At 38.6% G+C, this 144,179-nt stretch overlaps 2 protein-coding genes and 1 pseudogene across 7 annotated transcripts; 2 read left to right on the plus strand and 1 right to left on the minus strand.

Annotated features, from left to right (window-relative positions):
* Positions 1–12,179: 12,179 nt before the first annotated feature.
* On the minus strand, positions 12,180–80,056 carry LOC143663134 (uncharacterized). 6 transcript variants are annotated; one of them, XM_077136592.1, is made up of 5 exons: positions 79,303–80,030; positions 49,591–49,700; positions 41,299–41,375; positions 26,448–26,523; positions 25,995–26,018 (listed from the first exon to the last, which is right to left on the minus strand). In XM_077136592.1, the coding sequence occupies exons 1-5, from the start codon at positions 79,533–79,535 to the stop codon at positions 26,005–26,007; spliced, it is 510 nt and encodes a 169-aa protein (XP_076992707.1). In that variant the 5' UTR covers positions 79,536–80,030; the 3' UTR covers positions 25,995–26,004. The 6 variants fall into 6 exon arrangements, 5 of the variants coding, with proteins under 5 accessions (XP_076992711.1, XP_076992709.1, XP_076992710.1 ...); XR_013165822.1 differs by lacking the exons at positions 25,995–26,018; positions 26,448–26,523 and adding an exon at positions 12,180–14,045 and having other exon boundaries at positions 79,971–80,056; XM_077136596.1 differs by lacking the exons at positions 25,995–26,018; positions 26,448–26,523 and adding an exon at positions 12,180–14,045 and having other exon boundaries at positions 49,597–49,700.
* Positions 51,205–78,436, plus strand: LOC143663720 (uncharacterized; annotated as a pseudogene).
* KLF3 (KLF transcription factor 3) lies at positions 79,191–113,703 on the plus strand. The gene is made up of 6 exons (XM_077136591.1): positions 79,191–79,616; positions 94,324–94,419; positions 101,703–102,189; positions 102,785–102,935; positions 108,093–108,253; positions 109,894–113,703. The coding sequence occupies exons 2-6, from the start codon at positions 94,363–94,365 to the stop codon at positions 110,073–110,075; spliced, it is 1,038 nt and encodes a 345-aa protein (XP_076992706.1). The 5' UTR covers positions 79,191–79,616; positions 94,324–94,362; the 3' UTR covers positions 110,076–113,703.
* The last annotated feature ends 30,476 nt before the right edge of the window (positions 113,704–144,179 follow it).

Raw genomic sequence — 144,179 nt, forward strand, 5'->3', positions numbered from 1 at the left:
CCCCTTTTGGTCAGGATGGAATTGGTGAACCCATGGTGCCAGGTCTGGATTCATCCCTGGGAGTCCTCTCCCATGTCGCCAGGGAGACTTTTACCCCTGGATGTCATGTCCCACGTAGGGGGGAGGGCAATGATTTCACTTGCTGAGTTGGGCTTAGAGAGACTGAGGCCATATCTGAGCAACAACAGAGGTCCTCCAGAAGTAACTCTTAGGCATGCCTATAGGTAGTCTAAGCTTCTCTGCTACCTACATAAGCTTCACAGGAGTAAGCCTCATGATTGAGGCCATGGTCTATTGATTTGGGTATCCCTAAGGTTTGACACAGTATCGGGGTATTCCCTGATAGTAAAGTTTAATAGTTCCATAGGCTTTCTCCTCTCCCTCAGGAGATTTTGCCAATACTTTTTGATTATCTGCTTAATATACTCTAGGATGTTTCCAGGCATTACAATAATTGATACAGGATTAAAGGACCTCTTTCTTATTCTCTGCTCCCTGTGTTTCAGTTGTTCAAATGAGCTATACAAATAAGTTGAATTAGATTATGCACCACAGAAAATTTCAGTTCCAGATCAAATAAACCTTTCTTTCACTGGTCTCAAAGAGTCTGTGTGGTTCTAAAATAAAGACACTGTCTTCCTTACCCATATGTTCTGAATTACTTTAACCTCAACCTGTTCAGCTTCACATTGTTGCATGCCTCACGACATTGTTCCTTTTTGCAGCAGAACAACGTTTCTTCACAAGTATACACCATTGTTCACCAATCTACTTCTCCGTCAGTGCATCCTTCAGCCACCTGTATTCATCAGGTATCATGTAGAGGGCCTAAAGTCCACAGTACATTAACAGTCTTAATTTTAGATAGTTTCACTGTTACCAAGAAACAGAAAACCAATAAGCACACCCTCACCAAATAGGAACTCTAAACCTCCTCTTAACTCTTGTCCCTCTCCCCATTATTTACTTCTGCTGTTGCTGTGGTAGTGCTGATGGTTTCCTTTTAAACATAGGTCATAGCATGCAATAGCAGTTTTTCCCCTGCATGCTAAACTTAAACCCTCTTTATACAAGAATCATATATTTGCAGTAATTCTTATCAGAACTCATTCATATTTCTAGTGTGAGTCAGTGGGACATGTAGGTCTATACAACCCCTTTCAATCTTGTTCATCTTCAATATCGTAATATTAGTTGTAGACCCACTAGAGAATCACCTTTGCCCCTATCTATTCCTTTACATTGGAGCTTGACCTCATTAGCTAACAGTTCACCCATCTCTAGCTTCTATGTATCTCTAAGTCCCTTATATTCTGTATTATAAGCTTCTGATTATACATTTATGCTTGTCATAAAAGTGGAATCATACAGTATCTGTCCTTTTGTGTCTGGCTAATTTTGCTCAGCATTATGTCCTCAAGGCTCATCCATCTTGTCATGTGCTTCAGGACATCATTTTGTTTTACTGCTACATAATAGTCCATCATATGTATATACCACATTTTGTTAATCTGCTCATTTGTTGATGGGCATTTGGTTTGTTTCCATCTTTTGGTAATTGTGAATAATGCTGCTATGAACATTGATATAGAAATGTGTTTGTATCATGCTTTCAGCTCTTTTGGGTCTATACCAAGTGTTCTAGTTTGCTAGCTGCTGGAATGCAATACAGCAGGGATTGAATGGCCTCTTAAAAGGGGAATTTAATAAGTTGCTAGTTTACAGTTCTAAGGCTGAGAAAATGTCCCAGTTAAAACAAGTCTATAGAAATGTCCAATCAAAGGCATCCAGGGAAAGATACCTTGGTTCAAGAAGGCCGATGAAGTTCAGGGTTTCTCTCTCAAGTGAGAAGGCACATGGTGAACACAGGCACGGTTTCTCTCTCAGCTGGAAGGGCACATGGTGAGCACGGCATCATCTGCTAGCTTTCTCTCCTGGCTTCCAGTTTCATGAAGCTCTCTGGGAGGCATTTTCCTTCTTCATCTCCAAAGCACTGGCTAGTGGACTCTCCACTTCATGGTGCTGCAGCATTCTCTGCTCTCTCCAAATCTCTTTCATTCTACAAAATGTTTCCTCTTTTATAGGACTCCAGAAACTTACCAAGACCCACCCAAAAGGATGGAGACATGTCATCACCTAATCCAGTTTAACAACCACTCATGATTAAATCACATCTCTAGGGAGATGATCTGATTACAGTTTCAAACATACAGTATTGAATAGGGATTATTCTGCCTTTACGAAATGGGATTTAGATTAAAACATGGCTTTTCTAGGGGACATACATTTTGAACCACCACATCAAGTATATATTGCTAGGTCATAGGGCAACTCAATATTTAGTTTCCAAAGGAACCACCAAACAGTCACTTCTAAGAGGCTGCACCATTATACATTACCACCAGCAATGCGTAAGTGTCCCAGTTTCTCCACATCCTCTCCAACATTTATAGTTTCCTGTTTGTTTAATAGCAGCCATTCTTATAGGTGTGAGGTGGTATCTCATTGTAATCTTGATCTGCATTTCCCTTATAGCCAGTGAAAATGAGCAGCTCTTCATGTGCTTTTGAGCCATCTGTATTTGCTTTTCAGAAAAATGCCTATTCGTATCTTTAGCCCATTTTATAATTGGATTATTTGTTCTTTTGTTGTTGATTTGTACAATTTCTTTGTACATACAGGAAATAAAACTTCTGTCTAATATGTGATTCCAAATATTTTCTTCCATTGAGTTGGCTGCCTTTTTGACAAAATTCTTTTGAGGTGCAGAAGCATTTGATTTTGAGAAGTTCCATTTATCTATTTTTTCTTTCGTTGCTTGTGCTTTGGGTGTAAAGTTTAGGAAGCTAACTTTTATTACTAGGTCTTGAAGATGTTTCCCTACATTTTTTTCTAGAAGTTTTATGGAGCTAGTTCTTATATTTAAATGTTTGGTCCACTTTGAGTTAATTTTTGTGTAGGGTTGATAGTGATCCTCTTTCATTTTCTTGGCTGTTGACATCCAGTTCTTCCATGCCCAATTATTGAAAAGACTATTTTGTACCAGTTCAGAGGATTTGGGGGCCTTGTCAAAAATCAGTTGACCATAGATTTGGTGGTCTATTTCTGCACTCTCGATTTGATTCCATTGGTTAGTGCTTCTGTCTTTGTGCCAGTAACATGCTGTTTTGACCACTGTAGCTTTATAATAGGTTTTAAAGTCAGGGAGTGTTACTCCTCCCACTTCAGTCTCTTTTTCTTAGGATGCTTTTAGCTATTCAGGGTCTCTTTCCCTTTCAGATGAATTTGATTGTAAGCTTTTCCAAATCTTCCAAGTAGGTTGTTGGAATTTTGATTGGTATTGTGTTGAATCCTTGGATCAATTTAGGGAGAATAGACATCTTAACTATATTTAGCCTTCCTATGCATGAGCAGGCAATGTCTTTCCATCTATTTAGGTCTCCTTTGATTTCTTTTAGCAATGTTATGTAGTTTTCTATGTACAAGTCCTTTACATCCCCAATTAAGTTCATTCCTAAGTATTTGATTCTTTTAGTTGCTATTTTGAATGGAATTTTTTCCTTAACTGACTCCTCACCTAGGTCACTGCTTGTGTATAGAAATGTTATTGATTTTTGCACATTGATTTTATATCCCACCACTTGCTGAATTTGTTTATTAGCTCAAGTAATTTTGCTGTAGATTTCTCAGAATCTTCCAAGTATAGTATCATATCACCTGCAAATAATGAGAGTTTTACTTCTTCCTTTCCAATTTGGATGTCTTTTATTTCTTTGTCCTACCTGATTGCTCTAGCTAGAACTTTTAGCACAGTGTTGAATAATGGTGGTGACAGTGGGCATTTTTGTCTTGTACCTGATCTTAGTGGGAAGGCTTTCAGTCTCACTCCATTGAGTATGATGCTGGCTATCTGTTTTTCATATATTCCCTTTATCATATTGAGGCACTTACCTTTGATTCCTATCTTTTGGAGTGTTTTTATCAGAAAAGGTTGCTGACTTTTGTCGAATGCTTTTTCAGAATCAATCGAGATGAATATGTGATTTTTCCCTTTTGATTTGTTAATGTGCTGTATTACATTAATTGATTTTCTTGTGTTGAACCATCCTTGCATTCCTGGTATGAACCCCACTTGGTTATGGTGTATAATTCTTTTAATGTGTTATTGGATTCAATTTGCTAATATTTTATTGAGAATTTTTGCATCTATGTTCATTCGGGAGATTGGTCTGTAGTTTTCATTTCTTATAGCATCTTTACCCGGTTTTGGTATTAAAATGATATTAGCTTCATAATATGAGTTAGGTAGATTTCCTTTTTTTCTCATTTTTTTTGGGAAAAGTTTGAGCAGGATTGGTGTTAGTTCTATCTAGAATGTTTGATAAAATTCCTCTGTGAAACCATCTGGCCTTGGGCTTTTCTTTGTAAGAAGATTTTTGATGACTGATTGAATCTCTTTACTTGTGATTGGTTTGTTGAGATCTTCTATTTCTTCCTGAGTCAGTGTAGCTTGTTTGTGTGTCTCCAGGAATTTATCCATTTCATCTAAGTTGTCTAGTTTGTTGGTGTATAGCTGTTCATAGTATCCTCTTATGATTTCTGTTATTTCTTCAGGGTCTGTGGTAATGCACCCCTTCTCATTTCTGATTTCATTTATTTGCATCCTCTCTCTCTTTCTTCTTTGTCAGTCTTGCTAGTGGCCCATCAATTTTATTTATCTTCTCAAAGAACCAACTTTTGGTTTTATTGATTCTTTCTACTGTTCTTTGTTCTCCCATTCATTTAACTCTGCTTTCATCTTTGTTATTTCTCTTCTCCTATTTGCTTGGGGGTTAGTTTGCTGTTCTTTCTCAAGTTCCTCCAGGTGTGCTGTTAAGCCCTGTATTTTTGCTCTTTCTTTTTTTTTTAATATAGGCATCTGTGGTAGTTAGGTTCAGGTGTCAACTTGGCCAGGTGAAGGTGCCTAGTTCTGTTGCTGTGGACATGAGCCAATGGTATGTGAACCTTATCTGTTGCTCATTACATCTGCAATCATCTAGGAGGTGTGCCTGCTGCAATCAATGATGTTTGATTTAATTGGCTGGTGCTTAAATGAAAGAGCTCAACTTAGCAGAGCCCAAGCAGCTCAGTATACCTCATCTCAGCACTCACAGCTCAGCCCAGGCCTTTGGAGATGCAAAAGAAATCACCCTAGGGAAAATTGTTGGAACTCAGAGGCCTGGAGAGAAGGCCAGCAGAGATTACCCTGTGCCTTCCCAAGTAAGAAAGAACCTCAGTTGAAAGTTAGCTGCCTTTCCTCTGAAGAATTAATGAAATAAATCCCCTTTTATTAAAAGCCAATCCATCTCTGGTGTGTTGCATTCCAGCAGCTAGCAAACTAGGACAGCACTTAAGGCAATCAATTTCCCCCTCAGCACAGCCTTTGCTGAATTCTATAAGTTCTGATAAGTTGTATTCTCATTTTCACTCATCTCCAGACAGCTACTGATTTCTCTAGTAATTTCTTCTTTGACTCATTGATTGTTTAAGGGTGTGTTATTTAATCTCCATATATTCATGAATGTTCTCATTCTTTGGTGGTTATTGAGATCCAGATTCATCCCATTGTGATCAGAGAAAGTGCTTTGAATAATTTCAATGTTTTTAAATTTATAAAGGTCTGTTTTGTGCCCCAGCATATGATCTATCCTGAAGAATGTTCCATGAGCACTAGAGAAGAATGTATATCCTTGTGCTTTGGGGTACAATGACCTTTTATGTCTGTTAGGTCTAATTCATTTATCAAGTTATTTAACTTCTCTATTTCCTTGTTGATCCTCTGTCTGGTTGGTCGATCTATGGAGGAGAGTGTGTATTGAAGTCTCCTGCTATTATTGTTGAAACATCTATCACTCCCTTCAGTTTTGCCAATGTCTGTCTCATGTACTTTGGAGCTCCTTGATTGAGAGCATAAACATTTATGATTGTTATAAATCTTTCTGGTGAATTGATCCTTTAATTAGTAAAGAGTGTCCTTCTTTGTCTTTACATTTAAAGCCTATGTCACAATTATGTTAGAACACTGAATGAAGCTGAATGTGAGAATGATAGAGGGAGGAGGACTGGGGGCACAAATGAAATAAAAAAGAAAGATAGATGATAAAGACTGAGATGCCATAATCTAGGAGTGCCTAGAGTGTATAATGATAGTGACTAAATGTACAAATTTAAAAATGTTTTTGCATGAGAAAGAACAAAGGAGTGTCATTAATGGAGGGTGTTGAAAATAAACAGTAATTAATATTTTAAAACTTTAACTTATGTGTGAGACTAAAGCAAAAAATGTTTATTTGGTACAAAATTTATATTTTAACTAGTACAGTTCCTAATATAACTTATGTGGACAGCTTAATTAAGCACCATAAGTACAAGGAAACTTGAGTAGGGCATAAGATTTTATAGGTATGACCAGAGTGATGCCCCAATAAATCCCAGAGTGATTTGCACAGTGAGTAAAAAAGTATTTGCAAAGTCCCCTTGGGGGAATGGTGAGAAAGGGGGAAAATTCACCTTCCCCAAGTGGAGAATTCTTGATATTCTCACAAGCAGTAGGGACAACCAAAGCAACAGGCTGAGCCCCTAATCTTGGATTTGTCATATGAAACTTAACCCCACAAAGGATAGGTCAAACCTACTTAAAATTAGGCCTAACAGTCACCCCCAAGAGAACCTCTTTTGTTGCTCAGATGTGGCCTCTCTCTCCAGTCAACACAACAGGCAAACTACCCCTGTCTAGGTGGGACATGACTTCCAGGGGTGTGAATCTTCCTGGCAATGTGGGACAGAAATCCTAGAATGAGCTGGGACTCAGCATCAAGAGATTGAAAAAACCTTCTCGACCAAAAGGGGGGAAAGTGAAATGAGAAATAAAGTGTCAATGGCTGAGAGATTCCAAACAGTCAAGAGGTTATCCCGGAAGTTATTCTTACTCATTAAGTAGATATCACCTTGTCTTTCAAGATGTAATGGAGAGGCTGGAGGGAACTGCCTGAAAATGTAGAGCTGTGTTCCAGTAGCCATGTTTCTTGAAGATGACTGTATAATGATAAAGCTTTCACAATGTGACTGTGTGATTGTGAAAACCTTATGTCTGATTCTCCTTTTATCTACCTTATCAACAGACAAGTAAAACATATGGAATAAGAATAAATAATAGGGGGAACAAATGTTAAAATAAATTTAGTAGATTGAAATGCTAGTGATCAGCGAAAGGGGGAGGTAAGGAGCATGGTACGTATGAATTTTTTTCTGTTGTGTTTTAATTTCTTTTTCTGAATTGATGCAGATGTTCTAAGAAATGATCATGATGATGAATATGCAATTATGTGATGATATTGTGAATTACTGATTATATATATGGAATGGAATGATCATATATTAAGAATTTTTGTGTTTGTTTTTTGTTATGTTTTTTAAAAAATTAATTAAAAAAATAAAAGTCTATGTTTTCCAATATTAATATAGCTTCTCCTGCTTTCTTTTGTTTACAACTTGCATGGAAAATCTTTTTCCATCCTTTCACTTTTAATCTATTTGTATCCTGGTGTCTAAGATGAGTCTTTTGTAAGCAATATATAGCTGAAGTATGTTTCTTAATCCATTCTACCAATTTGTATCTTTTAATTTGTAAGTTTAGTCCATTAACTTTCAAAGTTATTACTGAAAAGGCATTTCTTGATTCCACCATCTTATCTTTTTATTTTATTTGTCTGATCTATATATTCTTTTACCGCTTTCTCTTTGTATTGTTTAAATTACCCTTAGTGTTATTCTTTAATTCTGTGCCCTTTTCTAGACCTTCCTCTCCTGTCTTTTTTTTCAGCCAGCAGGACTCCTTTTAATGCTTCTTGTGGGGCTGGTCTCTTGTTGACAAATTCTTTCAGGACATCTTTGTCTGTGAAAACTTTAATTTCTCTCTCAATTTGGAAGGACAACTTGGCTGGGTACAGAATTCTTGGCTGGAAGTCTTTCTCTTTCAGGATCTTGAATGTATCATACCACTGCCTTCTTGTCTCCAAGTGCTAGTGGAGTAGTCTAAAGTCAGTCTTATTTGGTTTCCTTTGTATGTAGTAGATTGTTTTTCTCTTGCCACTTTCAGGATTTTCTGCTTCTTTTCAACATTTGACAGACTGATTAGTATGTGCCTTAGGGAAGGCCTATTTGGATTTATTCTGTTTGGAGTTCTTTGGGCTTCTTTGACTTGTATATTTATGTCCTTAATGAGGGTTGGGAAGTTTCCCCCTATCGTATCCTCAACTACTCTTTCTAGCCCTTTATTCCTGTCTTCTCCTTCTGGGACACCAATGTTTTTATATTTGTGCACTTTGTTTTGTCTACCATTTCCCTGAGTTCCCATTCAATTTCTTCCATCTTTTTTGCCTCTCGGTTCCTTGGCCTTTGCAACCAGGGCTGCTGCATGTAGTGCAGAAGGCTCTCCCAGGTTAGCTGCACTCCCAAATTGCCACATCAGTCGTCCTCCTGTCCCTTCTCTAACTTTTCTGTGGAGCAGGGCTAATCTCAAGCTACTCTAGTAGCTGGAAGTCCATGTTCTTTAATACTAATTCAAAATTGTTAGGTGGTTCTTTATGATTATTGTTTCCATGGAGATGTGACCGACACAATTGTGGGTGGGACCATTTGATTAGGTTTCCATAGAGATGTCTCCACCCATTCAAAGTAGGCTTTAATCATCTTTACTGGAGTCCTTTAAGAGGGAGCCATTTTGGAAAAAGCTTCAGAGCTGACACAGAGAAAGACATCTGGAGAGGCAGAAGGAAAATATCCCCAGGGAAACCTATTGAAATAAGAAGCCAGGTGAGAAAGCTAGCAGATGTTGCCATGTGCCTCCCCAGATGACAGAGGTGTTCTAGTCCCATTGGCCTTCCTTGAGCCAAGGTTATCTTTCCCTGGCTGCCTTAATTTGAACGTTTTAATGGCTCAAAACTGTAAATTTGTAATGTAATAAATTCCCACTTTAAAAGCAAAGAGAGAGAGAAAGAGAAAGAGAGAGAGACTATCTTTAAAAACTTCCAGATATAAAAAAATAAATTGCCATCAAAGGAAGAATATTTAGACTACAATTTATTTCACAGAAGGAACATTAGAAACCAAAAGACAATTTAATAATAGCCTCAAATAATTGAGAGAAAATAAGAAATAATTATTTCTTATTTAAGAAAAAGAAAAAGTAAGAAAATAATTGCCAATCCTGAATGCTATTCCCAGTGAGAATATATGTCAAAAATAAAAGTGAAAAGAAATATATTCAGGCAAACCAAAACTGGGGGAATTTATCCCCAGTAGACCCAAACTCAAACATATATTTATTATCATTTATTTATTATTGTGCTGGTTTGAAAGGAAGTATGCCCCTTAAGAAAAGCCATATTTTAATATAAATCCCATTTCATAAAGGTAGAATAATCTCTATTCAATACTGTATGTTTGAAACTGTTATCAGATCATCTCCCTGGATGATGTGATTTAGTCAAGAGTGGTTGTTAAACTGGATCAAGGGACGACATGTCTCCACCCATTTGGGTGGATCTTGATTGGTTTATTGGAGTCCTATAAAACAGGAAATATTTTAGAGAATGAGAGATTCAGAAAGAGCAGAGCAGAACGACATAGCCACGAGAAGCTGAAGTCCACCAGCCAGTGGCCCTGGAGATGAAGAAGGGAAATGCCTCCTGGGGAGCTTCATGAAACAGGAAGCCAGGAGAAGCTAGCAGATGATGCCTTGCTCGCCATGTGCCCTTCCAGCTGAGAGAGAAACCATGACTGTGTTCACCATGTGCCTTCTCGGATGAGGGAGAGAGACCCTGAACTTCATTGGCCTTCTTGAACCAAGGTATCTTTCCCTGGATGCCTTAGATTGGACATTTCTATAGACTTGTTTTAATTGGGATATTTTCTCGGCCTTAGAACTGTAAACCAGCAACTCATTAAATTCTCCCTTTTAAAAGCCATTCCGTTTCTGGTATATTGCGTTCCAGCAGCTAGCAAACTAGAACAATTATATATATAGATATATATCTCAAATGTTTGCTTTTTTATATGTCTATATTAAGGAGTATCCTTCAGGAAAAATAGAAAATGATTCCAGATGAAAGACCAGAAATGCAAGAAGAATGATAATCAAAGGATTTTGTCAAGTCCTTTGTCAAGAAATTATTTCAAAACCACACACATCCAATAAGGAATTAATTCCTAGAATATATAAAGAAAACCTTCAACTCAACCGTAAAAAGACAAACAACCCAATAAAAAATGAGCAAAAGATTTTAATAGATATTTCTCCAAAGAGGAAATACAACTGACTAAAAAGCACATTAAAAGATGCTCAACATCATTAGCTATTAGGGAAATGCAAATCAAAACCACAATGAGATATCATCTCACACCCACTAGAATGGCCACTACTTAAAAAACAGAAAACTACAAGTGTTGGAGAGGATGTGGAGGAGGAACACTCACTCTGTTGGTGGGAATATGAAATGATAGTTGCTGAAAGACAGTTTGGCAGTTCCTCAGGAAGGTAAATATAGAACTGCCATATGATCCTGCAATTCTGCTACTAGGTATATACTCAGAAGAACTGAAAGCAGGGATGGGAACAGATATTTTCACACTGATGTTCATAGCAGCATTATTCACAATTGCCAAAAGATGGAAAAAACCTTCTTGTTCATCAACCGATGAATGGATAAAAAAATGTGGTATAGACATACAATGGAATGTTATTCAGCTGTAAGAAGAAATGAAGTCCTGATGCATGCAACATGGATGAACCTTGAGGGTATTATGCTGAGTGGAATAAGCCAGGCACAAAGGGCAAATATTTTATGATCTCACTAGTATGAACTAAATATAATGAACAAACTCATGGAGTTAATATTTAGAATATAGGCTACCAGAAGATAGAATGGGGGTAGAGAACAGGGAGCTGATGCTTAGTTTGCACAGGATTCTTAATAAGGTTTATAGTGTATGTTTAGAAAAGGATAGTGAAGATGGTAGCACATTATTGTGAGTGTAATTAACAGCACTGAATTGTGCATGTGATTGTGGTTGAAAGAGAGATTTAGGGTCATAGGTGTCCTAGCAAGAAAGCTAGAGAATGAAACAAAGGACTGTATAACAGTGAACTTTGTTGCAGACAATGAAGTTGGTTAATAGACAAATATAAGAATGTTCTTATATTTGAATGAACTGGAACACATGTATGTCACTATTACAAGGCGTTAATAATAGGGTGGTATATGGGGAAGAAAACACCTAATGCAAATTATGGACTGTAATTAACAGTAATATTATAATATTTTTCCATCAATTGTAACAAAGGTTCCACACCAGTGTTAATTGTTAATAATAGCAGGGTATAAGAGCTTTGAGGGTTTTCTTTTTGAAGCAGTGAAAATGTTCTAAAATTGATTGTGAAGATAAATGCACAACTCTCTGATTATACTGACAGCCACGGGTTGTTCATGTTGGAGGAACTGTATGGTGTGTGAATAAAACTGGTTTCAAAACAAAACAAAACAAAAGCTCCCCAGGTGATGCTGGTGTGCAGTTAAGGTAAAAGAAAGAATGATAAATATAAATGAATATTAACTATATGAAACAATCAAAATGAAATCTTGTGGAGAATTATATTGAAAATTATAATACATAATAGAAGCATTAAGTCAAGGCAATTAAATGAACTTACAGTGTTTTAAGGGTCAAACAGTCGATTAATATTGTATTTTTGATGTCATGTATGCACATTGCAAATATCTAATGTAACCACTATAAGAATTACAGGACTGAAATAATTTTAAAAATTGTTAATCATTGCAGAAGAAAGAAAAGAAAATGGAATATAGAACAAGCAGTACAAATGAGAAAGCTGAGTAAAATGGTAGATTTCAACCCCCACAAAAAATATCAGAAATTACATTGCATGTAAATGTTCAGATGCCCTGATTAAAAGGTAAAGATTATCACACTGAATTATATTGAATTTTATTGCTATTTGCAAAAGATAAATTTAAAACATAAACATTCTCAAATTATTTTCTTCTTTTAATTGCAAATAAAAGATGGAAAAGATATACTATTTAAACAATAATCAAAAGAAAGTTGGTATTCTACAGCAATATCAGACAAATGCACTAAATAAAAAGTCACCCCACGATGATAAAATAATTAAATTAATCAAGATGATATAACAATTCTAAATTTGTGTATAACTAATAGGATATCTTCCAGTTTTATGAAGTAGAAACTAACAAAACTAAAAGCAGAAATTGACATGGGAGTTTTTAACATACCTCTCCAAGATCTGATAGAACATCCAGCCAAAAATCAATTATTATTGATTTTATTCAGGAATACACTTTCATAAAATTGATTTAATAGACCTGTATAGAATACTGCACCCAACACTTAGAGAATGCACATTTATTTCTGTAAAAAAAATTTTTTTCTGTAATTTTCATGCAAAATTACAAAGATCTGGAGCTTAAGTAAATCTCAAAAAACCTCGATTGGAAGCATCAGATTATGTTGCCCAACCAGAAGTGGAATTAAACTAGAAATCAATAACAAAAAAGTATTCAGAAAATTGCCATATTCTTGAAAATTTTTAAATACACTTCCAAATAAACATACAGAGTCAAAGAAGAAATCACAAAGGAAGTTAGAAGATATTCTGGAGGGAATAATAATGTAAATATGACAAAACAAAATATATGGTTTGGTGCAGCTACAGCTGCATTAAAAGTGAAATTTATAGTCTTGAACTGCCTTAATCTGAAAGCGAACGTTCTCAAAAAATCTATGGTAAATAGTGTACTTATTGGTGAAATGATAAGCACTCAACCTCAATAATACAGGTAAATGCAAATTAGTACCACAGTAAAATTTCTACTATATGCTCACCAGAATGGATAAAATTCAAAATATTAACAATACCAAATGTTGATGAGGATAATTAAAACTTATATTGCAATTACTTTGGAAAATGGTTTGGGACATCTACTGAGCATTTCATATGACCTAAGAGTTCACCTTCTAGGCTTATATTCACTAGAATTATGTATACTTATACACTCTGGAGACAGGGGGTGATTGGGGTAGACAGGACCTTGATAGGAAAAGTGAAGGAATTATAAAATTCAAGGTAGGCTCTTTGTGCTTTTTTTCTCTGGGAGACTTTGAATTGAACAGCTTTCTTACAAAGTGCTTTAAAGGTGCTGGATCTTCTTGGAGCCTTTGAAATATCAGTCATTACTCTGAGTATTTGACCAAAATTCAATAGGTATAAAAATAGAAAAGATACTTAATTCAATGGAACTGTGATCCAAAGAGGAGATGGGGTACAAAAGTAGAATAGGAAATCCAGTACAGATGCTGAGGTTAGAAAAGGAGTTTGACTTAGTGACTCTAGTTACAAGGAATGGAACTGTGGCAAGACAAGAAATCAGAAAAGGCATTATATAACTGTTCCTTTTTACACACACATACACACACACATACCAGGCAAGAGTTTTTTTTTTTTTTTTATTTCATCAGGACTTCCAGAGCACACTGGACATGACTCTAACGTGTATAAGATGATAAATAGTTAATGGCATTTCTGTCCACCATTCACTACACTGAATTTCTTAAACACAAAGGCAAGATTTTACTCAATTTTGAACCCAAAGTGGCTAGCACAAGAGGAGCTCAATAAATTCTGGCTTAATGAACAGACAAATGAAAGATGAATGATACAATTCTACTCACAGAAATCAGGGTTCTAGAACTTCCCAGCCATCTATGAAAAACCACCAAGTGGAGCGCACTGAACATCCTTTCCACAGTTCTCTCTGACTTGACCCATTCTTTACCATCACCAAATTTCTTCCCAGTTCTGCCAGGAGTAGTCTACAGCCTGAGGGCATATTTCTTGGTTTCTCTTACTTCATCAAAAATGTGATGGATGTTACCCTTGAATGTTGCTTCCATTTTCATCTCAAGATCTGGGTGAAAGTAGATTTCTGTTAGTAACTGTAATAAAAATGAAGCTGTGCAATACAAGTTGAAGATTTCAGCTCTTTGTGATGTCATAATTTATAAATTGATGAACTTACTTAAAAAACCATTACATGTTCTCAATAAATTTGCTTTTAAAAAATCACATATAATGAGATCCTGTAAAATAAATTTTTTCAACATAATAAAATAATTTTTATATATTCTTTTCATATTTTAGTGTAAGTTCCTAGCAACCTCCCTAAAAATGAACTGTCCTTATTCTAATATTATATCCTTCCTACTATGTGTGGTAAAATTGTATCCTTATTACTTTGAGTGGTGAAATGTCCTTTCCTTTATGATATGATGAGAGTAATAGTTGTTTATGATTTCTTCTTTGGTTTTTTGAAGTTTTAAAATAATTTTTTGTATGCTGCATGGTGGGGGTCACATTTCATTCTTTTTCCATGTGACTATTCCATTATTGCAGCACTAATTGTTGATTTTTTTTTTTTAAGAAGTGCATGGGCTGGGAATTGAACCCTGATCTCTCACATGGCAGGCAAGAATTCTACCACTGAACTAGACTTTTACCCCTGATTTCTTGTTTTTGATGTCTTTTATTGACATATTTTAAAAGTCGGGACACCATACACACATTCTTAAATTTAAATATACATATTAGCAATCTATGCAATTTCAAATCTTGTATTCTAAAAAATTGAGGTGAAATATCCCTCAAGGACATGGATGCAAAAATTACAAACAAAATTTTAGCAAGTTGAACCTAACATTAGAAAAACAAAAAAAAAGGTGATATAGCATGACCAAGTGGGATTTATCCAAGGAATGCAAGGTTGGTTTAACATTCAAAAAGAAATCAATTTAATTCACCATATTCACAGACTATATAAAAGAAAAAACACATGACCATCTCAATAGATGCAGAAAATGTATTACATAAAATCTAACATTTATTTCTCATTAAAAATTAAAAACTTCAACATCCATAAAAAAAAAATCAGCATCCTGATTAACAAACAAAAATTCAGAAAATTAGAAACAAACTTCCTAAACCTGAAAAGAGCATCTACCAAAAATCTACAGAAAACATCATAATTAATAAAGAAAGACTGATTATTCAGAAACCGAATAATATTCAGTCACTGAGTATCATATGTGTACTTTGCACTCATAGATTCAAGTTCAGTAAGCAACAACAACCATAGGGTTGAAAAAGCACAGATTATACATTATAAAAGAGCATTATCTCAAAACTATTTTCATAATAATATTTTAGATGTCATTTGTCTTTTTATTCCCATTCTCTCACAAGTGTACAGTGGAGTTTTCCAGAGTCTACATCGCATGAGATATTGGAACAAATTGAGTGTAGAAGCAGATATGAGAATCCAGATAACTTCTATTAAGCCAGGAATTAAAGAGGTTTGCAAAAAATGTAAAACAATGCTACTCTTCACTAATTTTTTGTTTGGGAAAATACAGTCATTTTTCATTTAAAACATGTTGTTTATGTTAACAAGTAATGGGCGTATCACTGGTTTCCAATAACACCTTTTCCTTGCCTTGCCTCTTTCTGACTGAGGGATAGTAATAGCCTCAACATCCCTAAGATAAGAAATAAGTTAAGGCTATCTGATTTCTTCTATTCAACATTAAACTGAAGTTTCTAGACGTTGCAATAGGGAAAAAGGAGGAAGAGGCAATGGAGGAAATAAAAGGCTTTCAGATTGAAAAGAAAGTAAGCCTGTCCTTATTCACTGACAACATTATCATCTATGCAGAGATATGATGAAATCTATCTAAAAAGCCTATGAGACTAATAAATCAGCTAAATAGTGCTACTGGATGCAAATTTAATACTCAAAAATCAATTGCATTTCTATACACTAGCAAAAAACCACCAGAAATTGAAATTAGAAAACAAAATATCATTTACAAAAGTATTAAAAATTATGAAATACTTACAGAAAATCTGACAGGAGATATGAAAAGCCTGCACATTTAAAAGAACAAAATACTGCTGAAATAAGTTAAAGAACTAAATAAATTAAATTAAATACTGTTTTCACAGATTGGAAGACTCAATGTTGTTAAGAGGTAGATTTCTCCCAAGTGATCTATAGATTCAATGTAATCTCAATTGAAATCCCAGCAGATTTTTTTGACAAAGCTGATTTTGACAAGCTGATTTTAATATTTATATGGAAAAATGAAGGAACTAGAAGAGACAAAACACCACTTAAAAAGAGCATACTTGGGTGGGCCACGGAGGCTCAGCAGGCAAGAATGCTTGCCTGCCATGCCAGAGGACCCGGGTTCGATTCCCGGTGCCTGCCCATGTAAAAAAGAAAAAAGAGCATACTTGGAAAGTTTATACTATCTAATTTCAAAACCTATCATCATAAAGCTATGATAGGCAAAATGGTGTGTCACTGGTATCAAGGTAGACCGGAGCAAACTTGTTTATCTCACTGATCAGTGGAACAGGAGAGAAAGTTTAGAAATAGACCCAAATATATATATAGTCAATTTAATTACTTATTTTATTTCTTTTGTCACCTGTATGGCAGAGGCACACTTCATTATTTTTCCATGTGAATATGCCATTATTGCAGGACCATGTTTTTTTTAATTGCAGCACCATATTGTTGAATTTTTGTTGTTTGTTTTGCTTGCTTGTTTGTTTTTTGGTAAGTCCATGGACTGAGAATCGAACCTAGGTCTCCAACATGGCAGGCAAGAATTCTATCACTGAACTACCCTTGCACCCCTGGGTCAATTTATTTTTTACAAAGGTGTAAAGGTGATTAAGTGGAGAAGGATAGTCTTTACAATGAATGGAAAGAGGGATTACAAAATAACATGAAGAAATTTTGGGGTGTGATGGATATGTCCATTATCTTGATTATGGGGATAGTTTCATGGGCGTGTGTATGGTGTATATATGATATATATATATCAAAAGATCAAGTTGTACACTTTAAGTATATGCTGTTTCTTGTGTATCAATGATATTTCAAAAGCTGTTTAAAACATATTTGTTAGAAAGATAAATGTCAGCTTATGTAGTAGTATAAGTGCTAACACTTAATTAGACTCCAATAGTTGACCTAGAAATAAACTACCATTTGTAACTCTTTCTATGAGAAAATGCCTTTTTGAGTCCAATCAAATTATAAGTTGTTGACATGAAATCCATTTATAATCTCATTGCACATCTCTATGTTGGGCAATAAAGAAATAAATGTTTTTCCCAAATGAATACCAAATCAGTACAAATTTATAAGAATATTCAATCTCTATAAACTATTCACAAGCTATGATTTGTGCATCTCATAGTCCAAATTTGTTGTTTCACTCAATAGCATTTGTTCACTTGTTAATTACTCAACAAAAAATTTTGAATTTACTATGAGTTTAAACTTTCTGATCATTATTCATGGGTATCTCAATATTTATTTAAATAATCCTTTCAATATCATAGCCTTTCAGTTCCTTGACCTTCTCTTCCCCAATCAACTTTTCCTCCACCTGATTTGAACCACCTACTTCTATCGTCATACCCTATTATTGTTACTACCTACAATCTTGCATTTAAGCATCCCACTCTTTGCCATCAGTCACCCAGCTTACCCTCTGTAGTACCTCAACTTCAGCAATTCTTTAATTGTAATCCATTGAGTCTACTACTTTTTCACTGCTCCTTACAAACTCCACACTCTCACTTCCCTCCTTAGTCAAATTAGATTACAAGGTCCATCACTATAACTACTCCCTTACATAACATCCTCATTTCTCTGGCATTTCTCATTATTCTGCACTACTACATAAAGAAGCAGACATTTTTGGTGACCTTTGTCACATGTTTTCCTTGGCAACCCTTCATTTCAGCAACAGTCATGGTATATGGTTCAGTGGCTAATGAAAAGTATCCCACATAAATGCTTCTCACAAATCTTCCTGTTGTGATGACTCAGGGCTTTTTCTGAAGCCATGAGATCCTACTAGACCTGTTGAAAGGTGCAATCTGGAAGTGCTGGGGAGTTAGTTAATTACAGGGGCAATCTCCAACGAATGGAGAATGGGAGCCAGTGAATCAATGCTCCAGCCTCTTGGTTTATGGAAGGAAAATTCTGGGAGATATTCTATACTCTTCTTAGAGTTCTTGATGGAGCCAAACCCCCATTTATCTATGATTTCAACTTTGATAATGCAGCTTTGGCTTTTCCTTCTCAGTTTCATTCTCTCCACTCTCTTACTTTTTACTTCTGGGAATCACTTACCAAATAAACCAATTGCATCCAAAAATTTTCCTTAGGCTCTGCTTACTGTAGAATCCAACCTCAGAGAGTTGGCCAAGGGTGGCTCTAGAAAGCAGACATTTAGGATGGAATCAGAAACAGTATTACACCCACCAATCAGATGGCAACAAGGACCCTATTGCTGCTGGTAAGTTTGCTGGTGATAAGTAAGATTGTGCCTGATAAGCTTGAACCCCCAAATTTCTCTGAAACTTCTGGGCTAGCAGAAGCAATCCCCTAGTGCTAACTAGCTGAGGGCATCTTTGCCTGCTTAAAGGACATGCAAAGACCATTCTGAGGTGGATACCTTGCAAAATTATGCTATCCTCCTCAAGATCTTCTCCCATCTTCATTCATTGCTTCCAGACCAATAACTGGGGTTAAGTAACTCAAGTACTAAAATACAGATCCTGTTCCAAAAGAAAACTTTGTATCCTCATAAAGAGCTGCAGGACTTGGCTAATAAGTATCAGCATGAACTAGAAAGACACATGGGGGAGTGATCATGAGAATGATAAGTAGGACTGGGACGAGGGTAGCAGCATAAGAGAGGTTATTGACTTGGGCACCCTCTTAGGATTAGTATTAATAGGTTTCTGAATGGCTCCTAAAGGCTTGGACATGAGGAAAGTTTACAGTAAATTTGGGGGGGGGGGGGAAGCTGGAACTGTCTTGGCAGAAAATTGAGAAAGGGGTCAAAATGCACATAGAGATTGGAAAGTTGGGATAAATTTATTCTGTAAGACCTATGCTTCTTTAAAGAGTTCAGAGGACAGTCACTTCAGAAGGAAATAAGGAATGTATCAGTGAAGGATAACAATATCTTTGAGAAGCTTATTGGTAATTGTCCACTGTAGGCAGTTGATTCTGCCACATAACTGGGCTCCCTGATGTCAATGGGTTGATAGGATTCCAGAATAATAAGAGCTAGATGTTGACACTTAACATTCAGAGGCAAGATGAATGTAAAACATTACAAGCCACAAGGCCAGAGTAGCAACCATAGTGTCTAACCCATAGAGATTTCTATGATGTCTAATGGACCATTTAGATGGGCAGCCAACAAAGGTATGCATGACTTGTAAAACTAGACAGAAAAATCAAGAGCTATCAAGCAGAAGTTTGATGTACCCATAGTTTTCAAGTCTAAGCCAGTTCTCAGACCCAGATCCAAGGTTCCCTTGAGAAAAGGCTCAGTAATGTTTCCACATTAGTGACATTTCTAGGGATTCAATTGTCTAAGGTATGTGCATATCTTGTAAGTTAAGAAAGAGACACAGTGCTTGGAGGACACCTTTGGATTTTGGAGCAAAATATACTATATTTGGGAATACTGTTCTGACTTACATATTGGGTGACTTAGGAGACTAGTAGTTTTGAGGGGAATGCAGAGCAAGAGAAGGCTCTGCAGCAGATTCAGGCTGCTATGCAAGTTGCCCTCTGCTCATAGGACCTGACAGGTCCACTGGTGCTAAAGGTATCTGTGACAGTTAGGGATGCCATGTAAACTCTTGGCAAGCCCCAGCAGGAGAGTCATAGGATAAAGCCCTAAGGTTCTCCTGGAGCTGCCTTCTTTGGGAATGAACTACCTTCTGTGTGAAAAGCAGCTCCTGACACGCTGTTGGGCCATATTAGAGACTGAACCTTTCTCCCTCCAGCAACTGCCTTATTTTTTTTCTTTACTTCTCTCTCTCTCTCTCTTTTCTTTTTCTTTCTTTTTTTTGCTACCCATTATAATAAAGTTTCTGTACATAATTTTCTGTATATTCACTGTCTCCATTTAATATTTTCCAACCCTTCTTGAAACTACTCCAATCAGCCTTTCATCTCAAAATTACACTAAAACTGCTTTTGCGATATTCATGAATGACATCTGTATCCCCAATCCAGTGTCTAATTTTACATCCTCTTCTTATTTGATCCACCAGCAGGCATCTGACCCAGCTGGATACTCCTTCCTTATGACAGAGTCTTCTCTTTTTCCCTGTCTCTTGGTTCTTTGAGGCAGGATAAGAACCTTGGCTGGATGCTTCAGATATCTCTAATTACTAAATGTTGGAATTCCCGAAGTCTCAGTCTCTAGGTGGCTTTTCCTTTCTACCTAAACCTTCTTTCTAGGTGACCTCATCCTATCTATAGCTTTAATTTTTTTTTTTTATGTGCTGCCCATTCTCAAATCTATATCACTAGCCCTATGCTCCCTCCTGAACTACAGACTCATATATGCAACTGTCTATTTAACATGTCCACTAGAGGGTCTATTGCGCATTTTGGACTTAATTCCAAAAGCAAATTCTGGATCCCCTACCTCCAAACCTGTTCTTCCCCCCAACTTTCTCTATTTCAGTAAACAACAGCCCCACTCCTCCACTTCCTCAGACCAAAGACCTTGACTCATTGCTTTTTTTCTCTTTGACCGTACATTCATCCATTTGCAAATCTTGCCATCTATTCCTTCAAAATATTGAGAATCTGATCAGGCTTAAGTCTAAACTTAGATTATCGTAACCTATCTCTTTGCTTCCATCCTTCAATTCATTTTAAAAACACTGGCCAGAATGATCCTGTATCACTTCTGCTGAAAATCCTCTACCAGCTTCCTGTCTCATTCAAAGTAAAATTCAGAGTCCTTGCAATGGCCCATAGGGCCCAATGAGGTCTGCAGTGCCTTTCTCTGATACCCCTACGACCTCATTCCTACCACTTTTCCCTTCACCCTCTGGCACACTTCCTCTGCCCTGAGCACCTGCCCTTCAGTTAGCCTCAGGGCAAACTCCGTCAATGCTGCTCCAACTGCACATCCCCAGAAACACCAGTACCTGAATCCCCACTATATTTGCCTTCATAGCATGTCTCACCATCTGATATATTATACAATATAGATTTGTTTATTTTCAATCCTGCCTCCCATCTCCCCCCAAAAAGGCTATAGGTTCTGAGAGAGCAAGCACTTTTGCTTTGGCTCATTTCTGTGTTCTCGGTACTTAGAACTGTGGCTGGAATAAGATAAATGCTCAACAGATTTTTGTTGAGTGAATGAATAAATGTCAGACCCTTTGCTCAGCCTTGGTGGGGGAGAAGAAATGTAGACCAAAAATAAATAAGATGCAGCCCCATCATTTAGGGGGTTTCCAGCTTGATACACTGCCCCATGGCACAAGATGTGTACTTCTGTAGGCCTCAATATTAGTTGTGACAATAAAAATGTACTTCATCATAATAAATAACTGATTTCATTGCTTCTTGCCCCCTCTGAAGTTATGATATTCCCTTAGTTCAGAGACTTCCCATAAATCCCTTTACTATAGCAATTTCAGACATTAACAACCAAATCCACAGATATTTTCTGCTCTCCTTGGAGTAGAAGACTTTCATGTGGCCAGGTCTGGTCTTACAGAATAGACAAAGCAAGAGTTTACTAGATGTTTGAGTGACAACTCCTACACCTCCCGGAGGGCCCCTCAAAACTCCCCCCTACTCTGGTTCTGCAGAACCTGAAATTACACAATTTACAATTCATTGACCTCTGAAAAAGCAAGTCATGCCCCAAGGAGAGGTGCAAACAAAAGCAGTCCCAAACCAGATTCCTTGTTGACATTGGTCTCTGGTTACACACAACCCCACCACCACCACACAACCCCACCGGCCTGTAAAAAAGAGAGGAAATTCGGTCTTCAAAGCCAGTGCTTACCCACTTTTGTCTGTCTACAGCAAAATCCCTTCCCCCACTCCATCCAGAGGACACACACTGCCAGTTCAGAAACACAACTGCTGCAGAAGGAGGCAATTTCAGGTTACACACTATATATAGCTAAAGTAACTTATAGGCCTGGTCTCATGTTACTCGGCTTGGCAAGGGTGTAAAGCCTTAAACAATTCCTCTCAAGCATGCCCTGTTCGAATCCCCTTTCCTGCTCAAAACCCTTCCTTGGCCCAGACCCTGGGAGTCACTTTTCTTCTTCCTGCCACTCTCAGTGTGCTCCCTTTCAGCCTGCTTACAAGGCGAGGCCTTTTCCCATCTGGGCCCAGGTCAGCCCCAGAGCTGCAGGCTCACAGGGCTGGCATCTCACTTGCTATTACCTTCTGTCCCCAGAATTCCAGAAAGGCCTTTTCCCTGACCCTTCTCCTGTTCGTCAGGGCTGGGCTCTGAGGGGACAAATACAAGGCCCAGATAAGGCACCTCTCCCATCACACACCAACAGCAGATTCCACTTATCCCTCCTGCACCTGTTCTCACAGCCCCACCATTCTCAACACTTCGTTCTGTACAGCCCTGGAGTCGGGGCAGAATGAAACAGTATTTATCAGTCCCAGTTTGGGATGTGGGGCTCATCTATGCCAGCTGCAGCATTTTTCACAGAGGAGAAGACCAGAGCAGGAAAGCTATGCACTAGAGATCAATTATCCTTTAGGGTCAGAGTGGGACAGGGGTCCCTGATTTACAGACCCAGGCCCTGCCTTTCCCATGACACTACCTTCACTTATGTTTCTCAGAAGCTTTTCTCTTCCTGATCTTGTCTTTTTTTGTCCTACCTTTTGAAATTTTCTTAATTATTTCTTCTAGGATTTTCATTCCGGCCCAACCCACAGAAACATCTCAGTAACTTCACTCTCATTACACTAAAAAGGCTCACAGTGACAACATGGATAAAACTTGAAAACATTATGTCAACACAAGAAGCTGGACACAAAAGACTGCATATTGTATGATTCCATTTATATGAAATATCCAGAATGGACAGACCTATAGAGATAGAAAGGAGATTAGTGGTTGCCTAGGGCTGGAGGCAATGGGGGTTTGGAGGTGAGAGCTACTTTATTATGTGCCAGCCACTCTGCTAACTACTTAACTCGGATTATCTCATTTAATTCTCATAACAAACAAACAAACAAAACCTTTGTGGCAGATTTTACCCCTATTTTAATCAAGAGAAAATGGTGGCACAGCAAAGTTATGCTACTGGCCTAAAGTTGCATAAGTAGAAGTAGGAAGGCCAGACTCACCCAGGTGGCTGATCAGAACTCCAGCTCTTAACCCCTTTGCAGAAAAGATCTGCTATGTTTGGGGATTACATGTGGCTTGATAACGGTTAGATCTCAGCCTGCTTCCCGAAGGCTGGTGGGAAATAAGTGTGGAACAGTAGTTATGGGTCCTAGAAGACTTGCAGAGGAATTCGAACCTAATCCAAAATAGAGGAGCTATTGCCTTTTTAGCTGGGGAGGGATATGTTTCTTAATCACAAATCTGGTCAGGATTTGCAACTGGGAGGGAATGGGAGTGGTTAGGTGGGATTTCGGTGATTTTTTTTTTTTAACTACTTTGCTTTTATTTCTAAGGCAGCACAATTTTTTTCTAAATTTTCCTTGATTTTTCTTTGAGATGTGTGTGTATGAAAGATAACTTACGGATGGCTTGTATGGTTGGGGAGGGGGTCGTGCTAGGGGGCAGGGAAACAGTTTGGAGTTCACTGGCATCCCTGTGAGAGGAGGTGTTGATGATGTTGGCTAATATTTAACTGAGCACCCTCACTACACCAGGAATGTCTTGAAGACGACAAATCCGATACCCAAAGCAAGAAGGAAGAAGGGAAGAGAGGAAGAGGACAGTTAGGGGGGAGGCCGAAGGGTAGAAGAAATGCTGGCACCATGCTGAAAACTGTCACACCTTAATATTCATCTCAAAGTATTAAAGATGCCATTGTTTTTGACCCATAGATTCTCAGTACTCTCTTTCCAAGAAATGTTTTAAAATACTTAGGAACTCATGATTACATCATATCACATCTGCCTCTCAACTCCACTCCTACAGCCAGAATCCTTTTAGGGAGGGTGTTGTTTAGCCACACCCTTTCCTGGAATTCTCCTTTTGATTTTTTTTTTTAAGAAATTAAATTAAGTCCTGGAATTTGTTTTATCAGATCTATTCTTTTTTCACCCAAAGATCAAGGTCCATCAGGATACCACAATTGCCTTGGAAGAACATACTGTGCAAGAAGAATAGCAGAAGCTAAGGCTAAGAGAGCCATATATGCATAAGCCTATATGTAGCAGCTATAAGATTTATAACTTGCACACACAACAGAAATTCTTGGCCCCAAAAAAACAGGAAAAAATTTTTCCATCATGCATGTTCTTTCCATTATTTATGTTCTTGCCTCATGGCAAATGAGAGAAATGCAATTTCCCCACACCACCACCACCTCCCACCAGCATTCTCACCAAATTCATACTTTCTCCACATCTATTAAAAATAGGGGTGATAGTTTACATAAACCATTAAACTAAATATGAGAAAACTCAATATCTCCTGGAATTGGTACTTCTGCGTTTTCCAAAAGAATAAATCATTCTCCTATTCTCCTTTGTTTGTTGTGACACAAAATAGGGGGAAAAAATCTAAATTCTATTAGTTTTGATCTGGAATGCAAATGACAGGCACCAGCCTTCCCATCTCACAATGAATGCCTTGGAGAAATGCTGTTGTGCCAGGGGTGGGGGAAGAGCTGTTTTCAAAGAAACAAAACAAAACGGTAGACACTCCAATGTCCAAATGTTGGCCACATCTAAACTGGCCAGAAACTTTGGCGCGAAAACTACAGCCTACACCTAACGACACCTGAGTGGCCCAGAAGCACAGAGGTATCTGGACTGAAGTCTGAACTATGAATGCAGGGTGCAGATGGGAGGTTTGAGTGTGAGAACATGCCAAGTACATAACAAAACTCAATTGAAAGGAGCCAAGTTCAAGATCACAGCCTGAACTTGAAGATAGGAGGCAGCAAATTTCACAAGATTTAGGCATAAAAGAAGATAGTCATTGTTTTTTCTTTGTTAGATATTTTAAATACTGAGTAGGAGCAGCATCATATTTGCTTTTCACTGGGTACATTTTCATGATAGAGTCAATACTTTGGAAACAAAATTCTGTATTTAATTGAGTTCTGCAAATATTATATCAAAATCAGTCCTATCATCATAAAAATAAAAACCGATTTATTTTGTTTAACAAATGTTTATAGAAACATGCATATTTATGATACAAGTATAAAGTGAAACAGCCAATAATATTCTAACAGCGTTCCAAACTTCGATCTCAGTTCTGCCTATTTTAATCTACAGATTGACTTGTACTGGTGAAGTGGACTGGGGAAGATGAGAAAGGAAGTAATATTTTTTTGAGCCTTTACAATATGCTAAGCAACCACTAAGACACTCAATTAGACATCTCTAATCCTCACAGTGGCCTTGTGAACTAGGTATTATTATGCCTGTTTTACAGATGTAGACACTGAGGCTCAGAGAAGCTAAGTAACTTACCCAAAGTCACACAACTACTGAATAGTAGAGGCAGGCTTTTATATTTAAGATCTTTTCTCTCACATATAAAGAGGGCCATTGTATATCACTAAGTATCACAGAATATGAGGAGAACCATGGCGCTAATTGAAACCTTGTGAAAGTGAGGTGACTTGTGGTCAGATTTTACTATTTATCAGAGAAAATTTTCTGGGAAGATATTTATATACTATATTTTTATGTGCCAGAATTTAAAATTGGAGTTCATAATCAAATTGACAACATTATAATAATATTATCTCACCTAATTTTAAGACATTTTCACATTTTCTTTCTTCATCTTTTATGGGCACAGTTCTGGAAATGAAGTGAAAAACAAATTCTGTTTTAGCATGTTCTCTGCATTTCTTAATTTTCTTAGCTAGTACTAGTGGCTTCTATACGCAAAAAAGTGAGAAATCTCCAAATGAAACTTTGGAAAAAAGCTAATCACTTCAAAGAAGAGCAGGCATGGGGGATATTTGCTAAAAGATAGCACCAATATTTAGTTATTTGGGGGGAAATGACAGACCCGATTAAAGAAAAAAATGCAAATAATCCCATCAGATTACCTAAAGAAAAGTTTTTTTTTCTGTCCTGCCCTGAGATCATATTGCTATTTAACCTGTTTTTAAACATTTTCTATCCTTTAAGCAAATGTTCTGTGCTTGGCTAAATGAGAATGTTCAAGACATGCCTACCACAGAAGGATAAAAAACCCTTGGCAACATTCCAGAAGAAATCTACCCTGCATAATGTGTTCCAGCAAATGTTCAATAGCCTTCTGGTGAACCTGCTGGCACAGTGCACACTTCAACAGGATCTGGAAAGAACAAAAGAAAAACTGATAGACATTTTCCTTTTTGTCAGCCTGGTGAAGGAGCCCTCAGCTCATTTTAGCAAACTTTCCAAGCCTGGAAAAATGAATGTGTATATGGCTAACTTACAAACTCTGCCCTGGGCTCTGGTGTAATCTTTATTTTACTACCTTTGATTCCCTGAAATTCAAGTATAATTATATTGTCTTTTCATCCAATAAAATGTGCATTAGCATTTGGTTCCCTTTAGAGTGTGTAAATTTAGAAAAATGTATTCTTTCAAATAACCAGTCATGCTTTCATAATGAGAAAGCTTTAGACGATACATAAACTCTTAATATAATATTTTAAAGCAGGGGACTGGAGGGACAAACTTCTTCACAATGTTTCAGAAGTGTGTTCATAATTGACTAAAGCTCTTAACTTCTCCAGATATGCATGCAAAAATTTCACTAAGAGAAGAAATAGTAAAGACTTTAAATTGAAATCCATTTTCCTCTTATAAAGTGAAATAGATACACGTGTTGGTATTTTATGCCTCTTTGCAACTTTTTTTAGGATGAACATTTTTTATTAAAAAAATAAAATGATTGAACATTTTACAAGTCTACTAAACTGTGGCAAGACTTTTGGCACCAATTCCACCCTTGGCCATGAGGGAAGGCAGGGTTGGGCTGGGCTAACACCAGGGTGTGTACCAAGAGCCTGTTTGACCTTAAATGCCCCGAGTGGTGGAAAAGGGAGAGGGACAAGGTAACATTTTCTCCATTCAAGGTCATAGAACAAATGCATAGTTCTAAAACTGAACTCACTTTGCAGGAAAGAAGTTACAGATCCAAATGCCAGGACTGGGAGAGAATTTATACCCTGGAGAAAAGCACTGATGGCCCTAGAACTTCCTTTACCAGACCCCTCACTCATGGTCTGCCCCAGGCCCCTTTCATGCAGGGCCCTTTGGGGTTCCTGGGATAAGCAACAGAGCTATTTGGAGGAGGACCACTGGCTCAAGCCTTAACATGTAGTCTTTGATGGTTTTGCACAGATATACTGTCAGGATTAAAGGGAAAGGATTCATCACACAACTTCTGTGGCTAACCATAAATATTTAAAATGTACTGGGCTGGTTATAACATTCTTCTGTCATTTCTTACTATGCTGGAATCCTCATCATATGGAAGATTTAGTTCATTAGCTTTACCTGCTGAATAGTATTCCATCACTTGAAACCACCACCTTTATTTAACCAATTTCCTATTTATGACCATTTAATATTTCTATTGACTCTGGTACAATCTTCCAGCTCACCTTGATCTCCTTTTCAGAACTCTGCATTTTATTGCTCCTGTGTTGATCCATGTATTTTAGATCTATCTCTCAGACAAGGACATAAGCTTCCAGAAAGTCATCTCCATGTCCAGCTTTTAAAACGCATTATATAATAATCTGTAGAATGAATGAACTTTGAACTTTTGACTCCCTCAGAAAGCTTAATAGCAGTTTTGAACTCAACACTGGTGTAACAAATTCTATCAATCTGCTTCCTACACTTTCTTGAAAGAGAATTTTGTATTTCCAAATCAGCTTGAATGGAAATCCACTTCCTTTTCTGATCTAGTAGATCAGTACTGATCAGTACTGACTGATCTAGTAGTCAGTAGCTCCTCGAGACGCTCCAAAATCCTAACTAGTGATATAATGAAAGTTGCACCTTTTAAAGATAAGAGTGTGTGTGTGTGTGTGTGTGTGTGTGTGTGTGTGTGTGTGTGTGTGTGTGTGTGTGTGTGTGTGTGTGAATGAGGGCTTTGGGGAGGAGGAAGAGAGTAAATGGAGCCAAAATCGACCTTTGGGAGTGGCCTGTGGCCCTCCCACACCTGGAGGTAAAACCCAGAACAAAGGACTGATTGTCTTCTGAAATCAAAGCTGAAAAACAAGCACTTTTCCTTCTTTTCTTAAAAGAAAAGAAAAGAAGAGAAAAACTCATCCGCCACTTTTATTTTACACTTTTAGGCTGCTGATGTCAAATTCAGTTTTCTTCCCCTGGTAATTTTATTCTCTGACACTTTAGGCTTCCTGGAGAAAAAAAAAATTGTACTTTCCAAGGACCAAGAAGAAAAAGCAAAGTCTCTACCTGCCCTCCCCAGAGATCCTCCAGACCATTCACCCAGACTCTGGGTTATGTTATAAAGAACTGGTCTGAAACCAAGAAAACCTCACCAAAGAGACTCAACCATTGCATTGCATTGTTCCTTAGAGGAAACGAGAAAATACAAACATATCAAGGCTGTAGGGGCAAATAGGTACATCGGGACATTTCCGTGTTTGTCATGCCATTTTTTCATCTTGTGAAGTCATTTTACTTTCTTCCTAATCCAAAACACCCTTACCAGCAGTATTTGGCTTTTTTCAGTCTGATCCCTTTGCTCTCACAGTCTCCTCCTAAAATTCAAGAATGCTTGCATACATGCAATTCTGCAAAGAATTTGAAGAACTTCAAAAATACCTTGAGACCTACAGGTACCCAGGTTAAGATGATCTAAACTAAGTTAGGATTGCCAAAAATCCAGATGTTTGCAGAAACAGTAAAAGTGGCAGGCGCTATAAGTGCTGATAGTAGCTGCAAAATAAAGCCAATTTCTTTTGAATGCCAGAGAAAGAACTACTGGTCCTAGCTTGGTCTTTTTGGCCATGCTCACAGCTATTATAGATAATAAGAGTAGCAATATGCCATCAATATACTATCATCTTCCAATACAGAAAGTGACTCTGTGCCTGGAAGACAAAATGTTGGCCAAGACACAAGCCTACTGGTAATGAGGAGATTTTCTCAAAGGAAACATCTTAACCTTGTAATAAATGCCAGAAATAAATGAACAGATAATCTTGTCTTTATGTGCCCTTCACCTCAATTTCTAATCACATCCCTTGTGCTGTTTCTATCAGTAGCTACTCTATCCTCAAAGCTCTTCTTAGCCTTCTTGAACTCCAAAGACGTCTTCCTATGTCATCTTCCTTAGATCTAAACTATTCTAAACCCTTAACAATCCCAAAAACCATTTGGTCGTAAGATTACCGTCATCATAGTGACTGTCACCTATTAGAATGACTGCTATGTGCCAGCCGTGTAGCTCTTAAAATGCATCATGGACATGGACAACCATCCTACTATGTAGATAGTAGCATTTCCATTTTAAAAATGAGAAATCTAAGGCTCATAAAGAAGTAATTTGCTAAAGGTTACAAAGTCAGGAACTGGCAAGACTGGATCCAACCTTAATCCCATTTGACTGCATACACTCCATTTTAGTTCTGTTGGCCTGTGCCAGAGCCCCATTTCTAGAGTATTCTTAAATTTACAGAATTCTTAGTTTATGTTTGTACTTAGCCTTCAGTGGCTCACAGAATATTCAAGCAGAAAAGGAATTTAATGGTAATTTTGTCTGATTCTCACACTTTACAAATAAGGAAACTAGGCTCAGCTGGGGTAGGTTAGTGGCCCAACCATGTCTATCCTTTTTCCAGATGGTTCTGAGGAACAGGAACCATATGATTTGGAAAATAATATAATGCTTCTAGCACACTCTATGTGCACCAAAAGTCTTCATGCAGACATAAGAATGCTTTCCAAAAGGAGAAGTAACTTACGTCCAAGACCTCTAAATGACCAAAGCAAAGGAGAACCAAGCCAGATGGCATCTCTCAAAGCGAATGGAGTAATCCATGATGTGCTGTCCCTCCCCTCAAGGGAAGCCAAGGATGCTGCCTGATCCACAAAGCTAGTACAGGCATACCTCAGAGAGAGTGCATGTTCAGTTCAAAAATATCACAATAAAGCAAATATCATATGAATTTTTTGGCTTCTCACTGCATGTAAAAGTTATGTTTACACTACACTATAGTCTATTAAGTATGCAATAGCATTATGTCTAAAAAAATGTACATACCTGTATTAAATGGGACCCAAAGATATGAAGTAAGCACATGCTATTGTTGGAAAAATGGCGCTGATAGACAACTTGCTCAACACAGGGTTGCCACAAAACTTTATTTGCAAAATATGCAATATCTGCAAAGTATGATAAAGTGAAGTGCAATAAAATGAAGTATGTGTGTATAAAGATGAAAACAGACTAACTAAAATCACAGCAAAAGTGGTCCAGGATACTAATGCTTGCATCCCAAAGTCAATTCTATAAGGACAGCAGTGACATGCAGCTCAGTTATACCGATAATTTTAAAGCCCTTCACCTTAAATCTGCAGTAGCTGGAAGGAGGAGAGGAAGGACAAGTCAGCATTGATAACTGGCCTTTAGGATTTGTTAACAAGTTTGAATAAATGCTTTATTTCAAATGTGTTTTATAAGTCTTGAACCTGATGACTATCACGTCTTGAACTGTCCTTGAAAATGCAATACAGAAAAGGAAGAACTTATCAAAGGGCATTAAAGCAAAGAAAGAGGCTAGGCCTAGGTGTAGCCTGTAGATCATTATTATTGATGCTAATAAACATTTGTTCTATGACAATAGTGTGACAGGCCCTGTTCCGTTTACAGAAGTAACATGGTTCCAATCTTTCTCTCTCCAGGAGAGAGAAATAATAGGGAAAGAAAATAAAGAAGCAAAATACTAATTGGAATTTTTATTTTCTGAAGAGACCATTTAGGTGACCTTAATATTTTTGACACTGATTTTTGTTACTTCATTATATTATTAGGGAACACCTAAAATATAAAGTATTATATTTAATAAATCAGATGTAATAGTGGGTATTTCTTCCAGTCAACCAAGATGGCAGTGGAAGATGCTCCCTGGCTTTATTCCCCCACAGAATCCTTGAACAACTAGCAAACACTGGCAGATCCATCTTCTTCAAAACTCAAAAAAACAGGTAAAGGGTTGCAGTACTGGGTAAGTGCCAAATCAAAAACAAAAACAAAACAGCTGTTAAAACAGTAGAAGAAGCTCCTTGTGCCCTTGCAGGCCACTCCACTCCCCACACCCATTGCTATGTGAATCCAGTCTGCACTACCACTGTGGATCCCTGGCCCTGTTCCTGAGGGAGCAGAGGAACCCTTGTGCACATACCGCAGTGTCTGTACATCTGTGCCAGTCTAGCAGGAAGCAGCCTGAATGATTGAACAAGGAAATTCCCCTCTGGCTCACTGTTCTAGTTTGCTAGCTGCTGGAATGTAACACACCAGAGATGGATTGGCTTTTAATAAAAGGGGATTTATTCCATTAGTTCTTCAGAGGAAAGGCAGCTAACTTTCAACTGAGGTTTTTTCTTATGTGGGAAGGCACACACAGTGATCTCTGCTGACCTTCTCTCCAGGCCTCTGGGTTCCAACAACTTTCTCTGGGGTGATTTCTTTCTGCATCTCCAAAGGCCGGGACTGAGCTGCGAGTGCTGAGATGAGGTATGCTGAGCTGCTTGGGCTGTGCTACGTTGAACTCACTCATTTAAGCACCAGTCAATTAAATCAAACATCATTCATTACAGCAGGCACACCTCTTGCTGACTGCAGATGTAATGAGCAACAGATGAGGTTCACGTACCATTGGCTCATGTCCACAGCAACGGAACTAGGTACCTTCACCTGGCCAAATTGACAACTGAATCTAACTACCACACTCACCCTCACAGAATTTGCCCTGCAGACAGAAGCAACTTGCCTAAGTGGCCTGGGGCAAAAAAAAAAAGAAAAGGTTACCTGCCTTAAGTCATAAAATAGAGCAGTGAGTGGGGGAAAGTGTATTTCATAGGGAGTGGAGGGGCTTTCCAATTCTTATAAATAGGGGAATTTCTAAGGCCATGAGCAAGTACAAGCCCAGGACAAGACACAGGCTCAAAGAAGTCGAGTACCTTGCAGGTAACATTCACCTTGGGGTTGATCTTGATAGGAAAGCTAAACTCTGAAGGAGAATACTTGCCAAAACAGGACCAATTTTCAGTGAAAGTTGGAGGGGGAGGAGATGGTTTTGCATTGGTTTGTTAGTTTTTGTTAGATCCTGGTACTCAAGGAAATCTCTGACCTATCACTAGCTATATACAGACTTAAGGAACAAACTCTGCCTAAATCGCAGAGTTAATACTTTAAAATATTAAACTGTACAGTGTGAAACAAAAGATTACAAGACAATCAAAGAAACAGGGAATGATAGCCTTTCCAAAGAAACAAAACAGAAACCCAGAAGCTGTTTGGATTTATCAGATAAAGACTTTTTAAAAAATGATCATAAATATGCTTAAGGAGATAAAGGAAAACACAGAGAGAGAAATAAAGGATAGCAGGAAAACAACAAAGGATCAATATGAAAATCTCAATATAAAGATAGAAATTTTTTTAATGAGAGAAATAGAAATACTGGAGTTAAAGAATACAATAACTGAAATAAAATTCCTTTCCAGCAGTTTGGACCTGGAAAGAGGAAAGAATCAGTAAACTTGAGGAAAAGACAATTGCAGTGATTCAAGCTGAGGCACAGAAATAAAATAGAATGAAAAAATAATAATAAACAGAGACTAAGAGACCTGTAGGACATCATCGAATATACCAGTATACACAGTATAGATAAGTTCCACAAGAAAAGAAAGAAAAAAGGGATAGAAGGAATATTCAAAGAAATAATGGCAAAAAACTTCCCAAATTTAACAAAATGCATGAATATGCACATTTAAGAAGCTTAATGAACCCCCAAATAGGATGAATTTGAAGAGAAACATAGTAGTCAAAGTTGGAAGGTCAAGGACATGGAAAGTGTTCTGAAAACTGCAAGTTAAGCAGCATTTTCTGGATAAGATTAAGTACTGATTTCTCATCAGAAACCATGGAGACAAAAAGGCCGTGGGATGAAATATTTAAAGTGCTGAAAGAAAACAATTGCCAACCAAGAGTTTTTTCTGATGCAGCTGTCTTTCAAAAGTGAAGGTGAGGTTAAGACATCCCTAGATACACAAAAATTTAGGGATTTTATCACCATTACACCTACCCTACAAGCAATCATAAAAGGAGTTGTTCAGAATAAAAGGAAAGGACAATAGACAATGAATTGAAATGGCACAAAAAATTTAAATATATATGAATAATATGAAGCCCACTCACAGCTGGGTTCTAAGATCAAGCCTCTTAAGACACATGAAGGAGAAGAAGACAGTTTCTGAAAGCCTGGGCCTGGACACTGGCACAGTCTCACTTCCTTGACTGAGTAGTTGCAGAATCCAAGGAGAGTGGGCATAGGCTCACCTCCTGATGCGAGGAGGAGCATCAATTTGGGCACCATATTTTTAAACTGTCACAACAGCAAGCCAGTAAGAGTTGAGGCTAGGACAAAGAAGCCATGCTGGACTCTTCTTGCCTCACTATGAGGTCCCTAGTAGTCTTAGCCAGAGTAGGCCAAGGGCCTTTCCTTTACAACCATATTTCTATATCCCAATCTTAAACAATGCACTCTTAAACAACCAATAAGTCAAACAAAAAATCACAAAGGAAGTTAGGAAATATCTTGAGATAAATGGAAATGAAAAACAGCAAACCAAAATTTACAAATGCAGCAAATGCAGTGGTAAGAGGAAAATTTATAGCTCTAAATGTTTACATTAAAAATAAGAGTCTGGCAGACCACGGTGGCTCAGCAGGCAGTGTTCTCACCTGCCATGCCAGAGATCCTTTGATTTCTGATGCCTGCCCATGCAAAAAAAAAAAAAGATCAGGGGTGGAATACAAAGAGTCCAAATCAGAGACCTAACTTGACAACAGGAAGAACTAGAAAAGAAAGAGCAAACTAAACCCAATGCAAGCAGAAGGGAGGAAATAACAAAGATTAAAGAGAAGTTAAAGGAAATAAAGAATAAAAGACATTAGAGAGAGTCATTGAATCCAAAAGTTGTTTCTTTGAGGATCAATAAAATTGATACATCTTTAGCTAGATTGAAAAAGAAAACAGAAAGAGAGAAGGGACATAAATAACTAAAATTAAAAATGAAAGGGGCAAATTACCACCGACACTACTGAAATAATAAGGGTTATAAGAGGATACTATAAACAACTGTAGGCCACCAAATTAAATAAACTAGATAAAATGGACAAATTCCTAGAAACACACAAGTTACCTACAGTGACTCAAGAAGAAACAGAAAATTTCAACAGACTAATAGCAAATACAGAGATTGAATCAGTAATCAAAACCTCTCAACATAGAAAATTCCAGGACCAGATGGCTTCGTAGGGGAATTTTTCAAAGCATTCCAACAAGAACTGTCAATACTGCTTAAAATATTCCAAAACATTAAAGAGGAGGGAACACTTCCTAACTCATTCTATGAGGCCAGCATCACCCAAATACCAATGTCAGATAAAGATAATACAAGAAAGTCACAGACCAATATCCCTTATGAATACAGATGCAAAAATTCTTAATAAGATACTAGTAAACAGAACCCAACAGCAAACTAAAAGAAGTATACACCATGATCAAGTGGTATTTATTCCAAGAATGCAAGTGTAGTTCAACATAAGAAAATCAATTTATGTAATACACCACAAAGGGACTAGAACAAAGGGAAATAAAAACACATGACCATCTCAATGGCTGCAGAAGACTGCATTAGACAAAATCCAGCAGCCCTTTTTCATAAAAACACTTTTTAAAAGTGAGAATAGAAGGAACTTCCTCAACATAATAAAGGGCATATATAAGAAATGTACAGCTAACAACATACTCAATGATGAAATGGTGAAAGCTTTCCCTGTAAGACTAGGAACAAGACAAGGATGCCCACTGTCACCATTGTTACTCAACTTTACTGGAAGGTCTAGCCAGAGGAATTAGGTAAGAGAAAGAAACAAAAGGCCTCAAAATTGGAAAGGAATAAGTAAAACTTTTCCTATTTGTGATCCTGTACATAGAAAATCCTGAAAAAATCCACAAGAAAGCTCTTAGAGCTGATAAACAAATTCAACAAAGTGGTAGGCTACAAGATCAACATGCAAAATCAGTCGTGTATTTGTACACTAGTCATTAAAAATATGAAGAGAGAATTAAGAGAAAAATTCCATTTACAACAGCAATTAAAAGAATCAAATATATAGAAATAAATTTAACAAGGATGTAAAGGAGTTGTACACAGAAAACTACAAAATGTTGCTGAAAGAAATTAAAGAAAATGTAAATACGTGGAAAGACATGCTGTATTCACAGACTGGAAAACTAAATATCGTTTGATGTCAATCCTACCCAAAGCAATTTACAGATTCAACAACAACCCAATCAAAATTCTAACAGTTATGGGTTATCAGGTCGGAGCCCATTGTAAAAGGTCCTAGATTGTAAGCTCTTACAGCAGTCACATATATTCAGGAATTGTAACAGCTATTTCTAGGTTCTGAAACAATGAATTGTTTGTATCTAACCTGGTCATTCCTAGAAATCTCGGGTATTTGTATGGTGCCTGAGACTCAGAGTTTGACTCTGAAGCTATGAAAGTCAGCAGTGCCCCATACAGGAAACTGCTTAAAAAGTAGAGGAAGGGATCAGACCTCAACTGGAGCTATGAAGAAAGCTGATCTGGATGGGCCTGGGGTAGATCAGAATACAGGATAAAGGATGGTATAGTCCATATTTTAGAACTTTGGCTTCTGTGTGAAACCAAGGGGAGAGATTTTTATTTGGTGCAAAATTTATATTTTGGCTGGCGCATTGCCTCATTTGAATTGTATGGTTGGTTTGGTTAAACACCATAAGTGACTGGAATCTTGACTAGGGCGAGAGATTTTGTTGGTTTGTCCAGGTTAGTGTAATGCCCCAATATATCCCAGAGTAATTTGGGCAGTGAATACAGTATTTGCAGAGTCCCCTTGGGGGTCTAGGGAGAAAAGAGGAAATATTCAACTTTCCCATTTAGAGAATTTCTGATATTCACACAAGCAGTGGGGACAACCAGGACGGTGGACCAAGGCTTCGGTCTTGGGATTTGCCCCTATGAAACTTATTCATGCATAAGTTATTTCCTACTTAGGATTGTGCCTAGGTGCCACCCCCAGAGCCTCTTTTGTTGTTCGGATGTGGCATCTCTCTCTAAACCAACTCAGCAGGTGAACTCACTGCCCTCCCTGCTGCATGGGGCATGACTCCCAGAAGTGTAAATCTCCCTGGCAACATGAGACAGGACTCCCGGGATGAGCTGAGACCAGTATCATGGGGTTGGGAGGACTTCTTGACCAAAAGGGGGAACAGAAAGATGAAACAAAATAAGCTCTCATTGGCAGGGAGATTTCGAGTGGAGTCGAGACGTTACCCTGGAGGTTATTCTTATGCATTATGTAAACATCCCTTTTTAGTTTATGGTGTATTGGAGTGGCTGGAGGGAAGCACCTGAAACTGTTGAACTGTGTTCCATAGCCTTGATTCTTGAAGACAATTGTATAACAATATAACTTTTACAATGTAACTGTATGATTATGGAAAACCTTGTACCTGATGCTACTTTCATCCAGGATGAGTAAAAAAATATGGATAAAAAATAAATAAATAATAGAGGGGATAAGGGGTAAAATAAATCGGGCAGGTGGAAATACTAGGGGTCAATGAGAGGGAGGAATAAGAGGTATGGGATGTCTGGGTGTTTTCTTTTTTTAATTTCTTTTTCAGGAGTGACATAAATAAATGTTATAAAAAATTATCATGATGATGAATACACAAATATATTATGACATTGTGAGCCACTGATTGCACACCATGTATGGACTCTTATGTGTGCAAAGATGTGTCAATAAAAATATATTTTTAAAAATTCTAACAGCCTTCTTTGCCAAAATGCAAAAGCTAATCATCACATTTTTATAGCAGGGTAAGGGCCTTCTTTACACTTGATAAAGAAGAATTAAGAGGGAGGTCTCATACTTCCCAATTTTAAAACTTATTAGAAAGCTACATTAATTGAAATGGCATGGTACTGGAACAAGAACAGACCAATGCAAAGTGTAATAATAAGGAAAACTCTGTTTAGTGACAGAGTTAGTATGGGAACTCTGAACTTCCTGTATGATTTCTCTCCAAACCTACAAATTCTCTAATAATATATATATATTATATAAAATTTAAAGAGAGAGTACACACTGGGTGGGTCAATGGCTAGACTTGCACAGATTAGCTTTAATTAATTCACTTAACATCTCCAAGCTTTTCTGGGCTATTTTGTAAAACATTATATTAAATTTGGTACATAAATATTCAATATAAAAATGCATATATATATATATATCTGATCCTCCGGCTTCACATATATATAATATATAAATCTCTCTCTCTATAAACACATATATATGTATACACAAAAACACACATTCAGGCATTGAGCTCTCTGTCCAGCTAAATAAGTTAGTTCAATTTATTTTTCCACAGTTCAATAGGAAAACCAGAAAGATCAAGTACCCACTGTGTTCTTAAAGTATAGATCCTGAGTCCTCTCAGGGCACATGCACTGTTTGCTCAATCTGTAAACACATAATTATTTAACTTGCCTTCTAAAGTAACACCACACCCTGGATATGATGCAAAACCCAGCATTACAAGATAAGCTCTGTCTCAAGTTTCTGCTCGTTATAGTGCCTGAAGTATTTGCTCATATGCTCAGGGACTGAAGCAGAAGTAAACAGTCTGGCCAGTATTATAGGGACACCTGTCTTACAAAACCGACTTTCCTATATTGTGAAAGCAGTGAATGAAGCTCAACAGGACTTCTATAAGAATGCCGATTCATCCTACATCCCCTTGGTGAAACAGGACTTCAACCCTATCAACCTCCCTCCCTACCCCGCCCTGTCAGTCTGCACCTACTTTCCTCAGGTATCAGATTCAAACTCCCAGGCATGAGTCTCAGCTGCCGCACTTCACCTCCTGCTTGTCTTCTGTCTGCACCCCCTTTCAGCTAAGTCAGCCTCGCCTTCTCTTGATTTGTGCTGCTCTCAGTTCTTCCACGAGACCTTGGCACATTGCATTTGAATAACCTGCACTAATGGCTCTGTTTTTTTTCCAAACTTTTTTTATTGCTACATATAACATATATACAAAAATAAATAAATTTCAAAGTACGTAGTAATATGTAGTTATAGTATTTTTATCCTTAAAACTCCATAATATCACTTATTTCATGAATTCTTCTCTAATTAAACAAAGGACAATGTCACATGACAAAATGCTCCAGCACAGCTTTTAACCAGGGTTTGATTTTTGACACACGTTCATCTGCCCCCACCCTTGAGATGCAATACAGCTGAATGGTTAAAAACAAAAACGTGGTTGCCAGGTGGCCAGGTTTGGGATCCTTGATCCACCACTCACTAACTGTGCCTCAATTTCATTATGTGCAAAATCTATCTATCATCTGTTTAATCTATCTCTATGTATATATATCTGTACATACATATATATGCCTGTGTGTGTGTGTGTGTGTATGTAAATATAAACCAACTTGCTTAGAATAGTGCCTGGTATGCAGTAAATGCTATATACAGACTTGCGTGCATAATAAATGTGATAATAAATGGCAGTTCCTATCTGCCTCAGTGTTTGGGAGATAACAGGGAGTGATAGGGCTGCTACAGTGAACTGGTAAGGGAATGCCTAGAATGGCTGTGACTGCTTTGCATTGACCAACTGTCCTATTAAAGAATTTGGAACTAGTGTGACCAGCTTTTCACATTTTCAAGAGAGAGCAAAAGTCCATATATGGATTTTAAATTGTTAGTTCACACTTGGAAACATAATGTTTAGGCTAAAGAAATGTCTAGAGGTGGATTTAGCCTGTAAGGCCCCATTTTTGTGACTTCTGACATTTGTGAATCCATAATATGTATATGATTTTATTTTTCTGTATTTATCTTCTATACTTTCTCAATTCAATATCCTGGGAGCCAGCAGGAAGTACACAGAAGTACTCAATTAAAGCCAGCTGGGCAATGAACTGGTTAGTTAATAAATAGGCACCGATGGAACTTTTCTAAAAGAAAACCACAAGAAACTTAGTGTCACTCACATTTAATGCCCTCTCCCAAAGTGCTTCTCGAGTTCGGGTCAACAAGCCAGATCCTGGAGGTGCAAATATGAATAATGTGCACTCCCTGATTTTGAGGAACTTACAGACTTGTGGGGACACAGAAATGTAGGTAACTGTCATGTTTACAAAACACATTGACATGTATTATCTCATTTTATATCCATGAGAACCCCGTGCAGCTGGTACTGTGCATTTTTATACTCCATGCATAGAAGAGAAAATGAGGAACACAGAAGTTAAATGACTTGTCCAAGATCACTTTATTAGTGAGTGGAGTGTGATAAGAACCCAGTTTTGCTGACTTCAAATCCAGGGATCTTTCTGATGCACTCTAAGGTTCTAGCACGTTTATGCATGTTTCCCATTGCCTGTGATACTGGAGAAATCAGGCTTAGTAGGAGGGTCAACATCCAGTGAGTGAGAAGGAGGCATTGCTAGCATCATGTAAGGCAAGCTTTGAAAGTACCTATAGATGGCTAGTGGCATTTTTTTTCTTTTTGGTAATTATAATTTTCCCTTTACCAAAGAAAATGCAAGGCCACTTTCAGTGAAATATAATGCCATAAAAGAGTCGAAAGAACAAGGTAATGAAGGGAAATCGATATGATAGATTTGTTCCAGAAAATCTAGGTTAAAAATAGGTAGTACATGGGGACCCAAATATTAGCTCTGAACTTCCTGAGTGACAATGCAAGCTGGGAAATGACAGAGTTCTTGTCGTCTAAACAGGCATACTGATTTGAAGTTTAGTGTATACTTTGCTCTCTAATTTCTGAATCACATAAAAATCAGTATTTCTATGGGAAAAATATAGCATTTTACACAAAATAAAGCTGATTAGTTATGTTTGTGTATAGTCTGTGGTTGATCAGAAAATTTGGAAATCTGTGACAAATATATTGACTAGTCCATGGTTGCCAATATTAGTGGTTTGGCATGTTTTGCTAGGGAAAATTGGCACCTAATTGAGAAGGCTTGTGTAGCAGAGTATGGGTACTGTAATGTGGGGAAGAGGATGATTCTGGTTCTTAGCTGGGTGAACTATGGCCAAAATGGCACATTAAACACAAGATGATATTCTACAGTTGCAAGAACATCAGTCATTCACTCATTCACCAAACAGTTACTGAGTATACACAGAGGTTCATGCCTTGTCCTTAGAAATGGAGACACAGCAGTGAACAAAACAGACCAAAAAAAAAAAAAACGCTGCCTTCACAAAACTCTCCTCTAGTATAAACACAGTATGTCATCCAAATTAAAGAATGAATTTATGTATTGTTTAAGAACAAGCTGGAGTTCCTCACAGATATATTGCCATTGAGTCAGTTGTCCCAGAAAGGCTATAGCCCTGTTACTGCAAACCTTGAAACAGACACTTGGCTTCATAATACTTCAGAGATTTTGTCACAAAATTACCTAGAGAGGGAGTAGCAAACACCAAGCCTATATGCAGTACCTCAAGCCCTGGCTCCCACCTTTTTAAGCTTGGGAGGGATGGAGAGTGGCTTAGTCTCCTGCCACAGAAGTAGCCTACAAGCACCTCCATTAGCTTAATGAAATGGTTCTCTTCTGTTCTAGAAATAGCTTTAAGAAGCAACTGAGAGGATGGGGGTGGAGGTTTCAGTAGTCACAGAAGTATTAGCCAAGGAAATAAATAAATAAATAAATAAACAATGTTTCTAAGAGTCATAAGCATTTATTCAACCAATATTTATTAAATACTTACTACATATGCAAAAGGCATGGTGCAAAGGCATGGTGCCAGGGCGGGGAATATGAAGGTATGGCTCCTGCTCTTACATTCTAGAAAGAGAATAAGACACTGAGTAACTAATTAATCATTTATTTAAAAGTAGGACAACTACATGGATGAAGAAATAATGCAGCATGTAAGAACTGTAACAGGGAAAAGTAACCTAGTGCCAAAGACATCAGAAATTGCTTTATACAAACAACCCCACTCACCTTTCTCTCTTCTCTCCCTCTCTCTCTCTGTCACACACATACACACACACACCACAGGCACAGTTATGTAATTATGCAACTACTTCTTCCTCTTTCAATGGTAAGGGTGCTATGCCTTCTGGTTTTTAAGCCAATAGATTACAACCTTGCTGAATTCCATTCCTGCTCTGAACTACGGTGCAGACCGGTCTGGAGGCAAAAAGGAATGCCTAAACAGATATCTTCTAGATCTTTGACTTTATAGTGATGTTGTCCCTATTGATGCTTTACTAGAATATTCATACCTTAAATAAGAACTAGCAGGAGGGTAAAGGGCATGAAATGAGACTGATAGCTTTCTATAGGATTTTATGCTGATTTATAGTGATTGTCTCAAGTATTAAAATTAAGCTAAATTACGTAAAAACAGAAGACTTAAAAGCACAAACTGAAAAATGTAAAGGGCAGTGTGATGGTGGCTCAGTGGCAGAATTCTCGCCTGCCATGCCGGAGACCCGGGTTCGATTCCTGGTGCCTGCCCATGCAAAAAAAAAGTTAAAATCAAAATGTAGAGTATACATATACTGAATTTTGATTGGTTATCAAATTATGTTAATTATAATGTCAAATTGGAAAAATTATAAAGAAATACAAGTATGGAACACTATTTGGACAAAGTATTAGGCTAGGCAGATCTTAATCACTCTTCAGTTAAAAAGTAATTTTACTTGTGGTAGATAAAAATTAGAAAATGAAGATAAGTACATAGAAGAAAATAAAAATACAAGATTTTAGTAACTAAAGAAACTTCCATTTTATGAATATATCAGAATGTATTTACTCAACCCCCTATTACTGGGCACTTATGTTCTTTCCAATCTTTGTTAACACAAACACTGTTTTAATGAATACAATTATACATAGGTTTCTGCACAAAGCGCTGATTATTTTCTTATGATAAACTCTTAGAGGTGGAAATTTTAAGTTAGACCATATTTAGATGTTAAAGTCAAAATTGAAGCAATAGCCAAATTCCAAGTCACTCCACATTTTTTTAAGGTGCTTGCAAAAATGTACAAGCTTAGTAGGCATACACAAATGGAAAGAGAACAGCCTTCATTTCCACACAAAAGTCAACAATTGCATTGCATATATACAATTTCAGGGCTCTGACATTTCTTAAAACCTCACCAAACATCAACAGACAATACCATATGGTTATAGATGCTTCTCAGAGCAAGACTGTCTCCGATTGTAATACAACAAATGTTTTAACTGTTTGTTTCATTTCTGAATTAAAAATGCTGAACAGAAAACCAATCACACCAAACATGCTTAATATTTTTAAATGAACACAGTCATGTGCATGCAACAGCAGAAGGATTCTGGACCGAAAACATTTCTTGCTTCCTTTGGCCATCAGTAAAACCTGTCATTTCACTGGGTCTCAATTCTGAGGAGAAAGGCAATAGATTTGGGGCTTCCAGACATTTCAGATTTAATAGACTAATAAAACTAAAACCACAAATCAAGAAGGAACTATCAACTAATATAGGGTTGCTAAAGAAATAAAAATATTTTAAAGAAAATACACCATCCACTAACACATCATTTATAAATGAAATAGGCATTTTAGTGTGAAAATAGGAGGAGGGAGACATAATCTCTGAATAAAAAAGCATTGTTTAAATGGAATACATTTAACCTGATAAAAAAGAAACTCACTCCCTTGCCTGCATTTTTCTCATTTTGCCTTGGAGTATAAAAACTGTCACATACTTATGCTAGTCGTCCATTGACTCTTGATTGAAAACAACTCCTCTAACTAAATCCTAAATTCTTCCCTGCTCCAAAGTGCTGGGATTTTGTGATTCCAAAATTTAATTTTAATTAAAGGAAAAAGTAATGTGCAAAGAATTTAACATGTGGTCTCTCGTACCTCCCGGAGGATGACTGTGAGTGAAACCCATAAAGGGGGTGGCAAGTACCAGAGCCATTTGCCATCTGACAGATACGTAATGAGGGCCACCTGTGGCCATGCACTTGGCTGATGCATCTGTCAGGATTCTCCAGAGAAGCAGAACCAAGAGGAGGAAATTTACTTCAAGGAACTGGCTCATGTGATGGGGGCAAGTCTGAGTTTCATAGAACAGGCCAGCAAGCTGGAAGCTCAGGCAGGAGTTGATGCTGCAGTCTTGAGGCAGAGTTTCTTTTTCTTTAGGAAACTTCAGTTTTTCCTCCTAAGTCATTCAGCTGATTAAATGGAGCCCAGATTATTGCAGATAATCTCCTTTACTTCAAGTCAATCACATCAACAAAATACCTTCACAGCAACATCTAGTACACTAGCAGTAATTTAATCTGGGTCCTAAAGTTTAGCCAAGTTGACAATCAGCGCATAAGGCTAACAGTGACAGCTCTGAATGGGGACACGAAGACCCAAAGCACAGCTTCTCCCTCAGCATGTCCTCACCTAAAAGGAGACAGGAGACCTAAATAAACTCACAGAAAGGCCTAACAAGTGATCTACTTGATTCAGGAGCTATGCCTGGGGTACTTGGGAGCATTTAGGAGTTGTACCCTAAATGGGTCCACTCTGAGATGGAGTCATAAGGTGGGAAAAGTGATACTTAGACTGGGTCTTAAAGGACAAGTATAAGGCAGCTTATGGGTGTCATTATAGGAAATGAGCAACCCGTGTAAAACTAACATGTATCAGAAATCGTGGAGAATCTGGGAACTCTATGTCCTAGGTGTAGTGTATTTCAGGGAGGACAGTGTATGAGGCAGAGGTTTGCTGAAGACATTGGAGAGGCAGGTGAGTAGTAACCAGGTCAAGCAGAACCTACAGTGCCAAATGAAGGAGTTTGGACTTGACTCCAAAAATACTTTGGGAAGTAACTGAAATATTTTAATCAGAGGAGATGGAGGCAGTTATCCTCTCCCCTATCTCAAATTTTAAAATAGAGCTTTATAGATGAAAGAATCTTCAGATCAGAACTCCTATGTTATCTTTACTTTTTAAGACTGAAGATAAAACAGTATAAAACAGGAGGGTATAGTTTTATTAAAACAAACTCAAACAATATAGAAATGCATAAAAGAAAAGGGGAAATTTTAGCTGCTCCAATCCCCATACCCAAACCCAGACTCACAAGAGTTAATCACTATTATAAGTTTGACAAAAATCCATGTATATTTTTCATAAGTATATACAAATACATACAAGAGCACTTATATATTACACAGATATATATTTTATGAGTTCTCTAATAGAGAATGGATTTTGCTACATATACTGGTCTACAACTTACCTTTTTTCACTTAATGTATTGTCATTACAGGTTGAGCTTGTTCTTTTGACTGCATAGTATTCCAAAATATGGTATGGGTATGTTTCAAATTTTATTTAACAATTTCTTCACCAGGGGTCATTTAGGTGGTTCCCAATTTTCTAGCCATTGATGCAATGAAAATCCTTGACTATTTGCACAACTATGTTTGTTTTTCTAAAGGACAGTTTCTTAGGGTTAGAATTGCTAGGTTAAAGAATCAATGCTTTTAAATTTTTGAAAGCTGCTGCCAAACAGCTCTCTAAAAAGTTGTACCATCTTACACTCATTTACAGTATGAGTGCCTATTTCCCCCAACACCAGCTAAAGCTGAATATTATCAATTCTTTGATAATACTTTGTAATCATAGAAGAAAAATGTTATCACAAGGTTGGTTTGATAGCATTTTTTGATATCATGAGATTGACATATGTTCATATGTTTATTGCCTATATCTAATTTTTTTATATAAATTATCTTTTTACAAACTCTATAGGTCAGGGTAGGAACCCTGGGATTCCAGGGTCTCAGAAATATGATATGAAATATGATATGAGGATTTTTCTCAGGATAGGGCTCAAGAAATGTTAAGAACCATCAATCTTAAATGTTGTAGCCTGAGAGGCAGATGTGGAAAGAAAGAAGCTGGTGTAGAAGGAAGGATGAGAACAGGGTTCTGTGATTAATTATATTTATGTGTGTACACACACATACACACATCTTTTATTATCTCACCCTCATCTACACAAGGCCTTCCCAATGACACTTCCTCATTTCACTCCCCAGAAGACCTACGAATCACAGGGGGCCTACTAGATTCAATTGTAAATTAGGTTAAGGTCATTAATATTTTTATAAATATCACAAAGCAATGCAAGATGCTTATGGGTTAGAGAAACCTTCAAAAACTTTATATTGACAAGCTGTAATCCATTTAATTTGAAATCACAAAGCAGAATTAACTTCAGTTTTATCCCTTAAATATTTTTCTAACCTGTCCACATCTCCTCATCTCTACCCCATCACATAATTCCAAGCAACCATCACATCATGCTTCTGACCACCGTAGCACCCTCTGGCCTCCCCACATCCTCTCTGTCATATACCCAACCCACCGTCCATGCTTTAACCAGAGCTACCTCTCCATTTCAGCATCCTCCGGCTTACAACCCTCCCAAGGTTCGCCTTTTACTCATGGGATAAACAGCCAGCCCCTTCATGCGTGTGTCCACCTGTACCTACCTGACCTAGCTTCACCTACCTCTTCTTATATTCTAAGCCCCTCCCCCGACCCTGGCTCTAGCCATACCTGGAACACGGGCATTCTCTCTCCCACTCTGTGCCCAGAATTGTAATTCTGTTTCTTCTGCCTGAACGCTCTCCCTCCATGCCTCAACTTCATTGAGTGAACTTGTACTCAGCTTAAAAAATCATTCCCCTGACCTCCCAGAGGAAGTCCTATGACTCTCTTTCACACTTTCATAGCACCTTCTACTTTTTTCCCTTAGCATTTATCCCAACTTTGCCATTATATAGTTGATTAACACCTGCTTCGCCTTTGGTAGGAGAGCTCTGTAAAGGTAGGCATAGAATATGTTTTGTTCTTTTCTGAAATCCTATCATCCAGGGCAGGGCTGATACAGAGCAGGTGATCAATAAATACTGTCGGAAGAGGGAGGCAGGGATGAGGAGAGAGAGAGAGAAAGGATGCTATTACAAATGTTCCCTTTTCAGGCCTTTATTTTCCACTGCACATTTCCTTAAAATCTGTGATGATGCTAATTATATCCTGGATATGGAAATTTGCTAAACCATTCAGTAATTCTTTCATGCATAAATTATTCATTCATTCCCACTACTTACCAGGAACCTACTATTTATGTACAGGGCACTTTTCCAGGAGGTGGGGGATACCACAGTGAACACAACAGAATAATTCTTTCCAATTTGAGTTTAATACTCCGGGAGGAGGACATAGATAGTGAGCATAAAAGGTAAGTCATCTTACTGAGTATATTTAGAAGGTGAAAATGCTATGGAAAAAAAACAAAGCAGGGTAAAGGGGATGAGAAGAGGGGACTAGCACCACACACTTTATGTTTAAAAAGTTAGGTTGCGGAGACCCAACTACAAGGGCTATAAGTACTCTCATGAAATTTAAAACTCAAAAAATCCTTTTTAAAATACATTTGAGAGAACACAGCAGAAATAGGATGCTACATATGAACCCCAGGAGTAAAATATGGTGTATACCTGCAAGTGAACCCCGAAGGGCAGCTCCTCTCATTATCTGAGCCCAGCAACACCCTTCCTCAAGAACTTCAAATGTTTAAAAGCTACTCTTTTCCTTTGAACCTTCTCCACCTCAGCAAAATTGGTGACTCTCTCTTTCATGCTCCTATGACCTTTTTTTTTTAACATGGGCAGGCACCAGGAAACGAACCGGGTCTTGGGCATGACAGGCAAGAACTCTGCCACTGAGCTATCATTGCCTTCCTATGACCTTTTGATCGTCTCTCTAGCCTATCACATACCTCTCCCTGTCAGAAGGGATTTATTTTGTATGTGTCAGCCCCACTAAAATACAGGAACTTCTCAAGGGCGGAACCAAGCACCCAATATCTGATCATTTCTATCACTTTGGAATAGAGAACATGCTTGAAGTAATTCATAAATGAGTGAATGAAAGCATGGATGATGAATGAATGACTAGAACAAGTTAGAGTGAGAGTAGCTGTGCCAATTAGAATGCATCTTGTCCTGGCCACCTGAGTTCCCTAGAAATTCTCCATATTTGCATATGCTAATCATCAGAACTTCTGATGGAATATCAAAATGGTCAGATAATTATTCGTTAGAGGGAACCAAACTGCTTGGGTATGGACCCATTAATGGGTTATGAAATCAATTTAACAGTTCCTCAAAAACATTTTTAACTAACTAGGACACCTCTTTTGTTGTTCAGATGTGGCCTCTCTCTCTTTAAGCCAGTTTAGCAAGTGAACTCATTGCCCTTTCCCCTACATGACTCCCAGGGGTATAAATATCCCTGGCAACATGGGACAGAATTCCAAGGATGAGGCGGGACCCAGCATCGTGGGATTGGGGAGGTCTTCTTGACCAAAAGGGGGAAGAGAGAGATGAGACAAAAATAAACTTCCAGTGGCTGAGGGATTTCAAACAGATTCGAGAGGTTATCCTGGAGATTATTCTTATGCATATATAAATATTCTTTTTTAGTTTATGGTGTATTGGAATGGTTGGAGAGAAGTACCTGAAACTGCTGAGCTGTGTTCTAATGGCCTTGATTCTTGAAGATAATTGTATAATGATATAGCTTTACAATGTGACTATGTGATTGTGAAAACCTTGTGTCTGATGCTCCTTTGATTCAAGGTATGGACAGATGTTTAAAAAACAAGGATAAAAATAAATGGATGATAGTGGGGGATAAGGGGTAAAAAAATTGGGTAGATTGAAATACTAGAGGTCTATGAGAGGGAGGAGTAAGAGGTATAGTATGTATGAGTTTTTTTTTTTTATTTCTTTTTCTGGAGTGATGCAAATGTTTTAAAGATAATCATGATGATGAATACACAACCATGTGATGATTTTGTGATCCATTGATTGTATACCATGTATAGACTACATGTTCATGAAGATTTCTTAATTAAAATACTTTTTAAAAATGGAAACAATAACTAGAGTACATTGTAAAAGAACAGAATGCATTAAAATTAATAAGGTTAAGGAGTTTTATGACATATGGCCTGATTTTCCTGAACAATCCATTTACTCCTATTATCCCAGCATAGTTATTACTTTCAAAAGTTTCCCAGTTTGTAGAATAAATTTAGCAATCACCATTGTGCTGGTTTGAAATGATATATGTACCCTAGAAAAGCCGTGTTTAAATCCTAATCCCATTTTGTAAAGGCAGCTGTTTCTTCTAATCCCTATTCAGTATTGTATGTTTGAAAGTGTAATTAGATCATCTCCCTGGAGATGTGACTTAATCAAGAGTGGTTGTTAAACTGGATTAGGTGGAGGTGTGTCTCCACCCATTTGGGTGGGTCTTGATTAGTTTACTGGACTCCTATAATTCATTTAGAAGATTTACAGATTCAGAGAGAGCAGAGGAGAATGACATAGCCACTAGAAGTAGAGTCTACCAGCCAGTGACCTTTGGAGGTAAAGAAAGAAAATGCCTCCCGAGGAGTTTCATGAAATAGGAAGCCAGGAGAAGAAGCTAGCAGATGCCACCATATAATGCCATGTGCCATTCCAGATGAGAGAGGAACCTTGACTGTGTTTGCCATGGGCCTTTCCACTTGAGAGAGAAACCCTGAACTTCATCAGCCTTCTGGAACCAAGGTATCTTTCCCTGGATGCCTTTGATTGGACATTTCTATAGACCTGTTTTAATTGGGACATTTTCTTGGCCTTAGAACTATAAACTCGCATCTTATTAAATTCCCCTTTTTAAAAGCTGTTCCGTTTCTGGTATATTGCATTCCGGCAGCTAGCAAACTAGAACAACCATCATTAAACATATGTACCGGTTTGTGAAGTTAAGTGTATTTCTTACTGTGGAAAATGGTCAAAAAAAGTTTGAAAAACACTCCTACAGAGAGGTTCAAACTTCTGGGACTGTGAAGAAGCAGCATAGAAGAAGAGCTAGAGAGAGGCAGAAGGAAGGAAAAAGTACTGAATCATGCTGGGATAGCTCTTCAACACTCACCCATACCTGTGAGGAAGATGGATGGGTCCACTATACAAATGGGAAAACTGCAGCTCAGAAGGCTTAAAGAACTTGCCATCAAGTCATAGAGCCAGGCTGGAAATCTAGTTCTACACATGGAGAAAAGAAAAGACATTTTGTTCTACACATAGGAAAGAGAAAGTTCTTTTTTTTTTTTTTCCACTTCTAGAGACTACCATGTTTCTTAGCTATATAAAATTGAGGAGGGGATGATGGAGCACTTCTGCCACTCTAGTATTATTAGTTTTATAATTTAATAAATATACTTTTAGTTTGGAAATATTCTGCATTTGAAATTACTCAACATTTTGACTCAAGTGGTAGCTGTTCTAGTTTGCCAACTGCTGGAACACGATATACCAGAAACGGAATGGCTTCTAAAAGGGGGAATTTAATAAAGGGCTAGTTTACAGTTCTAAGCCTCCAAAAACGTCCAAATTAAAGCAAGGCTATAATAATGTCCAATCTAAGGCACCAGGGAAAGATATCTTGGTTCAAGAAGGCCAATGATGTTCAGGTTTTCTCTCTCAACTGGGAAGGCACATGGTAAACATGGCAACATCTGCTAGTTTGCTCTCCAGGCTTCTTGTTTCATGAAGCTCCCCCAGGGGTATTTTCCTTCTTCATCTCCAAAGGTCTCTGTCTGCCTGATCTCTGGTAGTTCTCATGGCTCTCTCATCATTCTCCCCTTTCTAGGATTCCAGTAAACTAATCAAGACCCACCTGGAACAGGTAGAGTCACATCTCCATTTAATCAAAAAGTTAATATCCACAATTGGCTGTGCCATATTTCCAGGGGGATAATCTAATCAAAGGATTCCAACCTACATTATTGAATCATGATTAAAAGAAACAGTTGCTCCTACAAGATTGGATCAGGATTAAAACATGGCTATTCTAGGATGAATAAGCCTTTCAAGCCAGCACAGCCTATGGACTATAAAAGCAGATTAATGTTTTATTTTATGGACTGAAAACGTGGATAAATATTTTAGAAAATGAAACAAGCCTTGCCAGGGCAAAAGCACAGAAAACAGGCAGTTCTGTATAGAGTGGTGCATTAGTAAAGAAGGGAGGTTCTGGATTCAGACAAATCTATGTCCAAATCTTTCAAGTATGGGGCTATGGACAGGTTTATTAACTCCTCTGCCCCTTAGTTTTCTCATTTATAAAGTGCACACAATAATAGAACCTAGTTTACAGGGTTCTTATAAAGATTAAGCAAGAGAATTCACATAAAGCTCTGAACATGCTTCCTAGGATGTGGAAAATTCTCACCAATTTTAGCTGTTATAATAATGGAAATCAAGACTATTAGAACTAAAGGTGTTCCCTTTCTACTCTTAACTTTACTTGTTATTAATAAATATAACCCTCTTTCAATGTTCTTTGCCTAGAATCTTTCAAACAACAAGAAAGAGGTAGCTTCAAATGCCTCTGGAATAATTATCAGAATGGGATGAGGTGAAATTTATGAAGGCTTGGAAATTTTCCATTCTAGTAAAGGAGTCCAGATTTCAATAGTTTGCAAAACTATTGTAGAGAAGGGAAAGAGTTGTACTTAGGTTGCCACTTTTAAGAAAAGAAGATCCCATGGCTGTGTCTTTCCATTTTCAACTGTCCCAAAGAACAGTTGAGAATTTCCCAACTGTTCCCACGGAATTTCCCAACTTCTCTGTAATCAACAAAGAAGGCCTAAAAATTCTGCACAAGACCAAGCTGTTTCCATGAAAAATTTCAGATTATTCATTCCAATGGGCCATTAGAAAACTGCTCTTATTGCCTTTGATTTCCTGCAACATTATTGAGGTATAATTGACACACAATAAAATAAATCCATTTCAAGCATACATCTCAATGAATTTTGATTGATTTATAGTGATGATAGCCACTATCTAGATATAGACAACTTCCATCTTCTGGAAATTTCACAGTTCCATCTAAGTTATGAATCATTTCAAGTACATTTTTTTTTGTATGGCATAAGGTAGGCGTCAAAGGTCTCTTTTTTCCTATGGATATCTACTTGTTTCACCTTCATTTACTGAAAAGACTATTGTTTCCCCCATTGATTTACCTTGGCAGTTCTGCTGAAAATCAACCATAAATGGGTGGATGTATTTCTGAATGTTCTATTCTTTTCCACCAGTCTATTTGTCTATCCTTAAGAAAATAAAGTATTGATTACTTTCACTTTACAAAAATCTTGAAATAAAGCAATATAAGCATTGCAACTCTGTTCCTCTTTTTCAGATTGTTTTGGCTTTTCTAGGGCCTTTGCACTGCTTCCAAAATTTAAAAGCAGGATCACAATTTCTACAAAAAAGACTGCTGAGGCCTTCTGGTGTCACAGGGATACTAAGATCACCCACTGTCTGCACCTTCCCTGACCATGCTGTCATGAGCTCATACCGCCTCATACCGCCTCATACTTTCTGCCTCATACCGCCACAGCCTCACTGAAGAATGCAGCCTTCCTAGGTCCAGGGCATTACAGGCAAAAAGAATCTTTCATATAGGGCAGCCAAGTTTTGCCCCTCTACTGCCTCTTACTGAATATGGAGGAAAAGTTTGCCTTGGGCTGATCCCTGAGGAATTCTTCCAGTTCCTTTATCTTAAAACTGGTGTCACAGGATCCTATATGCTTGGAACTGGGCTTATCCTGTATTTTCTATCCAAAGGAATATATGTGATTACCCCCCGAGACCCTCTCTAACATATTAACAGTAGGGTTGCTCATCTATGTAGTTAAAAAATACGGTTCATCTATTGGACAATTTGCTGATAAACTCGATGAGCAAAAAATTGCCCAACTAGAAGAGGTGAAGCAGGGTTCCATCAAAAACATCTAAGATGCAACTGACTTCAAGAAATCACATCAAGCACTGGTGCAGGAGCACCGTTACCTTTTAGATGTCCAGAGGAATAACACTGCTATGGCCTTGGAGGTTACTTACTGGGAATGACTACAAGGAGGTAAAGAAACACCTGTACTACCAGATGTCTGTGCAGAATATGATGTGTCAGAAGGAGCAAGACACATGATAAAGTGGTTGGAGAAGCATGCAGTGCAGAGCATCTCTACACAGTGGGAAAAGGAGACAATTGCCAAGTGCACTGTAGATCTAAAACTGCTTGCAAAGAAGGTTCAGTCACAACCAATTCAGTAAATGCATCTACCCCAGTTGCGACAGCTAGAAACAGCTGGCCGCCTAAATGGAAAATAGTTTATGTGACAAAATCTTTGTGTATTACTATCTACTGAAATTACAGTTTACCTTAACTCAAAATGAAAAGTTTGAATTTGACATGGTAAGAGAATAGAACAATCTATTGTGCCAATAAAATGTTTCTCATTCTTCTTACTCAGCATTTTCAACTGTTCCATGGTTACTTTTGAATAAGTAATTTGCTTTTAATGAAATTTGGTGCCTGACTAGAGATTATCAAATTATAGTTTAAATTTGTAATTAGGTGTATCATCTTAACAATTAAATGACAACTGAAACAAGGTTAAAAAAAATTGCTGAGGTTTTGACTGGGAATGTGTTGAATACAAAGATCAATCTGAGGAGACATGACATTTTTACCAAAATTGAATCTTAACAAACCACAAACACTGTGTATCTCTCTATTTGTCTTCTTTAATTTCTCTCAAGCAATGTTTTGTGGTTTTCATTTTACAAATCTTACAGGTATTTTGTTAAATTTATTCCTTAGTATTCCATTTTTCTGATGCTATTGTAAATGGTATCACTTTTTGAATTTCAATGTCCAACTGCTTAATACCTAATATATAGAAATACACTTAATTTTTTTAATATTGGCTTTTTATTTAGCAACACTGCTAACTTGCTTGTTAGTTCTAAGCAGGTTTTTATAGATTTTTTATGATTCTCTACATATATGACTGTACTGGTTTGAATCTGTGATTCAAAAGATTCAAGGCTCAGAAAAGCCATGTCCTTTAATCCTCATTCAATATTGCTGGCTGGAAGCTTTTTGATTGTTCCTATGGAGATGTGACCCACCCAATTATGAGTATTAACTTTTGATTAGAGGGAGATGTGACTCCACCCATTCCAGGTGGGCCTTGACTGGAATCCTTTAAAAGAGGAAACATTTTGGAGAGTCCCTTTTAGTGTCATAGCAACTACCAGAGCCCACAGAGCCAAAGACTCTTTGGAGATGCATCTTCCTTTGGAGATGCAGAAGGAAAATGCCCTCGTAGGAGCTTCATGAAACAAGAAGCCGGGAGAGAAAGCTAGCAGATGCTGCCATGTTCGCCATGCGCTTTTCCAGTTGAGAGAGTAACACTGAACTTCATTGGCCTTCTTGAACCAAGGTATTTTTCCCTGAATGCCTTAGATTGGACATTTCCATACCTTTGCTTTAATTTGGACATTTTTCATGGCCTTAGAATTGTAAGCTTACAAAGTATTAAATTACCTTTTTTAAAAAGCCATTCTATTTCTGGTATATTGGATTCTGGCAGCTAGCAAACTAGAACTACAACCATGTCATTTACAAATACAGTTCTACTTCTTCCTTTCAAATATTTACGCCTTTTATACCTTTTATTTGCTAATTACACTGGCAAGAGCCTAATACACAATGTAGAATAGGTGTGGATAGAGCAGGTATCTTTGCCTTGTTCCTGAACTTATGGGGACAGATGGGAAGATGCATTCAGTTGTTTAGCAGTAAGTATGATGTTAGCTTAAGGTTTTATATTAACGTCCATTATCAGATGTTCTAGTTTGCAAGCTGCAGGGATGTGATATACAAGAAACAGAATGGCTTTTATATATTAAGTTGCAAGATTGCAGTTCTAAGGCTGTGAAAATGTTCAAATTAAAGCAAGGCTATAAAAATGTCCAAATTAAGGCATCAACAAGAGGTTACCTTCACTCAGGATTTCTTTCTTAACTGGAAAAGCACACGGCGAACATGGCTATGTCTGCTAGCTTTCTCTCCAAGTTTCTTGCTTCATGAAGCTCCCAGGGGACGTTTTCCTTCTTCATCTCCAAAGGTCTCTGGTTGAATGGTTGAATGGGCTCTCATGGCTCTGAAGCTTTTTCCAAAATGTTTCCTCTTTTAAAGGATTCCAGAAAATGAAAAAGTTAATGAATTAATTAATTAAAGGATTCCAGCAAGCCAATCAAAACCCACCTGGAATGTGGAGTCACATCTCCCACTAATAAAGGTTAAGAGTTTGCTGGAATCCTTTAGGGGAGAGAGCCTTTTTTGGAAAGAGCAGCAGAGTCAAGACAGAGCTGCAAGAACCATGAGAGCCCATGCCAGAGATCTTTGGGGCTGAAGAAGGAGAATGTCCCTGGGGGAGCTTCATGAAAGAAGCCTGAAGAGAATAGCTAGCAGATGTCACCATGTTTGCCATGTGCCTTTCCAGTTGAGAGCATAACCCTGAACTTCATCAGCATTTCTTGGGTGAAGGTGGCCTCTTGTTGGTGCCTTGGTTTGGAAATTTTTCTGGACTTGCTTTAATTGGGACATTTTCATGGCCTTAGAACTGCAAACCAGCAACTTATTAATTTCCCCTTTTTAAAAGAAGAAGAAAAAAAAAAAAAAACAGCTACCCACAATTGGGTCTGTCACATCTCCATGGAGATAATCTAATCAAGTTTCCAACCGACGGTGCTGAATAGAGATTAAAGCAAATAGCTGTCTCCACAAGATGGATCAGGATTAAAACATGGCTTTTCTACGGTACATAATTCTTTCAAACTGGCACATCAGGTTTAGGGATGTGCCAGTTTGAAAGAATTTGATGATGAATTAGTTTGATGATGTCCTAGTGTTCCTAGTCTGCCAAGGATTTTTATCATGAATGGGTGTTGAATTTTGTCAAATGCTTTTTCTAAAACTACTGTGAAGATGATACAGTTTTGCTCTTTTTTTTCTGTAAATTTAATGAATTGCTTTGAGTGATTTTCAAATGTTAAAACAATCTTACATTTCTAAAAGAACCTCCACTTGTTCATGATGTATTATTTCTATAAGAGATTTCTGGTCTTTATTCAATAGAGTTTTGTGAGAGATTTTTATGTATATGTTCATAAGGGATTGGTCTCTAGTTTTGTTTTGTTTGTTTTGTTCTTTTCCTGTAGTGTCTCTGTCAGATTTTGGCATCATGTTGATGCTGGCTTCAGAAAATGAGTTGAAGAGTATTCCATTTGTTCTAGTTTGCTAGCTGCTGGAATGCAATATACCAGAAATGGAATGGTTTTCAAAAAGGGGAATTTAATAAGTTGCTTGTTTACAGGTCTAAGTCTGAGAAAATGTCCCAATTAAAGCAAGTCTATAAAAATGTCCAAATTAAGGCATCTAGGGAAAGATACCTTTGTTCAAGAAAGTTGATGAAGTTCAGGGTTTCTCTCTCCAGTGGAGAGGCACATGGTGAACATGGTGACATGTACCAGCTTCCTCTCCAGGCCACTTCATGAAGCTCCCCAGTGATGTTCTCTTTCTTTATCTCCAAAGATCCCTGGCTGGTGGAATCTCTGGTTCTCTTGTCATTCTGTGGTGGTTCTGTGGCTCTCTTCTCCTTCTCAAATGGAATTTTCTCCAAAATGTCCCCTCTTTTATAAGATTCCAGTAAACTAATCAAGACCCATGTATAATGAGTGTAGACACATCTCCATCTAATCAAGTTTAATAGATTGGAGATAACGTAATCAAGTTTCTAAGCTATAGTACTGAATAGGGATGAGAAGAAACCATTGCTCCCAAAAGATTGATTAGGATTCAAACATGGGTTTTCTTAGGGTACATAAATCCTTTCAAACTGGCATACCATTCCCTTTTATTTTTGAAAGAGTTCGTGAAACATTTATACATTTCTTTCTTAAATGTGAAGTTAAGCCATTTGGGCCTGAAGTTTTTTTTTGTGAGAGGTTTTTAAATTACATATTTAATTTCTGTACTAGATATAGAGCTATTTAAGTTTTCTACTTATACTTAATTCAGATTTTAAGTTACATTTCCTAAGGAATTTTCCCATTCATCTATGGTGTTAAATTTATTGGCACAGAATTGCTCATAATATCCTTTAACTATCCTCATAATGTCTGTATGATCTGTAGTTATGTCCCTGCTTTCATTCCTGATTGGCAATTTATTTTTTCTCCCTTTTTTTCTTGATCTATAGTCAAGCTATAGTTTTATAAATTTTGTTGAAATTTTCCAAGGGCTAGCTTTTAGTTCATTGATTTTCTCTGTTGTCTCTCCATTTTATATTTCACTGATTACTGCCTTTATCTTTGTTATTCCTCCCTTCTATTTTCTTTGGGTTTAATTTGCTACGTTTCTTGCTTTTTAAGGTAAAAATTTAGACTTTTTAGACATTTCATATTTTATAATATACTTAATGCTATAAATTTTCCTTGAGGCACTTTTAAAATTATATCCCACAAATTTTTTATATGTGTGTTTTCATTTTCATCCAGTTCAAAATATTTTCTAAGTTCCCTTGTGATTTCTTCTTGACCCATGTGTTGTTTAGAATTGTTTTTAATTCCCCCAAATTTGGAGATTTACCAGATAGCTGTTATTAATTTCTAATTTACTTCATTGTGGTCAGAGGACATACTCTGTATTATTTCAATACTATTAAATTTGTTGGGACTTGTTTCATGGCTAACATATGTTTTCTCTTGTTTAATTTTCTCTGTGTTTTTCTGCCATTGTTGGATACAATAGTCTATAAATGTCAATTAGGTTCACTTGTTGATAGTATTGTCTTTATATGCTTTTATATCCTTATTTTCTCTTTCTCTTTCACTATCAATTATTAAGTAAAAGGTTTTAAAATCTCCAATTGTAATTGTGGATTCTTCCTATTTTCTTTCAGTTCTGCCAGGTTTTGTTTCATGTATTTTGAAGCTCTGTACATTAAGGATTGTCATATCTTCCTGATGAATTGACCCCTTTATCATTATGAAAGCTTTCTCCTTATTCCAGGTAAGTTTTTTAACGTAGTTTACTTCATCTGATATTAAAATAGCACTCCACCATTCTTGTAATTAGTGTATCTTTTTCCATCCTTTTATTTTTAACCTCTCTGGTCTATATTTTTAAGCGGGCTTCTTGTGTGCATATATCATATGGTCACATTTTTTTTCCATTTTGACAACCTCTGACTTTTAATGGGAGTTTTAGACCATTTATATTTAATATAATTCTCAATATGGTTTGATTAAATCTACCATTTGCTGCTTGTTTTCTGTTTAGTCATTTTTGTTCTCTTTTCCTGATTCCTCTGAATTAATTAATATTTTTTTACTATTTTGTTTTATTTCACTAGGCTTACTATATATACAACCTTTTTATTTTAATTTAGTTTTTTATAGTAATTTCTGTAATGTTTACATTATGCATTTTTAACTTAAAATATTTCTTCAAATATAGCACTCCATATATAATATAGAAACTTTACAACTATAGACTTCTATTTCCCTTATCCTGTCTTTCAAACTATTATCATACATAAATCTCAAAAGTAAGTCATTGTTACTTTCGTTTTATGCAGTCAATTAATTTTTAAAGAGATTTGAAATGATAATTTTTTTTCTATTTCCCACATATTTACCATTACTGGCACACTGTATTCCAAGTTTCCATCTGGTATCATTTTGCTTTTGCCTGAATAATTTTCTGTAACATTTCTTGTAATGTAATGTATACCTCCTGGCAACAAATTGTGTCTGTCTGATAAAGTTTTTATTTCACCTTTGGTTTTGAAGGATATCTTCACCAGATATAGAATTCTAGATGACATTTTTTTTCTTTCAGACTCTGAAGATATTATTTCATCATCTTTTAGCTTGCAGAGTTTCTGAGATGAAGTCTCTGATCATTCAGACATCTGTTCCTCAGTATGCTAAGCATGGCTTTCTCCAACAGCCCTTTAGACTTCCTCTACAGAGATGGTTCAGAAATTTGATTATGCTGTGTCTCCTACGCATTTGTTTTTTTCAGTTTATGGTTCAATAAATATCTTGGATTTAAGAGATTATAATTTTCATCAAATTTTGAAAATTCAGCCGTTATTTATTTTAAAAATTTTGGACCTTCTCCCTACTCTCCTTCTTAGACTTGAATTACATGTACAGGAAACCACTTAATATTATCCCCCAGATCACTCAGAGACTTTTGGCTTTTTTTTCCCACAGTCTTTGTATTTCCTGTGTTATTCATCTTGACTCAATTGTCATGGATATAGATTCACTGATCTTTTCTTCTGCAGTGCCTAATCTGCTCTTAATCATCCAGTGACATTTTCACTTAGATATTGTATTTTTCATCTCTAGAAGTCCCATTTGGGTGTTTCTTTTCTACATCTTTTTTCTCATTATTTTTATGTTTTCCTTTAAATATTTATGCATGATTATGAAAGCTGCATTAATATCCTTGTTACTAATTCCATTATCTGTGTTATTTATAGGTATGTTTCTCTTGATAGAATTTCTCCTTATTATAGGATACTTTTCCTGTTTTTCAGCATGCCTAGTGATTTTTGCTGGATGCAGGACATTATTAATATTACATTAATAAGTTCTGCATTTTATCTTTCTTTAAGGAGCACTGGGCTTTGTTTTGGTAGGCAGTGAAATTAACTGCAAATAGGTTTGATTCCTTTAAGAACTATTTTTAAGCTTTTCTGGAGAGAGACTAGAACTGTGCTGTCCACTATGTAGTCACTAACTATATTTGACTGTTGAAATGTTGCTAGTGTGAACTGCGATGTGCTATAGGTGTAAAATATACACTGGATTTTGAAGACTTAATATGAGAAGAAGTATACAGAATGCATGTGCCCTTTTGAAACTGTTGTGTACCCCCAGAAAAGCCATGCTCTTTAATCCTGATTTAATACTGCAGGGTGGATCTTTTTTATTAAGTTGCTTCCATGGAGATGTGACCTACCCAATTGTGAGTGGGATCTTTTTAATTAGGTTTCCATGGAGATGTATCTCTGCCCATTCAAGGTGGAGCTTCATCTGCTTACTGGACGCCTTTAAGTGGGAATCATTTTGTAAAAAGCTTCAGAACTGAAACAGACAGATGTTTGGAGATACAAAAAAGAAAATGGCCCCAGGGAAGCTATTTGAAATGAGAAGCCTGGAGAGAAAGCGAGCAAATGTCCTCATGTGCCTTCCCACCTGAAAGAAACATCATCAGCCCTTTCTTGAGTCAAGGTGTCTTTCTCTGGATGCCTTAGTTTGGACATTTTTATGGTCTTAGAACTTTAAACTTGTAATTTAATAAACTCCCTTTATATAAAAGCTAACCCATTTCTGGTATATTGCATTTCTGGCAGTATTAACAAACTAAAACACTACCTCATTAATTTTTATATTGAATACATATTGAATTCATGACCATAGTTTTGGTTAATAAAGTTTTATTGGAACATGGCTATACCCATTTACTTGTGTTATGTCTGTGTTTTCTTTCATGCTGAAATGGCAGAATTGAGTAGTTGCAACAGAGATCATATGGCCCGTGAGTCCAAACTATTTACTAAGTGACCTCTTAAAGAATAAGGTTCCTTGTCTAAAGTAATCTTCACTCCAAGGATATTTCAGTCCTACCACTAACATATGATTCCCTGGGGTCTCCATAAATGTTCTAAGGATGAACAAGGACTCTCCATTTTCACTATTCAGAGCCCAAACATCTCCCTACTTTGTGTGTACTCTGGGATTTATTGAGCTTACAACTTCCCAGTATTTTTGCCCAGCCTTGTGGAGTGTCGCTCTATGCACTCATGTCCTAGTACTCAGCAAAGACTCAAGAGATCCTTCTGCATATTTCTGGAGTTCTTTTTCTGCATCACTCCCTGTTCTCAGAAATATGCCTCACAACCTCTCATCAGTTCAGCCTCTCCCAACTCTGACCTTGACTTCATCAATTCAGCAAAGCTGTCAAAATCAGTTAGGCTCCTTCATCCTGGGTCTACAAGTCTATGACCTGCTTCCAGGCAAAAAGGCATGGAAATTACCACTGAAATTCACTCAGGGATCACAGTCCTATAATACTGTTTTCCTTGCCTGAAAGAAGTTGTTTCATGGATTTTGTCTAGTTTTGTAATTATTTATAGTGGGCAGTTTTCTGGTCCTTGTTCCTTCATCATTAACTAGAAAGGGAAATCCCCTCTAATTGTCTTTTTCTTAAATCTGTTATAGAAACTTTATTAAGCATCTTTCCTTCCCTTTTTCTCACCCCAGAACCACCCCTTACTGCAGCAGGAGCCTTTGGGTTTTACCTGTACATACAAGCCAAAATCACAATGACCATGAAGACAAAGAGAGCCAGACACATGGAAATGATGATGCCAAATGGAGAGTGGTCCCTCAGGTATCACTGCTGGGTGTTGTATTGAAGGGCTGTGCAGGGCTTCTAGTCAATAAAGCAATGTTCGATACATTGAACACTGATATTCTGGCAAAAGAAACAGTCCAAGATCTCTCCTTGTAGAATGGGGCAAACTTAATCATCATCTTTCTAAACTTTCTTAAGTTCCTGGACTGCACTCCTCAGAAAATCCATGAGCTGTTCCAGCAGAGACCCAAATTTCAGAGAATTACCTTTAAGTTCTTCTTCTGGTTCTTGGTAAAGGATGCCACAAAGTCCAGTTCAGCTGACCCCACTTTTCTACAAACACATTCAGTAAGTAGCCCAGAAGCAAGGCCTGTCCATGCCCAGTAACAGGTCTTTAATGGAGTTTTGCAGCCACTCAAGGGTGAAGTAATTGGGGATGAAAAGTTTAGGAAATGATTATCACCAGTTCCAGATGCTATATTAAGTTAAAAAGATAGAACTCTCTACCTTTAGTAGTTTAACTAAAATAAAGAACAGAACCAAAATATAAATACATGACAGACAGATAATTAGATAGACAGTTGAAAGGTAGTGTTTTAGTTTTAAATGCTGCTGGAATACAATATCCCAGAAATGGGCTGGCTTTTATAAAAGGAATTTATTAAGTTACAAGTTTACAGTTCTAAGGCCATAAAAATGTCCAAACTAAGGCATCCAGATAAAGATACCATGACTCAAGAAAGGCCAGTGGGTCCAGAACACCTCTGTCAGCTGGGAAGGCAAGTGGCTGGCATCTGCTGGTCATTTGACTTCTCTTTTCAAACAGCTTCCCCAGGGGGGTATTCTTTTTCTGCATCTCCAAATGTCTCTGTCTGCGTCTGCTCTAAAGCATCTTCCAAAATGATTCCCTCTTAAAGGACTCCAGTAGGCAGTTTAAGACACACCTTGAATGAGCAGAGACACATCTCTATGAAAAACAACCTAATTGAAAGGTCCCACCCACAATTGGGTGGGTCATATCTCCATGGAAACAACATAATCAAAAGGTCTCACAACAGGTCTGCTTCCCCAAGATTGGATTAGGGAAAAGAGCATGGCTTTTCTGGGGTACACAACCATTTAAAACCAGCACAGGTGGGTGGTAGGTACGTAGGCATGTAGATAGATAGATGATAGAGAGATAGATAGATAGATAGATAGATAGATAGATAGATAGATAGATAGATAGATAGATAGATGGAAAAAACAGTCAGTTTGAAGAGTTTTTATTAGTGATGATTCTTTATTAAGGATTAGAAACTCATATTTGTTGACAAAGGAAACACTAACCTTATTGCACCTGATTTTTAAAATATTTCAGAAAAATGTGGGAAAGAAACCATTTGTTAAAAACAGGGTAAGAAATGATATTTTAGCCAAAGCACGACAAGGGAAGGAAAGGATTGGAAAGGACATAACAATGAATAATTGTGTGTGTCAAAAATAGGGAACTTGAGGATAGGTAAAGGGGCAGAAAGTTACATCATTCAAAGCAGTAAAAAGGAGAAGAGAGAAGAGATAGAAAAATAAAGGATTTGGAGCACAATAGTCCTAGGCTCACAATAGGTGCTCAGTGAAGTTCATTGGATGGATGGATGGATGGATGGATGGGTAGGTGGTTGGATGGATGGATGGATGGATGGATGGTCAGAAGAACATAATAGAAAAGGATGAATATGATGGCTGAGATGGGTGAAAATTTGATATTGTTGCAGACCAAGAAGGAACCTAAGGGTAATAGACAGAATTTAGTGGTGGGTTTTGCTACAAGGCAGGATGGTGACTATTAACTTTTTTAAACACAAATATGTTTTTCCCTAGCTAACTCATGCTTGAGACCTCAGATAAAAGATCACTTCCTTAAAGAGGCGTTCCCTGACCATCAATCTAAACCAATTTACCCTTTTGTTTCCTCTCGTGACACCGTGAATTTTCCTTTATAACACTTAACCAAAGTTTATAAACAAATATTTTTTATGATTACTTGTTTAACGTCTATTCTCCTACTGACTGTAGGCTCCATGTGGGGAGAAAATTTGCCTTTTTGCTAAGTACTGTGTCCATGGGTCCTGGCATAAAACCTGACATAATATAAAGCTCCCAATAAGTATTTGGTAAATAATGCATAAATGAATGCATAGATTCAAATGACTGAGGTTGGGACCTGTGGAGATGCAGAGTTTTGTGGCCTTACCAGACTTATGAAGATTGAAGCCTGCAGTGACCACCAAGGAGTGGCTCTGGAGCGAGATAAAATGCCCTGGAGTTGGAGTCTGAAAGTCTGGGTTTAACTCTTACCTCCACTATTTACTTGGATTAACTAGGGCAAGGTAACTTTTCCAAGTTCCGCTTTTCTGATCTCTTAAGTAAAGATAATATGCCTCGTGGTTTCTATAAAGCTTGAATGAGGAAAATGTTCAGAATTTCTCAGATGTTTCCTCCCGAGAACCCCTCAAGAAGGACCGGAGGGTCACACCTCTTTCAAACAAAAGGCTCACGCAAAACAGATGCAGCAGTCCAGCTGAAGCAGCAATGCAGGAACTTTTTTAAAATCGTTTTCATCTTGAATGTTCATGTAAATATTGCAGTATATATGATAATTTATATCTATATTGCTTCAATATTGAAATCATGTTTTACATTAATTCCATATTGAAATATTGAAATTACGTTTTCAATTATTCACCAGTTAATTTACCTAAACTTTTCCCCATAAAATCACTGAATAAAATCAATGCTTGTAAAAAAGTGTACCATGTTATTCTTTGGTTTTCCATGTTCTTGAGAAGCATGGATTTATGCAAAACGGCCTGCCACGTGATGAGTAGATCCTCCATAAATATTTATGGAGGATCTATCTACCAGAGGAGCTGCGTGGTTGAATCAACAGGCAAATCAGAAAACGTGAAGGGGATTCCTTCCATAGAAGTAGAAGGGAGCAGTCTTGCTAGTCTGGAGATAAATCAAATGGTAAAGGTTAGAGATGATCTGTAAATTTGTTTGAATCTAGATAATCAAAAGATTATTATAAATATGTGGAATTTAAATAATAAATTATTATAATAGTTGTCAAAGATAATTATCTTTGGTTTCATTCTAAGAATCTAATATTTTAAAAAGTAAGACCATCCCCCTCCCCACCACTATATTAACACCAACAGTTGGGCAGTTCTAAATCTGAATTAGCCAGAAATATATGCCCTACATTCAGCCAAGTTTCAATTTCCATTTCTAAGGCTTCCATTCAATAAAAAACATTAAACAGGCTAGCACTAAAGCAAATCCCCTTACAAACTAAATGATCTGCTCTCAGCTTTCTCATTACAAAGTGGGATAGCAATACTCACATCACAGCCTGGTTAAAAGCATTATATATGATGATGCAAGGAAGCAAGTCTGGTACAGAGCCTGACAACCAGAGTCACCCAACTTCTAGGCTTGATTCATCTCTATCACTAATCCCCATTAGAATGAAAGCTCCACGAGAACAGAGAGTTTTCTGTCTTTTCAGTGATATACTCTGAATGTCTAGCACAGCTCTTGACACATAGTAATTACCTAGTAAATACTTACTGAGTCCTCAGATAAATGTCCAGTCCTGACATTTACTTTGCAAATATTTTTCAACTGTTTGATGATGAATTAATGATTCTATTTCCAAGCACTGAATCATGATATAGTCTGAAAAGGATGTTTACCTGATTTGTAAGTATACGTATATAAGTTTTTGTATAACTTTAAACATTAAATCACATTTATGAGTCAGCTTAATTGAAAAGGACAAAGCATTATGAAATCCAAGCCATTCTCAGAAAATTCAATTTTGTTATTCAGCATAAGTTCTTAATGGATTTAAGTATAAACTCTTTGGCCTAAATTTAAGCACTGTGCCATATAGCCTTCACTTGTCTTTCCAACCTCGTTTTCCCAAGTCTTCCACAGGATACCTCTGCTGGAACCACACTACTTCCAGACACGCTATCCTCCTCTGCTCCATTCAAATCCCTCCTCTTACATGAAGCCTTCCCTGACTTTCTCAGGCTGCAGTGATGCACTCTCTCGTTGGACTACTTCTTTTGTTATTCAACTCATACTCCTCACAGGTTGGTAATCTTTATGCGAACGTGTCTGTTTTTTCCATTCCAGATTGCCAACTCTTTAAGGACAGAAACTTGTAAAAATACTTAATTCTACCCATATTAGTGTCTATCTAAGTAGAGGTCTAGTAAACATGGTAAATAGAGTTAAAATTAAATCATTGGAAAACAGCATAGTCAGCACTGACACCAACACCATCCCTGACAATAAAAAAAGCCACAGAAGACATTGGAGAATCCAAGTCTCTCACAACTTGGACCCAAGTCCTCCTAAAAGGGAAACACGGAAATGAAATAACATAGTTAGGAATGATGCTGCGGCATCCAAAAGGAGTCGTATTACCATTAATATCGGTATTATAAAAATACATCGTGCCCTATTTTTTAATAATGCCCATTTGCTTAATGCTAGGCACTTACTCAGTAACCAAATCAGCAGCAGGATGGGGACATACCTTTGATCTCTGTTTCTGTGGGCTTTGGCAAACAGCTGACGTGTGTTTATGCAATCAGAGGTAGAAGAAATACTGTAAAGAATTACTTTCTTTTACTTTCAGTAATTCTTCTGATTCCCTTGATATGAAACATCAGCCAGGAGAAGGAAAAGTATTTTCTCTTGATTTAATGCAAAACCTTTAGGGAAAAATGAGTGTAATTTTCCTCAAGTTCCTTTCTGACCACTTCCTGTGACATTTAAAAATCTTATGCTTCTTTTCATTTAGTTGGATCCAAGCAATAATGATAAATAAGGATAATGGGGGAAGGGTCATCCAATCTCTAATATAAATAGATAAACATGGATTCACCATCTTTGGCTCTTTCAGTAAGCATTCCTTGTTTAATCTTCAGTCTAATTTTCTTTCCATTTTTATGTGATCAATAGGACATTTGGGGGCTCCAGAAGAATGTACTTTTTAATTAAATATTTTCTATGGGAAATTAAGCTCTAATTAATACTATTTTGAGTGAGGCTTCTATTTTCAGTAATAAACTCAGAGATACTACAGAAAAATAATATGAAATAAAGTGTAAAATGTAAAAAATATATAAATATGCATATAAATATATATAAATCATAATAATATTTTTATGTACAAGGAAATTTAAATGGAAAAAAAGTCATTTATATTGTCAAGTAACTTGACAATATAGTTGTTAGAACAATATAGAACTGTCCATTAGTATAAAGGGTTATAACAAGAACTACGAAAAAGACAAAGTTTTTCCTCTAATTTATTTACAAACAACTAATGAAGTTCAACTTAATTAGAAATATATAATGGGGTGGGGGAGGAGGAAAAATTCCAGAATATGAAAACAATTTTTGTTTGATCTTTTGGAGAATTTCTTTTTCACATTTGAAAATGAATTTTGAGTTGTACATATGTATTTTTAAAAAGCAATGATACAGGAAGGGTTTTTTTAATAAGTCACCCAAACTTTACCTTCCTACACTAATTTTTAAAACCATGGAATAGAAAAATTATTATCTAGAATTGATAACATAATCGACAGTGTTATTAGGGAGGACATCAGACACAGTATTATTGTGTTCGAATTACATAATGCATCTTTGTCAGCTCATCTGCACCAAATGATCTAGATTAAATTAACTGTTGTTTTTCTTTTTTTAAGGATCTAAGTATATTTTTTCCTTCAAGTACAGAAGCCAGGAAAGGGAAATACACTAAGAAATGTGACAAATTTTGTCATTATCCAAATCACACTATTCATTTAATCAAATTGCTGAGTCCTAAGGACCGGACTTTGAAACAGCACTTTAAAATGCAACAGAACATGGAACTCCTTGAGATATTTGATGAAGGTAAAAAAATAACTGAGATACTATGAAAAGAATCATTCCTCTGACCTGATACTAAAACCTCATCAAGATGCTTCCTGTCTCCTCTGGATTCTTGGGAGCTTTTTAAGATGCCCCCATCTTCATAGCACCAAATAAAAGTGAATTGTATGGGGGGGTGGCAGGGGCACAAGAGTAAGTTCAGTGGTAGAATTCTCGCCACCATGCAGGAGACCTGGCTTTGATTCCTGGCCCATGCACTTCCCCAAAAACAAACAAACAAAAATTCACCAAAATGGTGCTGCAATAACAGGATACTCACATGGAAAGATGATGAAATGTGACACCACCATACAGCATACAGAAAAAAGAAAAGAGGGAAGGGAACTGTATTGGAAAAGCTTGCCAAATAAGAAAATAAAAAATGAAAAAGTAGAGAGAATTTAGGGAAGATCTTCATTTCTCAGACTTCCTCAAAAGATTTTTTTACTGCAATTTTATTGAGATATAATCACACACCATATAAACCATCCAAAATATACAATCACTGGCTCACAATATCATCACATAGTTTTCACAAAGTGTTAAAAGAAACATAATCTATAGGGATGAGTTTATAATTGTACCATCATCAATTTCTGCTTCTTTTGAATCCTCACTTCTCCTATCATCAGCACAGAAAAGGAGACTGTTTAGATAAATTGCCATGTAGCAAAAGTCATACCCAATGAATTTTGAAAGTTTTTCCCTCCTTTTTTAGAAAATGAATATTTTTACCACCATGAAGATACTATGGCCACTAAGCAGGATGCTATGTTCAGTCGTGCTAGAATGCTAATGATTTCCTTTATGATGCAATTCTAATTTTTTTAAATATTCCCCATAAACTTGTAAAACTTAATAGGTGTCAAATTCAATAATGTTTAATAGTTAATAGATCCATTTGCAATTATAATGAAAAAAAACAAAATGTAGGCCTAAATAGAGTTCACATAAAATTATTTACTAAAATATTCTTTAGAATGTAATAAACAAAATATTATATTGATATGAGTATAGACACACGCTACAGTGTAGATGTTTTGTTCCTATCCTAACCGGGTAACTTTAAAAAGACAAAGTTGATAAAAAGTCCTGTGCATAGTTCAAAGTTCTCATTATACTCCTTTTTTCCCCCCTTCACTCTTTCAAAATTTCTGGAGATAAGTATCTTCAAGACAGAGGGAAACAAAAAAGACAAACAGAGGAATGTCCACAGAGATACATCTGACATATTTCAGAGGGCTGTCAAGATAGAGGAAAGCACAAATCAATGAACAAAAAAACTAAATGCATAACATATCTCCTCTGGTGTGGGAACACATGAAAAGTTAAAATTAATTAACTGAGGGTAGAAGAACATGGCTAAAAGGACTGGTAGCTGAGTGGGGGAGGGGAGAGGGTGGGGGAACAGAGTTAGGGAGACAAACAGGATGCTGGGAGGTGAGAAATAAGGGTGGGGAGCAGTGGGCAATCTCAAGAGGAACTAACAGACCTGTTGCTTATAGTTACCCAGAAAACCTTCAGAACAATAACAGACAAACAAATGTAGTTTAGAAGGAAACGTGAGAAAAGCTAGAACCCTGATAACTGAGACAGTCGAGTCCACGCGATAATGGTGCTTGTGGAGCAATTTCTCACACATTTGTATCCAGTCATCACTGCTGACACTTCTGTTTCCCGTTTAATCAACAGATCCTGGCAAAAGACTATGGGGAGAAGGAAGGTGGACCTTGTGCTCCAGGAAGTATATTTCTAGCTCTTGAGAAATGGGAACTTCAGGCCTCTTCAGAGTGGTATGCTGGTTGTTGCTGTTTGGGTTTTGTTAATTTTCACTTGTTCTCTTTTGAGATGCTTTTAAAGTAAATGCATACTCTGTTGAGGGAGAATTGCAGGTCCAAAAAGCCACGCAGTTACAGCCATTCAAGCTGTTAAAAAGCTGAAGAACTGGGTGCACGGGTGATTCAGTGGTAGAATGTTTGCCTTCCACACGGAGATTCAGTTTTCATTCCTGAACTATGCCCTTTCCGCAAAAAAAAAAAATCTGAAGAATCAATAAGAGATGTCCAACTTCTCCCACTGTCCTTGCCTCCCGGGCTTCTCCTTTCCACCTCACTGCCCTTCAAAACACACAAGCAAAGAGCCACACATCTGGGTTCAAAATATACTTGAGGTCCCACATTTAATAGTACACAGCTTGCACATTTCTTTGTTATTTAAAAAAAAAACACACACTTAAATTTTCTTATTACAAAAGTAATACATGCTTATTCAAGAAAAATATAGAAAAGTATTGAAAGAAAAGAAAAATGTACCACCCTTGCTTCTGTCACTTGGTTATGACATTAATATAATTTTGAACATTTTTTCCAGGATCTGTTTTCTGTTAGCAAACCTTTCTAAATTGCAAGGGTGATAAAGAACTCTCTCCTGCTTCTATACTTGTTTTTCTCTACAACAGATGAGCAAAACCTCCAAGGCACTTGTGAGCATGGACTGGTAGCCAGGTAAGGAGAGAAAGGAAGGAAAGGTTGAAATCCTCTTCCCAGGCCAGTACCAGGCAAAACTATGCAACTGCCCTTCGAAATGGAGGGAACCCCCCCCAAATTTCAGGGTTTTGGAGGGGCAGGCATAAAAAAGGAAGATGGCAAGCCTATTTCCCTAGAACATAATTTACTCACTATCTCTTTGCCGGTTCAGTCACTGAGGTGGGGAAAAACATATGTGTGTGTGTGTGTGTGTGTGTGTGTGTGTGTGTGTGTGTGTGTGTGTGTGTTTCACTCTTTGGTGCATGTACCACAGTTGCTGCCTCCTGCTCTGCACTGTTGGTTCCTTATATTAAAGTCCCATGTAATGTTATTTTTATACTCTTCAATCGACTTGCTTGTTCAAAACTCCTTCCATGTCTACTTAAAAAGAAAAGTTCCATCCCCTCAGCATTCAACTTCCTCCCCAACATGGCCTCAATGGACCTTCCCTGTGTATCTCATGCCATTTCTGGGAGTCCATATCCCTGTTGGGTCTTTGTTACCTCTGTCTTTTCCAATTTCTAAATGTTATTTGTAGCCCCCTCACCCTCCAGCAATAAAGTTTTAGCAAAGAAGTCACCTCCTCCATGAAGATTTCCTCTACATCTCCCTGACCTGATGTGATTTATTTTGCAGAAGTGTAAGCACCTTGAAGACACAGACCAAATTGCACATGCATATTCATATTTCTGAATGAATAAATGTATCCTTTCAGCTTTTTTAAGGTTCATACATATCATCATCATTTTTCTAAATTGTGCTCATTATATTCTACATTGTGTTATAATTAATTAAGCCATTATTATATATATATATATTATATTCTTTCAAAATCTTTAAATGCAGGGATCATATTATACCTAGTTCCTGCACTACTTCTCTTTCTCCCACCAAACCCATGATAAATGCCCAACCAATACTTATTGAACTAAATTAAATCCATGATTTAAATCCTAATAATTTTTCCTTAATACAGACAAAAGGGGTAGAAACAGTAAAAAGCCAGCCTTATTGCAAAACAAGATGGAAAATGGAATGTAGTTGTGCTGGTTTGAAACTGTTGTGTACCCCAGAGAAGCCACGTTCTTTAATCTTGATTCAATATTGTTGGGTGTGATCCACCCAAAATGTGGGTGGGATCTTTTCATTAGGTCGTCTCCATGAAGATGTGTCTCCACTCATTCAAAGTGGGTTGCTTACTGGAGTTCTTTAAGAGAGAACCATTTTGGAAAAAGCTTCAGAGCCAGAACAGACAGAGACATTTAGAGATGGAAAGAAAACACTTGCAGGGAAGCTGCTTGAAACCAAAAGCCAGGGGACCTGCAGATACCAGCCATGTGCCTCCCCAGCTGACAGAGGTGTTCTAGACCCATCAGCCTTTCTTGAGTCAAGGTATCTTTCCCTGAATACCTTAATTTGGACATTTTTATGGTCTTAGAACTGTAAATTTGAAACTTAATAAATTCCCTTTATAAAAGCCAAGTCATTTTGGTATATTGCATTTCCAGCAGCATTAAACAAAAACAGTAGTTTTCTGACGTTGTGGGTCTTCCATGGCCTACTCTTTCTGGCATTCTGGCTCAGGAGAAATAGAGGTAGTCCCCAACTTAGAAATCAGTTACATTCTAAATTTTTATATTTGTATGTCATTGATTTGGAAATGACAATTCATTTCCCCTTTGAAACATTATAAATATTGTTTTAATATTCCTGAAAAGTCCCCCAAAGCTGAAAAAATTCTCAGTGAAGCAGAAATTGCCTAGCTACAATAAAAAGTAGAAACTAAAACTACTGACATAGTTTACTAGTAAAATAAACAATTAGCAATTAAATAGAATGGATTATTTTTAACCGGAATAATTATGACTCAAGGAGAGCAGGTTTAACTATAGGAAAAGGATGGTATATTCCAACATTCTCTCCTAGTTGCCTAAATCTTACCCTCAATCCCAAATCTGGCTGTAGTTCTGGGTAATTTCAAGATCCACAGGGAACCATGATCAATACCCCAATCACTCTTTGTCATTGTCTCCTCATCTTCAGGGATCTCCTCCACTTTTCTGAACTGTCCCATTCCTACAGGCACTCCCTGGAGCATGCTACCCTCTGGGACTCCTTCACCTTTAAAATGTAAAACATTTATCCCCACTCTGACTATTCTAAACTTTCAAGTCAATGGCTATGTTGTTCCCAGCACACCTTCTCTTCAACCTGTTTGGAACATCCATTTCACTGATCCTTCTGCTGTCTCTCTAGAACCCCTTTCTGTTTAATGCTTCCACTTTAGAGTCCAAGATCCAACTTTCAACCACTTTTATGCCACTGTCCTCACCAAACATAATCCAGGACAATCCCAATTGTACACCTGCACTAGAAATGCTAAGCGCTCCTAGGAGAAAAAAATCATACATCCAATTCGATCTTTATCAAATCTCTTGATCACCTAACTCAATGGCAATATTTCATGGAAATCCTAAATTGGATGATGATAGATGGGTGAGTGGGTGGATGGATGGATGGATGGATGGATAGATAACATAAATGGAGAAGAATTCCTGGGCCCCTTCTTATGCTTTAGAGATGGACAACCCTTAGTCAAGCACTTCTAATTTTACTTCAAAATATATGGCTTTATTTTCCTTTCAGGTAGATGTATCTGTGCTGCTCATAATTCACAAACACATGACACTCTCCTAGCTTTATAACCATAATGTCTATTAGCGGTTAGAACTAAAAGAGGAGAAACTTTCCTGGGTAATGAGCAAACTCCAAAAGAGAGTGGAGAAGGAAGAAGGAATTTCAGGAAAATGTATTTGTGTATCAGAAAGAGATCGCCTGAGATGGAACTAACTATGAGATAAGCCATGAAAGAGGAAATGGGAGGTTTGTAGCAGCTTGTTTCTACTCGATTCTAAATCAGTGTCAACACAGTGTTACTATCTTGGGGTAGTTTAGTTGACATCCACTCATCAGCAAACACTTATTGAACACCTCCTATTTGCTAAACACCCTTAAGGAGCTTGGGAAACAGGAGTGAAGAAGCCAAAGTGCCTGCTTTCATGGAGTTCTCATTCTAATGGGGAAAAAAAGATTATAAATAAATCAATGAGAAAATTTTAGCTAGTGATATGTAAAAACAGAAGAAAATAAAACAGGATTATGACTTAGACAGTGACTGGGGAATGGGAAGGTTCTTGTCTCAACCTGGTAGTGACATTTGGGCTAAAAACTACATGGTGATGTTTCCCGGTGCCTGTCCATGCAAACAAATAAAAAAAAACTAAATGGTGAGAAAATAGCTATCCATATGAAAATCTGAAGCCTTGAAAGGACTCTTGCAATTGCTGACTTCTAAGTATGGACTTTTACAGGCTGGATAAGCATAACCTGAGAAATGCAGTACAGAGGAAAGAGTTCTGGAGTTGGGGTCAGAAGATCTGAGTTCAAAGCTTGTTTGCACCACTTTGCAAACTATTTGGCCTTAGGCAGGTTACTTAACTTTCTTAAGCCTCTAGTTCCTTTATCTGAAACATGGGGAACTCAACAACCTATTTCACAGATACATGTATCTGGTACTGTATGTGATACTGGGGATATAATGGTGAGCAAAACCAGACAGTATGGTAGAAGAGAAGCAAAATGACATCTTGACAAGTGGTATGAGAGAGATCATGCTGAGGAAATCTGAGCTAATCGGGGAGATCATGAAAGGCATTCCTGAGGACAGGACTTGAATTGTGATCTGAAGGAGGACAAGGCATTAACTAAGCAAAAAAGAGAAGGAGAAGTAGCCCAGGCAAAAAAGCGATTGTGTGCAAAGGTCCTGTGGCCAGCGGAAGCATGCTGAATACAAGGGACTGAAGAGAGCTTTGTGAGGCTAAAGGACAAGAAGCAAAGGTAGCAGAGGGAGAGTGTGCTGCCAGTGGGCCCTGATGAGGATGGGAGTGGGTGGAGGGAGATGTGCACATGGTAGACTTTGCAGGACCTTGTAGGCCATTTTTAATGACTTTTATCTTTATTTTAACACTAGGAAACTGTCTTAAGACTTTGAAGCAGGGGGCGATATGACTCTATTTGCATTTTGAAAAAATTCATTCCGGTTGCAATATAGAGTGTGGGTTAGAAGGGGGCTAAAATGGATGCTGGTTGCCCAGTTAAGCGGCTACTGCAATTTAACTCCAGGTGACCAAATGGTAGTGGCTTGGACTACCATGGTGGTGGTAGAGATGGGAGATGTAGACAGATTCAAAAGATACTTAGGAAGTAAAATCAATAGGACTGGGTGGTAGATTGCCTGTGAGGGGGTATAGAAGAAGGGTGTTAAGATGACTTCTGGGTATCCACTGGCATGTTGTACTGTTTGAAGCTGTTAGAACAGAAAAAGCCATGTTCTAATCTAATCTTGTGGATGCAGACCTATTGTGGGTGGGACCTTTTGATTGGGTTGTTTCCCTTGGGTATCACCCACTCAATTGAAAGTGGGTTTTAATCCTTTTACTGAAATCCTCTATGACGAGAAAAAAAACCAGAAAACAGAGAGAACTCAGAGCCGACACAGAGAACAGAGAGATGAAACTAAGTGAAAGATGCTTAGAGAAAGAAAACCCCCACCAGAAGCCAGAGGACCCACAGTTGCTGAGAGATCCATTTTGAAACCAGCCCTGAAGAGAAGGGCCAGTATATAGCACCATGTTCTTCCTGTGTGTGCCAATTTGAAAGTGTAGTGTACCTGAGAAAAGACATGTCCTTTAATCTGGATTCAATATCGTAGTGTAAAAACCCTTTTGACTAGATCATCTCCAGAGATGTGATGCCCCAGTTGTGGGTGTGACCTTTTGATGAAATTATCTTTGCGAAGATATGGCATGCCCATTTGTCAGGTGTGGCCTTTGGTTAGATGGAGATGTGACTCTGCCCATTCAAGGGGGGTGGGTATTGATTAGTTTACTGGAGTCCTTTAAAATCAGAAATGTTTTGAAGAAACCTTGGATGCAGATGCTTGGAGAACAGTTGCTTCAGAGCTACAGAGACATGGATGTTGGGAGATGCTTGGAGTGCCAACAGAGAGAGCAGATGTCTAGACACAGGTAGAGTCCAGCAGACATCGCCACATGCTTTCCCATTAAATGCTAAGCAAGCAAGAACCCAGAGCTGTGTCCCAAAGGAGCTAAATGAATGCCCACAGACACTTAGAGAGGAAACCACTGGCATCAGGAGCTGGAAGCAACGGAACTGGGAACAAAGACCAGCAGATGCCAGCCACATACCTTTCTAGCTGACAGAGGTGTTCCAGATGGCATCAGCCTTTCTTGAAGGAAGGTAACCTCTTGTTGGCGCCTGAATTTGGGCATTTTCATGGCCTAAGAACTGTAAACTTGTAATGTAATAAATTCCATTTATGAAGCCATTCCATTTCTGGTATATTGCATTCCAGCAGCATTAGCTAACTAATATACCATAAGACAGAAATCCCAAAAGTGATCAGCCTTTTTGAATGAAGGTATCCTCTTGTTGTCTCAATTTGGGCATTTTCATGGCATTAGAATTGTAAATATGTAACCTAATAAATCCCTCTTGTAAAAGCCAATCCATTTCTGGTATATTGCCTTCTGGCATCATCAGCAAACCAAAACACACATGTAGATCAAGGTTCTCAGTGGTGGCACTACTGATACTTTGTAGAAGGCTATCTTGTGTGTTATAGCATATGTAGCAGCATCACTGGCCTCTATCCACTCAATGCCAGTAAGCCCCACCCCCAATCATGACAGCCAATGATGTCTCCAGACATTACCAAATGTCCCCTGAGGGAGGAACTGCCCCAAGTTAAGAACCACTGGTCTGGTTGGATGCTGGCTGGTATCATTTACCAAGACCATGAACACTGGAATTCCAGTGTTCATTACCTATGTATCAATAGGTACAATTGATACATTACCTATGTATCAGCAGGTTAATTAGGGCTTGGGCTATAGAATGTAACTAAAAGTTGCCTCAATAACACAGACATTAAATTCTCTCACATGACAATAAGTCAAGGGGGATTAATTCAGTAGCTCTGTGGGTATCTTAGCTTTCCCCTCATGATCAAAGATGGCTGCCACATCTTCAAGCATCACATCTTCACATAACACCTTCCAAACAGGTTCTGGAAGCTTATTCTCATAAGGGTCTCCTTTTGTCAGGGAGAAAAATATTTTCCATAAATAAATACAGCACACTTCTCTTCAGATTCCACTGGCCAGAACTAGGTCACAGACCTACTCCTCAACCAGGCACTAGCCAAAAGGACTGAGACTGCAATGACTGGCAGGGAGCAATGACGGTTCTTCCACTGATCCCAGGAGGGGCATCCTTCTTGAGCATATGCTGCCCAGAAGCCAAGCCAGACAGGGCTGCTGTTAACAAAGACAAAGGGTGAAGCAGCTGCTGCAAGGACCAAGCTTAAGGTATTTCATACAGCCATGATTTATTGAACACCTAACCATGGACAAGACACTGTGCTAAGTGTTAGGGAAGAAAACAAGACCTAGGCACCACTTTTATCATCTCACTCTGCTGCTTAAAAACATTCAGTGAAGGGAGCCTCATCCTCCTTCTGTTTCACTATTTCAAAGCCCTTGGGTTTTTCAAGGTATACATGTTCATGGCTGCTTGCTGCCCCAAAGCTTCCTCTCCCCTCTTGAGCTGAGAATGAATGACTTCTTCTAAATTCATAGAACACATTTATTCATTTTACAAATATTCGGGTTGAGCCTCTGGGCCCTGGGAATTCAATTTTGCTAAAAAGACAAGGTCCCTGCTCTCACAGTTTCCATCCTGGTGCCACAGAAAGATAACTAAATAGTCAACTACAAAAAGGCATGAAAAATGTTATAAGAGGTAAAACATGGGTACTGTCAGAGCATCAAGAAGGAAACCTCAACTCATCTGTAGGTGGGGTGGGAGTGAAGTTGAGAGAACACATATTTGGAAAGAAACATAATTTAAGTCGAGACTTGAAGGATGAACAGAATTCAGGGAAATGAGAATGGAGGTCAGAAGTTGGGGGAGGGCGGGCAATAGCGGCCCAGTGGCAGAGTTCTTGCCTGCCATGCCGGAGACCTGGGTTAGATTCCAGGTGCCTGCCCATGCAAAAAAAAAGTTGGGGGAGAAAGCAAGGAAGCTATACTACCTAGGAAAATGAGCATGTGCAAAAGGCCAGAGATGAGAAGAAGGAGGTGGAAAAATGCTCATTAACGCAAGAAGAGTGAGAAAGGGAGACCAAGGAAAGATGAGCCTGCAATATAGATACAGGCCAGGCCATGTAAGGTGGTAAGCCCTTGGACTTTATCCTAAAGGAATTCACTGAAGGGACTGACATGTGTGGGTATGCATTTTAGAAAAGACACTCTTACTCCATTGTTTCAATACCTTTCCACACTTTAGCCATGCTACAAACATGGTGATCAACAACAGGACACTGCAGCAATAGGGTGGACCAAGGTAGTGGTCAAGAAGTGGGTATGTGACTAAGCAGGTCCAGGATTCAGTGAATGATGAGCTGTGAGGAGTTCAGAAAGAAAAGGAGTCAAGGATGACACAGTTGTAGTTCTGGTCTGAGCAACTGGACGGATGGATGGTGGTGTCCTTCACTGAGTTAGTGAGCACTGGATGGACTTATTGTACAAGTTACCTTGAGGTGCCTCCCACAGGGCACTGAACACAGTGTGTTCATTAATTAACCTCCTTTTTATGGCTTTCCTCCTCCCTCTCAGGCCTTCCATATCAAAGCCCCTCCCTACTTATCTTGGATCACATTTCTCAGATAGACCTACTTCACTCTTCTCCCTTGGGTCCCCACCCACATGAACACTGTAACAACAACACCAAAAAATGGTTTATATGTTACAGGTTCTCATCACTATGTGTCTCTTAAATGCAGCCTGTATTTTTGGAGCATCTACTATGAACCAGGCACTGAAATGTAAACAATACCATCAGTCATCATTAGCATGATTTTTCGGCTTACACAATTCAAAGGCATCCAATCAGACATTTAATAATGTCAGTGATCAATTAATTGCAATTATAATTGACACGAACCCAGTATTTTTTGTTTTTATTCATTTATTCTTTTATTAAAAGACACACACACACAAACCTTACAACTCTTTACATTTTGAAGATTAATATTTAAATGATGGCACAAAATCCGTGTCAGTCTGGTCATTCTCCGCGTGATCTTTTATGTAAGTGCATTATTTACAATATGCAATTTCACTACTTGAGGTTACCCGGTACTAATTTTATAATACTGTGTAACTACATAATGGGGCATGGGGCTCGGAATATACAATATATAAGTAGTACCATGCCTGGATGAAGAATCAAAGAGAGAATGGTGAACTTAAAGGGCCTTTAAAACATCTTGAAGCAATAATAAGCCATAGATTGAAGCAGGGGCGTTTTAAAACAATTCGCAGGACTAAAACAATTGGCCCAATTTTTCCCTTTGTTCTTTTTATTGCCTTCTTTTTTTACAATAATACCATTTAAAAAGAAAATCAAAAGGCATCAAACTCTAGTACCAAACCATACAAAGTCCTCCAAGGACCTGGCTTGGATAGAAAGCGCCTTTCCACCGCCCTGCTTGGAACGCCCTGAAGGCCACTGAGCACGCTCGCGCTCGGTTCCAGGGAAGCAACGTGAAACTAAAGGTCCCCGATCCGAGCCCTTCCCCGGCCCCGGGTTCATGCATTGGGCAGGAGGATCCGGAACGAAGTTTGTCAAGTTTTCCCGCAGGCCGGGCTGAACAAATGCTGCCGCTCTGCAGCTGCCTTTCTGCCCCAGGGGCAGGCCAAGCCCGTGGGAGGTTTGCCCTGAGCGGGGCCTCCGGCCGCTCAAAAAAGCAACAAGGGGGTCCCGGAGCCCCGGGGCACAAAGAAAGAGCGCGCCAAGAGGATGTCGAACGACCCTGGAAATTCTGGACCATTTAGGCTTGGGGGCAACCCACCGTTCCCCTTTCCCCTCCGCCTTCTTTCCCTGAATCCGTTCCCGTCCACCCGCTCCCACACCACCGATGCCTTTTTTCTTTCTTTCTTTTTATAATTTCAGAGAGTTTTATTTACTCGGCCCAGGAGGGGCCGCGCTGGCCTTGGGGCCCAGCCCTTCCCGCCGCGCCCGGGGCCGCCCTTCCCGCCGGAGCCGGCTGATTGATGGCCCCGGCCGGCCCGCGTCCCCCGCCTCGGCTCGCCCGCGAGTCTAAGGCTGTGTGTTTTGGAAGCCGCGCAGCGGGTTGCAGCACTGTGACGCCCGGAACGGGCAGCGCCGCCCTTCCTTTCCCCCGGGCTCGGGCGGCGGCGCGGCGGCGGGTCCCAGGCGGGTGGGGCGCGGGCCCCAGGGAGGAGGGCGGAGGGCGCTGGGCGGAGGGTGCGGGGATGGGGCACGGGCGGGGCCTCCGGGGCGAGGGCGCAGGGCGTGCGCTCAGGGTCCGCCGCTCCGAGCCAGGGCGGGGGGCGGGAGCTTTTGGGGCGGGGGCCGCGCAGTGCACGCCCAGCCCCACGGCTGCGCCGCGCCTCGCGGGACAGGTTTGGCCGGCGGGGCGGCGCCCGGCTCCGGGGAATAATGACTGTCTGTCAGGCCGTCCCCGGGTGACTGGGCGGGGCGGGGCGGAGGCGGCGCGGGAGGCGGGGGTGGCGGGGGAAGGGCGCAGGGCGGGGTGCGTGTTTGCGCGAGTGACTCGGCCGACCCCTCCGGCGGCTGCCTCCACCCAAGTGGGTGGGGACCCGCCCAGCCCGGGCGGCCGCGGCGGCTCCCTCTCCCCTCCCTGACCCTCCCACCCCGGGTTCCAGCCTCTACTTACCCCGCCAGCCTCGGGAGGCTCGCAGAGAGAGCGGCGCCGGCGTCATGTGACTGCCCGGAGTTGGTGCCAGGAGCCAGAGGGGAGCCAGGAACGGAGCCGCGCGGAGCCGGGCCGGAGCCGGAGCGCAAAGCAAGCGCCCGCCGAGCCGAGCCGAACCGAACCGCGTCTGTCGCACGCGCGCGCGTCCGGGTCCCCTGCGGCCGCTGCCGCTGCCCGAACTGGAGCGCTGACATTACTGCATTCGTGGGGTTTAAGGAAGCCCGGAGCCGGGCCTTTATTTATCGTCCGCTGCGCTCAGCACCGCGGTTCTCAAAGTAAGTCCTCACTCCCTCACTTTTCTTTCACGCCTGACTCCAATCGACCCCCTTTTCGTCGTGTCTAGTTGAATATTTTTAATAGGGGGGTAGTGAATGGGCTTGGGACGGTGCAGCGTGGGGGTGGGGGCGCCTGCGGGCTTGGGAAAGTGCAACAGCTCCTCGCTGCCGGGGGTGGGGGCGGAGAGGGAGGCGAGGGGGAGGAGGCCCCGGGCTCAGCGGTCACAAGTGGGACCGGTCACGGTGAGGGAATCCACGGCGCGTATCCGGAGGTTCAGGGGCGTGGGGCTGCCTGCGCCGGCCACGGCCCCCCAGACAGCCTCCGGCCCGGGGACGGCGCAGGCGGGGCCTCACCTGTGTGGTCCCCGGGCCGCCGCCTGCCCGCCCGCGATTCCCTCCAAAGCCCCAGAAATCAGCGTTCGCCGCGTGTGGCAACGTTGTTTGGAGAAAGGTAGCGCCGAGGCCGCCGCGCGCTCCTGCTCCTCCCCTTCCCGGTTCCCCCCCCCCCCCGGCTCCCTCCCCCCCCCCCGGTTCCCCCCACTCCCGCTCCCTCCCCTCCCTCCGCGGGTGCCCCCAGCTATCCCCCTGCCGGACTGGGCGCGCGGCCGCTTGCCCGGCGGAGCAAACTTGGAGCAGCCTCCAGGCCGTCTGGGAGGAAACTTGGGCAATTGGGAGTGGAGTTAGCATCCCGTTCTCGGTCCAGGGCTCCAGGCGCTGCAGGGCGTCCGGATTCTCCTGGGCAGGGGAAAAGAGCTGGCCGGGTTTGGAGAGTCCTCCTCGGGACCCGGAAAGAACCTGCCGCAGTGCCTGGAAGGAGGATTGCAGTGTAGCTGGAGGCGTATAGAGTACCTTAGGGCAAATGCCTGCAGCTTTAGGGACCCGAGCCAGGTGTGGGCCGAGAAGTGATCCCTGGACCAGCACCCATGGGACGTACCCAGCATTTCAGGCTCTTTTTCTGTGATAGCAGATAATACTTGTAATTGTCATGTCCGTGTCCTTGGCACTTAAACGGGAGAACCCTCTTTTTCTGGTTTAAATTTTACAGTAGTGTACAATAATACCAAACGGAGAACATGTGAATGGGACTTACTTTTAAGTCAGGTTAAATGGAAATTGCTTCCCTTCTTGTAGTCACTAAAATAAACGTTTTCACAGATTTTTTTAACTGATTTTTTTTTCCATTGATACACCCAAGACGCTTTAAATATATTGATTATGTTCTTAAAAGAGTCTGGTATCTGGGGAAAAGTGATCTTCTGACTTCATTAGATTTACCATCTGTAATTACTAAGCAAAATCAAGTGGGGAAAAGGCCAGTTGCTTATTATCATAGGGTGTTCCACAGAGCAGTTTTGCACTGTCCTTTTCTGATTGCTTTATGTATGAATTTGAGGAGAAATTTTATAAGAGAAATCCGTTTAGATGATAGTGAAGACTTGCTTTGGGGTCGGAGGTGGGGAGCAGAAATCTAATAGCATTAATATCTCCAAAATTTTGTGAGTTCGTATTTTTAAAGAAAGTTGACAGATAAGTTTTTTTCTGGCTTGAGACAAGCAGTATGTGAGTTGGCCTTGGGCTATTAATAGGAACCTCAGAGTGTTTGATTAATTTAAACTTTCTGCAGAAACTGATTTCTCTGTTTCTGTATTCTTCAGGGTTTGCTGTATAACCATTAGAAAAATAAAAAAGTGGCTGCTTAGACCACAAAACCTTGTCCATATGAAAAAGCAACATAGCTTTGACAAAAGCTATTGTGTGTTTTTTTTTTCACTGCAAAGTTTCTAAGTTAAAACCCAGTCTTTTGGTTGCTATGGGCACAGTGATGCCTTTTTTTTTGAACCTGTAGTTTTGTCTACCCACAGATCCTTAAATCTCTGGTAATGAAAAGCTGAGTTAAACAGTCAGAGAGTAAAGAGAAATAATAGGAAAGAGCTAGGAGTGGATTTCTCTACTTTAAAAATTCCTAAAAGAAAACAGACCTATTACTATCTTTTAAAAGTCGGTATACAGATTGTATAACAATTTTGGATTAAGTGAAATGTCAGGGATGGAATCACATTATCCAAGGTGAATTTCTGTAGACGTGTGTACATTGAAACAGATGTGCAGCTGTGAGCGTATGTGTCTATAACTGCAGGTGGAAAAGGACAGTGAAAACTTGGGGTGACTCTAGATGTGCCACAGACCACGTCTCGGAATTTAGTTCTGTGACTGAGGGACCCTTAAAATGGATCTAATTTTCAATTATGTGTGGTAACCTAGTTGTAATCTTAATTCTTAACAGCAGTGCTCTATTTTCATTTTCCTCAAGATGCTCTGAGCCAGAATGATAATCATCATTTGATCAGGCTAGAGACCAGCTATTGGCATGGGGGAGAAAGGGACAAAAGAAATCCGGAGGGAGGCTGGTGTTAATTATGAAGGTCTCTGCTGCTTGAATATGATAAAATCACATGTTCACTTATGATGTTTACTGTATGTAGCAGCTCCTATTTGTAAATAGGGCAGGTCCCCTGTATAAAACTGGTGTTATTATTCACACCCATAGAACAAACACCTCCACCCCCCTGTTGTTGTCTTAAAAAACTCCAGCTGCTCATGAATATAGGGTCAGGGAGGGCCGGCTAAATGTTTCTCTGTGCTTTCTCTCCAGCACAGCCAGCAGAGCTGTTTCCTGTTCTTTGTTTCAAGGCTGGGGTTTGCGTCATACATTCCAAGTGGCATATGTGTGCTCTTTCCTGTTTCAGGCTGCTTTCTGGTAGATCAGTAGCCCAGTCTGGGCCATGGTCCCTGCCCCTCAACTCCATATCCACCCAGGGAGTTATCATGTCTCTAACACTTGCGATTGCTTAAGATGCCTGTGTTATGTCATAATGAGGAGTCAGTTAACCTTTTAACATATACCCTTTGCCCCAGTGTGTTTATATGGGTAAATAAATACTTTTACCTTTCATTATTATTGTTGTTGTTGTTGTTGTTGTTGTTGTTATTGTCATTGCCAGATCATTAATTTAAAAAAAATTGTGTTCATAATGGTGAAGAAATCTTTTTTTAAAAGTTGGTTTCTGTTCTTTTGTTTTTTAATTCTTGTTTTGAAATGGCTAATGTGTATGTTTGTTTTGACATAGGCATTTTGCCCTGAAGGTATCAATTTTGGATTGGTGTTAACACTTTAGAGTTTAGAATACTTTTGCATTATCTGAAAGCTGGGGCCCACCCTCTTCACATCCTGGGCAGCAGGCTCAAGGTTTAGGAGGCTTCTTTAGATGGGGAATTTAAACAATCTTGGCCAACTTGGATGTGCTCACTTAGGTTTTAAAGAAGAAATCTTTAGAAAAATGATTGAAGGAGAACATTGAATATATTGAGAAAATCCCATTCTTTTTAAAGGCAAAGATTTAAAGACCAGGATAAGTTGTTTTTTTTGAGGACAAAGATTTTAACTCATTCTAGAGCTGATATCCCACCTGTTTCGAGAATAAAAAACTGGAAAAAAAGAAGTAGAAATTTAAAAATCCATTCAATGATAGTTTGGAAAATTTTAATCTTATGTTTTGAATACAGAAGGAGAATTCTCTCATTTTTTTACAAGGACAACTTTTTCATAATTCCCATCCCCCTCCCTTTTTTTTTTTTTTGGTATGATCTGTCAGTTGTGGGTTAACTATTTAAAACCTACCTTAAATACTTTCCTTTTGGTTCTTCAGTAAGTTATATAGACATTTTCTTTTGGAAAAGAAGATATTTGGCGAGTTTATTCTTAAACTGATTGTTTTTAGATTATCTTTAAAATCTAAGGGACTTATATACCGTGTTCTTTAATGGAATTAAGTTCAAGAGTTTGCTGAGGCAACAAATGAAGTTTTGTCCAAAAAAGTGAGGGTGCAAGGGGAAGTTCAGTGGTAGAATTCTCGCCTGCCACGTGGGAAACCTGGGTTTGATTCCTGGCCGGTGCACTCCCCAAACAAATAAGCAAACAAACAAAACAAACAAAAATTCAGTAAATGGTGCTGCGATAGGGGATACATGGAGAAAGAATGAAATATGACTTCTGCCATACAACATATAAAAAGAAAGTGATGAAAAAATAACTTTGGTTTTAAACTTCACGTCCCACTATATTCTTTCTTTATGGAAATATAAAATATGATGTTAAAGAAGATACTAGGATCAAGTAGTAAGCTACTGGGGACCTTACTTGAAAAAGTATGGGAAATTTTGGAAAGTCTCAAGATTTTTTCTTTCTCCTTTGGGGAAAACAGACTTTAATATTAAGCTGACTTGTAGGTCAAAAAACCTTTACAATACATATCCCAAATTGACCTGGGTTTTTTTGTTTTGATTCCAAAGCTGTTAGCAAGCTTATATTGGCGTGCCCATAGCTATTCTGTCCTCCACCCCACCCCCTTTTTTTTTGCCAGGAGAAAGGTAGTTATTAGAGACGATTCGGGTCTAATACCTCCTATCAGAAAAAAAGTTTGGCAAGCTTTTAAATGCTGAGCTAAGCAACTGACGAAAAAATATTACCTGCCTCATAGTTATAATTACTAAAAAAGGGGGGAAAACAGTTTCATCTCATGACCATATAAATCACTATTTAACTCAGTTTCATTTGTCTCCATGTCCCACCCCCCCTTTAGATCCTTGCCTTTCTTAATACTTCCAAGTCAACATTTTTGCTTTAAAATGAACAACTTAGGCAGTATTTCTTACTGTTTTCAGACCTACTTCTGTTGAAGGAAGGAAAAAAAAAGCAAGCTCATCCTTAAAATGATAGGAATTATATTATTCTGGAATTTGCATTTCCTTCTGAAATATATGATTTAGCATTGGTGAAAGCTTAAAAAAAAAAATAACCCCTAGAATCTCATCTTTAAAAAAAATAATACCCGGTTTGCTAATATGTAATATTCTAGTCAAAATTCATCTTGGAGTCAGTTGTAAGAAAGAAAGGTTATCATGGTCTTCAGTATCCTTAAATTCAAGCCTCATCTGTCCCTTCTTACACCCCTGTTCACATCTTAAGCAGTAGTGCCAGAGCTCGGAGACAGGAAACCAGACAGCAGTCTGCCCTGATAAGGGAAAGCATTGTCTAAAGGAGGTAGCCCTGCTTCCCCACCCCCAACTCTCCTTCCTTGAAATTTAGTAGTAATAAAAGAGACACAATGCTATAGAAACAGTTTCTGAACCAGAACTAGGACTGTTTTTTCCCAAAGCGAAAAGATATCCCTTTGACCAACTGGCCCTGTATTGCTTCTGGAGTGTCAGCATAGTTCTATGGAACATTAAAAAAGTGTCTGTATGCTTCGTATTCTTCGGTGAAAGTGTTTAGTAATAAGATTCTTTCTTTTAGCAAAACAGGTTCCTGGAGCTTTTTGAAACTCATTCCATTGTCAGGCAGAATACATTATCATTTTCCCATCTAATTATTTAGGGGGGAGAGGATTGCAGGCAGAATGTAACAAGCTAAGAATCCCTTCAGCCCATGGCTTCTTGTAACCCCTGGGTCTAGCTCTTACCCGATTTCCAGGAAGGGGGTGCTCCGTGAGGCAGCCCCCTATGAGGAGGACTCCCAAAGCCCAGCTCAGTCTGGCAAACACTCAGGGCAGATTGCCAATCTCTGGAGAGCCTGGGGACCTCCTCCGGGATGGCCTGGAGGTAGTCTAGACCCGTATCAGTGGAGTTTGGCAAAACGTAGACCTGAGAAAGTCAAGTGGCCATTGAGGTCAGTGCTTTCTACCCTGGAGAGCGACTTGGGAATGGTGGGGATTTTCGCTCTTTTGGCCTGTTCTCTGTTCTTTCTCCTGACTACTGTCCTTTGAGTCTAATCACCAAAATCCAGTCCTTTATCTGCTCTTGCATTTTACATCCTGGTAGCTTCCAGAACTTTGCGCCCCAAAACGACTTCCATTAGTTAGTTCAAGTGCCTGTTCCCCTTAGTTCTCCAATCAAGGGTGTTTTTTTCTTCTTCTTGAGCCTCCCACGTTGTTTGCATTGACTTTGCTAATTTTTAGAAGACGATTTTTCAGGCTATCTTCACTGGCCCCTGGGCCAGTTTTACTTTGTGAGACACCTGGTGTACAACCATCCCGAGGCTCTTGCCCTTAATTTTATCGTAGCATGTGAGAAGTGTGGCTTGACATCCATTCATTTATTCATCTCACAAATATTTATGGAGAACCTACTCATTAGAGGTAATCTTAAATTATCTGCAGTCATTATTCCTAGTTGTGCCACAGGACAGAGTAGATCTGCAGTGATCTAACCTGAAACGGCATTTTGAAATCTTAATTGCCTGCTGGCACCTTCCTATATCACAGCTTGACTTGGACCAGTGTGGCTCTGCACCTCTCCCACACCCTCCAATCCAGGGGAGTGACTCCCATATGAGGTGATTGGACCTCAAAGTCAGCCTCACAGCCCAGACTCTAAGGCAGAACAGAGAGAACTCTGAGTCTAGAGGCAGCCACACTTCTGTTCTTGGCTGCAGCTTCAACAGCTCTGCGAATTTGGGCGATTCATTTCACCTCTGTGCTTCCATTTCCTCATTTTCTAAAATGGGGATAAGGACCTAACCCTTCACCTTTATACAGTTATTATGAGGATTTCCGTATTTACTTGGGTAAAGCTGCCAATTTTTCTTAGCATTTTTATGGACCAATTGCAGGTGCATTGGCTAGGAAGAGTAATAGCCTAATTTGGGGCCTCCAGAATGTGTCTTTTGATCTTGCGTCCAAGCATGCACACAGGGAGAGGTAGGTAGCAGGGGCCAGTTGGAAGGAGCTGAAACTGCCGCCACTGTAAATGCACTGTCTACGTGCTCCATATCCCCATCCCCCCACGTACAAATCTTGCAGAAATTGCTACCCTGCTAGTGCTGCTTGTGATGCAGCATTGGCCTCTGCACAGAGAGGCAATCCAGTGAAGTGCCACATCCACCAGCCTTGAAGTCAGACTTCCTTGGATTCAAATCTTGACTCTACAACTTGGCTGTGTGATCTTTTGCAGATTACTTTGCCTGTCTGTGTTTCAGTACTTACATCAGTAAAATGGGAAAGTAAGTGGTGCCCACCGCCCGAGGCTTGAATGGCATGATCCATGTAAAAAACCACACCTGGCAGTGATCAGCAGGAACCCTGTGGAATCACTTTGCCCCTTGCTTTTCTTCATCAGCCTGTGTCCTTTTGAAAGCCTAGTGTTCATCCTTCCCAGGCTCCTCCCTCTGCAGTCACTTCTTCTCCCTTTCTGTTTTAGGTTTTAAAACAAAGTAGAGACCTTGGCACTAGGCTTGTTCAGAAATTTTCTCTGGGTGGGTAATAAAAGAAATTCTTTGAAGATGATACTGGTAAAGTTTCTAGAGCACCTTTAGCAAGGCGCTGGCCAGGAGCAATAACTTATCGTTAAGGAAGTTTGGTTTAATAATTTTCCCCTAGGATTAGGGTGTCCCACCCTATTATTTAAGGGGGATTTCAAACGCATTCAAAGGGAGATGAAAAGGACTGTAGAACACCTACTATGTGCAGGGGCTCTGATAATCCAAGCCAGTGTGCAGTGTGGTCTCTGGGGAGAGGGGGCAGAGCCCTCTAAGGAAGTATAAGTCATTCCTGTCCTTCAGTTGCTCCAATCCAGGTGGTGGAACAATTCAGAGCATTTGGAAAGTTAAAAGGTCCAGCATATCTAGGTAAGCAAGGCAGCAGCAGATCTACCAGGGAGCAATCAGCTGGCCCCAGAGCAAGCAGGGCCTTGAGCTGGCCTTTGAAGAATTAGGAGGATTTAGATAAGCCGGAAGGGGGCGGGGGTGTTTCCACGCTGTGTGCTCAGCACCAGGGCCAAAAATGAACAAAAGGGGGTGGGGACCGGAGGAAGGGGGAAGAAAGATGGAGTGGCCAGCATGAAGGGCACTCGGGGCAGCTGGTTGGAAATGGTGGTGCTGAAGATGGGCGCTTGAATCTCTGTAATCCACTCTGATCCCTGGGAATCCTGGCGGGAGGAAGGCTTTTGAGCTTGTGAAAGACTAAATGAGAAAAGGACCTAGGAAAATGTAGGCAGCAAGGCCGTCGAAGTTGGATGGAGGAGTAAAGAAATTGGGAATGGAGAGATTCATGGAGGAAAAATCCCCCAGTAACACAGTCTTGAGGCAGCGGGGGCGGGCAGGGGGAACTGGACCCCAATGACAACAGTAGAAATGAAAAGAAAAGGAAGTGAGGAAGGCTTTTAAAATGACCCCTAGGTTTCCAGGGTAGTTGACAGGAGAATAAAGCCAATGGAGTGGGGCTGGGGGACAGCTTTTAAAGAGGCAGGGTGGAAGAGGAGGAGGATTTGGGTTTTGGACATGTTGAATTAATTCTCCTGCATAGCAGTGGTTCAAAATGCTTCTCTGTTTCTTTTTGTTTGTTTACTCTTGAAGGGAGAGAGCAGTTATTAGCTCATGGCTTTGTATCTGAAGATTGGGTGGCTCTATGAGATACATGTTTAATGGAGAATCCTCGGTAGCCCACTGAATTATGTAGCACCATGATGAATCTTTCTGGTTATTTATAAGATTCCAGCTATCCTCGTTCAGGCTGGAATTTCCAGGAACTGACTGCTGACTGGGAGCCAATTGGCTCCTCCCAACCTCCCACTCCCTCTGGGTGGGGCCCCATGGGTGGAGTGGGGTGGGTCTCCTGTGATAGGGCACCACCAGGGAGATGGCCTCCTGCAGACCTTCTGAATTTGATTACATAGTGCTTCACAGAAGAGAATTGTGAAGGCTTAGGCTTAGGCTGGGCCATACCTAAGGGCTTGTGTATAGCAGGGTTAATTTACATCATGGCTATTTTTCAGTGTCTCTTGCGTTGCTTGCCCTTAGAATCAAAATACAAAATTCTCAGACAGCAAGCGTGTAACCTCAGTTGGGAAAATCGAATTTGCTAACATCTCCTTAAGAAGGGTGTGGATTGCAATTAACTAGGTGGCATTGCACTTGAGAGTTTACCTCAAGGGTACCTATGGGTTTGGATTTTCCCCACTCCCCTACCTCTTCTCTGCTGGCCCGCCGGCTGGAAACCTGTAAGAATTTTGCTTGGTTGGTACCTTTGCACCTGTCCTTATTTACATGCAAAATCAATTGCTTCACTTGGTCTTTCCGAAGTACAGGGTGTGGGCTGAATCTTATCTGAAGCCATGTCCTGTTTGGACAAGTTGGACTCTTGGCAAGTCTCCACAGGGTGGAGCAGATGGGTGGAGGCAGGAAAGTAAAATTGGGTGGCTTGTTAGCAGAGAGAGGAGAGAGGGCGGATTGTTTGCTCACTGGATCATTATATTTAACCTGAAACTAACTTAACTTCTTTCCCATTTACAAAACATTTTAGTGCAAAATAATCTTAATTTATGAGGGACAAAGATTTAGAAGTAGTCCATGGAACTTGTCTTTTCAAACCAAAAATAGAAGCCAGTGATAGAAAATCAAGTGATAGGAAAACAGGACATATTTCCAGGTAAAGCCTCCAAGTTTAAAATGGCTACTCTCTGTTGCCTGTCCCCTTGTTTTTCTGGGCAAGGTCCCTGGTACAACTACCATGAAACGTTATTCGACTCATCGGGACCTTTTAAAGAGTTTGGGTACAGATGTGAAGGGAATAAAGTTTCTCTAAAAGGAAGTTTAGCTACAGGGATGTTGCTTGTCTGCATAGCCAAGAATTACAAACACACACGAGCACCTTTTTTTTTTTTTTTAATTTTTCTTCCCTATGGTTCTTGTAGGGTGGGATGAGCATAAAGGGTAGGGGGAGGTAACCAGCTTCCTTCTTTAAAAATCCAAACACTTTGCAGTATAAAAAGAGGGCGATATGTTGGTTTAACCACACTGCTTTTCTGCCTTACGCCTGACTGAGGCCAACTAGAAAACAAAGATTTGTTTTGAAAGAGGCAGGTAACTTGAAGCATTTAGGGTAAGGCTGGGTGTGGGGAGGATGAGGCAAGACCCTTTGAGGATCTGCAGAAAAATAAAGGACATGAAAAAGGGAGATGCAAAGAGAGAATGCCAGAAGTAGGTCCTATCTCCAAGAAACAGGGGTGAAAACTTCCCCTTTTCTTCTTGCTCAAAGATAAGACACTTGTATTAAAACTGGTGCTGCCTTAGACATACACAAAAACAGGCTCTCTCCCTCATGCTTTTGAGGAAAGGGCAGTCATTTTTAAGGTCGTTTCTATAGTAAAGTGTGTTCTAGGTTTGAAACAAACTACTTAAAAAGAAGACTTGGTGGCATAACTTGGTCCTTGCACTATGTGTATTCCTAAGCTCTGAAGCTCATATTGTGCCCTCATAAAGCAATTGTCCAGGAAGCTCCAAAGAGCCCTGAATAGGACTCTGAAACTGAACTATATTTCTTCTGAAACTTCATGTAAATGATTAACCAAGCTTTTTAATAAATAATCACAGTTTTGCATTTTGGCAAAAATCTGACCCTTATTTTGACATCTGAAAAGTCAGCAGGGATAAGTAGAGAGTGTAATGGGAAATCTGTTTCTTTTTGAGAAAAAAAATTCAATTTTATTGATGCTTCCCAGCAAAATAACATAAGTTTGGCAAGATATTTGCTCCAGTTATGGAAAATTATTTTGACACCGATAACATTCCTATATTTTTGCTTTTAAGCACCTTGGTAGCTTAGAAATTTTTTAAACCGATTTTGCCCCTTTTTCTCTTAAATATGGTATTATTCTGAGATTGCTTACTGTAGCTTTAGAATGTACTTCTGCTTAGTTAAATACAACTACGATGTAAATGTGTTTATGATTGGAAAACAGTTGTAAGAAAAAGCAGAACCATGTTTGGTGCCTTCTCATCTCTTTGACACCCACATAAAACAGTTAACAGAATTCTTGAGCCTGGTTAAAACCCACTAATTTTAAAGACCCAGGGGTTGACAAACTTTGGCTGCCATTAGCATTGTAGTCGCTAATACTTGTTTTAGTGCGCCACCTACTGGTCTTCCTAAGATTGCTTGGTGTTGTGTAATAGATTTTCTTCAGCATGTATGTAGTTGGGCATTCTTTTAAAATGATGGCAATATCCCCAGAGCCCTGAGCTGCCCATGTGTAACGAAAGCCTCCAAGTATTGGGACCCTCATTCTTTAAGTGCTTACGTTAATTCTCAGTTATATGGAAGGCACTTTGGGGGCACTGCAGTCACTCTTTCTGGTTTTAGACCAGAACTCAATATCAGTGGCACAAAAAAGGTCTGATTAGAGGTGTGGGCACAGGGGGTAAAGAATGTAGAATTTTTTGGCAAGTAAACAAAAAACTGATTTAAGTGTGTTTGATTCTCATTCCAAATTCTGTTCCTTTCTAACTTAGCTTCTCTCTCCATTTGTGTTAAAAGTCCTTAATTCTAGAGTTAATTTAATTTGTACATAGAAGTGTATAAAACTGTCCCACCTCCACTTCCAAGAAGCTATTTTTAACAGTTTGGAGTGTACCATTCCAGGCATTTTCTTTGCATCTTAGTTGTCGCATATCCTAGCACTATCATCAAAAGAATAATCAGTCATTTGAGAAGCTACCAAATTGCAAAGTGTTGTTAGGCATGTGAATGAGTAGTGAGTTTGGTTCTGTTTATGGTGATAATTGAATTTTGAACACTTTCAAAAAATTGCCCAGTATTGTGTTATTTAGTTAGGAATTTTAAAACGGTGATACTCTAATTCTGTCATCCCTTCTTCATTCATTAGCTAGAATACTTCCTTAATGAGAGCTATATCCCTTTAACAACTACTTATTCTTTATAAGGTACAGTTTCAAACAACGAGACATACCATTACAATTCTGCTTGAATAAAAACAAATCAGGTTTTGTCAGGAACAAGGCTTTATATTAAACCTTATTTTTCCTCTTAATGCATGTAAGTCTTGCACAGCATTCATGTCATTAAATTTAGATAAAACATGAAAGATTAAAGAAGAAAACTGATTTAAATAATGTCCTAAAGTGATAGAAGATATAGCAAGTTAATGTAGAATTCATTTTCTAAGTAGATCCAGTTATCATTGCTATAGGTGTTAAGAAAAGCTGTTGAAGGTTTCATAAACTAATTTGGTAGAGTTAGAATTTAAACCAAAACAAACTTCGAGCCCATGGTCTTAAATTTTCTTTGATTCTGTTATTTGAAGTAAAGGGTGCAGAGTAACCCAAGGTGTAGCTAGGATTAATTTTTAAACTGAATTTCATCTTTTTTTTTTAAGAAAGGAGGAAATTGATCCCTATGTTAATAGAGAGGCAAAAACCAGACATTAGTCCAGAAGTTGGAACCAACCAATTTAGTGCCATGCATAGAAGAGGGGTATCCTAAAATTGTATGAATATTTTGCTGATATAAATGATTTAGAGGTCAAAGGTTGTTGTTTTTATTTTTCCTCTCATTTGACCTTCCTAAAACCTTGTGATATAGGTAAGGGAGGAGTCCTCTGCATTTTACTTCTCAAAAGAGTTGCTACATCACAGAATTAGGTTGCACATTGCCCACTTCAGTCTCGAGGCCAGGGTTTTTTTTTCCTTTTATACACCTGAGATTGTGAGTACTGTTAGAAGAATGTTCTCCAAGATACTGGTTAGTGAAGTGGATAAATCTAATAGACCGGATCCAACTCAAAAAGCTGTAGGTGTCGTGTGGGAGGGGCAGTTGATGTGAGGCTACAGCAGATGGCAGTGGGTCAGGGCTGCTACATTACCTGGCTTCATCGATGTGAACAGATCCCTTATCTTTTTGTTTGAAGTCTGCTGTGGGGCACTGGACAATTCTTGGGACAGTGTCCTTCTCTACAGCCACCTAGGCTGGGAACTGGTTGATAGTAGACCCCAAAACACAAAATGGTTTTCTATCCTTCATTAAGAAATGATCCGTATTTCACTGGCTGTTGGGCTTTGTTTTTGCTGGGAGACATAAGAGGGTAGTAGCACGTTGATAAGGGCAGCCTGGTGTTAAATTGTGTTAGCAGATTATAATAGTCCTGTGATGTAGGGAAATACAATTTTGAAGTCAGAGCCTTATGTTGAATTAATGATGATAGTCGTATGTTATCATAAGACACAGAACAGGCTTTCTTCAAAAATGCAGTGTGGCCCCAGAGCTGTACAGTATTACTTTTATTATTGTATGCAAAAATATCTTAGTATGAATACAACAAATTACAGGGTTGCTATCCTTGAGTTGGAGGTAAGGAATTCTGATACTGAAATACAGGAAGTAACCTACAACCAGGGACTTGCTGAGCCCATATAGACTTGTTCATCTTCCCACTCAAACCAGGGTGATCTACAAATACCTCCTTACCACTAATCAAAGCAGTGAACACATAAACCACATTTGGATAGTAAGTGCCTGAAGCAGGCTTTTTAAGATCTGGGTAGTAGCTGGGCAGAAATTCTGTAACCTGAGAAATGCAATTGAACATATAGAGATTCTGAATATTTTCCCTGTGAGGAAACAGTTGACTTGATGTAGATTAGTGTTAGATGTAGAGTAGTCTAGAATGCAAAAGAGAATGGAGTGATAACACAAGCAAAATAATAAAATACGAGTGATAGAACCAGGTCAGTCAAAGTGGGCATTGCCTTTATGTTAGACTAAGGGTTGCCTCATTTCCTAATGACTAGAAATTCAAGTGAAAACCAAAACAAACTTTTAGTCTTCATATGTAAGAAGTGCTTAAAAAATAATAAGAGGTTGAAAAAAGGCTCAAGACCTGAATAAGCGTTTTTCCAGAAGAGAAATAAAAATGGTCAATAGAGATTAAAATAAAATGTCCAACTTCATTATGATTTATTCTTCCTTAAATCAATGTAGAATATTTGGGACTAACAAATTAGCAAAGTTTATCTTTTTAAGTGGTAATATACTTTGCTGGTAGAGATGTTGGGTAACAGGTTGAATTTTATCAATCGAAGTAATAGAAAAATTTTGCCTGGCAGTGCATCAGATTCTTTGGAAAATGTGTATGCTTCTCACCCAAAAATTCCCCAGAAAATGTAAGCTACAAAATTAAGAATGTAAGCTACAAATTAATTAAGATCCTTACGTAAGTATAAGGATGCTTGTTGCTGTTGGTAATAATGAAAATTTAAAAGCAACCTAAGAGGCCAATAAAAAGGGATGAATTAAACTGATCAGTTGACATACTGTCATATTGAATTTGATGGTGTGGGCTCATACTTAACGAAAAGGAAGCAGTGTCACAATAAATTGTCAGATGAAAAAGAGGACAGTGAATATTATGTATATGCTTTCCATTTATTTAAGAAGAGGATTGGAAAGAGTGAAGCAAAGATATTAATGATGGTTGATTCTGATTTTCTTTTTTTTGGCTTGTCTTTTTCTCCCCTAATTTTTTTCTGTAATGAACATAAGGAAAAGGGAAAGGTGTTTAAACATTCACAAGTTATGTGGGTCTTAAGCAAACTTTCCTGCTCAGAAGGGGCGCACATATTGTTCCAGAAACGTCAGGGATTTGAGTTAGAAATGCTGGTTGGTTCTCTTCTGGTTATAACCATGAAGTCTGGTTTTAATTATATAAGATGGCATCTTTCGTAGGTAAGAGAAACAAATTCCAGCTATTCCCCAGGGGAGGAGAAGTGAAAAGAGGGGCAAGGAGTATTGTAGTTTGTTTTAACTAGTTTATATTTAAAATAACCTTGAAATTTAGATGGACACTTTGTTTTGTTTTCTAGGCCAAACACCAGAACACCCTAGAAGGTTTAACTAAAAGAATGCTCATGTTTGACCCAGTACCTGTTAAGCAAGAGGCCATGGACCCTATCTCGGTGGTAAGTTTTCCAAAATCTCTCTTTATTTATTCCAAGTGGTAATAACATCATCATGTATTGTGTTATTCCTTAAAAGTTACTTGTTACGTGACAAGCATTTGAAAGGCAAACTTTCTCAAAGCCCTCGTGGTAAATGAGGTGGCAAACACCCATCTAACAGCCGGAAAAAAGCGTAATCGTCAGGACCCATATTTCCTTAAGACCTATACACACAAAACCCAAGATGTGATCACATAGGACTTAGGCTTCAGGAGAATCTGGTATGGCAGAAGTAGGTTTAAAAAGCTTATCAGTCAGTCCCTTTGTATGTGAAGATATATTAAATTAAAATGCTTTGATTAAAAACCATGGCAACTGCTATGTGAAACTGAGACTGTATGAGAGACGATTGAAGAGAAGTGAGAGAGAGAAAGAATTTGGTGGTGAAGATGAATTGGGCAGGAATCCTGTTCATTGTCCTTTTCGACACCTTAGCGCTTGCTAGCCCTTGTCATATGCCAGACCCCCTCTGGATGCTGCTGAGTCACCAGGGGGCTCGTAATTACACCAGGGGGCTCATAATTACTCCACGTGTTTATTTAGGTGCAGCTCTAGTGTTATGGAGATGAGCCATGGGTGACCGCAGAAAGATGTCTGACTTTAAAGCAAGGAGGGTTGAGATTCGAGATCTGGTTTACTAAATATTAAATAACAAGGTGATGCTTCCATGCTGTCTTGCTCTTTTCTTCCATGGGCTTCGAAAATATTCACAAGGGGAAAATCAAGATGAGTTATGTATCTGAAAGTTGGTAATGACACACGTGCAAAATTAGATCATGCTTCTGTACTGGCTGTGGAAGTTCCTGCCAAAAGCCTTTATAGATAGAAGGGTCACTTCAAGGCCCTTGGAACTTGAGTTGCCATGGCTGTTACTAATGTAGTGAGGTATTTGCCAATATCTATAATGAAAAGTTAATTCAGAGTAGCTTTCAGGAAATAACATTTTATCATCCAGCAGAACAACTGGATAACCAAGTGTCTGAATACAATAATATTCAGATAATAACTCAGCAGTAAGAGTTTTAAACATCAGAAACCTAAATCTGCTTCTAATGTTATTTGATGCTGTCCTCATATTCATTATCTACTCTCCCCCCAACTATTGCATGATCATTAATTTCATTTATCAGTGATGCATTTTACAGTTGATGTGCTCCCAGTGCTTTTAATCAAACATGAAAATATGGCTCAAGAGCCTAATTTAAAGCTAAAATGAAGATCCACATTGCTAAGCTGGAATGATAATTAAGTGCAAAGCAATGTACTTAACTGAAAAAAATGTGAAATAAAATGAGTTTAAAGTAACTGGTATACTTCATAACATTATAGCTTATGTTAATATATGAAATTAAAATACATTGATTTTTTTTGTAATTAATGATCACTTTTTTCCTTCATGTTATCATTTTCAACTTCAGCTAAAGTTATAGAATTTAACTACACAGTTTTTGGAAAAGTTTTGGTAATGGATGGTAGTGATCGTAGCATAACATTGTAAATGTAATTAACAACATTGAATTATATATTCGAATGTGGCTAAAATGGAAAATTTTAGATTGTATGTATGTTACTAGAATAAACAAAAACATAGGACCGTACAACACAAACAGCCCTACTGTAAACTATGAACTATACTTAGGAGTATATTTAGAATAATATCCTTTCATAATTTCTAACCCCATTAGTGCAAAGTCTTATAATTGGGGTGGTGGTGGTATATGGGAATTCTGTATTTTCCATGCTTTTTCTATAAACCTACAATCTCTCTAATATAAAAAATTCTATTTAAAAAAAAATGTTGGTCCTTAAGTGAAGGTTGTTTTTTTCTTCATTCAGTGAAATGTCGGGTAACTCTGAAACATTTGGGGAGAGTAGTGTTGTTTATTTTACCTAGCACAATTAAATTTAAAACTTTTGTTTCACTCTTAAATCTTCAAATTTCACCTTTCCTGTCTGATAGGTGGAGTTTATTGAGCCTGCTTGGTTTTTTGTTTTTTGTTTTTTTTTACTTCAGTCTTTGAACTGAAGGTTAAGGTCTTTGGCTTTTCTAGTTGAGATTGTAAGAAGATTCTTTTGTTTAATTCCACATATAAATTAGGAATATTTTCTGGTGAATCACCTTTTTAATTTTTATTTTTCTTGAAAGGAGAGCACAGCAGAAGCAATCTGCTTGTCTTACATCTTGCGGTAATTTAGAGAAAGCGAAGAAACGTCATTTCTTTCTTACTGAAGTATAATCCTTCATACTTTTCTCTGCTAAACCTTGTGCTTTAGGATAGATGGTAAAGCTTTGGATTGCCCTGTAAAGATTTTCAAAATAGACAAACCCTCTCTGGGTGGGCCTCAGATCTCTGCTACTTACTAGCCACTTTATGTTGGCAAGACCACCAACCAACAATCTGAGCCTTCTTTTTAATGAATTTGTAGAATTAGAGACTTCATTCTGTAGAATGAAATAGCATGTGTATATAAGATGCACATTTTATGGAATTGTTTTTACCAGTACATTTCCAAAGGAGGTTAAAAATTAAAGGATATAATTCAGGAAGTGAGAAAGAAAACAGATTGTTAAAATGTAACCTTTCTTGTTCTGTGCCTCTGGAAAAATTACTTTTGAAGAAAGCATATCCCACCTCCTCTTTTTTGTTCTTAATGAAACGTACCCTCTAACAGACTTCTTACAGATTGAGAAGTACTTAAAATGAGTCCTGCTCTCTGCTCATCTAACAAACTTTTCATGCCTTTTTGAAGGTGGGAGAAAGAGCTTTCTACTTTTGTTTATTTAGAGGAGCATGGCATTTGCTGGTTCCAGAATGTGTGTTTATAAATGAACCACACCTTCCTGTCTTGGAACCCTCCCCTTAGTATGAAGAGTCCTTTGATTTCCATTGCCATCACAGAAGTTTTGTTTTGTTTTTTTTTTATTTGTATTAATGAATAATGAAATGGAGACTTGATAAATGAATGAAAACTCAGTACTCCATCAACTTAAATTATCTTGTCATGGACAGCCCCTTCCAACTTGAAAAAGTTAGAATGGGCATGGCCCAATACCCCTAAAGAGTGGAAGAAAGATCAAAAATGATGGTGAAGTTATACAGAGAAAGCAGGGTTTAACAAACGAGTATAATTGTAGTCTCCAGTATTTTAGAGTGGCTAGTAGTAAAGACCTAAAATTGTGGAATTATAACCCATACCAAACTCTGAAATCTGTTTTTCAACCAATTGTGATGTGCTTTAATATTTATTGCTTTTTTATATATATATATTTTTTTTCAGAAGAATGTCGTCTGTGATGATAGGAATATATATATATACATATATGTTCCTTCTAGCCTCCAGTGTTCTGGAGCAGCTAGAAGGAAAAATCTGAGATGATGGTACGGTAGCTCATGACAAACTCTGGGATCTGTCCTGTAACTACTTGTCAAAGAGTGCTTTGAAAACTTGCTTTTTTCTTTCTTTGCTTTATATATATGTTATATTATACAAAAAAAAAAGTTTAAAAAATTATCTTGTCATGGAAAACTCACCAAAACTATTGTTAACTTTAAAAATATATTAAAATTCTCACTTTATTATAAAGTGATAGAGCTTTGGGGAATTATCCAAACCCTGTTCCTTCACCCCACCCCACCCCAATTAAAAGAAACATTTTTTTTTTGAGATTCAAAAGAATTGGCATTATCCTTAGCCTTGACAGTGGTAAAAACTTGCTAAGATAATGTGTTAATTCATTTTGTTCATTCACCAAGTATTTATCTATCCCAGGCCCACAGCTGACTTACATTCTAGTGAGTGGAAGCAGTCAGCAAATAAATGCTTGCGGAGGTATAAATATTTGAAGGCATATTGCAACAGAATGTAAGCCCTTTTCTTAATAACTTCTTTTTCTTAATGCTTTTTTATTGAGAAATATTCATATACCATACAAACCATCTGAAGTATATTGTCACTACTAGCCCACAGTATCATCATATAGTTGTGCATACAACACCAAGATCAGTTTTAGAACATTTTCATTTCTACAGAAAAGAAATTAAAATTAAAAAGAAAACCCAAATCCTCCCATTCCCCTTATCCCCTCTCCCTGCCTTTATTGACCCATAGTATTGGTGTGGTACATTTCTTACTGTTGTTGAAAGAATATTAAGATATTACTGTTAATTATGGTCCACAAGTTGCATAATAACTTCTTTTTGGAAAATTAAAACCCATTGCCACCCTCAGTGGAGTAAGGGAAGGGGAAGAGCCGCTCTACTTGCTTCTTTCTTGTCTTCAGAAGCCTCTCTGTTCCCAGGACATGGGTTTCCTTGGAGAAGCAGCCTGTGCAGGGGGCATTTGGCTGTCCATCAGATGTGGCCAGAGGTGCCTTTTCTGCTTCGTCAGCCCTTGTCTCTGATTTGGATTTGGTGCCATGCAGCTTGCTAGTTTGCGTTGCTTTGTGAGAAGATCAGAACGGTCTAGGACAGACAGGAAGTGACTATTACCCACCAGGGTTTACCTACCCAGCACACACCCCCTAGCAAACTCTGCATCAGACCTTAGGGCTGTAGAGAACCAGATTGTTGCAAGCTAATTGCAGTAGCTTATGCGCTCCACCCAAATAATTAAAGTAAACGTGTCTTATATAAGACTCACGTAAAGCTTGCTATGAAATTTACTAGTGCAACAGTTGGAGGGACCACATTTCTTCACCTTTTTGTGAAGCAGTGGAACTGGAAGTAGTTAATTATGTACTCAGTGTTGCATACTTATGGCTAAACGTATCTCCCTACATTTAGCTTTACAGTAACTGTATATCCCAGTTCATTGGAGGGGACATTCATTTGAGAGCAAACTTTCAGCAAGACTACATAATATTTATAAAGCTTACCTTCACATGGGGTGTTTTCTTTATAGCTTGAGAAATCTAGGATATATTAAATAAGCAAATCTCCCAGGTCTAAATTCCTAGTTTCTGGAACTCACCCCATGGATAGAAAAATCTAACAGTGACAACAGAACAAGTATTGTAGTTATTTTGCTTCCAGTTTACCTGCCAATATCTTACTGGCATTAAGATCTAGGTCACAGGGAAGTCTTTGAGGAATAGGACTGAAAATAAGGGAGAAGCTACATTTTGTGAGTCAGGACAATTAGTACTGCCTCCCAGTTCCTGAAGTTTTTCTAGGATCAGAATTTTTTGCCCTTTAGAAAATTATATCAAGCAGGTTAACCTCTAGAACTAGGAGAAATCTCCTCTACCCCCTGTCATTCTGTATTTAATTAGTTCCTTAAACCTTCATTGTGTACAATTTACAGTTTTTTGTTGTTAATAAACTTTGTATCCCTTTTAATATTGCTGTACATTTTCAGCCTCTCACTTTATATTGTATGTCTGTGTTCCTCGTGCTTAAAGAAAGGTAGAAATAATCTCTTGTACATTTGATTCTTGATACATAACTCAAAGCTGTCTTTAAAAACAACAACACATATTTCACATTTCCTGATTTTGTAGCTTTCATGTCCTTATTTTTAAGCGGCATTATTAATAAATATTCTCTCCCCCCCATAAATTGACCTTTAGCATTTTTATTCTTTATCTCTGTCACTTAGAGCCTTGCTATTCAAAGGGTGGTCTGTGGCACTCAGGCCCCTGCCCAATCCTACTGAATCAGGATCTGCATTTTAACAAGATTCTTGGTGAATGTGTGCACACATCAAGTGTAAGAAGGCCTGATTGGGAGCGCCAGAGTGCATTGCAGCGTGCATCTCCTGTATGAGAAGCGTAGGGAAGGGGCTCCTAGGATGGCATGGTGTGTCAAGCCTTGTGTGCAGCCCCGTTGCATGTGATCTCTTCGAGTTCAACTTTAATTTAATCCACAACCTTCTGGAAGGTGGTGTATTCAATACACCAATTGAATATACAATTCACTTTGGCCATATCCTCATAGCACTTTTGATATTTAGTTAATGACTGATCTTTTTTTTGGCATGGGCAGGCTCCGGAAATCGAACCCAGGTCTCTGGCATGGCAGGCGAGAATTCTGCCACTGAGCCACCTTTTTGTACCACCCTGGTCTTCTTTTGCAGAATGGAGTTTTTTGCTTAATGAATTTACTTTAAAAGGGACCTTTCGTTATACTGTAAAAAACAAAAGTTTTCTCTTACATGTTTAAATAAACACATAACTGTGGTAAAGGTAATAGATGTTCATCGTGCAACACACTGTAAGCATCTTATTATCCCCAGAGGGATGTACCATATCACTGCTAGGAGATTATAACTGATGATAGGTTATAATGATATGGATAAAGGACCTGAGAAGACAAAAAAACAAAATAGTCTTAACAATGAGAAACTGACATCAAAACCAGATAAAGACAAAATACAGTATGTGATAGAAGGATCTACTGCCTGGGCCACCCAGTCCCCAAGAATCTGATGCTCAGGAGGCGTAGGATAAGGGACCAGCCATCTGGAATTTCAGCACAGGTCATTCTAATGCAATTCGCCCAGTCTTGGGCCCAGAGTGATCTCTATTAATCCCAGTCGAAACCACTGCTACCCCACAGTTATTTACGACTCACCACAGTGCACTTGGGGGAGGTAATAGCAGAGCACACTTGGATTTCTTAATTAAAAGTCCCCACTGGTAGGTGTTCTTGGTTGCAACATGACTTACTATTACCTCAAAAACACTGGATCTTAGAGCTGGCAGAGAGTCACAATGTATTGCTTATCAGATTCACTGTAGAGCATTCAAATACAAGTGATTCTCTGAATTTTCTGCAGAGGGGCTTGACCATCACTAAAAATAATTCAAATCTACCATGTGATATGGAAGCAACATTGACCTTGGTTCTAATGTTTATTAGAGTGATCAATAATAGGTAGACGTATTAGACCAGTGCTTTCTCATAACATGTTTTAGGACCAAGTGTATATATCTAAATCTAAACCACCTTTTAAAGTCCAGGTAATTGGGCAGGCTACAGTGGCTCAGTAGGCAAGAACACTTGCCTGCCATGCCAGAGGACACAGGTTCGATTCCCAGTGCCTGCCCATGTAAAAAATATATATATAAAGTCCAGGTAATTAAAAGTGCCCTGTTACATATTTTTATCTTAATTTGTGCTTTAACATGGAAAAATAAAGAAATGTGACCCCACCATACAGCATACAAAGAAATTAAAATTTGTGTTTCAAGCAAGTGTACCTATTTCATTGGTTTACACATTTCCTTTTTTCCTTTCCGATAGTCCTACCCATCGAATTACATGGAGCCCATGAAGCCCAATAAGTACGGAGTCATTTACTCCACACCGTTACCGGACAAGTTCTTCCAGACTTCGGAAGGCCTTTCGCACGGAATACAGATGGAGCCGGTGGACCTCACCGTGAACAAGCGGAGCTCGCCCCATTCGGCCGGGAGCTCCCCTTCCTCGCTGAAATTCCAGTCGTCGCACAGGAGAGCCTCGCCCGGGCTGAGCATGCCCTCGTCTAGTCCACCAGTGAAGAAGTACTCGCCCCCTCCACCTGGAGTGCAGCCCTTTGGCGTGCCACTGTCCATGCCACCTGTGATGGCTGCAGCGCTCTCCCGGCATGGAATCCGAAGCCCAGGGATACTGCCGGTCATACAGCCTGTCGTGGTGCAACCCGTCCCGTTTATGTACACCAGTCACCTCCAGCAGCCACTCATGGTCTCCTTGTCAGAGGAGATGGAGAATTCAAATAGTAGTATGCAAGGTAAATTGGGCTCTGCTGCCCCTCTTGGCATTGAACACCCTGGGTCTTCCCCAGCCGGTCTGGGCGAGAGAGCAAAGGGCCAAGAGTCGTTGAACTTTTAAAAGGAAGTATTGCTCTTAGACGATGCCGGAGGCCTTTCCTTTTTGTTTGAAATGTTGACACTAAAGAGCTTCCAAGAATCAGGCTGTCTGCTTAATACCATTAGATAATTGCTTTCACTATTTAATTGCTGACTCTGGCAGAGTAAGAATCTTGACTTTATAAATTGCTTTATTGGATACCAACATGGTTTTAGGTACATAAAGGCGTTTAGTAAATGCCTTTTAATCGTGACGATAGCTAACGGCTTTTAAAAGCCACCTTGTTTACTTCGAGTTAGAGGCAGAGGACATTGGGATTGAAAGGTGATAACCCCAAATCATAGTGAAGAATCATTTCAGAGCTGGTGTCTTAGAAGTCTTGGCCTTTGCTGAAGCTTTGCCAGTGACAAATAAATGCCGATACAGCCGTGTAGTATATAGGTACTGTGCAATGAGCTTTTGAAAGCAGAAATTGGCAAATTGTATAGAATGATTTTTCTCTCTTTATTTTTCAGTACCTGTAATTGAATCATATGAGAAGCCTATATTACAGAAAAAAATTAAAATAGAACCTGGGATTGAACCACAGAGGACAGATTATTATCCTGAAGAAATGTCACCCCCTTTAATGAACTCAGTGTCCCCCCCACAAGCATTGTTGCAAGAGTAAGTATATTTAGGTCTGCCTGGCATTTGTGTAGTAGCATGCATCTTGGAAACTGAATGTAAGCACAAGCTTCAAACAAGTGATGTGGTATGGATTGCCTGGAATGTGTGTTGCAAGTGGCAACTATGGTGTCTACTAGTCAAGCTGGGAGAATCTGTGCAAAAACAGTGTACTTTCTGTATGTGGACAGGATTAACAATGTTTGCAGCAAAATGGTCAACCTGATTTTGCCACCATACCCTATGAAATAATTATTTTGTTTTTCTTTTTCATCCTTCTAGACAATGTGTATATAATTTTCACATAATTGTAATCAAACTGGATCAAATTTACTGCTCTGGATATTCTACTTATGTTGACGCCTGAAAACTTTTTATGTGAATGTACAGTGTCTTCCTAGGTGTCACTTCTAATAGATTATTTCTGTTCTGTGAAGGATGTTTTTAATCAAACTTGTCAGGCCAAAAAGCCCAAGGGAGACACTCTGAAATAAGTTATGGCAATAGCGATAGTACCAGAAAGTCAAGAGTAGTTCAGCATTGAAAGAAGTCTTTATTCTTATCACATGTGCCCATTGAGTATTCTGTCTCCTGTTGAAGTGCCATCCATAGCCAGCTTACATGTATCAGTTAGCATGAAGAACTGAGTATTTCAAGATGATGGCACACAGATTAAATAACATCATTAATGAGATTTGCCACTGTAGATAAGCTCTACTTTTAGCGGTTCATTATACTGTAGGCTGTTTTGTAGCGGCTAAGAAGATGGCTTTTGGATCCAACACCTTGGATCCCAGCTCTGCTTTAAGAAACCATATGTGTGACCTTGGCTGTTCACTTAATCTTGCTATCCCAATTTCCTCTTTATTTTCACCATTGATTGTAATTAGTTTGGTCATTATAATTATCTTGGGTTATGGTGCTTTTAACATTGTAGTCAGTGGCCAGCTTCCTACTACTGAGGCAACAGTTAATTGTCTCCACAGGGTCCTTTCCATCATCTTCCACTAAACTGAATAAATGGTTTGCCCACCTTCCTGGTTTATCTTCTGCACTCTGCTCCCTCACACACTTAGGTCTGCAGCAGAATGTGAATCCTCTGGTTTTAGAGCACCTACTTTCTGATCATTTCAGATACATGCTAGTTGCATCCACATTCAACCCAAATAGGTGCCTTTAGAGCAGCTCATGTATTCATTGTCCGTGGCACCAAATTGTAGTCAATTTTTACTGGTTGTGAATCCTCTTATCCTATTACATTAGTTGGTAGGGAGAGTGTCTCCAGTGCAATTGTACATTATTAGCCTTTACAGTTGGAAATTATTTCATTTCCTTCCCCCATAACAAGTCAGGGACTTTCGTGTGCTCACGCTGTTAGCAGCCTTGCAGGTCCTGGACTTGATCTGCTGCTTCCAGAGACAGGCTTTTTTCACCGCCTTGTCCATGCCTCACCCACTGCATCTGTCTCTTGCATTCGGGTGAAGGGAAAAATAAAACAACTAAATAAAATGTACGAATCCGATTGAATTACCTCTGTTTTACAATGAGTGTCTTTTCTCTGAGAAGGTAACTATTAACATGGCAGTCCCTTTTAATTGTTTCTGCATAGGAGATGAGCAAGATACTATAAAACTAAATATCGCCAACTGCCCACATTGGGGTCTATTGGATAAAAAAGGGTTATTCTGAAGTCGGGTTATTATGAATTATGTTGTAATACATTACAGAGAAATATTTGAAGGTAATACTGTATGCTCTGAATGCTGCAGAAATGAAAATACTTTTTCTTTCCTATGTTACCAAGACGTGTTCTTTCAGTGATCTCGAGCTCGGTGGCTTTAATGGTTAACAAGTAATATGTTTATTTTAATGCTGACAAAAGAATGTATTTTTGCTTCTCAAAAATTCAACACATTAGCCACAACTGGGACATGTGCTCTTTAAGTAATTCTCTCACAGATGTGATTAAGTAATGTCTTGGAGGATACCCAGTAGCAGCCTACATAGGAAATCAGCTAGCCAGGAAAGAATCCTTAAACCAAATGCCTAGTCCTGTTGTGATAAGGCAGCCCTGTAGGAAACCCTTCCTTTCAGGACTTTAAAATGCAGCTTTGAAATTTATTTGCTTGGTCATAGAGTTACAGCTTTAGAATTATTTTTAAAGGCGCTCAAATATGTATCAAATTCCTTTCAATTCCATTTATATATATGAAAATGTATTTAGAATGAAAGTTTTGAGGATCAGACTTACCCCATTTAGTTGTATATGTGAATTGTAAATTTAAGAGGGATCAGCTTAATTCAGAACAATTACTAGATGTCTAATCCTTAAAAGGTACTTAAACTTTTTATAATGGTTTTACAACTTCTTGAAAAATGAGGAGTGACCCCCTTCCAACATGAAAAAGTTACACTGGGCATAGCCTAAATACTCCTAAAGATTGGAGAAGGATGAGAAGAGGAGGAGGAAAGGAGGAGTTACAACAGAGAAGAAAGAATTTAACAAATGAGTATGACTACTGAATCATTTTATTGATATTTCTTTTAGTCTCCAGTGTCCTGGAGCACGTAGAAGGATTAACCTAAAATTGTGGAACTGGAACCCATACCAAACTCTGAAATCTGTTTTATAACTACTTGTTACAATGTATTTGGAAATTTGTTGCTTTTTTATATATTTGTTATACTTCACAATAAAATTGTTACCAAAAAATGAGTGAAGAAATCAGAAAGGGTGAGAGCTGGAAACCCTCATCTCTAGCCACAGCCTGTACTAACACCACCTCTTTGGACATGGAGCTACTAATCACCCTCAAAATGATGTTAAATTTGAAGGTAGATGTTAGCTTGAGTAGAGATTTCCTGATCTGGTTTTAGGACATCCCAGAAACTCATTATTGATTCGGGTGCTAAGTCCCCAAATGGGTAAGGAATTTCTCAACCCTAAATAATAACAGCTACCATTTAGTGATAACAGGTATAGTTCAAAAGGGTTTTATGGTTTTATATGTATTTCTCAGAGCAGCTTTCTGAGATAATATTATCTCCAGTCCTGTATTACAGAGAGGAAACTGAAGGCACAGGAAAGTTAAATACCTTGTCCAGTGTCACAGGAGCTACTCAGGGACAGTCTTTTAGTGTACCTTTATGTACAAAATGAGCAGCTTGGAAAAAGCAATTATAATTAGTACACAAAAGCTCTTCGGTAGATTCCCAATCCATAAAAATCTATTAAGACTTCTAAAGTCATCTGGGATACCTTTCCAATATCCCAGAGGCACATGAGATAAATTTAACCATTATTTTCCCAGTATTTCATTTCCTGGTTATTTTGCTTTTAAGACGAAACATTTTCATTAGATAAACAGATTACTTTTTTCTGTTGTTGAAAGATTGTAAATTAATAATTCAGCTTTATAAGAACTATCTAAACCTCACTTCTCTATTTTCTTTGGTATTTGTCTGTATGTATATAATTAAGGTCCTCATTCTTTTTATTCCTTACCATTTCACATTTACTTTTCTATGTGTCTAAACTTAACTTTCTTGTTCTTTTGTAATCTGCTTTCTCAAGCATCAGGATAAGAGGTGAAATGATACTCAAAACTGACAGTTTTCTTTGTTAATAATAAAAATATGAAAAATAAAATAAAAGCCCCCTCAGTGTTTTCCAAGTTCCTGATTAGCATGCCTGAAAAGCTGTAAGAACCTTTGATAAGGGAAGTACATTCACAGTTTTACTAAGGTAAAAAGCACGTTTCAGGGGATGCAAGGGTAGTTCAGTAGTAGAATTCTTGCCTGCCATGCTGGAGACCTGGGTTTGATTGATTCCCAGTGCATGCGCTTCCCAAAGGTAAAAAAAAAATTTCAACAAATGGTGCTCCATTAATGGGATAGTCGCATGGAAAAAGAATGAAATGATACCCACTATACAACATACAAAGAAAAAAGGACATTTCATTTCAGGGACCCCCTTTTGATTTCCATGGCTAAATTTTATTCTTCTTTTAAATCTCCTAGGCTTAGGTATTTATTCCTCATCAAATTTCTTTTTTCCTTTCACCAACCTATATTTCTCCTTATACACACTTGTACAGAACACTCTGGGACATTCCAGGGGTTGCAGATCATAAGTTAAAGCAAAAAGAACTCTTTCATGACAGGCAGAGACCAGCTATATAAACTTGTGATGTATCCAATCAGTAAGCCTTAGGAAAACAAATGAAGAGAACAGAGCATTTTTTTATTGTGTTTTATCTACAGGGGAAGCTTTGGAAAACTTTACAGAGTTTTCCCACCTCCCCCCCCACCCCCACCTTTCCTCTCTCCACCACCGTCCTTTCTGAAAAAAGTTAATTCATAGCAATGATGATAACATGATTAGATTTAAAGTCCACCATAAAAATATGTGCAAACAGGAATGTGAGTCTGTGGGTGAGTGAGGACAAAGGAAAGGAGAACTCCAGGGGGTCCCCCCCATGAGTGCACAGGCACCAGCACTGTTCACTATAATTGGAATTCGAGTAGCAATCAAAGTTTGAGCTTATGAAAGTAGAAATGCCAGTGTTTTTTTGAAGAGCCAGCATTTGAAAATCAAATGATACTTGGCAGTCTTAAGAGACTCAAGCACCAACGATAACGAAGTATAAAAACATCTGAATGGTGGTTGCCTGATACTTAGGAATTTAACCTTTGACATTTTTTCCCTAAAGAACAATAAATGAAAATCAGGCCAGCCTGGGGAAAAAGGAAGTGTAGTGGTCAGCATTGTTGAGTGCCACAAAATTCTTTAAATAGGTAAATTTTTATCAAGGGAAAGAGACTCTCCTAGCACTTAGCACACCTCACTCTTCTTACTGTCCTTACTTATTTCCATGTCTGTCTCCCCCTAGAGTGTGAGCTCCTCGAGGGCAGGAACCCTGTTTTTATTCATCTTTGTGTCCTGGTGCCAGCTCGGTGCCTGGCTCATGGTAGGTGCTCATAAATGTTTGTTGAATGAATACAACAGTGCTTCTTGGCTTGATCGGCTATTTTCATTTTCGATTTTGTTTGGATCTTTTTGTTTGTTTTGCCCACTGTTGTTAATGCTTTTAGTCGACCTAAGAAAGGAAGAGCCTTTCAGTCAACATTTTACATTTAACACTGATTTTTTTGTAGGAATCACCCTTCAGTTATTGTACAGCCCGGAAAGAGACCTTTACCTGTGGAATCTCCAGACACCCAAAGGAAACGGAGGATACACAGATGCGATTATGACGGATGCAACAAAGTCTACACTAAAAGCTCTCACTTGAAAGCACACAGAAGAACACATACAGGTATCAGAAATACAAAGCTCACTTCATTTTTTTTTAAGAAGTCTTTGAATGGAATGGTAAAGATGAAAGTTGTAGTTTAAGAGGTTGTAACAATGAAAAATTTTCAGGCATCTTGAAAGTTGCCATAGTCACCTACCAGTGCCTGTTAGTTGTGGAGAATGGAGGTTTGCGTAATGATTTGCCTTGTTAATGAGTTAAAACAAACTCAAAGTTACTTGTATAACGAGGTCCCTTGTAATCATTTGCAGTTATGTACTCTGTAGCAGGACGAAAGGATGGAATCTCAGCTGGAACAAAGGGGAAGTGCTTGTAATTGTGGGCCAGTCTCAGCAAGGATGTGGCCTTCCTGTGGGTTCTCACTTAACAAATCCCTTGCCAAATTCTGGATAGCAAAGAGCAGTTCTGTATGTAGAACATATAATGCAGCAGTGTAATAAAAATGAACTTCAAACAGAAGACTGTTACTGAAGGAAAGAAAAGTGAAGGAATTTGGGTAATTACTGTCTTCTAAATTTTGGGGATACTCTATGCTATTGCCTGCCGTACTTATTCTACGGTGCTTGTCATCTTGCCCAGTATTGGCTATACAGTCAAAGGGAAACCAGATCATACACAAGTTGTTTTATGTAGGTGAACTAAAAGTAAAATTGCTTTGAGTGCTCTGAAACATTCTGATAACAAAACATCTTATGGAAATCATATAAAAATGCTTTAAATGATTTGATCAATTGAAAGCAGGGTTAGTGATTAATAGTGAATTAATCTGACATCAAATTCCCTCAGTGTGAAATTCTAGTATAACTGATTTATCTCTACATTTTCCTTAACTCAGAAGGATGATTTTTCTAAATCTTGTGAGTCATTCTTAATGGAAATGTTTACGAAAAATGGTATCTTGGCTTTGGAAGAGAAAAGGGAAGTAAAATGGCTGGCAGTGTAGAATTGTAGTTTTTCTGCCTACGTATTTCTTGCTTTTCCAAGCGTCAGAAGATGCTGAGACCCACACTTCTTGAGAGAGTACTTAATTTGGTATAAAGTTATCATGGAGAGAGCTGAGGATTCACCTGTGTTCAGTGGAATACTCAATCAGCAGTGCCAAATAAATGAATGCAAGCATCTAGGGCAATTAATGGAACCGGAAGTGTGGATATTATCAACTTACAGTCTAAAATTAAAAAGACATTGAATGGTTGGATAACAATTCAGATGTCTCTTAGCTCTTATAGTCTTTGTAGTAAAGCAGGTAATACAAATTGAGTATCTCATTGAAATGTCAGGAATAACAATCCTGCAAGCTATCTAGAGCATGTGAGCTGGTAAACGGGAATTAATTTGTGTTGCCCATTGTGCATTCTTACTGATTTAAATATGTAAAATTTCCAGTACAGCCTTTTTACTTGTAGGTGATCATGGCTCTCCCTGGCACTTTCCCACAAGGGTCTTCTCACCTGCGGATTAGCCCAGAGGAAGGGGTTTAGTGTCCTGACTTTTAACAGGGTGGGGAGGAGTTACTCCTTTTTCAGTAGTGAACCTATCTGGGAAGTAATAGGCCTTGGATCAAAAATCTTAACTGTGCTGTCTTTGCTAATTTTCTTTTGCTTTCAGAGAAATTAAGCTTCTTTTCTTTTTCTTTTTTGCAGGAGAAAAACCCTACAAATGTACATGGGAAGGATGCACATGGAAGTTTGCTCGGTCTGATGAACTAACAAGACATTTTCGAAAACATACTGGAATCAAACCTTTCCAGTGTCCAGACTGTGACCGCAGCTTCTCCCGATCTGACCATCTTGCCCTCCATAGGAAACGCCACATGCTAGTTTGAATACCACCTTCTCCCACCTCAGCACAACTCCCCACTCTCCTGGCTCTCTCTGTCCTCCCTCCCATTATCTAACTCATTTTTTACATGTACATTTTAATTTTGATTCAGCTGGTCTGAGTCTCTGAATTTATATCATTCAAAACTTCCATATGGTCAGTAGTAGATTTTCTCTAATCTTTCCTCCTTACCACGGGTCAGACCTAAAGAATGTGAACACTTTTTTTTTTCCGGGGATGCTAAGCAAACCCTTCTTACAAATACGTTTAATGTACTGAGAACAAGGGAACTTGTAAACTAACATACCAATTGTCAATTTCTCCATGTATTCCTCAAAAGAAGTCAAAGTAAATGTATTAGAAATATAACAGTATCCAGCCTGCTAGTCCTTGCCAGAGACATGCATACCTATGTGCCCTGTGATTGCATTTTGTACTCTACAGTGAAAAGAATGGCGGAACTTTTCCAACACTGGGTAGCTAAAAGTGCAGCAAGATATCGAGCTAGTTAGCACAGTCAAATCTTCATTTGGGTCTTTACCACCAATGGGAGACAAGCCAAAGCTGTAGGTGGGTGATTTTATCAGTTAAAGGAATGGATGCTGTGCCTATACTGCATGGAGTGGGAGCAAAGGGGCATTGCACAGGGGAGGAGCAGAGTGGGCAAAGGAGGAAGCCAACAAGTCCTCCTGCGTTAGAATTTTTCAGCAAGGTTTCAGCATTTGGTTAGTGGTGCACTCCCAGAGCTTCAGTCTTTGTGGACACTCAGCTGCATAGAACCACAAAGCCAAATGCTAATGAGCTTATCCAGGTAACCATCTCCATTCCTGCAGTGTCCTGATAGGGATAATCAAGCATTGATTGAAGGGTCTACACAAAAATATTTACCCATTAATGGTAGATATCTTTTGGGTAAGAGTATGAGTGGTCTTTATTTTTACCACCTGCTTATAGCTTTTGTGCAAACACAAAAATGAGTAGTAATTTTATTCCCCTATCAAAGTGATCATATAGCTTTTATACCGAAACTCTTCTGTGAGAGCTTTAAGGTGATAAATTGGCTCATTTGTGATTATAATGCATATCATAAATAAGCATCTGTTAATGCTTTAGTAGATTCATTCAATTTAAGAGCAAGTGACACTCTTGTAAATATAACTAGGTGTGAAGCACACATACCTTTGTTCTTGGGAGAAATTTCTGAAAAAGATAAGGAGAACTATGTACAATTCAGGGATTCATATATATTGCTTAAAATTCCCAAAATTTACTGCTGGAGCTGGCAGTCTCCTATCACTAACAAGTATCCTGTCAGAAGAACAAATTGAAAATGACTCGTGTTTATATTGAAGATAAATAGGACCATCATTCTGGGGAAGTTTTTCAAAAGCTGGCTTTTGAGTACCATATTCTAAATGCCAATAAAAATAGTCCATGCATAGAGATGCCATTGGTCTTAAATTTGAAGAAAGTGGGCAACAGTGGTCAAATGTAGGTGCATGTAACCAGATGTGCCTTCATCCCTTGATAAAGGATGGAGCTGGAGAAGAAAGAAGAATGGAATCCTGAAGATGCATCCCAGCCACAACTCAGGATCCAATACAACCTTGGCTGGGAGGAATACATTGCTTAATCCTTTTTTAAAAATCAGTGAATGAGTGATTTTGGAGGCCTGTGAATTGTGTGGGGAGTTTACTTTGGCACTATGCTAATAGAAGTGTAGGGACTGTGTTGAGGAGATCCAGCCCTGTGAACCAACAGAAAGGAAATGTAGTTGAAAAATGAAAAGTAATTTGTTATTCTGGCACTTGGGTTTGATTTTCTTTTTTTCTCTTTTTTAAGCACTGCAAAATTTGTTTAGAATATGAAGTCCTAACTGGGCTATTCCTTTTTTCAACTATAGCATGAATTGAGGGATAAAAATGGCTCTTGGAAAAGTAGGTATTGTCTGTGTTATAAATGCTTTGGTCACATTCATGCCAAAGTGTTCAGTCCTTAAAATGGTTCTACAACACTGAAGAATCAAATTGGAATGCAAGGAAATTTTTTTGTATGGTTTTGTTGGAGGTAACTAAGATGTATGTTCCAACCCATATAGAAGAAAAGGGGGGAGGGGTCAAGAAAGAGTAAAATGGATCTCTGAATTAGCTTTGAGTGCAGAATCCAGTTAATAGAAAGTTTCATGGGCTCTCATGAAATTTGATGTGTTTATTATGGTGTATTTAAACTTTGTTCAAAAGAACAAGCAAGACCCTGCAAAGACTTATTACTTTACCATGTAGCTTGCTTAGATTATGTTAACAGTTTATTAACAAAGAGCCATTTTAATTCTCTGAAAGAAAAGCAACCCAGAGAGGCCATTCTCTATTCCCATGCTGTCTATATACTTGAGTTACCAATTGGCCCTTACCAAATTGTCTTATATATATTTGTATTTTACTATGATAGTTGGGAAATTTAGTCTCTTAGTCATTTTTAGCTGTTATTGTGGAAGACCTTAAATATGAGATAATCTTAAAATGCCCTTGAACATGGTTTTAGTGTTGTGCCATGTTACCATCATGGTGATTTTAAATGGATGAGATTGATTTGTAAACATAAAGTTAGTGTCATGTAAATTCTGTTATAGAATTTCTTGGACTGTTACCCAAGTGTCACCTTGGGGAAGAAGTCAAAAAATTAAAATCTGAATCCATCAGAGTTTTAAAATGTGAATCTACATCGTAAATGGGCATTATCATTCTAAATTACTTGTTCTGAAGAATGTGTTAGCAGCATAGCTACGTTCAATTAAGGAGATGCTAAATTTGCAGAAGTTTCAAGAGCCTTGGAGCAGATTTACAGGGGGAACTACATATGTACATGTATATTTTATTAAATACCCATCTGCACTATCAGTATTGCACTAATGTGGAATTTGAAAGACTATATTGCTGATACTGTGTACCTGCACATCATTCCTGACAGATTGTTTTAAAGACAATCTCAAAGAGCTAAGATAAATTGACTGGTTTAAAAATATGTGGTAGTCTTGAAGGAATTCCTGTCATTCATGAAGTTGCTCAGAGTTGTCTTTATTCTCTTCTTGGTCAAGGTTAACAGTTGCTAAATGATTGCAAATTCACTTAATACATTTATAAAGCCATTTTACACGCATTAAACGAGGGCTACAACAATATCGTGTTTTACAAATACTAGCACTTTTATTTTTCTGTTAATGTACTTAGTGTTAGAGGGTCAAAGTAATCTTTCTGCTTAGCATCTCTTAACCATACCTGCAAGTATAGCAGGAATATTACATTTACAGTACTTTAATACCTGTATAAACTATGCAGAAATTTTTAATAAAGTGTAATATATTTTATAAGCTAATAAGACTGAATGGGTAAAGGTTTTTAGCATGCATTAGTATACTTGCAAATACTGAAACATTTTGGTAATCTTTCTTACTAAAGATGTGAATGTTTAATGTACCTTCTCTGTTTCTACTCTGTAGTCCAATGGGAATTCAGTAATGACATTTTGTCATGTCAAACTGTGAACATAAATTTGTACTGTACAGTCCTCATATACTATATACAGTATGCAATATATGTATTATATACTTGTTAATAAAACCACCAGAATATTAAGTGTGATTGTGCGATTTCATGTAAGCAAATGAAACATGTAAGAGATCCTGCTTAGAAATTTCAAAGTAAATCACTGATGGACAATCACTGTTGATGGACAGAGAAAAATATAACTAACTGGACAATGCACTAAATGAGTTAACAGCCCTAAAGCTTTGTCCCTAGACACCTGGTAAAAACCAACAGATAGTCTTCTAAATGCAAACTTTATAAGCCTTAAGACAATCTGGCAGAAAGGCAGAAACTCACCTAATCCATCTCTGCAAAAAAGAATTTGCAGTGAGATGTGTTTGATAGAAAGCACATTTATCTAATGCACTAAATTTTTAAGATGAAGCACGAGTATGCATAGCTTAGAGAGTGGGCAATCAGAAACAGGACAGTAACTACTAAAGTAAATAATTCTGGCTAACAATTATTTTTCAATCCTTCAGTAAATCATGTCCATGGACACTGCAATATAAAGCATTCTAGGAACTGATGAGGGTTTAGCGTCCTTTTGTTCATGACAAAATGTAGCATCTCCCTTCCTCACCCCCACTCCCTTACAGGTAGCTTCACAGATACAATGTAAGGAGGTTAAGGAGAAGTCTAAATTCAAATTCAGGCTTTGAAGCACTCTACCTTCTCAGGTGAGGTCTTTCGTACTGAGGTAGTTGACTCCAAACCCAAAAGCTAAGAAGTTTGTGAGACTGCTATCAGAAATACCATAAATTGGTCTTGGCTTCACAATAGGAATCTCTTAGCTCATGACTTGGAAGACAAAATTAAGATATGGGCAGGGTTTGCTTTCTGCCTGAAATCTGTAATGTTCTGATGCTGACTTGCCACAGTCCTCAGGGTTTTTGGCTTGTATCTCTGCCTCCTATCAAAGGGTGATCGATCATGCTCTCCTTGTGTCTGCTTTTCCGGTTTCCACTGACTTCCATTTCTTCCTGTGGCTTCCAGTTCTGGTTTCCAGTTACTTCTTTTTATAAAGCCTCCAGTAAGTTGCATTAAGACCCCTCCTTATTAAGTTGGCCATCTTTAACTAAAAATAACATCTTCAAAAGGTCATATTTACAATGGGTTCACACCCAAAGGGGCACGTATTAAGATTAAGAATGTGTTTTTGGAGATAGATCATTCAACCTACCACAGCTAATATATGTGACTGCAAAGTCACAATGAATATTGGTTTGGATCAGTCCAAATCACTGGATGTAATCCTCCCACTCCTTTATGTGAGTGAAAAGAAACCTGCTGATTTCAAAATAAGACCCAAACTTCTAGGAGGAATAATGTAAACTGGATTCTGGCCAGAGTGACCAGGATGATGAAAAATACAGACTCTGAAAATTAGATTATATGGAGAATAGCTGAACAAAAGATGTTCTGCATGCAGAAGAAGACAACACATAATCATTGCCAGATTTTATTTATTTATTTATTTTTGGTGGGGGGAGAAGGGGTGCATGGTCTGGGAATCAAACCCTGGTCTCCCTCATGAAAGGCTAGCATTCTACCACTGCCAAATGTTTTAAATGCTGTCAATTAGAAGGGGGATTAGGATCCTTGCTGGGGATAAAGTGTCAATTCTAATGTGCATTAAAGGAACAGACTGACTCTGTTCAGGGAAGAATGGGTTGATATGGCAGTAAATGCATATATGTATACACATAGAAGTTAAACTTAGAGACCGGGATGACCAGTGTGTGTGCACAAAGCACAACGATGCATTGCCCTTCAAGGGTACATTCACTTTAAGATGTGTAAACTGAATCTGTTACCATTTCCTTTGACTTGAGTAGATGATAGTCAAAGTAGTTGGTAATGGTGCTATATGTGGGGGGAGGGCCACCTCCCAAATTAGAAACATAGTTCTTCTTCAGTTTATTACCGTTTTTCGAGAGGAGCAGTTCTCATCAAATCTGGACATGTTTATTGCTTTGAGTGTTTCTGCTCATTAAGCCCTGGGTTTTGCATTCTCCAGGGGCACCCTGAGTGATCCAGGTCAAGGATAGAAAACAGAAGTTGGATCTTTAGAGTCCTGGACCATGTTTCTTTCTCACTGAGCGCAGTCAATCTTGTTCCTGCTGTCAAGACCCAGTGCTTCTGAAGAACTCTGGGAGAGGAATCCTTTGAGGACCTCCAAGGATATTGGATCTGCTCCAAGTCTCAAATCTTGCTGCAAAATCCAGCTATTTTCATGTTACACCTCTGCCTATGCTCAAGCATTCCTATAACTTAACTAAAATCCTACTGAACATTTAAGCCAGTTTCTTTCTTAACACCCTTAACACTGCCCTCCCTAAGACCACTCATTACACTCTAGTTATAAGGCAAAGACTCTTCCCCACCAGAAGGAGAGCCCCATAGGCTGGACTGGGACTCATTTACCTTTGTGTCCTCAGTACCACACAAAGAGAAGGCATCATTAAATATTTGTTGAATGAAAAGTTGACTTTGACTTCTAGACTAGCTCTGGCACTAAGCTCGCTCTCATCCCTTCACATCCAACTGTCACCTCCAACCCTTCTTCTGAATCTGTCCTCTCCTATTCTGCCTCAGCTCAGGCCTCTCTGTATCTTGCTGGGGCTGTCCCAGAAGTCTCCTTACTCTCTCACTTCAATCATCCAAGAGGATGGTAAACCACACCAGTCACTAAAACAAAGATTTGATCGTGTTACTGCTCTCCTGTTTAAAATCTTTCCATGGCCCTGTTGCACCTGTGCTGGTTTGAAACTGTTATGTACCCCAGAAAAGCATTATTCCTCTAATCCAATCTTGTGGGCACAAACCTATTGTGGGTGGGATCTTTTGATTAGGTTTTTCCAATAGCAGGTGGGACCTTTTGGTTATGGTCCCCCGTTGATTAGATGTGACTCTACCCATTCAAAGTGGGTCTTAATCCTTTTACTGGAGCCCTGTATGAAGAGACTAAAAGGCAGGAAACATAGAGAAATAGAGACATCTCAGAGCCGACACAGGGCAGAGAGGTGAAACCAAGACACAGAAGTCTGGGGATGCAGAAAGAGCTGAGAGAGCTGTTTGAACCCAGAGGCCAGGAGAGGATAGCAGATGTCGCCTGTGCCTTCTCCATGACAGAGAAGCCCCCATACACAATCAGTCTTTCTTGAAAGAAGGTATCCTCTAGTTGGTGCCTTAATTTGGACATTTTCATAGCTTTAAAATTCTAACTTGTAACATAAATCCCCTTTATAGAATGCAATCCATTTCTGGTATAGTGCATCCTATCAGTTTTAGCAAACCAAAACCGCAGCTGAACTTGTCTCTCTTGATCCAACCTCTGCTTTCTATAAGGCCTCATCTATTATCACTGAAATTTTGTTCTCTTTTTATGTTTTCCCCCAGAACCTTCAAACTCTCTCCAGGCTCTGTGACTTTCAGAGAGATTTTCTCCAAATTCCTACTCACCTTTCAAAACCACATTCATCTTTTCTTTGAGACTTTCCCTGGGTGAACTCCACTCACTTCCTCAGCAGAGATACTCTAATTCTTTCTGTAGCTGCACAACCCTTGTGATTTCCCCAGTTATTACCATTTATCATCCTACCTTTAATTTGTCCATCCCTCACTAGAGCTTAGATATCTAAACTGATTCTTCTGTAGATTTTCCTAGTGCCCAATCCCAGGGCTAGATACAAAGTGGCATTCAGGGAAAGTATGTTGAATGAGCAAATGAGTAAAAAAATAGTTAGCATTAATTGAGCATGTAATATATGCTCAGCACTCTTCTAAGACTTTAGCATGTAACTTTTTTTTTACAGATTTTTTTTTTTACATTTTTTTTTTTTACAGATTTTTTTTTACATTTTTTTTTACAGATGTGAAAACTTAAGCACAGAAAGTTTAAGTAACTTAGCCAAAGTCACAAAGGTAGGAAAGTGAAGAACCAGATACAAATTCAGACCACCTAACCCTAGAGCCTGTTCTCTTGACTACTATATGGGTCAACAGTCTGAGTGGCCTCCAGGCCATTTTGGTACCTCCTCTCAAAATTCAAACTATCTGTGCTTGCCTTTGCCTGTATTGTGCCATCTTCTGAGGTACACTCCCCAGACCCCAGTCATCCATCTCTTAACTAAGAAATGCTATTAACTCTTCAATACTTACAAAACCAGAACTCCCCAAGACATGGTAGAGAGAGATAATTTGCTCGTCTCCATAAACAAGAGGCTTGATCTATACTTTTATAATGTCAGGTATACTGGGATATATTTTACATAGGGTAAAATAATTCTTTTTAGTGTATAGTTCAATGAGTATTGTCAAACATCTACAGTCATTTAATCGCCACAATCAGGACATAGAACAGTTTCATCCCCCTCCGCCCCATTCCCTCTTACCTCTTTTTAGTCCATCCCCACTACCAGGCCTAGTTTCTTTCCCTGTATTTTTACCTTTCCAGTATGCACATGTCCTTTGAGTCTGGCTTCTATCACTTAGCATTATGTATTTGAGATTCATCTATATTGTTGTATTTATCAGTCTTTGTTCCTTTTAATTACCAAATATGGATGTACCACAATATGTTAATACATCTACTCTTTGAAGGATTTGCGGATTATTTCCAGATTGGGATAGTTATAAATAAAACCACAATAAACACATATTTTTTGTGTGTTAACATAAGTTTTCATTTCTCTTAGGCAAATGCTTAATGGTGGTATTGCTAGATTGTGTAGGAAGTGTATGTTTAACTTTATTACAAAATGTACAAAACTGTTTTCCAGAGGAGCTGTGGCATTTTGCACTCCCGCCAGCAATAGATGAGAGTTTCTGGAAAATACTGACTAATACTCTGCACCACCTACCCCTCCCCACCAGGCTGCAGCAACTGTGGGACACAGCCTATATTAACCAATACCTTTCTGTACTAAGTGAATGTCAGCAAAGTGGGCCAGGATGTGTGCTGTATGTCTAAATGGCTTGCCTACCTGCTAAACCAGAAGATTTAAACAAGAACCAAGTCAATATAATACAAAGTTCTGGGGCTGACTGCTGAAAATCCTTGTTCCTTAGTTTTTCTGTCACATGGCAATGCACATGATTTCCTTTCCTGGGCTCTCCCTTCTCTTCTGGATTCCACTGATTTCAATTTCTGGCTGTTCCCTCTGTAACTTTCTCTCTCTCCGAATTTCATTCTGCTTATAAAGGATTATAATAATAGAATTAAGAGCCATCCTGATTAAGTTGGGCCATACCTTAACTGAAATAACCTCATGAAAGGTCCTACTTACAATGAGTTCACACTCACAGAAATAGATTAAGTTTAAAAGCATATTTTTCTGGGGTACATAGATTCAAACCACCACAGTCTGCTCTATGAAACCCTAAAAGACATATTCTTTCCACATGCAAAATAAACCCATTCCATCACAATATCCCAAAAACCTTAAGTCATTTCAGTAACAATGCTAAGTACAAAGTCTCATGAAAATCAGTTATGGGTGTGGTCTGTCCTGAGGCACAATTCCCCTCTGTCTGTGGACCTGTGAAATCTAGAAAACAGTTGCAGGCATACCTCAGAGATATTGTGGGTTCAGTTCCAGACCACCACAATAAAGCAAGTCACAAATTTTTTGGTTCCCCAGCGCATATAAAAGTTATGTTTACACTACACTGTAGTCTACCAAATGTTCAATGGCATTGTGTCTAAAAACAAAAAACAACAAAAATACCTTAATTAAAATGTGACAAAGAAACACAAAGTGAGCACATGCTGTTGGAAAAATGGTGCCTATAGATTTGCTCAACAAAGGGTCACCACAAACCTTCAATTTGTGAAAAATGCTAAGCTTGTGAAGCACAAGAAAGCCAAGTACAATAAAGTGAGGTACACCGGCATCTGCTTCTAACACACAATGGAGATAAGCATAGAGTAAACACTTCCATTTCAATAGGGAAAAAATGAAGGGAAACCAGAGGTCACAGGTCCCAAACAATTCTGAAGCCCAGCAGGGCAAAACCCATTAGATTACAAGGTCTGAAAGTCATCTATAGATCAACGTTTTGTTCTCTATGACTGATGAGGCAGCCCAGCCCCTTCCAAGACCTGTGTTCAGACATGTTCTTCCAAAAGACTGGGATGAAGGCCCCACCCTTCTGAGCATTGCAATGGTGGCCAGGCCTTACACAAATGCCAGCACACAGGCCCCAGCCTATCCAAGCATTGGTGTAGTACCCAGGTTGTCCATGAATGCTGAGTCATGGCCCCACCACCTACAAGCACTGGGGTGGCAGCAATTTCCCTGAACAAGGGAGTGCTAGACCTACCCCCTTCAAGCACCAAGGCAGATACCCTGCTCCCTCCAAGCACAGGAGTGGACCTGCCCTTTCCACACCTGGGTGGGTCTGCTTTCTTGGCCTAAGGAGATCTCTTCAGTCCAGATATCAGCTTCCAAGGTTCTGCCCTTGAAACCATTCTTCTTTCAGTTTGTCCCTTCTCCATCCCTTTTAATCCAGGCTGGTAGTGGTTCTGTTCATGCAAATTTCTCAAGAAACTTGCCAGTTTCATGTACAGTTCAAAGGGATCAAAACCATCAGACACAAGGACACTCCACAAATCTCTCCTACGTAACTGCATATCCAATCTTGACAGTCACTGAAATGGTTGACTGGATCCACCTTCAGTTCAGCCCTCACATGGAGCCCTATTTTCCATGAAGTCGCGTTACACAAGTTCAGGGAGATCCCTGATGAGCCACTTCTGGCCCATCTCAGAGCACACTATCTGGAGTCTCAGAATTTTTCAAATCATAAATCTCTGATTTCTTTGTGCTTAATAGCTCAGTTTTTGGCTTATCTCTGTCTTCTTGCATTTTATTATTAGCTGCAAGGAGAAACCAGGATGCACTTCCCACACTTAGCTTGGAATTCTCCTTGGCTAAATATCCAAGTTCATCACTTACAAGTTCTACCTTCCAACCAACATCAGAACCCTATGTTGCAAAGTTCTCCACCACTAAAAAGCAAGGATTACTTTTCTACCAGTTTCAAATAACACATTCATCATTTCCTTCTAAGGTCTCATCAGACCTACGTTTAGCATCTGTATTTCTAGCAGCAGTCTCTTCAAAGCAATCTAAGCTTTTTTTTGTTTGTTTGTTTTTTTACATGGGCAGGCACCAGGAGTCAAACCCAGGTCTCCAGCATAGCAGGTGAGAACTCTGCCACTGAGCCACCATGACCCGCCCACAATCTAAGCTTTAATTATCAGACACCTCATAATTCTTCCACCCTCTACCTATTACTCAGTTCCAAAGCCATTTCCAAATTTTTATTATTTACAATGGAGCACCCACTCCTGGTACCAAAATCTGTTTTAGTTTCCTTGGCTGCTGTAATGAGTTGATTTAAACAATGGGGAATTATTAGCTAATGGTTTTGAGGTTAAGAGAATTCCAAATCAAGGCATTATCAAGGCAATGCTTTCTCTCTGAAGATTTTGATGTTCTGGGACTTACTGCCAGTGATTCTTGGTCCCTAGCTTTTCTTTCACATGGCAATGCAATGGTAATCTCTCCTGGCCTCTCTGTTCTCTTCTGCATTCCATTGATTGCAGTTTTTGGCTGCTCCTTCTGTGGCTTTCTCTTTATCTCTCTAAATTTCATTCTGCTGATAAAGAACTTCAGTAATAGGATTAAGAAACAGCCTGTTTGAGGTGGGTCACACCCTAACTGAAATAACCTCATGAAGAGGTTCTACTTATAATGAATTCACTACCACAGAAACAGATTAAGCTAAGAACATGTTTTTCCAGGGTACATAGCTCCAAGTCAACATATTAAACAAAGTGACAAACCAGTGGGATCTAACTGGCATTTATAGAACATTCCACCCAGCAACAGGATAATATACATTCTTTTCAAGTGCTTGTGGAAGAGGTGGAACTTCCAGAAAAGTGGTATGGTAACTAGTCAGAATTAGAAAAGACAATCATTTGCTTACAACAAGTTGAGAAACACTTTTTCAAGTAAATGTTTGGAAACTAAGTATGGAAAATGAGGGGCCATAGCATTTGAGCTTTAACTGCACCCAATCCCCATAGATCTGCCTTGTGGAAGCACCGTTTCAGCAGTTCCCATCTTCCTCAGCTCATGTGGATGGAAGATCTCTTGTGGATGGATCAGGTAGCTGGTGAAGTGAACTTCAGCAGATCCCATTTTCTACAGCTATGTTAGGGCTTTCCAGAGAAACAGAACTGACAGGATACATAAATACACTTACACACACACACATATACACACAAATATATATGTACATTTACGGTATATATATATAGATATTAAGAGACTAAATATTGGCTCATGTGACTGAAGCATGGGTACTGATACATCCAAATTTTGTAGGGCAGGCTACAAGCCAGAAACTCTGATAAAGGTGATTCTGAAATCTGGCATGTCCAAATTCTGTAGGACAGACTTCAAGCTGGAAACTCCAACAAAGGTGACAACGAAGCCAGGAGAAGCTGGCTGAGAGATAAATGCAGAAATTCTTTTTCTGACTCTTGAAATCCTCAGTTCTGGTATTTAGGACCTCCATTTGATTGGATGGTAAGACTCCACATTGCTGAGGGCAATCCACTTTATTGACTATAGATGCAATCAGCTGTATCTGAACTCAACTGATTATAGATGGAAATCCATTGACAAAATACCTTCACAGTAACAAACATTCCAGTGTTTGCTCAACCAAATGACATAAAAAAAATCCAGCCAAATTGACAGATGAACTTAACCACCACAAGCTCTGTGCTTCAGAAAGTCTAGGTCATTCAGGTGATAGCAGCTGAGAAGTGGCACCCATCCCTGCTTCTCCATAGAAGGATCTGAGCAGGGTGGTTGGTGAAGAGTGCAAATTCCTATTCCACACAACTTTGTATTATGGGAGTTCCTCTCCAGTGGGCTTGGCAGATGAGTTGCACCTTCTATTTCTCCCAGCTTCTTGGAGCAGAAGAAATATTCTGGGTAGGTTTGGAAGTCCCATTCTTCCCTGCTCTAAACTGCAGACAATATACTGGGCAATGATGGTAAGTGGGTAGTGGAACTAGTTGCCCATGCCACCCCTATACACACACAGACACAGAGCCTCTGCTCCATCGGGAGGACGGGGCAGGGGGTGAATGGGTGCAGGCACAGGAATTACACCAAGGAGAGGTTCTGAGTAGGTTTCAAAGTCTGGCAAAACTTAGGTCCTGCCAAGCTGCCTTATTTTAATTGGGATCAGACTGTAGAGCAATGAATGCCCTTTTGCATTATCAAAAACAATAGAGTAGTCATCTAGCAGTTGATATTTAATGAAGACTAACAACCAAGTGTGATTCCAACAGAAGAAAGTCGGAAGCTTAATGGAAAGATCACGGAGAAAGATAGATAAGCAGAACTTGGTTAACAGTACAATGATCTGTGGTGGTCAGAAAGACTGTGCACATGCCCAAGGTTGAGTCTGCTGAGAGGGTGTACACTGTGAGAAATATACTTCACTAAACTCATCAAGCAAAATCATTAAACAAAATAAACAGGCAAACAACAGCAAACCATATGGGAAGGAGAGAGGAATCTCCTTAGAGGTTCTACAATAGCTTATCTAAAATGTCAACTTTTCAAGAAAAAAAAATTAGAGCTGCATAGATACAGAAGAATGTAGCCCATACACACAGGAGAAAAATAGCTATAGAAACTGTCCTTAAAAGGGTTCAGGGAGGTGGGGCAAGATGGCAACATAGTAAGGTGTGGGATTTATTTCATCCTCCAGAGCAGCTAGCAAATAGCCAGGAATGGTACAGAACAACCGCTGCAGAGACATTAGGGACCAGACACATATCATACACCAGCCTGAAATGGGTGGATCAGTTGAGAGCCACACAAAACTGTAAGGCTGGTGTTTCTCCCCCATGGGCATGGAAGGCTGGTACTCAACCTTAGGCATATACACAGTCTTTCTGACCACCACAGATCATTGTACTATTAACCAAGTTCTGCTTATCTATCTTTCTCCATGATCTTTCCATTAAGCTTCTGACTCTCTTCTGTTGGAATCACACTTGGTTGTTAGTCTTCATTAAATATCAACTGCTAGATGACTACTCTATTGGTTGGTACTCTGAGGGGAAAGGAAACAGACTCTGTGAGTAGAAAGGAGTTAGCTCAACCAAGCTCCAATTATGGAATTAATTAACAAATTCATATTGCTGAAAACAGGTCCCAAACACAGAGGGATCTAGAGTAAGCACTAAAGGACAAAGGAGTTTTCACCAAGGCAGAGAGGGCAGGGCTGATAAAAAACACAAAAACCAAAAACAAAACAAAACAGAGAATTTTTGAGCTGGACAGCACAGAAACTGGAAAAGAATTGGACTCCGAGAAAAGGTGACACAATGAAGTTGGGGAGACATAGAGCCATACATCAACTTCAGCTCTTAATTGGCAAACCTAGGGAATGAGGTTCTGGCTCCAAAAGGCTTTTTTTTACTTATTATTTTTTTAACTTCTTAACAGCTCATTAGATAGAACTGTGAGCATTTCAGTTTCCAGCACTGCCCCAGCCAAGGGCAGAATTAGGTATGTCTGAGAAACAAAGTAACTAGTCAGGTAGATGGGAACATTCCCTAAAGTGTATATCAAACTCAAGAAAAAGGGGATGGGGCCCAGCTCAGGTGGAGGTCCTCTTTCAGGAAATTCAGGCCCCACGGGCTGGAAAAGAAGCAATTAAAGCCCACCTACCACCTTGGTCTCAACCACACCCCTGGCAAGGAGAGGCTGCTGAAATTAAAGACATTCCATCACTTTACACTGGCAGAAAGCTGTGGGCAGAGAAGAGCCACATGCTGGACAGGATAGGAAAAACACAGAGTCTAGAGGCTTCGTAGAAAATCTGACAACCTGCTGGGTTTCAGCCTCAAGGAAACTTGATACTGGTTACTCTCTCCTCCTGAGACATGGGCCTGTCTGGTCTTGGGAAATCTGATTGGGGTCAATAATATCTGAGGAGACCCTCCTTAAATAAAAGGCTCAATATAGGCAGTGCAAGAAACAGAAAAATAAGAACTGAAAAATTCTTATCAGTTAAACAGAAACTCTGCTAGAGGTCAAGAATAAGTTGAACTGAATGTCAAAGAGCAGATAGAGGACAAAGCCATCCAACAAGAAAACCTAGGAAAAAGAGTGAAAACAACTTCCACAATAAACTAAGTAAGGAAATCAAATGCCTAGATGCCAGCAAAAAATAAAAAGACACACTAGGAAAATTGAAGATATGGGCCAATGAAAGGAAAAAAACAACATTTCAAATGAGATATAGGAGTTGAAACAACTAATTCAGGATGTTCGAATAGACATATAAAATCTCATAAAAAATCAAATGAATAAGTTGAGGGAGGGCATGAAGAAGACATTGGGTGAGCATAAAGAAGAACTCAAAAGTTAAAAAAAATTGTAGAAATTATAGGCATGAAATGCACAATAGAAGAAATAAAGAAAAAAAAACAGTACAACAATGAATTTGAAGAGGTAGAAGGATTAGAGAACTAGAGTACAGAACATCTGAAATCCAACTAACAAAAGAAAAAATCAGGAAAAGAATGAAAAATATGAACAGTGTCTCAGGGAATTGAATGACAACATGAAGCACGTGAATAGACATGTTATGGGTCTCTTAGAAGGAGAGAAGAAGGGAAAAGGAGCAGAGAGACTAATGGAGGACATAATCACTGAAAATTTCCCATCTCATATGAAAGACATAAAATAACAGATCCAAGAAGTGCAACATACCCCAAACAAAGTAGATCCAAATAGACTAGCTTCAAGATATTTACTACTCAAAATTTCAAATGTGAAAGACAAAGAAAGAATATTGAAAGGAACAAGAGATAAGCAATACTTCATATTCAAGGGAAGCTCAATAAGACTATGTGTGGATTTCTCAGCAGAAAACATGGAAGTGAGAAGACAGTGGTATGATACAATTAAGATTCTGAAAGAGAAAAGCTGCCAACCAAGAATTGGCAAAATTCCACCTTAAAAATGAGGAGATTAAATTATTTTCAAAAAGACCACATCTGAGCAAAAAAAAGAGGGTCTCTGGGGGTGACTCTGGCAAAATTATAAATAAACTTAGTCCGTTGTGCTGGTTTGGAAGGACTTGTGTACCCTAGAAAAGCCATGTTTTAATCCTAATCCCATTTTGTAAATGCAGCCTTTTCTTTTAATCCCTATTCAGTACTATAGGTTGGAAACTTGATTAAGTTATTTTCAAGGAGACGTGACTCACCAGTTGTGGGTATTAAACTTGATTAGATGGAGATGTGCTTCCACCCATTCCAGGTGGGTCTTGATTACTTTACTGGAATCCTTTAAAAGAGGAAGCACTATGGAAATGGCTTGAGATCTGAGAAAGCTGCTAGAATGAGCTCATGTGGGCAGAGATCTTTGGAAATGAAGAAGGAAAATGCCCCCAGGGGAGATTCATGAAACAAAAAGCCTGGAAAGGAAGCTAGCAGACATCACCACCTTTGCCATGTGTCTTTCCAGTTGAGAGAGAAACCCTGAACTTCATCGGGCCTTCTTGAGTGAAGGTTACCACTTACTGGTGCCTTTATTTGGATAATTTTATAGACTTGCTTTCATTGGGATATTTTCATGACCTTAGAACTGTAGGCATACAACTTAATAAATTCCCCCTTTTTAAAAGCCATTCAGTTTCTGGTATATTGCATTCTGGCAATTAGCAAACTAAAACACCTGTCCTTTGCAGGAATAAGGGAAATAGAGATGTTGAATAATTTGATAAATGAACCAGACTTAACAGATATTTACAGAACATTATATCCCACAATATCAGGATACACATTTTTCTCAAGTGCTCATGGATCATTCTTAAAAACAGACTATATGCTGGGTCACAAAGCAAGTCTCAAGAAATTTAAAAAGATAGAAATTATACAAAATGCTGTCTTGGATAATAATGGAATGTAATTAGAAATCAATAACAGGCTGAGGGCAAGAAAATTCACAAATATATGGGGTCTAAACAACACACTTTTAATCAACCTGTAAGCAATGGAAGAAATTGCAAGAGATATTAGTAAATATCTTGAGGGGAATGAAAATGAAAACACAACATAAAATTTATGGAACACAGCAAAGACAGTGCTGAGAGAGAAATATATTGCCTTATATGCCCATATTAAAAAAGAAGAAAGAGCATAAATCAAGGAATCAACTGTTCACTTAGAAGAAATAGAGATAGAACAGAAAACTAACTCCAAAGCAAACAAAAGGGAAAAAAATAGCAAAGATTAGAGCACAAATACATGAAATTGAGACTATGAAAATAATACAGAAAATCAGCAAAACTAGAAGGTGGTTCTTTGAATATATAAATAAAAATAAATAAAATTGATGGACCCTTAGCTACACTGACAAAAAAAAGAGAGTGCAAATAAATAAAATCAGAAGTGGAAGAGGAGACATAACTACTGACCCTGCAGAAATAAAGGAGGCAATGAGAGGACTATGAGCAACTATATTCTAAAAAACTAGAAACATAGATGAAATGGACAACTTCCTAAAAAGCCATAGACAACAAACATTGACCTGAGAAGAAATAAATGGCCTCAACAAATCTATAACAAGTAAACAAACTGAATCACTCATCAAGAAGTTCCCACAAAAAGAAAAGACCAGGACCAGATGGCTTCCCTTGTGAATTCTACCAGGCATTCAAGACAGAATAGTACCAACCCTGCTCAAATTCTTCAAAAAAAACTGAAGAGGAGAGAAAGCTACCTAACTCATTCTATGAAGCCAACATCACCCTAATACCAAAGCCAAAGATATTAAAGAAAAGAAAATTACAGACCAATCTCTTTCATGAATATAGATTTAAAAAATTCTCAACAATATACTTGCAAATTAAATCCAGCAGCACATTAAAGGAATTATACACCATGACCAAGTGAGATTTAGTCCAGGTATGCAAGCCTGGCTCAACACAAGAAAAGCAATTACTATAATACACCATATCAACAAGTCAAAATGGAAAAAAACACATGATCATCCTGATTGATGCAAAAAAAGGCATTTGACAAAATTCAACATCCTTTCTTAATGAAAACACATCAAAGAATATGAATGGAAGGGAACTTCCTCAACATGATAAAGGAAATACATGAAAAACCCATGGCTAATGTCATCCTCAATCAGGAAATGCTGAAAGTTTTTTCTCTAAGATCAGAAACAAAACAAGGATGCCCACTTTCACTATTGTTATTCAACATTGTGTTGGAAGTTCTAACCAGAGCAGTTAGACAAGAAAAAGAACTAAAAAACATCCAAATTGGAAATGAAGAAGTAAAACTTGCACTGTTTGCAGATGACATGTCAAAAATCCAGAAAAATCTACAGCAAAGCTACTAGAGTTAGTAAATAAGTACAGCAAAGTGACAGGGTACAAGATCCACATCCAAAAATCAGTGGTGTTTCTGTACACTAGTAATGAGCAATCTGAAAAGGAAATCAAGAAAAAAAATACCATTTACAATAGCAACCAAAGAATCAAATATTCAGGAATAAATTTAACTAAGGATATGTGTTAGTCAGGGTACCAGTTTGAATCTATTGTGTACCTCAGAAAAGCCATGTCCTTTAATCCTCATTCAATATTGCTGGGTGGAATCCTTTTTATTGTTTCCATGGAAATATAACCCACCCAATTGTGGGTGGTAGCATTCAATTAGACAGTTTCCGTGAAGATGTGTCTATACACATTCAAGGTGGGGTAGATTACTGGAGCCATTTCAGAGGAAATTTTGGAAAAACCTACAGGGCGACCAGAGCCATGAGAACCAACAGAGCCAGCAGAACAGACAAAGTCCTGGGGAAGCTGTCAGAGAAAAAGCTAGCAGATCTCGCCATGTGCCTTCCGAGCTGAGAGAGAAACCCTGAACATTATTGGGCTTCTTGAACCAGGGTATCTTTCCCTGGATGCCTTAGATTGAACAATTTTACAGACTTGCATTAATTTGGGTGTTTTCACAACCTTATAACTGTAACGTTGCAAATTAACAAATTCTTCTTTTTAAAAGCCATCCTGTTCCTGGTATATTGCATTTCAGCAGCTTGCAAACTAAAATAGTCAGTGTTCTCTAGAGAAACAGAACCAATAGGAGAGATTGATAAATATGAGATTTATAAAGGCATTTCACACAACCATGGGAATGGAAGAGTACAAAATCCATAGGGCAGGCTGTGAGATGGTGGCTCCAATGAAGGGTCTGGATGAACTCCACAGAAGAGGTTCACTGGCTGAAGAAGCAGTGGAAGAGTTTCTCTTCTTCCTTAAAAGCCTTCAACTGATTGGATTATCTCATTGTGGGAGGCATGCCTTAGTTGATTGCTGATGTAATCAGCCACAGATGCAATCAATGGGCTGATGAAGTAATATGCCACCCTTCCAGTTTATCAACAAATGATGAAATATCCTTGCAGCAACACTCTGGCCATCCTAGCTTGATCAGACAACTGGACATATCCATTTGGCCAAGTTGACACCAGAACCTAATCATCACAGGATGCAAAACACCTGTATGCAAAAAACTACGAGAAATTGCTAAAAGAAATCATGGAAGATCTAAATCAAAGGAAGGGCATGCTATATTCATGGATTGGAAGACTAAATATAGTTAAGATGTCAATTCTACCCAACTTGATTTATAGATTCAGTGCAATACCAATTAAAATCCCAACAATTTGCTTTGCAGAAATAGAAAACCAACAACCAAATTTATTTTGAAGAGCAGAGTGCGCCCAAATAGCTAAAAATATCTTGAGAAAGAAAAATAAAGTGGGAGATCACACACTACCTGACAAAGCATATTGAAAAGCTACATTGGCCAAAACAGCATGGCACTGGCATAAAGATAGACAAACTGATCAATGGAATAAAATCAAGTGTTCAGAAATAGACCCTCTCATCTGTGGACAATTCATCTTTAAAAAGACTGTCAAGCCAAATTAACGGGGACAAAGCAGCCTCTTCAATATCTTCAATGGAGAACTGGATATCCATATGCAAAACAATGAAAGAGGATCCATATCTCACACCCTAAACAAAAACTAAATCAAAATGGATCAAAGACCTAAACATTAGAGTTACATCCATAAAACTTTTAGAAGAAAATGTAGGGAAATATCTTATAAATCTTGTAATAGTATGCGGTTTCCTAGACCCTACACCCAAAGCACAAGCAATGAAAAAGAAATAAATAAATGGGATCTCCTCAAAATTAAACACTTTTGTGCATCAAAAACTTTATCAGGAAAGTAAAAGGACAGTCTGCACAATAGGAGACAATATTTGGAAACCACACATCAGATAAGGGTTTAATATCCAAAATATACAAAGAGTTTCTACAACTCAATAACCAAAGCCAAACAACCAAAAAAAAAAAAAAAAAAAAAAAACAGGCAAAAGATATGAACAGACACTTCCCAGAAGAGCAAATATAAATGGTTAAAAAGCTCAACTTAATTCTGTACTATGGAAATGCAAATCAAAGCCACGTGAGATATCATCTCACATCCACTAGAATGGCCGTTATAAAAAAAAAAAAAAAAACAACAACAGAAAACAACAAGTCCTGGAGAGGATGTGGAGAAAGAGGCACACTTATCCACTCTTAGTGGGAATATAAAATAGTGCAACTGCTCTGGAAGCCAGTTTAGTGGTTCTTCAGGAAGCTACTTATAGAATTTCCATATGATCCAGTGATAGCATTACTAGGTATATATTCAGAGGAACTGAAAGCAAGAACACAAACATACATTTTCATGCTCATGTTTATAGCAGCATTATTTATGATTGCCAAGACATGTAAATGGCCCAAATGCCCATCAATGTATGAATGGCTAAACAAGCTGTGGTATATACATATGATGGAGTATTACACAGCTATAAGACAGAATAAATTCATGAAGCATGTAACAATGTGGATGAACCTTGAGGACATAATGTTGAGTGAAATTAGCCAGAAAGAAAAGGACAAATACTATATGGTCTCACTAAAATAAACTAAAAATAATGAGTGAACTTTGAGTGGTAAAGCTAACAACACAGATTATCAGGAGATAGAACGTGGGTAGAGATGAGGCATTTAGTGCTGAATACTGAATGTGCAATAGAACTGATTGTAAAAATTCAGAAATGGATAGCACTTATCTGATGGTAGCACAATAATATACGTACACTGAATGAAGCTGAATGTATGGTTGAAGGAGAAGGGCTGGAGCATGTATGACACCAGAATGAAGGATAGAGGATAAAGAGTAGGATAGTTTAATTTAGGAATGCCTAGAATGGACAATCATGGTGATTATATGTACAAATATAAAAACATTTATGCATGAAGGAGAACAAATGAATACCAAAATTGCAAGGTGTTGAAAACGGAATGGTATACAGGAAAAATTACAATAAATGCAAGCTAAGGTCTATAGTCAACAGTAACATTGTAATACATTGCCACTGAATGTAACCATTATGCCAAAACAAAATGTCAACCAGAAGGAGATATGGGGGAGAGGTATGGATTCCTTGCCAAAGAAAAGTAAATATCTTCATACAAATTATGGTGGTGAAGGCATGGCTATTTACTTAGGTTGGATTATATGATGTGTGGATAAAACTGCTTAAAAATGAACAGAGAGAAAGAAGTGCTAGAGAAAATGTGAAGAAAGAGTTGTACCTATTCACTCTTGGTAGGGAAGTTGAGAAGGACAACCCTTCCAGAGGGCAATGTGGTGGTTCCATAGGAGGCTAGGGATAGGGTTGCAGTGTGATCCTGCCACAATGTTGGTAGGTATATACCTGGAGGAACTGAGAATGGGAACACGAATGAACATTTGCACACTGGTGTTATGGTGGCGGTGTTTGAGATTTGCAATGGATGGAGGTGGCCTAAGAGTACAATGACTGGGGAATGGAAGGGAGATCTGGGGTGTTTATACACAATGACTACTGAGTGACTGTAAGAAGGAATCAAATTGTAATGCATGCAACTAGGTGAATGAAACTTAAGGACAGTATGTTGAATGGAATGTCAAGAACAAGAAGAGAAATATTATCATCTTAACTCATATAGACTAATTATAATATACAAACTCAGAAAATTGAAGCCTAGAGCGTGAGTTATCAAGTTGGGGCTATTGTAAAGGGTCCTACATTGTAAGTTTTTGCCACAGTCACATCCATCCAGGAGTTGCAGTGCTATTTCTAAATTCTGAGATACTGAGCTATTTGTGTAAAACTTGGTCATTCTCTGAAATTTTGGGGTATTATGTGACACCTGATTTAAAGCACTGGAGCTATGAAAGTCAGCATTACCCAATACAGCAGCTGTTTAAAAGGTCAAAAAAGGGATCAGACTTTGACTAGAGATATGAATGAAGGTAAATCATAATATTGGGTAAAAGATTATATCATCCAAATTTTAAAACTTTAAATTCTGTTTGAGGCCAAAAGGAAAGATGTTTATTTGGTGCAAAATTTATATTTTGGGTAGCACATTATCTAATTTAACTTGTATGGTCAATTTATTTGAACACCATAATTACATGGAATCATGAATAATGCATGAGATCTCATTTGTTTGGACAGGATAGTGTGATAGCCCTATATATCCCAGAGAAATTTGGGATGAGAATAAAAAAGTATTTGCAAAGTCCCCTTGGGGTACTGGGGAGAAAGGAGGAAATATTCAACTTCCCCATCTGCATAATTCCTTATATTTTCGTAAGCAGTGGGGACAACCAATTCAATAGGTTGAGACTTCGATCCTGAAGTTCACTTTATGAAACTTATTCCTGCAAAGGATAAGCTAAGCCTACTTATAATTATGCCTAAGAGTCACACCCAGAAAGCCTCCTTTGTTGCTCAGATGTGGCCTTTCTCTCTTAGCCAACTCAGCAGGTGAATTCACTGCCTTCCCCCTTATGTGGGACATGACTTCCCGGGATGTAAATCTCCCTGGCAGTGTGGGACAGGATTCCTCAGATTCACCAGGATCTGGCATTATGAGATTGAGAAAGCCTTCTTGACCAAAAGGGGGAAGAGAGAAATGAGGTAAAATAAAGTTTCACTGGCTGAGAGATTTTAGAGTGAAGGGATTATCCTGGAGGCTATTCTTAGGAATACACAGAGATTTTTTTTCAGTTTCTGGTGTACAGGTGTGGCTAGAAGGAAGTACTTGAAACTATTGAACTGTGTTCCAGTATTCTTGATTCTTGAAGACAATCATATAACTATATAGCTTGTACAATATGACTATGTGATTGTAAAAAACTTGTGTTTGATGCTCCTTTTATCCAGGGTATGGACAGATGAATAAAAAAAGGATGAATAAATAAAAAAGTACATATATACATACATGCATACACACATACATAGTAGTAAGGGTTAAGAGATAAAAATTGGGTAGCTTGAAATACTAGTGGTCAATGAGAGGGAGGGGTAAGGCGTATGGAATGTATGAGTTTTTTCTTTTTTCTTTTTGCTTCTTTTTCTGGAGTGATGCAAATGTTCTAAAAATGATCATAGTGATGAATACACAACTATGTGATGATATTGTGAGACATTGAATATATGCTAAGGATGTGTGTGAAGATTTCTCAATTAAAAATATGTTTTAAAAAGTATTCATATGTTATAGCTAGTGAACAAAATCATAAAAGCTGTTATAAATATGTTTAAAGAAATAGAGGAAAACATGCTTAAATAACTAAAGGTAGAAATGCCAAAAATATTTCATTGACCAGAGAATATCAATACAGATAAAAGTTATAGTAAAGAACCAAATGGAAATTCTGGAGTCAAAAGTACATTAACTGTGATATTTAGGTTCATGTGTCAACTTGGCCAGGTGATGGTGCCCAGTTATCTGGTCAAGCAAGCACTGGCCTAACCATTACTGAGAAGACATTTCATGAATTTAAATCGTCAGTGAGTTGATTCCCTATGGCTGATTACATCTGCGATCAATGAGGGAGTATCTTTCAGAATGTGAGGTATTTAATCCAATCAGTTAAAGACTTTTAAGGGAGAGTTTATGACTTCAGTGGTTCCAAAGAGAGAATTATCTTCTCTCCTTTGGCCAGCCAGCCAGCCTCTCCTGGGAAACTCATCAAAGACCCGCATTGGAGTGCCAGCTTGCAGCCTGCCTTATGGAATTTGGACTCACGCATCTCCACAGTTGCCTGAGACACATTCGTAAAATTTCATACTACTTACAGAATAAACAGAACTGTTTGCTCTGTTTCCCTATAGGACCCTGACTAATACAATAACCAAAATGAAAAATTTAGTACAGGGACTCTATAGAAGATTTGCAGAAATAAAGAATCAGAAATCTTAAAGATAGATGAATGGCATTTATGCAATATGAAAAACAGAGAGAAAAGTAATGAAAAAAGTCAACAGAGACTCAGAGAAATTGGGGACACTACTGAATGCACCAATATATGCACAATGAGAATATGAGAAGAAGAGGAAAGAAAGAAAGGAACAGAAAAAAATATTCAAAGAAATAATAGCTAAAAACTTCCAAATTTAACGAAAAGCACTAATGTACACACTAGCAAAGCTCAAAGAACTTCAAACAAGATAGGGGAAAATAGATCCACACCCTTTTACATCATAGTCAAAATGTTGAAAGACAAGGACAAATTTTTGAAAGAAAGAGAAAATAGATTCATCCTATGCAAAATAAGATCAACAGCTGATATCTTATCAGAAACAGTGGAGGCCAGAAAGCAACAAGATGACATACTCAAGAAAAAATTGTCAATAAAGAATCTTACCCCAACCAAAACCATTCCTGCCAAACCTAAAGAATACCAAGGGCATTATATAAGATTATACAAACGTTCCACACTAGGGCAACTTTCAGAAACCTACAACCTCCATATGGGGCCCTCGACCAGATTAGTCCTGAAATGCAGAGGGGCCAGCCTTTCCAGAACAGCAACTAGTTCCATTCCCCTATCCCATATTATCAACAGCCCCTTCTCCAACATGAAAAAGTTAGAATGGCCACAGCCCAAATATCCCTAAAGAGTGAGAGAAAGATTTGAGATGATGGTGGAATTATATAGAGAAGGTTGGGCTTAACAAATGAGTATGAATGCTGAATAATCCTATGGATATTTCTTTTAGTCTCCATTACTTTAAAGCAGCTAGAAATAAAAACCTAAAATTGTGGAGTTGTAACCCATACCAAACTCTGAAATCCGCTCTACAACTATTTGTTGCAATGTACTTTGAAATTTATTATTTTTTTCTATAAATGTTATCCTTCACAAAAAAGGAAAAAAAAGAAGGAGGAGTATAACAGAAGATAGTATTTAACAAATGAATATGACTGCTGAATCAAAATATTGATATTTCTTTTGGTCTCCAGTATCTTGGAACAGCTAGAACAAAAAATGAAAAATCTTGGAACTGTAACCCATACCAAACCTTAAAATCTATTGTATAACTAATTGTCAAAATGTATTTGAAAATGTATTGCTTTTTGTATATATGTCATACTTCACAATAAAAAATGTTAAAAATAAAGTAAAAACTAATTAAAAAAATAAAAAAGAAACTTTCATCAAGCAAAGTATCTTTCAAAAATGAAGGTGAAAGAAAGACATTCTCACAAAAATGAAAAGCTAGAGAATGCATTGCTTGCAGACCCACCTAATAATAGATACTAAAGCAAGTTCTTCAGATTTAAAGCAAGCGACTCCAAACAATTATATAAACTGTATGAGAAAACAAAGAGGTCCCATAAAGGTAAATATGTGTTTTGGTTTGCTAAAGCTGCTGGAATACAGCATACCAGAAATGGACTGCCTTTTAAGAACGGGTATTTCTTAGCTTACAAGTTACAGTTCTAAGGCCATGAAAATGTCCAGATTAAGGCATCAACAGAACAATAACTTCTCCCCAAAGAGAGGCTGCTTAAATCTGGGTTTCCTTTGTCACACAGCAAGACACGTGGCTAGCACCTGTTCATCCTTCTCTCCCGGGTGTCCTTGCTTCCAGCTTCTGGCTGCATGTTTTTCTCTTTTGGCTTCCATCTCTCTTAGGTTTTCTGGGTATGTCTTTGCCTCTTAGGTCCTCTAGGGGCTTTTTTCATGAGCTTCTCTGGAATTTTCTGGGTGTCCTTTATCGTCTTATAATGGACCCAGTAAGGAGATTAAGACCCACTTTGAATGAGGTGATCATGTCTCTATTGAAATAACCTAATCAAAGGTCCCACTTACAAGAGGTCTACATCCATTTAAGAACATACTTTTCTGGGGTCCATAAAGCTTCAAATACCATAGTAGGTAATGATAAAAGACATTAAAATTGGATAATTTTTCTCTTAACTGATTAAACAAATAATTACATAAAACAATATGTATATAATTGTATTTGGGGACCTATAACATATAGAAATACATCTGACATTAACAGCAGAAGAAGAGGGGAACAAAGCTTTATTGAAGTAAGAAAATGATATTCAGATGGGAACTCAAATTCACAGAAAGAAATGAAGAGAGCCATATATGACAAAAAGAAAGGTAATACAGAAATTTATAAATAAATATTTATTCTTTCTCCTCTCAGCTTGTTTGAGACATAAAATTATATAAAATAATTATAGCAATGTATTATTGGATTGATAACATATAACATAATATGTACAATAATAATAGCACCAAAAGGGGAAAAGGGAATAAGGCTGTATAAGAGTAAAGTTTCTATCTTATTGAATTCAAGTTAGTGTAAATGTACAATAGATCCTAATAAGATAAGACATATATTGTAAGCCTTAGAGCAACCACTAAGAAAGTTGAATTGGTAACTCAGCAATATACCCTTGTACATATGGACTCTCGATATACAATAAGGAGCCTCAAAAAGTAATGGGGAAAAAGACTGGCTATTTAGTAAATGATGTGAGAAGAACTGAATCATTATTTGGGGAAAAATAAAACTGGACCCTCTGCCTTATATTATATACAAAGATGAGATCAGCTAGATTAAAGATCTAAATGTGAAAGAAAAAAAAATAAAAGTTAACTAAAGACAATGTAAGAGATCAGTATTGTGACCTCTTGGTAGGGGGGAGTGTCTTCAACAGGTCTAAAATTGTGTAAACATTTGCTGAAAGTTTGATGGATTTCAGTGCAAGAAAATTAATTTTTCAGTAAAGTGAGCAGAATGGACGAAGATATTTCCAATATCTATACAAAGATTGTACAAAGGACACATGAAATATCTATATAAATATATATATAAAGATTGTACAAAGGACACATGAAATATCTATATAAATATATATATATAAGGATTGTACAAAGGACACATGAAAATCAAAATGAATGGCTCTCAAAAACAATCTTGAGTGAGAAAAGTAGTAAACAACATTTATATCACATACTATTCATATAAATAAGATATGCTGTACATATGAAACAACATAATATATTATGCAAGAATACCTGCATTTATTTAAAGTCACAACTGAAGATCTTAAAATGGGTGTCAATGAAGGCAGGAGGATGGAGAAGGACTGAGAAAGAAGAGAAAAAAGAAAATAAGAGAGGGAATTTACACCCTGCACCCTACTAATGATGCAACGTCATCATTAGTCTACCCATAATTAATTCAGTTCTATGCAGAAAAAAAAATAGATTACAAAAACACTTGCCAAAGTGTCTTGTCCAGTAACTGTCACGTACTAGTTGAGTAGTTATGTTCACTGCTTTCTACCACTACTACCTTGAAATACCATGTAAGATTGTGTAATCTAGTCTAGGTTAGCAGGATTTTTTTTGCAATAAGCAAAAGCTTTCATTCTTACTAACCGGTAGAACTTATTTTTTTATTAAAAGTAAAATGGTTAAGCAAAAGAGTGGGCTGAATATTTGAAATAAGAAAGAAGTCAGCTGGCTAACTTCTTTTCGAGGCTTCCCTTCCCAAATAAAGAATCGAGAGAAATAATTGGGTGTGTTTGAGCTTTTAATTAGACCAAATTTAATATGTCTGCAAGTATTTTGCCTGTCAGGCATCACAAAAATCTCTGCAGCTGGTATTTTATAAGAATTTAATACATGGGAAGGCAAGTTGACTGGAATTAAATAGGAGATTATCATGTTAAGTAAGAATGACAAAAAAAAAATCAGAGAGAAATACAACCTTATTTGGAATGTGTGGGAAAAAGAAGGGCTGGGCTGGCAGCTACACTGGAAATACTTCAGAAATACAGTGAATTTCATCAGGGGTAGATCCAGGTTTCCTGGGCTCTGTAACTTACCAAATTGTTGGAGAAGACAAAAACAGGTCTCTTAAAAATGATATTAAAATATGAATGCAAAATCAGTATAATTGTGAATATTTATGTAGAATGAGAAAAAGAAGTCACAATAAATTAACAATTTTTTAAAGCTGACAAAGATGGAAAACATGATAAAGCAACAAAAACATCATAATGTCTCTATTAACGAACTGCCTAACTACCTCTACAATTCTTGCTTTCTACATTTTGTTGGCTGCATAGTCTTTGATGGCTTCTTTCCATGATAACAATTTTGCAATTTTTTTATAGAGATGGTTGATTAATTTTATTTTTTATTATTAATAATTGATTGCATAAGATGTGCAACTTCTCATATAGTTGTACCTGATTTTGTAGGACTGCTACTGGTTTGTGCCCTATAAATACGGAAATTTTTATTTGATTCACATCAAAAAGAAAAAAATGCGTAAATGATTCATTTGAAATTATGCTTGTTCTGCTCTTCAGGAGAATCTTGACAGGAAAGAACTGCTATTGGACCAAGTATTAATGAGAACCCATTCTGTACTCACAATTTTACATACCTGATGATTGGGAGAATTTTCTGTGGATTGTTTTCTGACCCTGCATATTCCAAACTGTTTCTCTTCCACTGTCCCATCATTTTGGGGCAAGATGCCACAGGACATGTTCTTACTGTAATACACAATCTCTGATCACGCAGTGTAATGTCTCCATGCAGGTCGAGTCAGCGCAGTGGGTGATAAAAGTATTTATGGACATTCTTCTTACACTGGGATGAGCTAGCAATAACTCAGCATGGGAGTGATTGTGAAATACATGACTATATCCTATTAAACCCAAACTAAATGGGAACACCCCCCTCACGCACACACTTAATATCCCTTAAGCTGAATCGCAAAACTGCCTGCAGTCATTTAACAAGAGGGAAAATCAGAAAGGAAGGAGATTGCAGTGAGAGCCACTGCAGTTGAAATGTCATTTTTCTTCAAATTTTACAAAAAACAAAAGGTCAGGGAACACAACACCGGAGCCCTTCCCAGGACTTGGAAGGGGCAGTGCACGTGAAGGCTCTGAAGCTTCAGCTTCATTAGCTTCTTGGTAAATCCATCTCTGTACCTATTGACCACAAGCCTGGCTGATAATCAAACTCATCTGCAGGTCTTAATTAAAAATACAGATTCCAAGGCCTTACCTTTAGAGATTCTGATGCAATAATAGAAAGGGAAGTAGTGCTTTTGGAAACTAAGTGGGAAGGATAAGGTGGACATGGAGGTGGGAGGGAGGCGAGGACAGAGGGAACTCACTGAACCCTCTGAAATCATTATCTTCAGTGCTGATCTTGGCAACTGGGAAGTCTCCTGGTGTGCCAAGAAATGATGGCCAGGATCAACTTCTCCATCTTGTTATCACGGCTCTTCCTGCCACAAACATGCACATCGTCTTCCTCCTTCTCCCTTTGCATTCCCATTCTGGTATTAAGTAAGGCTACTTCACACACACACAGACATATGCACGTGAACACACACCTCCTGTGTCTTCCTCTAAGTTACTGCCATGAGGGCCAACATTAAACGAGGAATTGAACATAGCTGAATGGGAATCCTTGGTCTTTTTCCTGTGGTCCTAATATGGAGGCAATTATACTTTCACTCAACTCCTGAACAGATGGTGTAGATAAATGATGACATCAATGCAATCCACCTGCACTGCATAAAAAGCTCTTTAAATCCTATGGATGATGTTCCTTCTAACAGTATTTATTTCTGCACTGCTGGAGGATAAGAGACCCAATATTCATAACCATGACCCTGAGATACCATTTGAATATCAAATACCAACTAAACAATATTTTAAAAACAGTAACCACCATTGTCACTAAATCTGACTCTTCTTGACATCTCCATTTCTAAGCACATAGGCTTCGTCAGTAGACTGTCTTTGTTCATAATTCTGCTTCTTCCTTTACTCTTCTGCAGCTCTGGCAAACTATTTAACCTCCCTGAGCCTCAGTTGCCTGGTCTGTAAAACAGAAGCAGGTCATGCTATCCAATACGGTCGTTGTGAAGATTAAATTAATAGTTTTTGTAAAGTACTTAGTGCAGTGTATAGGTTGTAGTACTTTGCTCAGCAAACTGTAGTTATTATTTTCACTACATGACTCTTCATGGTTTTAGAATGTGGGAGGAGGAAATACAAATAAAAAAAGGAAGAGGGCCTTCTCAGAGACTGTTGATAGGAGGATTGATAAAGATCTTTTGGAAAGGAATTTGATAGTGTTTATCAAAATTTAACATGTACCTATCTAATTTCTAGGAATCTGTTGCAAACTGATCTAAATGAATTTGACCGGTCAGCCACTGTCAGGTCTCTTGGTAAACTTCAATTGACTCAAGTGAATAGTGATGGAAGATACAACCTTAATATTAAGAGACATAGAACCCAACTGTGTATTTCCGATTAGGGGACTTCGAGTGCTATGTAAGTGCCCTAGGTATATGTGAAAGGCAAACTATCACAGGTGAAGATGGCAAACCCTTTGTTTCCATGCTGCTTCTTTCCCAAATGCCTTCCTGTGCTGCAGACTGATACTGGAAAGCTGAACATTATACTTCCCAGACTTTCTTGCAGCTGGGATTTGGGATGAGAATTAGGTTCTACCAAAGGAATGCCTGATGAGGTCCAAAATATCCCCTTTATGACTGATACAGGCTGAGCTGGAGGATGTGCTTAGCGTGAGGTCCAGGGAGAGTGCTAATTGAACTCTAAGCTCAGGTTGTCCAATCAGGGCAACGCAGGAATGGTAGTGGTCTTCCATGCTGGAGAGAGAAGAGGGGGTTGGGAGGTGACCTGGTAACACTATTGGCATATAGAAGCAGTGGAGAACTTTTGTTCTTTGCAGGCAGCTCACTGCCAGGGGAAATGAAAAAAGGAAGATCAGGATCTGAGCATGCCCAGTGTTGTACCCAAACACACCAGCTAGGATAAGCTAATCCCTTCCTGTCCTTGCTGCCCTAGAAAGTGAGAGGGAGAGAAAGACCAGGAGTGTCACAACTCCACATGGGGAAACATCAAGGAGAAATAAGAAGGGTCACGTCTAGCAGGAAGTCTGGTGAAAAAAAGGGGGGGGGGTGGCAAGAGGGGACTGTTACAGTTTACATACTTCTATTGCTTTAAATTAATTTTTACGAAGATAGCGTATTCATGTACAATTTATGCAGTTTAAAAAGAAAGAAAAATTAGATGAAAAGAAAAATCATATGACCTCCCCTTCTATATTGGATTGGAGTAGCCTACAGTAAACCAAAGCTTCTGCCAAGAAAAACTGGAAAATCTAGATACAATAAAAATATCTTTGAAGAGCGAGAGAGGGCTGGGTGAAGCAATAAGAATTAGAAGGGGTCAAGTTCCGGAGAAAGCAGAGCAGCAGAGAGGTGAGCTAGTAATCAGTAGCCATGCCACCCCCCGCCAGGAAACAGGAGTCCTCGTCCTGCCCGCCTCAAAAGGAAAAGTCCCCAGCTCTCCTTCTTTGTTCTCTGGCGCAACTGTGTCTTGGCATAAACTGCAATTTGTAATTAAATGTTGCTTTGATTGTGCTTTATCTGTCCCTTTCTCTCTAGACTGAAAACTCCATGCAGGTAGGAGAAGGCTGTCTGCTTTGTCCTCCGCTGTGTTCCCTAGCTGCCAGCACAGGGACTGACACAGTTAGATGCTTAGTAAATATTTGTTTTGAATTGAATTGAATTGGACTGAATTGAAATAGTGAATGATTTCTAGCTCTTTCAGATTTCTTGAATTCCAGAAGCACCTTTTTCTCCCTGAAGGTTCCATTCCCATAAGACTTTGTCAATAGGTCAAACCCAAGCTCTTTTTCATCCTAGCATCCTCCAGGTCCTGCTCCAATAGCATTAGGGCTTGGAAGTGGCTGGGGATGGGAACCTTATCACTAGCTCTCTAAGATCCCAGGCCCTACCCAAGCCACCCTAAGGGCTATAGGGTTCTTTGGGCTCTAACCCAAAGAACCTAAGAACTACCCTGACCCCGTCAGGCAGCCAGTTTCTCTTTAATTCAACCCATCTCACAATCTCTCCCCACGACTTGCAAACATTTACCTCAAGACTCTAAAACCAGGCTTGTCCACCTTTAATCTGTAACAAAACCCATGGCCTGGCCTCTGAGTCCCACCTCCCCAGTCCTCACAGGGCCCTGGGCTTCCACCGCCTCCAGGGGTCACAAAGTCCCTATCTCAAGGGAGTCCATGGTCTATGAAAGGACAGCTGATTGGAAAAAACTGCAAGTGACCTAATTAAGTCTCAGTTGCAGTTCTACGTGCAGCTTGATGTTCTCAGGACTTCATGCCTGCGCATTTTAATTCCTCCTTTCTTTCCGTTCATAGGTATACAGAGCCCAAGAGAGGGCCCAGGAAAAATGGGTTCTTGTACTTGTGCTGTTGCTATATGATCTTGGACCTCCTTTTTTCCCATAGGACCCTAACTCATTTGCTTTGGGGCTTGGTCCTTTGATATTTCCGGTCAGGAATCTGATTTTCTTCTAAGTACCCCGAGGCAGACAGGCTCAGGGAAATGGGACCACATGGTCCACATTTACCAGGAGGCTGAGGCGTAAACCCTCAATAACTCAATTGCGATGAGAAGCATGCCTGAATCAGGTGCTACTGATTCAGGATCAAGTGACCAAAGAGACCAAACCACTAGCAAGGAGGCTATTTTGGTATGTGTAGAACAATTAAAAGAACTGCTCTCTTCTACTAAACTATCTGTGTGAAGGACTTATCTTAGACAAGCTACTTAACATCACAAAGTCTCAAATTTTGGAGTCGTTGGAGGGACAGCGCATCTACTCCTTAGGTTTTTGCAGATTAAATGGGCCATCAGGTGTAAGTGCTTAGAACACGCCCTCCTCCTTACATCCGTCTTACCTCCCTCCCCCTCCCCCCAAACATAGAGGAAGCCTCTATAAGTACTAAGGTGGTAAATGATAGTGAGGGGTGCTGCTCCAGGTATGGAGAAGTCTGAGGAGCTTTCTCTGGCCCTCATCCCTCTCCTGCCTGGAACCTGGGCCCTGCTTGGAGCTGGATAAATACTGAATGGGCTTGAAGCGCCAATGCCTCTTTTCTAGTACTTCCTACAGGCCCCACGCTCTTCTTGTTACATCAAGATTTTAAATACTCAGATTAATTCCATTGATTGGGTTATATCTTTTTTTTTGTTTACATTTATCTCCAGATTAGATTCTGAGGCTTCAGGGGACAGAAACTGGGTTTGTTTCACCTTTAAATCTTCACTGTTTCACTTAGTGCCCATAGAACATTTTGCAAATGTCTGCTCCGTAAATGCAAGGGATTGATGTGGATGTTTGGCAGCTCCCTGGGCAGCAGGGCGCGCACCATTTGGGGGTTGGATGCCCTGCAGACACGCCCCGTCCCACCCACTACTTTCTTCCTAGTTTCTCAGTGAATACCAATTTCCTGGCCTTTTCTTCAGAACTTGGAATTGATTTTCCAAAGTCCACTGCTTAGCAGAAGGCCTTGCTGGGGGGGGAGAGGGGGGTGTTAGACTTTCTTCCCCCCTATCCTCATCAAATCTCTCTAAGATTAACTGATAACTCTTAATTGGGTGGTAAATGGCTCTCCCTGTTTTGGTTTGTTTTTGTTTCTTGTTTTTTCATTTTGTTGTAATAGTCCACTTTAAATCTCAATCTAAAAAAAAATAGAGTTTCAAGCAAAGGAAGGTCAAGCTCATGGGTCAATGTTTTTACTTAAGGCTGTTACCTCAGTCTCTCAAAAGTAGTAAGGGAGTTCAAGGAACTTTCAAAAGAGAGTTACAAACAGAGAATCATTGAGACTTGTTTCCAACAGGGTCTTTATTTGTTTGCAGATTTGCTTAGTCTGTGAGTTACTCATCAGTATTTCCAGGCCCCGGCCCAGTGCCTGTCCATGGAAACTAAAGATGCTCATCAATGGAGTGAAATTGGAATTCCCAACCAATTAACAAGGGTTACAAGAGCTAGACTCGGAGTAAGCTGCAAAGTTCAAGCAAAGCTGGTAAATGAAAGGCAGTAACGCACAGTCATTTTGGATCCAGCGTTTGGGATTTGGGGTCCA

The sequence above is a fragment of the Tamandua tetradactyla genome, chromosome 19, assembly GCF_023851605.1.
Source record: "Tamandua tetradactyla isolate mTamTet1 chromosome 19, mTamTet1.pri, whole genome shotgun sequence".
NCBI classification, from domain to species: Eukaryota; Metazoa; Chordata; class Mammalia; order Pilosa; family Myrmecophagidae; genus Tamandua; species Tamandua tetradactyla.

What these genes read in the sequence shown, in the direction of transcription:
- KLF3 (XM_077136591.1), top strand. Translation starts at nt 94,363, where the DNA reads ATGCTCATGTTTGACCCAGTACCTGTTAAGCAAGAGGCCATGGACCCT. An exon ending in CCATGGACCCTATCTCGGTG is followed by an intron (nt 94,420 to 101,702) that starts GTAAGTTTTCCA and finishes CCTTTCCGATAG; the next exon opens with TCCTACCCATCGAATTACAT. An exon ending in TTCAAATAGTAGTATGCAAG is followed by an intron (nt 102,190 to 102,784) that starts GTAAATTGGGCT and finishes TTTATTTTTCAG; the next exon opens with TACCTGTAATTGAATCATAT.
- LOC143663134 (XM_077136592.1), bottom strand. Translation starts at nt 79,535, where the DNA reads ATGTCAGCGCTCCAGTTCGGGCAGCGGCAGCGGCCGCAGGGGACCCGG. An exon ending in AGCCTCCCGAGGCTGGCGGG is followed by an intron (nt 49,701 to 79,302) that starts GTAAGTAGAGGC and finishes CTCCATGTGTAG; the next exon opens with AACTAGATTTCCAGCCTGGC. An exon ending in CATCTTCCTCACAGGTATGG is followed by an intron (nt 41,376 to 49,590) that starts GTGAGTGTTGAA and finishes TTCTCTTTCTAG; the next exon opens with AATGTAAGAGCAGGAGCCAT.